Here is a 144179-nt window from a genome sequence, read left to right as displayed (position 1 = left end):
TTTTAGATCCTAGAGGCCACCCTTATATTGTAGCCACATGCTTTCCCACAACATGGCAGCTTACTTCTTCAAAGCCAGGAAGAGAATCTCTTTCTTTAGGGAAGGCCTGAACCTTTCTTTAAAGAACTCACCTGATTATGTCAGCCTCATCCAAGATAGTCTCCCTTTTTTTTACCCCAAAGTAACTGATTACCCCAAAGTAACTGATTAGGGACCTTAATTACATCTGCAAAATCCATTCACCTTTGCCATCTCATGTAACCTAAACGCCCATCTTGTTGACAGGTCCCCCACACTTAAGGGGAAGGGATTATACACAGTGTGTACACCAAGGGGACAGAAATCTTGAGGTCCATCTTGAGGTCAGTCTGCCTACCACATGACTCAAGCAAAAGTGTAAGCCTAAGCACCCATGTGATGACACCAACCTTATCACAAATTTCATTTCTGCCTATAAATTTAGACCAATAGGATTATGAGTACACAGGTACACTTACAAAACAGCACATGTAGTATACTACATGCACACACACCACACATGCTATTCTTAGAATGTGACATTGAACCCTCCTCCCATTGAGTAGTGGGGTCTATGTCACCCCGTCTTGGACTTGAATAGAACTTTGTAACTCTCTCAGCCAACAGAGTATGGCAGAAGTGATGCTAAATGGCTTCTGAGAATAAGTCATATAAATAACATGCACTTCCACCTTGTCTCTTGAGACACTCATTTTCGGAATCCAGCCATCATGCAGTGAGAACACCAGTCACATAGAAAAGGCATATATAGGTGTTCAAGCTGACGGCCCCAGCCAACAGCCAGCAACAAACACCAAACATGTGAGTAAATAAGTTTCCGATGACTCCAGCCCTCAACTGTGGAGTCACCCCTCACCACCCCAGCAAGTGCCATGTGGGAGAAGAGCCCCGCCCAAATTGAAGATTCATGAGCAAAATAAATAAATGTTGTTTCAAGCCACTTAATTTGTTGATTTGTTAAGTTTGACACGTGACTGCAACAGATGTGGAATTACAAGCTGGACCCTGGCATCTCTGTAGTCCCAAGAATCAAGAAGAAACCTTCCCATAATCAGGAAGGTAGAAGTATTGAAGATTCAGAGGCCTGGCATCCTAGCAATTGCACAGCATTCTAATCTTCCCTGCTTTAATCTGGGACTCCCTCCATGCAGTGAGGGAACTATTGTCCCTGAACTACTGGCCACAGGAACTTAACGCGCGGTTGTGAGGCAAAAGAGAAAGCAAGGGGCCCAGAGAAATGAATGAAGAGCGATAGAATCAGAGAAAGAGATGCAGACGAAAGAAGAGGTTGACTTTAAAATTGGAGTCTAAAATGCAAATAGACATGTAAATGGAGAAACACTAGAAAAGACAGAGATTTTAACGAAAGGTACCCCCTAGATACACACACACACACACACACACACACACACACACACACCCTTAGATATGGGCAACTGACAGCCCAGCCTCTACCCTTTCTTGCCCTCTCAGGTTTGGGAATAGGAATTTGACTTCCAAATATAAACTGAATTTCCCATTGCTATGCCACGTCTCTGGTTCTCTACAAAGCATGTAATTCCAGTTGTTTGGCTGCATGTCAAAAGGCACTAGAATAAGAAAGGTTTTCACATGTGTTCTTGTTTATTTGACTTGGTATGTATGGGTGGGAAGATTTTTGAAAAATCCAGAAAGTCAGTATAGGTGGGGCCATGTAGGGGGTTGCTCTGGGTAACAAGGGTAAATAGTGCATGACACACCAAACACACGCATACTATACACACAGCACATACACATTGCACATGTATGCCACACACATACAACATGTATACACTGCACGTATATGAATACACTATGCCTCTACCACACATGTACACACACACAGTATACATACATACATACTATACACACATGCACCCACATATACTATACAGCCATCTAACCTTCAAGAAAAGGAACCTAGTGATAGGGAGGGTTTGACTTAAACACTTTTAAGGATTGAAGTAAAATAATAAATCCTCCATTTATAATATTTTGCAATAATTCAGTCCAATCTCTCCACTTTATAGGCAAAGAAGTTGAGTTTAGCTGAAAACGGAGTGTGTGTTCTCATTCCCAGGCTGGAGCTTTTTCCTCAGATCTCAGTGCTAAGTAAGCCTTCACTGTGCCTCTCCTTGAGTTTTAGAAATATTCACGTTAGTTAAAACTTCAGCCTCAGGCGCTCTCTCTCTTTCTCTCTCTCTCTCTCTCTCTCTCTCTCTCTCTCTCTCTCTCTCTCTCTCTCTCTCTCTCAATCTCTCTCTCTCTCTCTCTCTCACACACACACACACACACACACATAAACACACAGAATTCACTCCCTTCATCATCTATGCAACTGCTGTTTGACTTAAGTTTTTAAAAAAAAAAAGGAAAGGAAGGAGTTTGTTACTTCCTCTCACTACCAATGCATAAAACCATGGGCTTCCTTTTGCTCTAACGTATACAATCCTGTTGTTTATTTTTCAATTTGGGCACCAAATCCAGATCTAAAGACTCCAAGGATAAAGTTGTTGTGGTAGCTGAGGCTCAGAGCAAAGTGAGAAAATGCAGCTACAACAAAGCCTCTGTTGTCACTCAGATGTCCCTCACTTCCCCACACTCAGAGGTCACCCTCCCCTATGGCACCCAAAAGAGTGTCTGACCCCCAAACCACATACCCCAGGAGGCCAGCCTTTCACTGGATCCTCTACCCAAGGCTTTCTGGAACTCCTCAGAAATGCAATCCCATAGGGCTCGCTGTGGATGGTTGCTTCCAGAAGCCATGCTGGTCACTGGTCATTTCATAGCTGGCCCCTCCCGGCCACCTTGAGCCTGCTTAGACAAAGCATGTCCCCACCAACTCAACTGAGAGAACATTTGAATCTTTGTCCCAGTGAGAGAAAGAAACCAATGTCCCCTCTCCCTTATCTCCCAGGGGCTTGGCCACTTCACAGTCAGGTTAATCATAACCTACAGAGATGCAGCTCTGCCCACCACGAGAAACTTCTACACCTGTAACAGGAAGGTTTTCCCCATGGTCCAGCCCACCAGGCTCCTCTGCTGGGTCTTCCCTTCCACACCATCCCCACTCCTCTTGGAGCAAGGACCCTCGGTGGTGGAGGGGTTTACAAGTGCCCGGGACTGTTGTTGAAGGAGTCAGTCAAGAATGGTGGATGGAGCTCATCAAAGTTACGGATCACGGAAAGGCATCTTTCTATGGTTGATGGGAGACCCTTGCCAGTTGACAGGTGTGTTTGTCGTAACAAAATACCACAGACTGGGTGGCTTAAACAACAGAGATTTATTTTCTCACAATTCTGGAGGTCAGAAATGTAAGATCAAGGTATCAGCAGGTTTAGTTTCTCCTGGGACCTCACTTCTTGGACTATAGATGTCTGCCTTCTTGCTGTGTCCCCAGGTGGCCTTCCTCTGTATGCACACATCCCTTGTGTATCTTTGTGTGTCCCAATTACTTCTTCTTATAAGGACACTGGTCAGATTGGATTAGGGCTTGCCCTAAGGGCCTCATTTTAACTTAATTACCTCTTTAAAGGCCCTATTTTCAAATACAGTTATATTCTGAGGTACTGGGCTTTGACATATGAATTTGGAATGAGGGGGGCATAATTCAGCCCATAAAGCAGAAGAACTGCCACATGGCTTCTTTGCTTGGCACACAGTGATGTTCTCAGTCATGGTGCAGGATGGCCCTTGTAACAAGGTCGCCCAGCTCTTTCCCCTCTAGTACAGGAGACCCCCGAATAGCCTCCCTGGAATAGAGGGCTGGGCAAAGCACGGCTTCCCCTTTCTCACCTCTTTCCTGTCTTTGCTATGGCATATGCTCTGTGCCCTGGGACCCTTGGAGCCTTGTCTTTGAATTCAAATTATCTATTTCATATCCGGTGAGTTGTGGTAGTATATGTTTTCTCAAGGACTCAGTCCATTTCATTTAAGTTGTCAAATTTATGTGCATGGATTTGTGAATAATATTCTCTTATTATCCTTTTGATGTCAGTAGGATCTGTTGTGCTATTCCGTATTTCATTCCTCATATTGGTAACTTGTGCCTTCTCTTTCCTTTTTCTTTGTTAATCTTGATAGAAGTTTGTCAATTTTGTTGATCCTCTTGAAAAAACAGCTCTTTGTTGTGTTGATTTTCTCTATTGTCTTTCTGTTTTCATTGTCATTGGTTTTGGCTGTTCTCTTTACCATTGTATTCCTTGTGCTCGCTTTGGGATTATTTTCCTAGGTTCTGGTGGTGAGAGCTTAGATAATTGATTTGACACTTGTCCTCAGCAAGAAGGGGAAGGGGCACTGCTGGGTGGGGGTAGAATTCCAGGGTCCCCATATGGTCTTAACCTCAGATCACATAGTCAGTCGTGGAGTTGGAATTAAGGCCAAAGCCCAAGGTCTTAAGTACTCCACCAGAATGCTATGAACTGTGATTATAACTTCATCCAAATATTTATTTGTATGGCCGAAGACTGGGAAGTTATGGGGACAGAGAAAAGTAACTGCTAGAGTGAAATAGAGTCACCCTTTTTATTTTAAAAATATTTTAAAGTGCTCCTGCCTCCAGGAAGATGAAGTAGACATATTTTTCTCTATTTCTCCCATGAGGTACTCCTGAAAACTCTGGATAGTACATATAAAACAAACGTAAGAAAACTGAAAGATAGAGAAAAGAAGGCAGATAGGCTAGAATCCTCAGGGCCTGAGGAGCAACGCAGTGGTGAGTTCTCTGGTTTATGCTTAATCTTTGGGAGCCTCAATTTCCTTTTTTATAAAATGTGGATACTAATAATACCACATGAGGTTATTGAGAGGCTTCGGGGAGCTGAAGCTTGTTAAATACTTGTCCCAGGGCTCGACCTAAGAAGGTGCCTAATGTTAGAACCATCATTGTTATTAGCTGTCATACACAGTTGGGGCTCCACACACCGGAGTTTAAAGCAAGGGAATCCCTGTCCCCAGTGAGTTGTTTTATATTCTGCAAGTTTGGCATTTCCATTTGGGTTGATTCACTCATGTCTGTGAGGTTGCAGATATTGAAGCTTCTTTTTAAAGACTGTTTTGTCCAATTGCTCCAAATGATAGTCCACTGGCTCCCTCAGAATGAAATCCTTGTTACGACTACAGATTTCCAGGACCTACCCAACCTACTGAATCAGAAAGTCTGGGGTAGACTCACTATAATCCCTTTCATTCTTAATAATCCTGGGCTTTTCCCCCTTTGCTTCTCCTTTTGCCTTCTTACTGACTTCTGAGATTTGTACTGCTTCTTTCTTACTTGCTTCTGGGATTCTAACACTATAAAAGTTCCTTCAAGCAAGGAATAAATTCTACAATCCAGATGCCTAAAAAAGAAGTAATGGTACATCCTATTTTGTTTTTATTTGAAGGCTAAATTACGTAAATTAAATAGCTTTTGATAATATTCAAAAGTTGAATTAAGTGAGACCTTAGATCTATAATCTTGAATCCAGTTGTGAAGGCTCATATTATCCAGCCACTCTAAAATATATTAATGCCAAAAAATATGTGCTGAATATTTTCCATTTGTTCTTCTAAATACATTCACTTCTCTTTTTCATCCTGCTTAGGACTTCAGGAGATTGAACTTTATGGATTACGTTAACCGTCCTCTGACAGTAGTGCTCAGCCAATGGAAGTCACCCCTGGAGATCAGAGAAATCCTCAAGGTCAGGATATTCATTTCCTGTTCCCTCCCTCCTGAGTCACCAGGGGTTGACTGTGTCTCATTCAAAGAGCTACAGCTCTTCTCAGGGAGCCCTTTCCTATCTATAACCATTGCTCAGAGTTTCCTTACCTAGGCCCTCTCTTTACCACTTCAGGCCTAGAAATGGTACCATTATTGCTAACTATGGGTACCGCACAATCCCTTGTTAGCTTCTCTTAACATTACCACACTTACCTTTGCAAATATCACCTTTATTGAAACGTTTCTCACCATGTTCAAGACTAAGACCTTGACTGAGAGAATATCCTACTCAATTCCTCGTTTTCTTTCAACATTCCAAGAGCAACTTCCATGGGCCTTTAATTTTTAAAGTGAACAAATGTGTCATCAACAAGTTTACCTTTGCACTAATATCAATAGGATTTTTCCACAGGAGGAGATACAATTAGTAAAACAAGCATATGGGAAAATATTAAATATTTAGCTCTAATTGGTATCAAAACACAAATTAAGCAACAATGAACGTTTTTTTGTGTGAGTCAGTTCCTATTATGCTGGGAAAAACATAAAAAATAATAAGATTACTGGTTCTGGTGAGGATATAGTAAGACCGGTATACTCATACTTTGTTAACAGGTGTAATCCGTGGAAAATATTACAACTCTTGAAAAGCCATTCAGAAATACATTTTTTAAATCATTCACTATTCATGACCTTTGACTCAATAAGACTTCTGCTGATAGTTCATCCAAGAGGAAATAGTTTATAAAATTATAGGACTATATTAAGGGTTAAATTAATTAGATTATCATTTAAAATAAAGCAAAAAACAACATTGGAAAAAAACTAAATGTCCACTGATTAGAAATGTGTTGAGTAAAAAGAAAGAAAACAAAATTGCTAAGTAAATCTAATGATCATTAAGAAAATTAAGTAACAATGAAAGGAAATTCTTAGAATATGATGCTAAGTTCAAAAGCATTCAAAATTACAGTGATGGGAAACTATGTAAAACGATTTATGCATGTATTCAAGGACTAAAATAGAACCACTAAAATAAAAAACTAATTTTTAATATGATAGAATTATGGTTATTTCTTTTTTATTTATTTTGTCTATACAATTAATTTTTAATGGGGTCAAGGGACACGTATAGAATATATATAATATTAATACATATTATATGCCATTTTATAATACATGGTATTACATTAGGCACTTATCTATACCATGGAAGCAATATAATCCCATCTTATACATGAAGAAACTGAGGCTCTGAGAGGTTAAATAAACTTGCTCAAGAACACAACATAAATAAGAAGTAGAGCTGGTAGTCAGGCCCAAAGCCTGTAGCTGATGGCTTTCTGCCTAAGATCTGACTGAAAGGAGAAGATTCTGAACCAATGCACGCTTCTAGGTCCTTTCCTCCCCTGACATTCATAATACAGTTCTTCACTGTTCTGCTCCTCTGACCATCCCGATTGAATCCCAAGAGCTCCAGCCTGGGATGTGGCTTTCCCCTGGTTCATCCCTTGGAACACTGAGCTGTCCTAAGTCATAACCACCATTTCCCTATGAATCTAGACCCCTTAATTCTCTTACATTTGAAACTTGTATTTCCAAGTGCCTGGTAAGCCTTCACATATATGGCATCTCAATCAAAACATGTCCAAGACCAAAGCATCCTCTTCCCCTCAAAATACTACCTTGCCCCCAAAATACTAACTTTAACCTCCATTAGTGATACCATCATCCTCCCTAATAACCCACGCTTAAAACTTCTGATTTCCTCCCTGTTCTATGTCACCTTCACATTCAATCACTTGCCAAGGCATGTAGATTCTTGTCTCACTTTGTTTATTGCATCCTTTCCAGCTTTTCCATTCCTGCTGCCTCTGTCCAAGTACTAGTCTCATTAACTTTTAACTAGACTGTCATAATCCTCACAATTAATTTGGGCTCGTAAACTCCCAACACTAGCTTTTGTGTTAAATCTCACACACACACAGACACACACACACACACACACACTCCCAGACCCAACCCACACCTACTGAATCAGAATCTCCAGAAGTGCAATGAAGTCTGGAAATTTTTTTAATCCCCAAGTGATTTCAATATGTAGCCAGATTGAAGAGCCCCTGACCGAATGATTCCTTGCCCTCTAATTTTTTCTATAAGCACCTTCTCCCCCAAATCTTGATCCAGGTTATACATTGCTTTCAGAAATTTTTCTGAAGCATCTCCTTCATTACTCTTTTCAAAGACTTCCAATGGCTCCCCACTGTCCCGTAGCACCTTCTAAAGTATATACCTCTTAACAGGTACTATGGGGATGGAAGTGGGGGATCCTGGATTAAGTTTAACCAGTTCTTTTAATACAGAACTCAGCCTTTAATATGCAATTATAAGTGTAGATTTTCAACCCTTTTTTTGTGAAACATCTCCTTGCTCCAGGCTTCTAAAGAAGCCATTGGGAAAGACTAGCCTACAGGATAAATTCCAAACTCCTGAACCTGGCACCAAGGTACCAGTCTGTCAATCATGCACAGATCCCAAAAACCCCACTCACACTGAACTATTCACTGTGGAAAGGGCTTTATTATGAGAGTCAAACAGGAGTCCACCACTGTGGATTCTTATCCTCTCAATGCAGAGGCCCATTTCCATTTATCAACCTAAAATGTATGTTTACATGATTTAAACTAGATCTTTAACTGTAAGAAAAAAACGTCTAGGTGTCCCTTCTATGATAAAGAATGATATCCATGTTGTACATACATGCACAAGTTCACATGCACATTCACAGATGCTTACACACTAAGGAAGTCTTGATTATTTGGTGCTGCAGGGTAGAAAACTGATTTTTGTTCCTGATGTTCTTATTTGTTACCTAAAGAAACTTATTGGAATGTTGGGAGGGGAGGAACCTGTGACATAAATATGACCAGGCATACCCAGACTCCATAAAGGTATCTTCTTCCACTACATTTCTAACAAAGTTGAGACCATCAGACAAATATCTTCTTGCCTTTTGGGTCACAGTGACCACTGAATGAAGAGAGGAATTTCAGAATTTTCTTTCTTTCTTTTGGTTAATCAAATCCTTGGGATGTTTGAAAATTGATCTTCCTCAAACTCTAAGTGCAGTTATTTCTTGGGACAATTACGCTACTCTTGTTTAGAACCAGGACTCATTAGGTAAACACCCCACTCTGAGGAAATTAGGCAGCGTGCACCAGCGCTTCAGTTTCATGAAACAGAAATCTGACTCATTGGCTGAAAAATGGCTTATTTCTCTTGCTTAAGAATTGTGGAGGTGGCACCCTAGGGTTAGCCATCTAAGGGTCCTCAATATCATCAAAGACCAGATTCCTCTAATTTTCTGTGCTGCCCTCATTAGCATGCAGCGTTGCCTGTGTTTCAGTAAGAAATAAGGAGAAGAACAAGAAACAAAAGGCACAGGCCAGCTTTTTATGGGGAAAACAGTGACTTTTCTGAAAGTCCCATCAACTAGGCGTCCATTTAAATCTCATCGGCCAGAACTACATTACATGACTACCTTGAACAGCAAGGAAGTATGGGGAATAGAGCTTTTTAGCTGGCAAGTAGCCAGTCACCCCAAAGTAGGTTCTGTTTGTAAGGAAGAAGGGGGGATTGGATATTAGGTAATCACCTGGAAGTGTCTGACATAATGGAAGCACCAAGCTACCTGCACAGGCAGGCAGACCGAGCATTTGTAGAGCATTTGTAGCTTCTATATGGATGTAACCCCAAGATCAGGCATGCAAAAGGCATCTAAATAAATGTCTGTGCTCTATTTACCTGCCTGTATTGATATAATTATATCTTTGGGAGTTCCTTCTGTGCATACACCATTTAGCAAATTGCTTACACAGGGATTGCCCAACATTCCTAAGATCTTCTAAGGATTAAGCATTTAAAGCAAATTTTCAGCCTATGAGATAAATCCTGGTGTATTCTGAAAATTGCAATTGATATAAAAGCTGATTTGGAAGAACTGCTTTTGCCCAGAGACAAAAAGATTGATAGACATTTGAGTGACAAATTTTTTAGAGAACTCCACTAATTCATGCCTTTACACAAGACTAAAGAGGGAAGGACTATCTTCCTCAGTTTGGGGTTGCTGAATCCACTAGTTTGTTTGTTTGTTTAGCAGAAATTATTCCCAAAGAGTCCAGTGTGAGTTTACTATGTATGCAATAACTTGGGTTTAAGAACCTGCACAAGCTTCAGACATGACCTTCCCAACAAAACAGACAAAATAAATGTTAACAGCAAGTAACGGGGCCAGTGAAAAAGAACAATGCATTCCTTCTGTAAAGATTCAAGAGAAATAATCATAAAAGATCCAATCATTTTCCAAAGAGCTTTATTGCAGTTTCATGCGAGGCTTTCAGGAGCTTTCTACTCATATGGTGTGACAGCGAAGCCAAGAGAATTGAGCTGGCAACCTTTTCTGTGACGCAGGCGTGGTAGCTCTTTTCAACTGCACTTGTTAATCTTGTTAAATCATAAGTGCCTCTTGGTTTTATGAACCAGGCTCACTTTCCTGTCCAGCCCTCACTAACCTTGCTGTCTTTGTGTGACTGGAATGTCATCTCATGAAAGAATACATTTAATTCTAGGACAACACCAAGCTGAAGAGTATGTGTGTGGCCTACATCACAGGGGAGAAGCACTGGGACGAGGACCCGTATCAAACGCCAATCGAATTTATTTTAGATCTATCTGTGACCAAACAACTTTTAGAGATTGAATTTTGGTGAGCTGGGTGTTGTGTTTTTGTCTTTGTTTTTTAGAAGGGGAAAATGAGTTTGTCCTAAGGTTGGTTCAGCTGAGTGGCGATACATCACACGTGAGACTAGAAAATGTATTTAGTTGGTCCAGCCATGCTATACAGAAATCTATCTGTAAAACTATTTGATGTGTATAGCCTATCTATAATCCAGAAATTTCACCTTTAAGTAGTCAAATGCTTTGATTTTTCACAAGAACGTGTCCTGATTTTGCTGGTCCACATAGCATTCTGTGAAAGAGTTCACTTTGTGATACTTAATCCAGCTCTTGGAAGAGACAGATGTCCTAGGAGCAGCAGTGGCTTCTGAAGGCAGTGCCCAAGGATTAAATGTAGGCACTTAAAAGTCCTGAAACAAGCCACTTTCTAAGTGCTCCCTGAAATAAGGCTTATTTTCATTGGGTCCCATGCACTATGCCCAGCTAAGAAGTGACTGCAGAAAGTCAGGTCAGAATTGGCAAAGGGTCAATAAGGAGCACGAAGGATTCCAAGATATCTCCTCTCCCTTCCACCATTGCTCCAATCCCTACCACTAGACAATGACCCTCCACACTTATTCCTGTTTCTACCTACATAAGGCCTGTCCGTGTTTGATAAAACATTATTCAGTAGAATCCTAGAGTTCAGAAAGAATTGGTTTGTCTCCCACCCCAAATACAAACCATTTGCTCCAGGAAGCAGCTGTGTTCCTCTGAAACCATGCTCCTTTTCAAGAGGATGGCATTAGAAATATTCTATGCTCCAGATACACAAATGGCTTTACTTATTCTCCCCATTTGGTTCAGTGTAATCATTGAGTTTGAGTATCTACTCTAAGCAAGAGCTGTATGCAGCATCATGAATTCTCTTGGAGTTCTAAATTAGTTTTCAACATCTACATATTTGCATTGCTTTGTGAATTATTTTGTTATTAATAATAACAAATTATTATTTGTTATTCAGTGGGCTTATAGGGAAAGTTTCTAAGACACCTTTATGTGGTATGAAAATGGACAAACCATGTTGAAATATCCAATGTGACAGAATATGTGACAAGGGAAAGACCCTGTTAACATAAGGTCAATGATGGTGACAATCAGTTCATAGCAAGAATGACCTTTGTCCAGATCCCAAGTAGAATCCTCTAATCCCTCTGGCTCACAGGACATATTTGGTCTGCTGGGAAGTTTACATGTCATGTTCCTGAATTTTATCCCCGTTGACTATTTTTGCAGAGAGCCCTCCCTACCAAGATTTCCCCCCCAGCCTTTTGGACCATGTTTTCCTATATAAATAAAGGTAATGATGGATCAAAACATAAGTTCTCTATTGGGCTCAAAAAAGAAGATTTCACCACACTCTAGAAAAAGATTGTGAAACCAGTTAATCCCACGGGAGCTGAAGATCTTAAAGATAATGACTTCTATTGCAGAACTCTTCTAGACAAAAGTAGAATTGCAAAATAGAAGGAAATGTGTATTCTGAATCACCCAAAATAAAACGTGTCATCCTTGGATTTCCTCCTTACCTAAGCCTGGTTTTTAGACACAAGAAATCTAATTCCATAATATAGGAAATGATTTTAAAATATCTTTAAAAGATTATGTGTATGTATAATTCCAAAAAAGGTGATGGAAAAATGTTCTGCTGCCCCTGGATTTCCTCTTTCCTCCACACTTCTGTCCAAGTCCACACATTTCCCTGCTGAGGAGAAGCCCAAACCCCTATCTTTTACCGCCTCTGTGCCCTCCTGGTTCTTCATAGTGTTGTATGGTCTTACACACCCTCTAGAGAGTGCTTAGGGTCCACCATGCTCACACCTGCTGAAGCCTCTTCTCCTTCCCTAATCCTCTTCTCATGGTGCCACCTGCTTTTCCCTCGGGTCCTTTTATCTACCATCTCATTCCTGTGAGTGGCAGAACACAGAACCAGTTGGGATTGCCCTGCATTTTATAGCCTTTCTTCCACCTACTCGCTCCTTGCCCTAAACGCCAAAGGGGCTCTTCCTTCTTCACATGCCATCTTGTGCAGGATTTCAAGCCCAGTCATTGTCCCTCAGCATCTAGTCCTGATTCTCAAATTTTTACAGGCAAGATTAATAATTGAGTGCAGTAGACAACCCCAAATTATCACCCTTTGGTATTGTTCTTAGTAAATGCACCAGTACAAGGCAAGGTGCTCGTGAGCGTGCACAGATGCGCGCGCACACACACACACATGTACGCACATACACACATACATGCACACACTACCTTAGAAAGAACTAAATCAAAAACTAAAGCACTAATGTAGAAGCACTTCATAACGTCAAAGGGCAATGCCAATACTATTTTTATTATTAGGCTATCCTCAACCCTCTCTCTGAAGTAACAGCAAAGACAGCAGAAATTGGTAGTTAGGAGCTCTGATTCTGGAGCCACACTGCCTGGGTCAAATCTCAGCTCTGCTCCCTGACCTAGTTTGGCAAATTACCTCATTTCTCCAGGCTTCAGTTTTCTCATCTGTAAAATGTGACTTATAAAAGGACCTACCTCGGAGGGTTGTCATGTAAATGAATTAATATTTGAGTAGACACAGAAGTGTGCTGCCACATCCCCCTTCCAGGGAGAACTTGCTGCCCAGATGCAGAGAGGATAGTCAGCAGACAAATTCCAGCTCTGGACAACTCCAGTCTGTCTCGGCTGCAGAGAGTTGACTTGCCTAAGGCCATGCCCTCCCTTGGGGAGCTCACCTTTGGTGACTGAGCAAAGTGGGGGTATAAAGGCAGGCCATTCTGGTCTGAGGCAGGACACCTAGACAGGCAGCGATCACCCCAAGTTTCCTGCCAGGGTGGTCGAGGCTTTGTTGAACCTGCATTGCAATTTGACTTCTTTCTCCCTGCTTTCTCTCCTTTCTCTTCAAAGGTGTTAATCTCTAATAAATATCTCACACCCCAAACTCTGTCTGAACTACTGCTTCCAGAGAACTTAACCTACGAAGGCATTTGTCAAGTGTTCAGAGAAGTGAACACTATGTTAGTGCTTGTTAGTTAAAATTAAATAAGTAATCTGGAAAGGCATCACCTTCACTGCTCATCCCTCTTAGAGAAGATGTTATAGTTAATTTTCACTATCAGGATACTTTATAGAGTATGAGATTCTACTAATCAGGATGAGGAAGCAATAACACTGTTAATATAGCCATTATATTGCTATGCTTGCACTTTGGGATTTTTTTCACTCCCACTATTACCTTTTCTGTGCTTGATCTTACCCATTCAACTTTTCATTGCTTACAAGGGTCTTTTCTAACATTTTAAACTAGGTTCAATTGGGTTAGACAACTTTGGCTAATGTCTAACATAAACTTACATATAACCCATATGGCACCTACAATCCAGACTTCTCAGTGGTGAGATGGACACCTCAGAGCAGAGTCTTCACATGTCACCCCAAGGAAGACTGACTGGTGTCACGCTGTGTAACAGGAGGGAAATGAGTGGACTCTGGCCTCAGGACCCTGGAGTCTTCAATAACTCTGAGAGTCCTCAACAGCAATTCATTTGCAGATCTGTGGCTGTGCAGTATTCATCAATTCATTCATTCACTCATTCATTCAATCAGTAAATCTTCATGCCCACTTCTCACAGCCACAAAGAAGAAAGACAAGATTGTGCTCTCAAGGTTCTTACCCTCTGGTGTGGAAAGGCCACATCAGGTAATAAACAAAACAATTAAGATGGAGGTAAATGCCATGGAGAAGATGAGTACACAGTAAAGAGAGGCTAGGCCTCTCATAAAAGGTGACATTTGAGTTAACAATTTAATGATGAGAAACCAGAAAAGTGCCTCCAGGCAGGAGGAACAACAAACAAAAAATGAGTTTTTGAGGAATGAGTGGGCTTGGTTGATGGAAGAACACCAGGGAGGCCAGTTTGGCTGAAGAATAGTAAGCCGGGGAGAGTGTGGCCCTCCAGGTGAAGTCAGAGAGCTAGGGCCAGATTCTGTAGGGCCTTAAAAGCCATGGAAAGGAATTAGGGGTTCATTGTAAATAGCATGAGAACCCACCAAATGATTTTAAGAAGGGGTGACATTACACAATTTATGTTTCTAAAAGATCACACTGACTGAACACAAGCTCGACATTGAAGAAGGGAACTGAATTACAATTTACTAAAAGGTGTGGGTACTCAGATTCCTGAGAGGTGTTCTATGTTAGCATTGTGTAAAAATTTCTAAGGGATTTTGTGTGAACCTGTGGCTCTTTTATGAGATGCTAATAGGGCGCCAAGAATGAACAACATTGTACATTGATTGAAAGCATCACTAACCTGGAAAAGACACTCAACCTGCCCATACTCTGAAATTCTACCCATCCTCTCTTCTCACACAGCTCACTTGTTCTTAATTCTATTTAAAGCTTATCACCTGGCTTTGGATAATCTGTATAAATTATCTACAGCCAACCCTTAATTGTAACTTCTCTAGAATAATTGTTACCTACGTTGTTTTGGCTTGCAATGGGATGATAGTCATTTTTCAGCCTGTCCTGGCTGTGGCATCAGTCTGTCAATGATGAGTAAGAGAGAAAGGGGTGAGTACTGGCCTCTAGAAAGACAGGAGCTCCTGCCTTCCCAGGAGTTTACACACACATGTAAATGAGATGTGTTTGTTGTTTTAACTTGCCAAAGACAAGCTGCGGAGAAAGAATCTCACCAGGAGGAGAGCTCAGAGTTAATGGGAGGAGTAGGGAGGAGTCTGAAGGGGCAGGAACGAAGTGGACAGATTTGTCCAGGGGAGAAACCGGGATTACTGTGAAAATGAGCTATTTGGTATCATTAAGTGCCGTTCGACTGATGTATAATAAAGTGGGCAGAATGGGCTAGGAATCCAGTTGTATGTGGGAAGATTCCAGATCAGTGTCAAGGAAATCATCTGTTAACAGAGAAAGCTTCAAAACATATAGCTATTTGGGGCCGGCCCGGTGGCTCAGGCGGTTAGAGCTCTATGCTCCTAACTCCGAAAGCTGCCAGTTCGATTCCCACATGGGCCAGTGGGCTCTCAACCACAAGGTTGTCAGTTCAATTCCTCGAATCCTGCAAGGGATGGTGGGCAGCACCCCCTGCAACTAAGATTGAACAAGGCACGTTGAGCTGAGCTGCCACTGAGCTCCCGAATGGATCAGTTGTTTGGAGTGCACCCTCTCAACCACAAGGTTGCCAGTTCAATTCCTCGACTCCCACAAGGGATGGTGGGCTGTGTCCCCTGCAACTAGCAACAGCAACTGGACCTGGACCTGGAGTTGAGCTGCGCCCTCCACAACTAAGACTGAAAGGACAACTTGAAGCTGAATGGCACCTTCCACAACTAAGATTGAAAGGACAACAACTTGACTTGGAAAAAAGTCCTGGAAGTACACACTGTTCTCCAATAAAGTCCTGCTCCCCTTCCCCAATAAAATCTTAAAAAACAAACAAACAAACGACAAAAAAAAAATATAGATATTTAATCTGCTTCAGTCATCTTTTAAAAAAAAAGTTTTCATGACATTAAATTGATGAAATTGGAAAAAAAAAGCACAAACAGCTACGTACTTTGTTTCCTCTTCCCAAGTTACTTTTGTTTATTCCTGGTAATTAAAATGAGGACTGCCTTTGAAGAAAAGCTGAAAATTTCCCTTCCTCCCCATTCCACCCTGCCTTCACATACACACACACATACACACCAGGCAATCTTGAAAAGTCTTGCCCCTCCTGAATGTCTAGAATTCCAACTAATTTATAGGTTTGGGAGCAGCACTGAGCCAACCAAGGCCAACGTTTTGAATGAATGAAATGTAATCACCAATCAATGTAGACTGGCAATCTAGAGTTCTTCTGTAATTTAAAATATTTCTTCAACACTTCACTTAATCTTTCTCTATGGGATAAATTAATCACTTGAACAATTTAGGCCTAAAATCAACACATACCAGATAAACTAAATTGAGATAGGAAACATGTTATCTGATTGGCGGTAGAATGGAATTAGCCTCTGAATTCAAAACATTCCATTTTTATTTTCTGGGTTACGTTGCCATGTTGCTGGGGGAGCTCTTAGACCCATTCTGAATATCATCAGACGGAAGAGGCAATGTGCATGGGAGGAATCTATAATATGAGGATAGTAGGGATATCCTTAAAAAACATATTGAAAAGGACGACAAGTATTTTAAGTAGGAGTGTGTGTGTGTGTGTGTGTGTGTGTGTGTGTGTGTGTTTTTAAGGATGTGAGCAAGGATCATAATGGCAACTAAAATGGAGCCCAGCTCAATAAATAGTTATCGAATAAATAAATGAAGTCTGTTTTCTCTGAATCACCTTGGTTAGTCAAGTTTAATGTCAAGTTTAAATTTCTAGCTGTCCCCTGGCTGGTGGTTTGTTCAGAAGCTGTGCCTTACTAATCCCTACTCTGTGCAGTTCACCTTTTAAGAAGTCCAGAAATCTGTGCCACCTAAACACGGTTCCTCTGAAAATCAAGTGACCACCTGGCAGCATGCCTTCTGAGTTTTCCTCCCCATTAGTCAGGATTTACAAATGGTTGCTAGATCTGAATCTTGGTCTCCCTCCACCCAGCAAGTTGCCATGAAACTACAAAACTAAGAAACCCTTTATGCCACTTGACAACCAGAAAATAAAATCACAGAGGCAATAAAAAGGAGGACTGTAAATGAGCAAATGAAAACAGAAACATCCAGAATAATGAGAAGAGTGAAATTAGTCCCAGGGCACCGCCACACAGGCTTGTCACATTCCTGATTGGTAAAGACTGGCAGAAGAACAGATCCGCCTCTTGTAATTGCCAAAAGGTGAGGCTGGAGAGAAGACGCAGAAGCATGTCCTTGGCTCTCAGTAGATGCACAGAGTCCTGCTGGGAAAAATCTTCAAGTATCTTTCATTCATGCTGCCCGTTCAGAAGGCTGGAAGCAGTGTTCTTTCTGTCTCCCTGGGCAGAACGTTTTCTGTTTCCCCATCATCCAGGGCTCTTATTACCTCTCACAGGCATGACTCTCTCCAGGGAGGGGGGGGGCGGGGGGAGGGGGGGTGTACTCTTGTGACATCTCAGACAGGTGAAAAGGCCCACAGTGACATCTCTGGGGGCAGGAAGCAGCATGGACCTTTGAAGCCTTGAACTCCTCCTGGGAATGGGCTCATTACTCTTTAGCATGGAGGTTTTCTGAACTCAATCCTTCCTGAGCCAACTAATTAAAACACAAGCAGGAGGCTGGTTCTAGTTTCCTCATAAATAAACCGAAAATAATGAAATGTTAGGAACTGGCATTGACTGCCAAGTTTTATGGTTGTCCCCTAATTACTTTGCTCAACTCAAATTAGTGTGTGTGTCTAACGTAATTATTTGATAACCGTGACCAGAGTTCTCAAAATAATTACGAACTTTAATCATGTATTGAAAGATAGAAAAATAGCTTGATAAATGTTTGCCTTCCTACCTAACCAGGTAAACAAAAGAGTGCTGAGTTTGTATAATTTGCTGCCCACATGAATATTTATTATGAGCAGAGAGTGGCCTGACAAAAACAATTATGGAGAATTGAAAGACTGACTGACCCATAAAACTGTGCAGTGTCTTCTTCCTCAAAGTGGACTGCAACCACCCTTTAGGGTTTGGGTTGGGGAGAGAGAGAATCAAGCCATGGGAGAAAGAAGGTAAACATTTGGGATGCTTGGGTTTTACTGTATGTACGGGACTACAGAGAACATTATATCAAAAATAAACGTGGAATATTGTGGAACAGAATGCAAAATTCACACAGATTTCTCCATATTACAAAGACATTACATCCGTCGGAGCCCTCACAGGTCCTCCTTCGTGTTAGAGCTCTTTGTGGACCCATTTGTTAAGTGCTCCTGCATGCCAGGAAGCGATGACTTACCAAATAAAAATGGAAGGTGTTTCTGACGTGCAACTTTCTACTCTAGATTAGATTGCATCAATTTCATAATATATATGTGAACATGAATAATAGGAATCTTAAAGCACCCTCTAGATAACTGGTTCTCAACTGGGGACAATTTTGCCCCCTTCCCCCCAACCCCCACCTGGGACATTTGTCAGTGTCTGAGGACATTTTTGGTTGGCACAACTGGGAGGGGGGATGCTACTGGCATCTAGTGCTCAATATCCTAAATGTATAGGACAGCCCCCCACATCCAAGAATTTCCCAGCCTAAAATGTCAATAGTGCTATGGTTGAGAAACCCTCCCCTAGCCGAGGTGTAGATACACAGATAGAAAACAAGTGTTTGAAGGTCAGGCCTAGGGGATCGGGGCCCAGCGGAAGCCTAAGAAGACAGTTGAGAGTACCGGGAAGGAGGCACATGTCTGTGTGTGGACCAGGGCAGGAGAGCAAAGGCAGTCTTCAGGAATAAGGCCCTAAAGACTGGTTGCCCGATCACAGAGAGGAGTGGATTTAGAATTCAGGCCATGCATCCAACTTGGAAATGAAGAAGTTAAATTGTCACTTTTTGCAGATGACATGATTCCCTGTATAGAAAACCCTAAAGATTCCACAAAAAACTATTAGAAACAATAAAGAAACACACTAAAGTTGCAGGATCCAAAATCAATGTACAAATATCCCTGCATTCCTGTACCAACAATGAAATTTCAGAAAAAGAAATGAAAGAAAACCAAAAGTTCCTTTTGCAATTGCAACAAAAAGAATAGAATACTTAGGAATAAACTTAGCAAAGGATGTGAAGGACCTATACACCGAAAACTGTATAAGACATTATTAAAAGAAATTGAAGAAGACACAAAGAAACAGAAAGATATTCCATGTTCATAAATTGGAAGAATCAACGTCGTTAAAATGGCCGTGTCACCCAAAGCAATATACAGATTTAATGCAATCCCCATCAAAATCCCAATGGCATTTTTTCAAGAAATAGAACCAAAAAAATCACCAGATTTGTATGGAATCACAAAAGACCTCAAATAGCCAAAGCAATCCTAAGGAAAAAGAACAAGGCTGGAGGTATCACACTTCCTGACTTCAATTTGTACTACAAAACAACAGTAATCAAAACAGCATGGTATTGGCAGAAAAACAGACACACAGACCAATGAATAGAATTAAAAACCCAGAAATAAACCCAAGTGTGTATGGTAGATAATTTTTGACAAAAGAGCCAAAAATATACTCCTACAAAGGAGAAAAGAAAGCCTCAATAAATGGTGCTGGAAAAATTAGTAAACCATGTGCAAAAGAATGAAACTAGACTGCTATCTGTCACCATGTACCAAAATTAACTCAAAATGGATCAAAGACCTAAACATAAGACCTGAAATAATAAACTGCATAGAAGCATATGTACTCAACTTACAGACCTTGGGTTCAGTGAGGATTTTATGACTTTGACCTCAAAAGCAAGGGAAGTAAAAGCAAAAATAAATGAATGGGACTATATCAAACTAAAAAGCTTCTGCGAAGCAAAAGAAACCATCAACAAAACAGAGAGGCGACAAACTGAATGGGAGAAAGTATTTGCAAACAATGCCTCTGATAAGGGGCTAATATCAGAATATATAAAAAACTTGTACAACTCAATAACGAAAAGAAAACAAACAATCCCATTAAAAAATGTGCACAGGACCTGAACAGACACTTCTCCCAAGAAGACACACAAACAGCAAAAAGATACATGAAAACATGCTCAACTTCACTATTTATTAGGGAAATGCAAATCAAAACCACAATGAGATATCACCTCACACCTGTTAGAATGGCTATCATCAACAAGACAAATAATAACAAGCGTTGGAGAGGCTGTGGAGAAAAAGGAACCTTCATACATCGCTGGTGGGAATGTAAATTAGTACGGCCACTACGGAAAACAGTATGGAGTTTCCTCAAAAAATTAAGAATAGAATTACCATATGACCCAGCAATCCCTCTTCTGGGTATCTACCCAAAAAATCTGAAAACATTTATCTGTAAAGACGTGCCTACCCCAATGTTCACTGTAGCATTATTCATGGTGACCAAGACACGAAACAACCAAAGTGCCCTTCGATAGATGATTAGACAAAGAAGATGTGGCATATGTACACAATGGAATATTGCTCAGCCATAAAAAAAGATGAAATACTGTCATTTTGGACAACGTGGATGGATCTTGAGATTATCATGCTAAGTGAAATAAGTCAGCCAGAAAAAGTCAAGAACCATATAACTTCACTCATATGTGGGATATGAAACTGAAATCAACAAAGGAACAAGACAAACAAAGAAACAAAAACTCATAGACACAGACAACAGTTTAGTGGTTATCTGAAGGTAAGAGAGGAGGAAGGTTGGTAAAAGAGGGAAAAGGGGGTCAAATATATGGTGATGGAAGAAGAACTGACCCTGGGTGGTGAACACACAATGCAATATGTAGATGATGTATCATTGAAAAGTACACTTGAAACCTATACAATTTTACTAACCAATATTATCCCCCAATAAATTTAATAAATTAAGAAAAAAAGAATTCAGACTATGAATATAACTACAATGCAGTCTTTGAAGACTTGCTTGTGTGGGACGGTGGAAGTTGCTACTATGCATGTGGTCAGAGATATGCCATCTCCTCCAGAGAGCTGCCTTAATCCTCCGAATGGAGTGAATCTCCCCAACTCTCAGTGCTCAGGCTATATGTCTGAGGCCTTTATTATCTTACCCACCACTACATTTTGCCTTGGTCCCGAGAGAGAGCTGTAAGCTCCTCGAGGGCCGGACTCCCATGAGGACAAGACTCATGCATTTTCAAATATCTCTTTTTGGTCCAAGGTTCCACAGCACATAGCAATACTCATAAAATGGCTGCTGAATTGATGTCAAAGCTGTATTCTTCTCCCAATATGAGAAATTCTGCATGTAAAACCTTTGAATAAAACATATTAAGTGGGAAGGAAAAAAAGAAACTGATCTACTGTTTTTCATCTGGGTAGATCATTTAGCAAAATCTATCTTCAAAGACATCTTTATATTCCTTTTTGATGCTAATCATCTGTTTAACTGCTCCCTCCTTTTTTTTTTTACCTTTTTACTAGTTTCCAGTAGTAATGCAGTTCATCATGAAATATCACTATTGCTGCAATTCATAAGAATCAGAATCTTAGTTAATGAGTTTTAGACACAAGTAAATGCTTCTAATCAAAGCACAGAGCAAAGTTTGTCTATCCTTCACTATACAACTAAAAAATAAAATGTTTTTAAGTTATAGAATTCATTAATTTGCTAATGACTTTTCCCTGTAAGGGGTAGTTTGACACTGCTCAGCTGTAGTTATAACAAAAATCTCATTTAGGTTTTCTCCCTGCTCTCCATATTCAAAATGAATCATTCTATATATTGATTGAGAAGGAATCAAGCATTTTTGGAATAAAAGGCAATTTTCCCTGCTGCAGTGTTGTGGGCAGGTTCAGTACTTTCCTATTCTTTACATTCCCCAAATGTAAAAAACTCATCTCCCGCAATCCAAATATCTTCAACTCTACTTACAAAATAAATCAAAGGGCTATTCTTCACCCCCACAAAACCACTTATCAAGATTATTTTTATTCAGCAGCACCTACTCTCAAACCCATTTAAATTGAGATGCTACTTACACAGCTTTTCAGGAACCAGAAGAATTTTCAAAGAGCTACAAAGGAATGATGAATGAACCCAACCCTTTAATTTTGCAGTGAGGAAACTGAGGCTTAGAAGTTGATATGGACTCTCAAAGCGACCTAATGGCAACAGCTAGGACTTAGCAAGGCCCCACGGCATCTCACCTCTTCACCACTTCCACTGTGCCAAAGCCGCCATTATATCTCGCTTGGACCGGTGCGGGAGCCTCCTAAGCCCTGCTTCTGCGCAGCCCCCTACACCCGACCGTCCCCACAAGGGCCACTCCATATAGTAGCCAGAGGGATGCATCTACAACAGAAGGCAAACTATGTCATTCCGTGGCTCAGAAACGTCCAGTGTCCTTGCATCTCTCCTAAGTAAAAGTCAAGCCTCACGTGGTCTATATGGTCTATTCCATTTCTAATTACTTGTATCTTCAGTTGCTGCACCCTTGCTGCACCCAACATGTACTTCACCCTGGGGACTTTGCCCTTGTACTTCCCTCTGCCAGCAACTTCTTCCAGATTTCCAAATGACTCCCTCCCTCCATTCAGGGGTCTTCTCAAACATCACTGTTCTATAGGTGGCCTCCCTTGACCACCCTATGCCCCACCTCCTATCTCTCTCTCTCTCCCACTTTATTATTTTTTCTAACACTTTTACCAGCTGACATATATGTGTTTATTGACTACACTTCCCTCTTATAATGTAAGCTCAACAAAAAAATCCATACTGGATCCCTACTATCTGGTACAAGGCAGGCACTCCGTATTTTTGTAGAATAAGTGCTTCCTGTGGGCCAGGTACCATTCTAAGGAAGGTACAGGAACCAATTTACTTAATCTTCCCAATAACACGAGACAGACATTATTGTCATCACCATTGTCCTCCTCTCTATTTCACAGATGAAGAAACTGAGGCACAGAGAAGTTTAATAATTTGTCCAAGATCAGCCAGCTAGTCAATGGTAGAGCCAGGATTTGAACCGAGAGCACAGGCTCTTTACTCACCATGATGTATCATGTCACTTTTAGTTAGGTTAGCTAATGACAATTTCAATAGGTTTCCCCTATACCAGACTCAGAAATTGAAGTATACCAAAGTGCACTCTCACTATATCAACAGTTTCCTATAGATGCCTAATACTTTAAAATAATCAGTAGGGTGTGACTTTGACCTAAGATTGGTAAACAAAATGTGAGAAAATGTGAGCCACAACTGTGCTGCACTTCAGTGTCTAACTCAGAGAACACACAAATGACTCTGGCTTACAGAGAGTGTGCAGGTAATTCTCCCTACTCAACTGAGATTAACACAATTAGCTCTGGTCCATAAAGGGAAAGCTAAGACACAAAAGCTGCAGTGACGTTCCAGCACCAGTGGCTGGAAGGGAGCCTCTGCGGGCCCCTCTAGAATTGCAGTAGGTCACACGTGCTCTCTGCTTATTAGTGTAAAACACCCTGGTGATTCACATAATGGAATTTTTAAGCCAAGATGTCACCTAATAGAGGGTATGTTGATCCAGCTTTATCTGAGAAGCTGCATAATCATCTTAATGTGGAAAATGCCATAAAGCAATTTGTGCCTTGGAATAAAGAGAGGTGCACCCCCCGGGAATTACTCCACAAAGGATATGAGGAGATTTTTCAGTGACAAACTTACAAGACAACTGGGCAGATGTCTTGTAAAAAAAACAGGGTCCAATGGAGATTCTTTGAGGACAGTGGCTGTGCCCAGTTCAATTTGGTAAGACTCAGCCGGACCCCTGCCTGAAAGAGCCTCCGGGAACCCCCAGGCTTGCCCATGCTTCCACAGGGGAGAGACATCTGTATCTAATCTCCTGGGATATAAAAGTTCCTACCGGGAATCCTCTCTGCCTCTGGCTTTTGGGCCAAATATTTACTTATGCAAGCCCAGAGACCTTTCATTATCTTTCTACCCCAGACAGCCGAAAGACTCTTTCTTCCACTTTTTTGGAATTCTCTGAAAGAAATCTCGAGTTCTGGAATACCACCACCAGCCCCAGTCTTCCTTTGACTCGGGATTGTACCATCCTACCTGTCCCAGGTCTTAGCCCGAGAAGGAAGGGGTTGGCTGGAAGGGAGGGGCAGGGATGTCACAAGCACCTGTCACCCGGCAGGCCCCCTCACTTCCCTATTCCCCAGTCCCACCCACCCTCACTCGGTCCCGCATGGCCCTCGCCCTCACGCACGCCCCGACCCGACCAGGCCCGTTCCTCCCGCCCCAGTCTCCTTCCACTGTCCAATGGCCGAGGGGCAGGGCAAGCTGAGCAAGCCGCGGCAGCCCAGCCGGGTCTCCGCCCTATTCCCGGTTCCCGAGCCGGGACCCGGCGGCCTTTAAATGCCACCCAGGGCCGGCTCAGTGCGGCCCTCGCCACCTTTCTTCTTCGGGTGGCGACAGCAGCACCCTGAGGCAGAAAGCTGCACGGACTCGGGAGCCGCGGTCCGGGCAGCTGCAGCCACCTCCGACCTCACGGCCGGCGGCGCCTCCCTCCCCTCCACCTCCTCCTGGGCCTGCCAGCCCGGTTGGCGCCGGGGCCCCACGCGTGCGCGCGCGCGTGCCCGCGAGTGTGTGCGCGCCCGAGCCATTCTCGGACCCGCGCTCCCGACCCGCGCAGGACCGCCCCGGGATCACCGCCCGCGCGCCGCGCCCCACGTCCCCCGCGGACGGGCGGCCAGCAGGGCACCCCGCCGTGCTGTGCAGGAAGATGGCGGGATCGGTGGCCGACAGTGATGCCGTAGTGGTAAGTGTGGCGGGGTGCACGCGAGGCGCCCCCTTCCCGCCGTCCCGCACGCCGTGCAGCCTGCTCCAGCTGAGCTGCGGTGGAGAGGAGCTGAGGCCCAGCCCTGCGCCCCCGCGTGGGCAGGCGCCCGGGTACCTGTTAGCAGGAGCCGCTGTGCGCGGCCGGCTGGGGGGTGGGAGGGAGGCGGCAAGGGTGCCCCGGGGTGGGGGCCCGCTGGCCCGAGGGACGGTGTTTGGGGCGGACGGCGGAGTGGGGGTGACCGAGAGCCCACTCCGTGCTGTGCGGCCCCCGGCCCGGTGTGTGCACGTTGCACGTGTGAGGGTGCGCGTGTTGGGGCGCGCGCCCCGCGTCCACCCTAGACGTCCCGGGGATTCCCCCTTGGAAATGGGTCTGCGCTGGCGGCTCCCGAGAGAAGTTGAGCGCGGCCTCTCCACTTCAGCCACGTCCCGGAGGACAGGCCTGGGTGACAGCGGGTCCAGAAGCCTTTACGGTTGGAGAGGGGCCTGCCCTCCTACGTCGCGGGGCTCTGGCTCCCCGGTGTGTCTCGACCTTGATTTTGATCTAGATCTAGGGATCAAGTCTAGGGATCTTCAGAGGCTTAGCTCCCGGGTACAAAGGACGGGTTTTGTTCCAGAGGTTTTTGGACTGGGAGGCGGCAGCATCTGCAGACACTGCCTGTATTCTGCTGGACTTCGCTAGATTCGTGTAGATTCTTACCGGCTCCCTCCCTTACCCTCCACCCGCACCCCCAAAATAAGAGCCTTTGGAAAACCAATCTGTGTGCTTCTATTTTTAGAAACTAGATGATGGACATTTAAACAACTCCTTGGGCTCTCCAGTTCAAGACGACTTGTACTTCCCACGACTGGTAACTGATTTTGTCTGTGTCTCTGCCTGCACCCTCTTCCTTTCTAATTGCATTTTCTAGTGGGTCAGGTCCTCAGGATCTGAGGGTTTGGCTCTTCCCTTACAGGTTGTAAACTTCCTGTTTCTCCTCTCATCCTTTGCAGATAGTTCCATTTTGTGGGCATATTAAAGGTGGCATGAGACCAGGCAAGAAGGTGTTAGTGATGGGCATCGTTCACCTCAACCCTGAGAGGTAAAGCAGAGGCAGAGTCCTCCTCACCCCAAGACCTGTCAGGCAGTGGCAAGGGCCTGCTCACTCCTGTTTACTGGGCCTGCTCACTCCTCTTCCTCTCCCTGTGGCCAGTGTTGCTAGTTGAAAGTGCCAAGAAAGTACCATGTTCCCATGAAAAGAATGTGTATGAATCCCAGCCATCATTTCTCCAGACAGCTATTTATATCAGAGATTATAAATATAGGCCCACATCATTTTCTCTTTGACCCTTAGGGAGGCCAAAGGATTTTTTTTTTAATGGTTTTTAAACATGGTGCTTGGAACAAGAACTATCAGTATAAATGAGAACTAAACTTTACAGGATATTATTTCCCCTGGTCAATTTCTGTGGTGGTTTTTGAGAATTCTGAAATGGATTAAGACACAGATGGTTGGGTGGTTTGGAGTATCTGAAATCCCTAATGTTAGTCGTTTTCAACTCCACCAGAATCTCCTTTAGGTAACAAAATTAACTAGTTTGATTGTAATCCTATTTCTCCATACATACATAGTTTCACCTCCTGTGTAAAGAGCCGTGTCCCCTTAAAAGCAGACAAACCCTGAGAAGAAGGATGAAATGCGGGAGCCTGGGTCGTTATTAAACATTGTTATATCCAACCCTGAATAAGTGAGACAATTCTCTTATCAGCTTTGCCATCAGCTTGACCTGTGGTGAGTCAGAAGATCCTCCAGCCGATGTGGCAATTGAACTCAGAGCTGTGTTCTCAGAAAGGCAGCTCCTCAGAAATTCATGTGTGTCTGGTCAAAAGGGTGAAGAACAATCAGCAATCCCTTACTTTCCATTCATCCCAGAACAGCCATTCAGGGTGAGTACCTCGAGTGTTTCAGCTCTAACCCTGGCATGATGATGTTCTACTCCTCTAGTGTGCCAAGAACACTTGAAGCAGCCAGAATTTTTTGCATGTCCAGGAAATTTGTCACTCGGTGGTAAAAAAACAAAAAAAGATCAAAAGCGCTGTGTTTGCTGATATGAATTAATACTTGCCATGGTAGCTCTTGGCGCTATTTAGCAGATACATTTAGTAAATAAATCCATATTTACATGTCCAGATTGTTAAGAATATTTTTCTATGTAGTATTCAACATAGTACTAGGTAGATAATAGATACCTGTTCCAGAATATCTGATTGATTAATAAATATGAATTTTCCTCTCATTTTGCTCAACCTTTAGGTAGAACTAACCCTTATTAAGTATGGCCTTTTAAAGAATTATAGTGATTATCGTTTTTTTCATTTTCTCTTGTTCCCTTTGCTGATGAGTACTGGCCATGTCATTATTTCCCTCTCTGGGTTAAGTCTACTGTGTGGACTGACAGATTCCTTCCCTTGGGCCTGAATGAGTATAGATTTGCTCCCCATTGTCTATAGGGCAGGAAGCATAGCCCAAACTTCCCATCCAATTAAGCAGCATTAACAACACTTTCCTCTCCGAAGGACAATGCCAAATACTAGATGCAAGTCAGTAATGTGTTAGGAAAAGATTTACTCAAATGTCAGACCTGGTAATAAAGTTGTCTACATTACAACTTGTTCACAAAAATCACAATAATGACAGCTCAGCTCCGCCTTGCATACACACCTAATAAAACAGAACGACTTTTTACCTGTTGCTCTTCATCTAGATATTTACAAATGCCTTATGAAGAGTAATTATATTTCTTCCCATCTTACATTCTGGGGGAAAAAGAATCGATGACTTTTCACATCAGTGATGGAATTAAGATTGTTGCCCTTCTCAATCATAGTCTCAGGAAAGCATCCCTACCCATTACCCCGGCCCTCCTTCTTCAGGATTCTAATGGCCCCTTAGGCTCCTCTTGACAGTGACAGTTTCTTAATTATGAAGCTTAATGCATAGCTCATGAGTGTGAGTAATCAGAGCTTCTGACTGCCAAGAGGAATATAATGCTCCCCAACAACAAAATTGAAATGAAGCCGACCCTTCTGGGTGATAATTTTAGTAATAATATGAAATGAAATGTAACTAATATCACACATGGAGTCTCTCCTTATGTGCTGAATACCAATGCTTTTAATGAATACATAGCACAGAACCAATGATTAATCTCTATGGTGACTTACTTAAGGAAAAGAAGAAGAAAAAGCTTTGACCATAAGATATTTGTTTGGCCTAACAAAGCCTTGTTAATTACACATCCTTGGTCCAATGGTAATTACTGTGTAACCTTCTCTCTGCTTTAGTGTTTAACAGCTTTTAGTGTCTAGACTATTATTACATGCTACTCATGGGTACCAGTTCTGTTTTGTGAGGGACTGTTCTGAAGGTAGCATAGAATTGTTCATGGGATGAAAGGGGAGGCATTAAATGCCATATAAACAAATCTATGCTACTTGACATCACTTTCTGGAGTGCAAGGTGAAAGGAGAAATGTTAAAGCATAAGCAACTTTAAATCTTTAAAGAATATTGAATAGTGTAGAACAGTGATTCACAAAGTGTGTTCCTTGTTCCAGCAATGCAGCATAACCTTGGAACTTGGTGGAAATGCAGATTCCTAGACCTGACCCTAGACCTACTAAATTGAAACATTTGGGGGCGGAGCACAGTGATTATGTTCTAACAAGCCTTCTGTATGATTCCAATGCACTCCAACATGTGAGAACCAATGAAGATATTGCCTTTCTTTCTCTAAAATTAAGTTTGTTTGTTTTCCCCAACAAGGTTCGTTGAAATTGTGAACTAAGATTATTATTTTGATTTCTCCCAGGTGGAAATTCTCTGTGAACACCCACGTTTCAGAGTGTTTGTGGATGGACATCAACTTTTTGATTTTTACCACCGCATTCAAACATTATCTGCAATTGACACCATAAAGATAAATGGGGACCTCCAGATCACTAAGCTTGGCTGATGTTGTTTAAACCATCTCTTTTATATAGGACCAGCTGCCACAACTATCTGACTGTGAGTCTGGAAGAAGTGTCTTAACAAGATCTGGAGACTTAAAAAGAAAACAAAAGGCAGGCTTCCCTGTCTCTTCTCTCTGTGTAGTTTAAACCCAAAATGACAACTTCAACTGTGGTTTGCCCTTAGGAAGCTGTCGGAACAGACACCGAGCCATTATTCCTAGAACAAAGTAATACATTTATGCTGGATTTTATTCAGACTAAACGGAAATGGATTTGTGATGATTTGTGATTTGGTAGCAAGCTCTTCATCTTTTCAAAGCAAGGTGATCTTGAGAAACAAAGTGCTAAAGACTTACAACAGCAACAAGAGACGGTACGCCGACATCAACTCATTTCTGCACTGAAGTGGAATTGCAGAGCACAACCAACATTTTAGTCAGGGTATTTACATAGAATGTAGGTTGTTCAAGGTTTGTTTGATTGTTTTTTGTTTTGGGGGGATTTTTTGCACAGCATAATGTTAATTCAAATTTTTAAAGCTTTCTCATATTTATTTATACTCAACATATGTAGTAGACAATGATTAATGTCTCAAGAACAGCAAGTTATGAACTTTGAATGTACAAATGTCTTAGGCACGAGGGGGAAAAGTACATATTACAGTTATGAAACAGAGGAATTTCTACCTTAAAGAATTGAATTATATCCTCCAGGCCCTTAATCTTAGGGTCTCTTGATATAAATTGCTGTAAGTGCTTTTGGGAAGGCTTTGCAACATTTTGATAAAAAACTGCATATCAAGTTATTGAGAGTTATGTAAAATTCTATTTACATTGTTTTTTCTCCTTACTGTGAATTAGCACAGTATTGGCTTCCGTAAGACTGACTAGCTACTTTTCCCTAGATTTACATAATAGCTCATTAAGTTGCTATTAAACTAATTGACAACATACGAGGTGATTGCATAGACAATTTTTAAATAACTATTATATAAACTGTTAAGAGTATAATATGAAAATGATTCTGGAGTGTCGTGTAAAGCAGAAGCAAATAGCCCCACATAGCTTACTTGCAAATAATTTACATCAATTTAAGCTATTAACTCATGTATCTCTTTTATTATGTGACCCTCACCAGTATCCGTAAGCAATGCCTTTGCAGCTTCAGAGTAGAGGATGCTTCCTACTTTGTGGGCCCCTCTGAGAAACTAGGATAAGATGGGCTCCAGATTAGGAAATGATCCGTTAGTTTATCTGAAAGGTTAACGCCCAGAACTCCAGGTCTTTGAGTCCAACCAATAGTGTGAATGCTCCCAATTAAGCTGTAGGCGTTTCCCTGCACTAAATGTGACCACAAGGCCCGGGATGATTGGAGTTCTGGGTGCTAGACTCCCCAAATTGCACTGGCCCTAGAGAGAAGGACTCTTGGTATTGCTTTGGTCAGGAAGTGTGGGTTGGAGGAGAAGGGGTGCTGGGGTAGGGGTGTATTTATCTATAATTTAGGTTTTGTTTGTACAGCATACTGTGTCTTGTTATGACACGTCCTTGTCCTGCTTTGCTTTTGAGTATTTTTATACAACATGCAGAGGCACTGAAGTGACCACGTCATATTCACGTGTCAAGAATGTAGATAGTGTTTCAGTACCAAAGTCTAAGAAGAGGCAAACTAAAATTGTGAATTTTTTATAGGTGATATATTTGGATTCTTCTCAACTTTGAAACTGTTTAGCACAGTTCCATTGTGTTATATAAGAAGATACTTTACCCAACAAGACTGGCTGAGCATTGAAAAGCTTTACGGACCAGCTGACTTAATCAGCCATATTCCGTGAAGAGGGCTCTTCTGTGGCTCCAGGTATTTTCAAGCCTGTGATTAACTTCTCGTGACTTGTAGTCACTAGATTTTGAGGAGGAATGTTTGTAGAGAGACAGAGGGCACCCTGAAATATACTGTTTATAGGGGTTTTGATTCTGGAAGACTCCCAGTGGAGGTTTCCTTTGGGTGGCCATCCATTCCCATGCACTGCATAATTCAGCAGAAACTAGAGGAGGTGGGAGTGTAACTGATTGGAATTGACACTGTACTCTACCTATCAGCAGACTGGTTAGCAGCCAAGCCCTTAGGCAGCTTAGTGTAAAGACACACTGTTAACCCTTCCTTTCTCTGTGAGGTCAGTGGGAACCTCTTGGTTAAGCCTATTGGACTTCATCTAAATGACATGCTGGTCTGATTCAGATATAGCTAAATCAGCAGGAGCCTAATCTAGCTGTACTAATCCTTAGCTGTAAACTGGAAACAATGTTCATATCCTCCCATTGGCTTGTGAGGTCTAAGGTGGGAATTCAGGATGGAAAGTGCAATTTAAAGCTTCACAGGAAAGCATTTGGGTATGTAAGGAGTTATTTCTAATGAGAGCCCTCATTTTGCAATATGACCAAAACCTAGGAGTGTAAGTAACAATCAGGCTCTGGGGGAATAAAAAGCAGCTTTAGACAATCCGTCCATTTCTGCATCAAAATTGGAGTGAGTGTGTAGATCTCCTTAAATGTTAATAGAAGTGACTTCTACTTCCTGGGCTATCCCAGAATTGTCTTAAAATTATTATTTTTTTTAATTCGAAACCCCATCTCAAATCTTGCCAACCCCAGTTCAAAACCCCCTAACAGATCACTTTTAGAATTGATGGTGATTTGTTAAAATGGCAAATCCTTTCATTTGTATTGAAAAGAAAATATCCAAAAGAGGGAGGAAGCTCTGTTGCCTTGAGAGAAAGAGTTTTGGCATTTTCTGGCGTTAATGTAGAAATAATGTTCCTCTGATGGGATATTTTCAAAGAAACACTTTCTTATTTACTGCGTGGTGTAAAATGTGCTAAATATGTTCTTACATTATTATGTCACTGCTGAAAGTTATTTGCACTATAATAAAGGAATTTTCTACAAAATGGTTTCCAGTTGATAACATGCTAAATTTGGCACCAGGTACGATGTCCTTAGCATAGACCTGTGGTACAGCAGTGTTCCCTGACTTTCACACTCATACTTCATACGTGTTCCTATGTGATAAACTGATCAAAGGAAGGAAATTGTCTCAGGGCCCTCAGAGACCTAATGAGTTTCTATTATATATGCAATGGCTTATTTTCCAATATGATTCACATACAGTAAATTCACTGGTTTGAGGTGATACAGTTCTGAATTTTAACACATGCATAGGTTCAACTCAATCAGGATACAGAACTGTTCCATCACCCCAAAGAATTCACTTGTGCTACATACGTCCTGGTAATTAAACTTGTCCCCTACTCCTAACCCTAATCAGGTAGCCATAGATCCATTCCCCACTCCCTATCGTTTTTCTGGATGTCACAAAGAGGATAGTACAGTATGTCACCTTTTGAGGTTGTCTTTTTCCATTTGCATGATGCATTTGAGATTCATGTGTGTATCAATCGTTTTTCCTTAGTATTACTAAGTAGTATTTCTATGTTGTCTAGATCTACCAGTTTCTTTATCCTTTCATCTGTTAAGGATGCAGTGGGTTCTTAATAAATCATCAAATTCAGTTTTAGCACACTGTACACACAAGAGAAATATTGCATTTTCTTTTCCTTCTCTTTCCTGTGGTTTGAATGATTAGGAAGGACACTTGATCCCTTGGCTGTTCTGCCTACAAGTAAAACTGTCTTACAGAAGTTTGCCTAGCTTCAGTTATGGGTGGTGAGCAGAGAGATATGATCTCCCATGCTGGATCTAGGTTCCTACTTATACCTTAATTGGTTGTATTAATCCCTTTATTTTATTTTTTTTTTCAGTTTTTTAAGGATGCAAAGTTGTGAGGCTGGTCTCTGTCACAGCTTTTGCAGTTAAGTACAGGCAGAGAGAGTCATGTGAAGGGGAAGACAATTTGCTGAGGCTGTTGGGCAGTTAGGAGAGCTTCCCGTAGCTAGGAAGGTCCCTTAGGGCATATGACATTTATGGAGGCACAAAAAATAATTTTTGCTCTTACCTTCCAAGTTCTAGCTGCGCTAATCAAATTAACATGAGACCGATTAATAAGAGAAAATGTCCAAAATTCGTCATGGGTGTACCTGAGGGAATTTCATAAGACAATGGGCACTTGACGTTTACATGCCATTTTGGACAAAGTAGAAGGAGGTAGGCATCAGGAATTTCAGTTAATAGACATGTAGATAAGAGCAAATAGGTGGTAAACACATTCTTGTTGGGCCATCCAGAAACAATGGGACAAGGAAATATAATGCATAGTATTTGCTAGATTTCAAATATAATGAATAGTATTTGCTAGATTTCTTCCAGTTTGCCGTATTTCGTTTTTATTATAATGCGAAGGTGATGAAGGTGACATTCCTGTCTTTAAGCAGGTTTTTCCATCTGAATTCCTTTAGGCAGAAAGGTAAAAGTTTCTGAGTCTTTTGTTTTTGACTAACCAGCTTAAAATCAATATCCCCAAAGGCATACTTTGGGGTGGCAAAACTTTGGTCCCCTTCACGTTATACTTGTTTTATGATGGCATTTTGGGTAAGATGGTGTGGAAGATACCCATGTAATTAGAGCCTCCCAGTGCCTGTGTCACTTAGGCCCTTGACTCAACAGGTATTTATTGAGCTGTGTCAATTGCTATTCTAGGCATCTGGATACATTAATGAGTAAAACAGACAAAGGTCTCAGGTGGTTTAAACTTGCGTGTGCTTAAGAATCACCCAGAAAGCCTCCTTACAGAGCAGAGGATTCTGTTTCAGGATATCTGGAGTCAGTCTCAGGAGTTTGTAAGAAACATCCTGGATGGTGTGGGTGGTCCTGGATCCCAAATCAAGCCGTTCTCTGCCTTCGGGAATTCCATAAGCATTCACTGAATCAAACTGTGCGGGGCTGTGAGTTCTGATCTGTGGATATCTTTCTGTGAAAACTTCATTTCAACACTGGGGTGTCCGAATCTGCACCCGCCCCCCCAATCATGTAACTGTCATTACAGTATTACAGCTGTGTCATCTTGATTTAACCTTGTCTTCTCACCTTTGCCCCTGCCTCAAATACAAAAACACTGTAGTAAAAGAAAATGCCTTTCAACCAAGTTTTGTAAAAATCCTCCTGACCTGGGGTGGTTTAGGACCTCAGTGGCACCCTGATACTTACTTGAACAATGGCTGCTCCAGGAAAGATTGAGGTTCTGAGAGGGAAGCCCGCTTTCCTTCTTGGTGGACATTTCAATTAGTTATGCATTGCCAGGGAGAATCATCAGAGTGGGGCCCAATTGTGCTATGAGTCAAATACACAGAGTGGCTGATAACTTGTAAGGAGGGTAGAAATCAAGTAGTAATGGCCCAGATGAGCTCATCATAGCATTTTGGAAATGAATTTAAAGTCTTCCTTTTCTTTCACACGAAAATGCAGCTGAGTTTGTACACAATACTGCTTGCTTGCCTTATTTCCTCATCACCGTGTTAATTTTACAATGATTTTCCCCTAAAAAAGTTTCCTGCAAAAGGCAAAGAACTGCCTTGCAAGGCATATCGTTCATAATTAATTAAAATGGGTGTATACACAACGTGCCAAAACAATGAGAGAGAGAAAGAGAGAGAAGGAAGAAATAGCTTCTGACGCTTTCTTTTGCTTTGATACACCTTTCCATCTCCCAGGGAAAGAAAGACACTAGAGGAACAAACACAGAAGGTGAGGAAGGACCATCATGGTTTGATAGGGCTACACAGACAGTCTCTAAATAATAGGCCCCGGGAAGTGGCACGCCTGTCCCAGGCCTTGGAGATGCAGTGAGGTTTTGGGGGGCCTTCCAAGCTTTCATGAGTAAGAATGATAAACGTTTGCTAATAACTCCAGCACCTCCCTTTCTGTCGCTATTCTGTCATTAATTCTAAAAAGACAGATGTAAATAATCAAAGCTTACCTAAACAATTGGTCTGGAAATAGTTGGAAGAGAAGCGGTGAGGCTTTCATCCTTTGTGAGATGTGAGAACAACGCCCGGACCTCAGAGATTTGTTGTGTGTGCTCGGGCAGGGTGCTTTACACTTGCAGCCTTAACTCGTCTCTGGTGGGAAGTGGAAATAATGACACTTGTGACATTGTGTTTGGAGAGCCAGAGGTGACAAGAGGTTGTATGGGAATCAAACATTTCTTATAGCTGATAAGGCCAGAGTTAAAATAATCACGAAACTGTAACCGAGTGAAACGTTCCGTCTCTCTGACTCCATCTGGTTCAAGTCTGTGTGGTTCCCGTGGCCTTCAGGCTAAGAGCTTCTGCTTTAGACATGCTGCTTATTAGAGGAATTCTGGTTGGGGCTAAAGTTTTTACAAAAGCAGCCCCTCCCATTTCCCCTTCCCTTGATCTAAAAGAAGCTTGAACGTTGTACTTTCTTAAGATGGATTTAAGGTACTACTGGGACCCCCATCTTCTGGGTTGGCCTCTTCTTGATCAGTAAACCTTTCCTTACTCCAAACCCTGACGTGTTGAGTTTTGGTCTTTTCGAAGGGTCGGACACGCGGACTTTGGACGGGTCACAATTCCAATTTCTATAATAATCTACAATTTTGTAAAGAAACAGTATCAAAAGTGCTAATCTTGAGACTGTGTGTATTCCATTGGAATATGCTTTTCCTATCATTTCATTCAAGTATTTTACTTAAATGCGAGCCAAAATTAGCAGGGGATTAGGTAATATTTAGAATTATGTTTGTAAAATAGGTTGAGGACTTGTTTTTTACTCTGAATTATTATAGCTGTTCCAATATGAGAAAACACAGGTTTCTCCAAATGCAATAAAAATGATCTTTAGTTCAGCATAAAGTGGTTTTTAATGTTATTTTTAAAAGTGAACGAGGGAAGAAATGTGCAAGATGATGAGGAACTACTGAAAACATTTTTTTTTCAATGACAGTCTTCATGGAGTAGTGTGGTCTGTAACTCTAAGATTCAAATTAAGTATTGCCCCACATTTTTAAATCCTCAAAAAAAGAAAACAAAACCTCCTACATGATATGGAGCACACGAACACAGTTTCTTTATTTGAGAAGGCTGGAAATAAACCCGCCCTCATAGGTTCTGAGTGAAGTCAAATATTGGGGTTACCCCACAGTTTGAGTTTGTTTTTTTAAGGCAACTAACATTTTCTTTGCTTTTGTAGTAAATGTTATTCCTGACTTGAGAGTCCCCTTACAATCCTCAGTAACTTCAAAATAAAGTAAATGATTTTGAAAATTCAGCTTGCTTATTTGAAAGAGCAAATATTGGCTTTTTTAATATAGATTGTGCTTTTAAATCACATCTGTATAATTACTTTGTGTCCATGGTTCCTGTCTCCGATAAGAAAATTGCTCATAACTGAAGTTCAGTGTGAGGGGAGCGCTTTTATATGAAGACACATAGACATTGTGGATTATAAAAAGAGATAAAAGACACATGCCATCAGCCCTTGAAGAATTTATGATCTAACTGGAAAGACAGGTCATGTACACATAAAATATACATAAAGATGAATGTCAACAAATAGGGCCAGACTAAGTGGGCAGAACATTGCATGTTACAGGAGTTCCAGAAGGCAGAGCTTGCTGATCACTGGGGTGGTGCAGGAGGGTGTCTGGGTCTAAAGAACTTCAGCTGTGTTTCCGAGGGCCTGAATGCCCTTTGTACTCCTGTGCTGCACTAAAACTCCCCAGTATACACCGACTTCAGGTTTCATCTGAGGGGCCAGTGGGGTGTTTTCCAAAGCTCAGTGACATAGCTGAAATTCTAGTCTCCCAAAGGAAGAGTTCAAGGAGGAACTTGGTGTTCTTTCATTACAAAATACATGGGTCTCTAGTAGAGAGGAGACCCTGCCTTTAATGAAGCCACAAGCAAAGAAGAGGACTGCTTCATGGAATATTTGGGGGGGGGGGAATCGTATCGTAAATGTATTTAATGTCCTCAATTTCAGCTCCACACGTTTGGCACCAAAACACAAACCAAAACAAAAAACACCACATATAGAAAAAAAACCATTAAATACTGTGAGCAATTCTACCTGCCATCCATGGAGAGAGCAGACAGCCTGAGAATAGGGATGTGATGCAGACGCGCCTTCTTCAGTTGATTCTGCTGCCTGGGTCTCTCATTGTTGAACCCTATCTCTCCCTGCAGTGTTCCACGAGTACTTAATGATTCCGTTGATAGGTTTTGTGCATGGCTCCTAATTACACACCGGCTCCAACGCTGGATGAAAACCTGGGTATACTGAAAGCTAGTCTCCAAAATGACCCCTTCCTAAGCAACTATTCAAGAGAAATGTTGATGTTAAGCTATTTTTGCCTCCTATGCTGACTTTTGTGCCGAACATATGTGTGTTTATCCTGAGTGGATAGTTTTCTTATTTATACGTAATAGCCAGCTCCTTGATAGTAGAATCCATTTTATGAGCTCTGACTCTAGACACAGGGCTGTCCAATGAAACGGGTGTTGGAGAGGCTCCATCATCTGCAGTGTCCGGGATGGTAGCCACTAGCTCCCTGTGGCATTTTTGAGGGGAATCAGAGGTACTATGCAAAGGAAAAGAGCATGAGGATAGACAAAGTGGGGTTCCAGTCTTGCCGCTTGCCAGCTCCGTGATTTCTGTGTCTAAGTTATGACCAGTCTGAGTGTCCTTTTTTTCTTCCATAATCTAAGGTGGTAAAAATCTTTGCTAGATTATTGTCAAGATTAAGCAAAAGAAGGTCCATAAAGCACTTAGCAGAGTGCCTGGTGTGTAATCAGCGTTCAATAAATAGTTGCTGTAAGAACTACATCAGAATGACGACACCCTCACCTGGCATCTTATATTCTAGACCTCAACTTAGCAGTTCTGAGGTGACCTGAATAGTAGAGCTTGCAAGGTTCTCATGTTGCTGATGAGAAAAACAAGTCCAGAGAGCTTAGGTAACGTCCACAGTGTGACTTTGCTTCTCGCTGCTTGTCAGGATTCTGAGCAGAGCTCCCTGAGGAGACACAGCGGGAACCAGCCTGGGAGGGTGCTGAATGGCCTGAGAGGGCAGTGTCCTGTCTGCGCTCCCAAGGCCATTCTGGGGGGAGTTGGCACTCTGGTTATTGTCTTGGGTGATTCTTCAGGGGAGGCTCATGGGCCTGACCTACCTCCCAGCGATGGTTCGACTAAGGCATTAATTAGTGGCTGGTAAAACAGTAGTGACAGGGCATGCTTATTGCAATAAGCCACGCAAGTATATCTAGCAGCTATCACCAGATGGAAAACAACCATTAGACCCTAACAAGCTGGCTCAACTGTAATTCTGGGGAGTCCTGAGAGGCTTACTAATTATCCCATGTTTCTGTTGTTGTTTGGGTTTTTTGTTTTGTTTTATTTTTTGTTCGTTATTTATTTAATTTTTTTAAGGTTTTCCTCTCTGGATAGGCTTCTGCTTTGATTTGTCATCCATACTGTCACATCCTCCTTTCTGGGTAGATTTTCAGTCATTTGCAAATGCGAGAGTATGAAACTATGTGTTTGCCTGGTTTCAAGCTCTCTTCCGTGCATCTGAATGGTTTCCGTCCTTAACTCAAAGAGCACACTTCTTTTTATAATCCATTCTAGAACCTATTATAACCTACCCAGGGCTCTAAAGGAGAAAAGGGCCAGATTTTCTTTTTTTCACAAAAAGTGACTTCCTAGTTAAGCCATGAACAAAGCACCTGGCCCTTTTTAGGTCAGGAGGGTGGGATGTAGTGCCCTGCCACAGGCTTTTATGAAAAACTCTGTGTATGAGATACCACCTGCCACCCCCAACATGAAAGTTAAGTGGAAAGTTGATCTTCGTTCATACTACAATAGGTTCAAGGTATAACCCACCCCATGGCCTAGAAGAGGGGAAACTCCTACTTTGCGCTAAGTTTGCTACTAGTGAAGTCTCTGGCACAAGGGAAAACCAATTAGACAAGCCAGTTCTCGGTTTGTTTGCAATGCGAAGTGGACACCACAAATTCACGCTCCAGAATATCACTCTGGATCATGCTTGATGCAGGGTGTGGTGTTCTGTTCCCACCAGGAGTGTCACTACCTCTAGAAGGCACCTGGGAAGAATTCAAAGAAAATATCTGGAAGAACAGTTCATTGGCTCTGCAGAACTGGGACTTGGAAGGCGGGACTAAAGTGAGAGAGGGAACGGACAGAGGCACAGAGCTCATTCTTGAGGTGATCTAATGTTGCCATTTTACAGATGAGCAAACTGCGGCTCAGAGAGATGAGGTTCAGCTGCTTAAAATCACAGTTTGCCAAAGGTAGATGTAGAGATGGAATCCAGATCTCCTGCTTCCTAGGTCAGGACTCTTTGCAGGAGGAAAGCCAGGAGCAGGAGGAGGCAGCATGAGAAGCAGAGGTGAAATGAGAGTTTCCAAGTGTTTGCTGGAGAGGCACTGAAAGGAAAGGAGTTGGGTACTCCAAACACTTCACTTGTTTTCCAGGGATTATCCCAGCTTAGTGAGTAATGAAAGTGACCCTCCAAGAAATTGAATTTTGCTTCAAGGGTAAGGAAAACAGATATAGAAAGAGAGAAGGGCCTATTCAGTTTAGTTAGATGCCCTACAAAAGAGAAGTGCTGAGGTGAAGGTGAACTTGGAAAGCTTTGTGCAAATACAGTAGTCTGCTGGAAGCATTGTGAATGGTTCAGATCTATAGAGATGCTTCCAGCAGAAAGTCTGTTGAAAGAGAACAGAGATAAATTTATCACCTGTGGTACCCAAGAATGACATAGTTATCCAAAGACAGGTGCCAAGGGCCAACTTTGCCAAGCGAGCCCACTACCCACCCTCCAGAGGCATTGGCTTGTAGGGAAAGCTCACCCAAGAGTCCTAGGCTCTCCACCTCGTGGAGGACTGTTCATCCCTATGACATGGCCAGGGCAAGGGTTCCTGAGTGGCTTTCCAAATTAGAAAGTGGAAGTATGTACCCAGAGAGGCCATGGGGAGGGGACTATGAGGAAGATGACTGCACTCCAAGTTTCCCTAAGAGTATTGAGACCCCACTCACACCCGGCAAGACAGCCCTGAACAGTCCCTGTGGGGGAGGGACGGCACGCATATCTGGCTCCCCGGTGGGAGGAAGACCAAAGTGCAGAGCCCAGCACGTAGGAGCCTGCTGCACCGAATGTGTCGCTGAGGCAGAGAACAGAGAGCACAGGATGCTGTAGTTCCACACACCTTCTATTGGAGCATGTGTGATTCTGTGAGGTGGACGTTGGTTCCCACACCCAGACCCTCCACTATCTGGGCTTCTCTTTACCACCACACTGCCAGGAAGATGAGCTTTTCAGTTCTCCTTCCAATAACTGACCGATAACTTCATGTGGGAGTTGCGGGTGGTAGTAGACACCAAGGCCAAGTGTAACCTGGGTCTTGCGGGGAAAAGTGCTAAGAAGGGCTTGGCCTCTCTGCTGGGTAATGTTCTGACCATCACATCCATCAACCTCTCCATCCGTCCTCACTTTAGATAGTATGCCGGAGTCATGAACAACCCTTGACATTTAGTGACTGAAAACATCAAAGGTTTATTTCTTGCTCATTGTCACATCTCTCTCTCAGGTTGGTGGAGGGTGTTAAGCTCCACATCATCCTCACTCAAAGATCCAGGCTGACAGAGCCTCCATCATTTAGAAAGTCACCAGTCACCCGGGCAGTAAGCACTTAATAAACGGCCTTAGTGTTTTTATTCCAGAGTCGGTTTTCCCCTACGGTATGGTTTTGTTGAGGGTGGTGTAACCAGGGATGGAGAGGATGAGCATTAATCATCGCAGATCAGAGGAAAAAATCAAACAGTAAAGCTCTGGGAAACTGCTGAGTCCCAATTTTAAAACTGCCGGTAACTAGCTGTGTGATCTAGGGCACTTCATACATGTTATGAACAGTTTCTCTTACCTTGATTTTGGTCGTTGTGATGATTAAATTAGCCGCAATGTGAATGTGCTTTAAGATGTAGTCTTTGTCATCAGGCCTAATACATTTTGGTTCTCAGTTATTCGTTGAGGATTCTCAGGTCATTGATAATGAGCCTGTTCATAGAGGGCTTGGGCCCAAGCAGGACTCAGGACGGTTTCGATACCCAGGCCTTGTGCGGTCCTTGGACTCATGCTATACTGCGCTTGGCCAATGTTCCTGCAGGTTTCTGCAGCTATCATCATATCCTGTGGCCTCTGGTCTCAAAAGGGCTCAGTTTCTGGTGCAAACATTGTAAGAAAAGTCCTTGTGCTTGTCAAACAACACTTTGCAAGCTTCAAAGTGTGTGAACACTGAGACTTCCTTTATTCTGCTCCTTGTCTGAACTGCATGGGCCAAGAGTCTGTTCCAGATCAAAACACTCCTGTCATGCTTCTCATGGACCTGCCAGCACAGCACCTCCTGAAGCACTGAGATGTCCAGGCCAGTCTTTCCTGTGAGGAGGCTCACCTGGACAGGAAGAACCAACAGGCTTCCTAAAAGCATTTGATAAAGCAGAAGAGAACACTCTTTAAAAATCAGACCTTTGTAAATAGAAACTCTCAAACAGTGCCGGAGCAGCCTTGCTGACGAGACATTTGGCAAAATGGATCAAATTAGTCTTTACTTCACTTCGATTTTTATTCTTGAAGATAAAGTCTGGAGAAATGCCCCTCTACTTTTATCATAAATTCCCCACTTTTGTCTATGCTACTTTAAGTGGTCTCGGTTTCTCATAACTGAAGGGTTCTAACGAATACCTCTGTTCACACAGTTTCTATGAGAATCAGACAGACTCATTTTATATGAAACATTTGAAAACTCCTTTAGAAAGGCCGTCGTCCCCTGACTCTGCAGAGGTAGGGTAGGACGTCAGTGTCTGACTGGTTTATTCTCCCCCAATTCAAACAGTTCTACCAATTTCAACCCCACCTGGACCCTACATTAAAAAGTGTATAATTGCATCCAATTCTTGGGCTTTTGGGGTCTGAGACACAAAGTGACGTGATCCTTAGAATCTATGTTGGTTACAGAAGTAACCCTAGATGCTGTAACAAACAAACCCTCAATTCTCAGTGACTTCAGGAAATGATAAGTTAAATGCCTAGCTCATGTCAAAGTCGGATGCGTTGGCGGGGAGGCTCTGCTCAACCCCACTATCTGAGAACCCAGCTTCCTTCTACCAAATGGCTTGCAATTTCCAAGGCCTCAGAGTTCTCCCCTGGATCCTCTGTACCCAACCTGCACATAAAGGCTTCTGCTTCTCAAGTTAGAACACGGAGATCTCCTGGGAAGATTTTAAGGGACCAAGCCTAAAAGTGGGCCAGGTCTTATTTCTGCCTGTATTCCACTATTCAGAGCTCAGTTGAATGGCCCCAGCCTAACTACGAGAGAGGCCGGTAAAACATAGGCTACCTCCATGTCCCTAAGGAAAAGGAAATGGGGTTTAGTGAATACATAGCAGTCCTTGACTCCATTTTCCAGTCCCACTTTCCCCACTCCTGTTTTTAGTTATCTCTGGCCTGCTGTCATTTAACCAATAACACAGGAGTGGCAAACAACCCACTGTGGGCCAAATCCAACCCAAGGCCTGTTTCTGTAAGTAAAGTTTTATTAAAACAGCCACGCCCATTTGTTTACTTGCTGTCCATGGATGCTTTTCATGCTGTAATGGCAGAGTTGAATAGTTTTGGCAGAGACACTGTAGCCTGCAAAGCCTTAACTATTTAACTATTTAACTATTTTTAACTATTGACTCCTGTAAAAAGGCATCAGCTTTCCAAATTCCAAAAGTGTATTGTTCTCTCTTGATTGTGTCTTTTCCTCTCCTGTTCCTTTGCCCTTGTGGGTCAGCATGCTGCACTAGGCAAACTAGCAGATGAGACAACCTCTAGAGAAGGTTTCAAGCTGCTAGGGAAGAACTTGGATGCTTGCTTATTCCTGGGTTCATTTTGGTCTTTTTCATATATTGCTGGAGTTTTTCATGGTTTTAGGTTTAAGGAAACTTTCTGAATTTAATTCCTTTCTCTTATTCAACGTCCAAATGAAGTTCCCATATCACGTGGAAATGCCATATGTTTTCAACTAATAGAACACAAAGCAAACAGTATATGTGTGGTCGTTAAAGGACAAAGAATGGTTTAAAGGAAGAGCGAAAATTGGGGAGAAAGGTGAGAAATGTTATGACAAGTCTCACAATCTATAGCCCCAACTCTACCCCTCTAATATTATCTTATTGTTATCACTGAAAAAAAGACTAACTAATATGATTTATTACCTAAATTGTATGATCTTTGTAAATTCAGAAACTATTGTGTCACTTAGATCATTTTTAATTAACAATGACTATATGTTGCTTCATTGTCCTTATTACCGAGTCTCCCTGAAAATAAGAGGAGATGGACCTAGATGGACAATCGGCTCTAATGCGTCTTTTGGAACAAAAATTAATATAAGACCCAGTCTTATTTTACTATAAGACCAGGTCATAGTATAATATAATATGATAATATAATATAACATAATGTAATATAACATAACATAATATATAATATAATGTAATATAGTATAATACCGGGTCTTATATTAATTTTTGCTCCAAAAGACACATTAGAGCTAATTGTCTGGCTAGGTCTTATTTTCAGGGAAACACGGTATGTATATGTGTTATTAAATTTTGCTGTATGATCAAGGCTTCCCAGATCCTTTTTAAGTAAAGATTTTGAGACTTCAAAAGAACCTGCATTCCCCTCTCAGATGGCCTCTACTCGCCTGGGGTTCCTTCCTGTGATTCGCAGCGGCACCATCCAACTCCCAGAGTCTCTGCCAAGTCCTTCTGCAGTGTTTCTATAGACATAGGTTTGGTTTCAGAAAGCACTGACACTCCCGACCCGTCCCAGCGCTCAGAAAATGAGTTTCCAATCTTGGTTTGCTGGCTTTGGCCGGAGCCCACTCCACGAGGTGTGGAAGAGAGTTCGGAGCTCTAGTGGAGGCGCTCTCCTCTCTGCCCACTGGTGTTGCTGGTGGGGAAGTGGTATGGATACTACCATCTCAAATCTCAGAGAGACTCTGGGGTTGGGGCTGGAAGATTTGCAGGCCCTTATCCCGGGCCACCACCTGAAAGAGTAGGTCTAATCTCCGAAGTACGTAAGAACTTTTGCTTTCTACTTTCTGAGCCCTTTTCACGAATTCCATTGAGCCCATCTAAGAAGAGAGGTTCCAGTTGCTCCTGCTGAAACCAGGGTAAATCCCCCACCTGCCAACTCCACCTTTCACACGGTCCTGCTAGAATGTGAGCTCCTGAAGACAGGGATTTTATCTCTTCACTGGTGGATGCTAGAACAGTGCTGGTACATATTAGGTGCTCAATAAAAAATTGTTGAATGAATGGCTGCTAGATAGATAATTTGCCTCTATGACACTTTGAAACGCCTCAGTGTCTGCTTACCAGTGTTCCTTTAGAACTATGCCTTTTTAAATTTCTTAGTCAAAAAAGTTTTTATTTAAGTACAATTTATATACAGAGAAATGCACAGGTCTTCAGTGCACAATTTGATGAGCTTTGAAAAATATATTACCTATGCAATCAATATTCCAATCAAGGTTTATAATATTTCCATCACCCAGGAGAGAACAATGCCTTTTATTAATCAAGTTGGGGTTCTACCTCACTTTATTTTATTTTTTTAAACTACTTCTATAATAATACTGAGACGTGTTTTGCCTTTTTTAAAAAATTTATTTTATTGGGGAATATTGGGGAACAGTGTGCTTCTCCAGGGCCCATCAGCACCAAGTAGTTGTCCTTCAATCTGGTTGTGGAGGGCGCAGCTCAGCTCCAAGTCCAGTCGCTATTTTCAATCTTTAATTGCAGGGGGCACAGCCCACCATCCCATGTGGGAATTGAACCGGCAACCCTTGTTGTTGAGAGCTCACGCTCTAACCAGCTGAGTCATCTGGCCGCCCCTCTGGAAGCTCAGCGGCAGCTCATTGTCTTCAATCTCGTTGTGGAGGACACAGCTCACTGGCCCATGTGGGAATCAAACCGGCAACCCTGTTGTTCAGAGCTCCTGCTCTAACCAACTGAGCCATCCGGCTGCCCCTCTACCTCACTTTATATATTCATTTTCAGAGTTCCTATTTTATTTTACCCTGTTATAAGGACTCATGTCTGCCTTCACGTACCAAAGTATAAGCTCAGTGAGGCTGGGGATACCGTGACCTGTCATGGCCTCTCTAGAGCCAGATGACTAAATAAATGTCAAAGTATGCGTTCCTGGGTAATCTGAAGATAAAGCTTACAATAAAGATGCTCTGAGGTGCACATGACCTACTTCTGAGTGCAGTGCTGGGTGCAGAAGCCTGGGGAGAAGACCCTGGGTGGAGGAAACAGAGAAGCTTCCCAAGTTGAAAAAAAAACAGAACAGGGGCCAGACAATGGGACACGGACACCTCACAATCTTACCTCGGATAAGATCTACTACTCTTGCAAGCCAAAGGATTTCCTTCCCAATCACTCAATGAATGTTCTTTTTAAAATATTTTTTCTTTCTCTCACACCCAGCTCAAATATCAACTGTCGCACAAACCCTCCCAATTGCCCTCCACCTCCTCCTCAGTATCCCCATAGCACTTTACTCCTGCCTGCTTTGCTAGCCCTATGGCCCTGCATTACGTTGACCTGCTCACACGGGCTCACCATTACGTTGGTCTGCTCCTGGCCGACCATACCTTATTTATCTTTGCGTTCCCGAAGACTAGATCAATGCCACCTGCACAGTAGGATCTCAAGAAAGCTACGTAGATTGATAAACACAATACTTATCAGTCTCTCAAGAAGAGGGGTGGCCACCTAATTGGTACATGGCCACACCTTTTGGTTTCACCGCCTCATTGGGCATTAGGATTTTTGTCAGGCGAAACTCTGATGTGTGTTTATAAAACTGGTCCTCAGATGAAACCACCAATTGCTCAAGTTAAAAGTAATAAATTCCTCACAACTGGCAGGCCAGCCCATCAGTAACCAGTGTGGAGGCCTGTGCTAACGGGTGCGGTGCTGCTGGTTTGGAAGCTGACCAAAGAGACAGTAAATATGACGGTTGCCTGGGTGCGTAAACATCAAGCCAGCTTTTCATCGCCACATCCCTGAGACATTCCAGTCACAGCATCAGTGATATCCACAAGTGATTACTTGTCGGCTTCTGTCAAGTACAGGGTAAGGAACAACCACCCCCAAAATGCAAATATTAAGAATGAAAACACAGTAACAGCAGTTTTTATAAGAAACTAACCAGTGCATAAATGTTCAGAAAAAGATGTTTTTCTAAGGTGAGTATAAGACAAGGATCTATGTTAAAAGGAAATGTATCTCCACATTCTTTTCTCCAGCTAGAGGCTGGGGAGTGCTAGAAGGGAAAATTGGTTGGAAGTACTCACTCAGCTGACTAAAGAAAGGCCTTTGGGGGGGGTCAGTCTACTATCTGCATGGGGCTGACCATGTGACATGTCATTTCTCATTAGAGTAAATCTTAGGAAAATAGGGCAAAGTGCTTTCAGAATCTATATGGAGAGTGGGGAAGGAAATGAGAAGCACACCTAGCTGGGGTGGCATGAATAGTGAAATAAAAGATTTTAAATATAATTTTTATTCATTCCCCTTTGTTGATTGGAATTCAACTTTAGGGCATGATAGGGCCTTCAGGATCACAGTGGGTCATCTCCCATGTGACAGGAATTCAAAAAACTCTCTTATCCCCAATTCCTTTTCTCCATCAGTTTGTTTCAATTTACTCACTCATTTGTTTATCCATACCCTGCCTCGTTCCTGAAAGCAATGCAGCCTCATACTCTATTGGCTCTATTGAGGAGCTATCAGTGGTTTTTTAAGCAGGGAAACTCCATGTTCAAATATGATTTTCAGATCATCTGGAATCAGTGTTGAGGATGCAATTAGAGAAGACAAGGCTAGTAGCCATCCAGATGAGTCCTAACTAGTGGCCATGGAGGGGAGAAGATAGAAATTAAGAGGTAGAATCATCAGAATTTCTTGGCTGGCTGAATGTGGATGGTAGAGAGAGAGAGTAAAAAAATAACTAGAAAGTTCCTCGTTTAGGTGACTTTGTGAATGATTGTACTACTAAAAGCAGACTGAATACAGGAAGAAGACTAGTTTTGGAGAAGGGTGATAAAAAGCTCGAGGAACTTCTTTAGTGAAGTGCCATATAATGATGCTAAGATTTTATGTCAATTATATGTCCAGTTACCAGTGTAGGGGACAGTTAATGTTGCTAATAAGGGTCAGTTGTTGCTCCAATGTCCTGACGCAGGTTGATTTCCAGTCGCATGACTTGAAGCTGCTCTGTGCTACATCCATAGCTTGTCTTATATATTGATCACGCCCCATGGTGTGATCACTAAGGTCCCTAGAGGAACTTTGAGATTGGGAATGGAGCAGTATAAGCCTAGGGCCACCCCTAGAGACCCAACCTGAAGGCCTCTCCTACTGCTAGTGGGCCCATGTGGTACCACTTGCACATCTAAATATCTAGAGGTTGGACAGTGATCTGCTGGTAGTGGAAAACTGAATATACTAAGGTAGCCAATCTGACTGTTGTGGCTGTCCTCAGGCCCTGCTTGGAGTCTCTGCCCAAATCTGACCTCCTGGCCTGAGGGGGAGAGGGGGAGAGGAATCCTTTCCAACCAGCCTAGTCTTCTCTTTTCTCCCACAACACCTTCTGCACATCCCAGAGCCTCTAATGCTCCTTCCATGCCACCAGAATGCCCTTCTTTTCCACACTGGGCAAGTCTATTTACCTAGAAGCTTCCTGAATGGGAGAGTTGTCACCTATTGGAGTAGACTACCTTTAGACTAGGTGCGCTATCTCTGATTGCTGCATAAATAGAAGGCTTTCGTTCCGTTTGGGAATATTTTGTGTGCTGCTTATTCAGTCTCACCTTGTCTTAAATAAAGGTTTAGGCATCTTGTAATACTACAGGATTTTTTTGTTTTTCTTTGTAATATTAATAGAGTGACGGGGGATGCCTCGCTTGGGGCTAAGAGCCCAGGGAGTACAGGTATGGGCTCCCCCTGCTGGCTGGTTTTGCTCCTGCAGCCTCCGCCTGTCGGACCACTTTAGCCTTGGTGGAGTCGTGGTTTCACTGGGAAGAATCACCCAAAGTCGGAAGATATTCTTCCTTTCAGAAATAATCGTCAGTGTTCCTGGTAGATTGATCACGTTAAAAACTTATTCCATCACGTCCTGCCCTTCTCTTTCACTAGCTCTTGCACAAATAATCAGGGTCTGAATTTGTTTGTTTGAGCAACATTTACAGGCCCTGACGCTGAGCCAGCACTTTGCCAGCTGTGAGAACACTAAGGCTATGAGACACGCTCCCTGCCCTTGGGAAGCCAGCATCAGCAAAGCTGCCCTCTTTCGTGTAGCAAAGCCCTAGCCAGCCCAGGTTGGGACCACTCAGCCTAAAGGGGCTCTCCAGCCCAGGACCCGGACCCAGTGCTGTGAGGTAACCTTAGCGTCTACCTAGGATTTTCAGAAAATAGGAGTTAACCTCACAAGTTAACTTCATGGTTAACCCAGTTCTTCCTCTAGGCTGAGGCAGAACCAGGCTGCCCCCTACAGGTAGGGCTCCACCCAGGTGATCCTCATGTCACAGGGTTCCTCCCACTGGGTGGGAGAGGATCAGAGCAGGGGTTCTCAACCTGTGATCCCCAGGTTCAGCAGCGGCAGCATTCCTTGGGAACTATTAGAAATGTAAATTCTCAGGCTCCACCCCAGCCCTGCTGAAAGGCCGCTCTGGGGGTGGGGCCAGCAGCCTGTGTTTTAGCAAGCCCTTCAGGGGATTCTGGTGTACCCTTAAGTTTGAGAACTGCTGGTCGAGAGAGATAGAGAGAGAAAGAGAGGGAGGGAGGGAGGGAGGGAGAAAAGGAGGGAGGGAGGGAAGGAGGGAAGGAGGGAGGGAGGGAGGGAGGGAGGGAGAGAGAGAGAGAGAGAGAGAGAGAGAGAGAGAGAGAGAGAGAGAGAGAGACAGAGGACAAAGCCCCAAAAAGCAGTTTCCAGGCTCTCGGCCTCACTTAGAAAGGTGCTGGCTCAGGTAGTAAATGGCCATCAACTGATCAGATGGCCATCAGCTGTGGCTAGTTGGCCGTCAGCTGTAACCCGTAAGCCATTGGCCACTAATATAACTGCTGTGGCTATGCTAGCAGAAAGAATGGGGGCTAGCAAGAGCGGATTGCAGAGAGGTGGATGCCGCCGGTGAGAATATAGTAGTATGACTTCCCTGCCTATGGCTCCGTGGGTGTTCCTTTTTGGCCTCACCATGTCCTGCGTTTTTATGTGGGGAGAGGGAGCAGAGACCCTGCCTGCCGCCCAGCACGACAGAGAGAGAGAGGTATGGCCACCTCTGTGAGTCCTATCTGATGGCTTGGCTTCTGGAGACGCTTCTCCTTCTGCTTCCTACCAGCCTGAGAAGCACATCATTTCAGAGGAACTTACGGCATAAGTTCCTTCCCTCTTTACAAATGAGAAGAGTGAGGTGCAAGGATGTGTGGTTTGACGGAGGCCATCCTATTGGGAAATTTCTCCTCAAGCCTCACAAATTACCTGAGAGGAAAAGGGGGGCCAGTGAAAGTGAGCCTCCAGGGGTGCCTCCGACCTACCCGCTCTGGTTTTCAGGGCTCTGCACAGCCTATCATGCGGGGCCAACTCTCCCAGTCTTGTGACTGGGGTACCTCAGAGCGCTGGGCCCACAGCACAGGCTCTCTTGGCCCCTTGCCTTGGCTTCCTCTTCTCTAGGGTGATGTTGCATTCAGCTTTCTCCTGGGCCTGCCTCTCACTCAGAGATGGAAACTGAAGGGGCCAGCTGTGAAAGGATCACAACAGGATTTGGTTTTGTTTTTAATCAGTCTCTGGCATGTAAACCTACTTGTCAATCACAGAGAAATAGGCGTCATTAGAAAGACAGGAAATGTTCAAGGATGGAAATGCATCCCCATTTTCCTGGTCATATGACATAGTTGTCCTTTCAGATAATTTCAGGGGCTTTTTGGCACGCTGGAATTAAGGGAATGCTCTCCCTCTCCCTCCCTATAATACTCACGAGTGTCAATTTTCTAGAAGGGAAGTGGGAGGGGAGAAGGAAAGAATAGCATCTTTATTAATATTAGTGTCTGTGAACATCATCAAAGGGGTTGAGTCCCAAAGGGGAGATTGTGCTTTGAAGAAGACAGCTTTCTCTCTAAGAGCGGAAAACCCATTGGCCTCACCTTTCTAAGCACTGTGCAGTAGCGCTGCACTCAGCCACAGAAGGTCTTTCTGTCTCTCTCCACTTGTGATGGCCTTTGCAACAGGTCCAGTGCTCCTTTGTTTCAAAACATCACTACACACATTCTTCTATCCCTTACCTAGTGGGCAGGGTGGGCAGCGGAGAGGACTTTACACAAAGGAAAATCTATCCTTTCTCGCCAAATTGGCAGGAGGCTTTAATCAATTGCTGCAGCTGAAGGTATTGAGGAGCAGGAGGGGAAATCATCCAATGATAGGACAATTTTTTTTCACATTTGCAGTGGGAGCTCCATTCCCTCCAGCCCTCTTGGGAGGTGGGCTTTGTGCAAGCCTGTTCCATCCAAAGGTGTTTCAGGAGGTAGTGGTAGCATTGCTGGATTTCAGGACTGGAATTAAAAAGAGAAAGAAAGGACCTTGCAACTGGTGTAGGAATGGGAGATCAGGGTATAAAAGGCATGCTAATTCTATGCGTGCATGCACACACACACACACACGCACACGCACACGCACACGCACACGCACACACACACACACACACACTAAGCTAATTCTGTTTTGTTTTCTGGATATACCACCTCCTCATTCTAAGAAAGTGACCAATTCTTATATTTCTTAACCTTAGGAATGCTTGTGTGGTGGGAAGCTGTGTTTCTAGAAGATACACTCTTCTTTCCTGGCCTAAATGAAAGTTTAACGTCATTGAGAATATTACATTATTCTGGAAGTGAATGGTGCTTGGTAAAAGTATGGGGTTGAGCTGAAGGAAGAGGAAGATTCATGGGTTCGTTGAGAACTGGGATCTGTACTCTGTGCTCTCTCAGTGTCCCAGGGATATGCTAGGGCCTCTGGGAAGAGTGATGTGTGCAGGGAGGTTAGATCTGGGTCTGGGCCTACCTAGTTCACGCACAGAGCGTGGTAGTTCAAAGAAATCAGATGGCCTGGGTTTGAACCCAAGCTCTGCCACCTGCTGGCTATGTGGCACTGACTAGTTACCGCCCTTTGTAAGCCCTGCTGTCCTCATCTGTAAAATGAGGATTTCTGTGTATTCCACAAGCATTTATTGAACTACATGCCAACTGTTCTAGGGGCTTAGGAGACAGAGGTAAACGAAATAAAGCTCCTACCCTTGTGGAGCTTGTGTTCTAGTGTGGCAGGCAGAAAACACTCTTAGTACATAATTCATATAGCATAGTATGTTAGAAGGTAAGTGCTATGGATACAAAAGTAGAGCAGGGAAAAGGAATGGGGAGTGGTGGCGGATGAAGGATAGATGCAGGTTGTCAGGATAGGCCTTGCTGAGAAGTTAATATTCGGGCAAAGACTGGAAGGAGATAAGGGAGAACTGTGAGTTATGTGGGGAAAGTATGTTCTAGATCAAAGAGTAGTTAGCTCATATGACATTATTTATGTAACAAGTCCATCCCTGATATTTCAATAACATTCCATAAACATTAGTTGTTGTTATTTTCATGCCCAAGTGTGCCCAGCAGGGTACCATGTGGGCACCTACCCTACCATGCTAGGAAGAAAGCATATCCACAGTAACCAGCATGCTCTGAACGGGGGTCCCCCTCCAAAGGTTTTGCTCTGGATAAGATTCCCCAAGACCTTTGTCTGACTCTGGGGTAAGGGGAGGAATCCTTAATTTCTCAGACTGAATTTCCCTCCAGCCCTGCCAAATGGGGACTTAGAGTCAGAGTCTATTACAATTATACGAAAATAATGTGGCTTTCTAACCTGAGTTGATACAGTAAGATTCCTACCCATGCCAGAGAAAAATGGAAGGAGACAGAGAAGGGAAGAACAATCTAGATACCTAATAGGGTCCTGGAATCAAAGATCTAAAAATGTCTAAATGCTGCCGATTAGCAAGTAAATATGATTTTAGTGAGACATGGAACAAGGGGTGGTGGGGGAGGCAAAAAGCAGCTGGAGTCAGAAAAAAGAAAAATTGCCGACAAGGAGGACATATCTGGACATAGCAGAAGTGAAATGCCAGTGGCTGTGCCAATAGGGGCAGGTCCTGAACATGGGGCCACAACAACCAACACCCCCAAAGGAGGTGGGAGCAGTAGACCCCATTAACTCAGAAGGGCTGGTAGTGATAGGGGCAGAGCATGGCTCCAGGGAACCAGGTTCACCCACAGTCAAAAATATTTGGGTTCCATAGATCAGGGGCCTTACCCATGTTAGAATTCTATCTAAAGTGTTAAAATCCTGGAAAAAGCATTAGTGCTTATCTAATCTGACCCCGTCTTTTTTATAAGTGAGGACACTGAGACTCAGAAATATGAAACAGCTGTCCCAAATCATATTAAACTTGTCAGGATGCTTTCCTTCACAGTGATAGAAACCCGACTCAAACCACCTCAATAAGCAACAAGGGAAATGTATTGGCTCATGTAACTGTGAAGACCAGGACAGGTCCACATACCAGGATGGAGACAGAAATTTGGGTGTGAACAAATCCAGGACTTATAGCAGAGACAAGATGAAAAGTAGACTGCTGTTCCCCTGTTCTGTGAAGACACAGGCAGGTGTGAGCTCCCTGGAATTTAGAGGACTTTTCTTCAATCTCATTGTGGTCCACTTCCCAGAACAAAATAAATCAAATGTCTATTTTGTGGGAGGCAGGAAACTGCTTGCAACCTTTTCTCCAAGTTCTGCTCAATAACAGTCTAAAACAGAAGTTGTAAACCGATGGCCCATGAACTGAATCAAAGCTCCAGCTGTGCTTTGTCTGACCCACGTAGTGAGATGTTTTAAAAAATTCATTTACTTAACAAATAAATAAACGCTGAGCACTTTCTGTGTGCCAGATACTGTTCTAGGCATGTGGCATAAAAAGCGAATAAAACAGGACAAAAAAATCTTGCCCTTACATACTTTGATCATAGTGGTAGGAAATGAGCAGGTCAATCAATAAGTTTTTTAAAATATTTATTTAGAAGGTGATAAATAGTATAGATAAAGAAAACAGAGAAGGGGAGAGAGTATAAGGTGGAAGGGAGAGGATGTTGTAATTTTAAAGGGGGGGGTCAGGAAAGGCTTCTCTGAGAAGGTGACATTTGGGCAAAGACCTGAAGAGAAGAAAGAGCAAGCTTTCCAGGCAGAAGGACAAGCAAGTGCAAAAATCTTGAGGCAGAAACATACCTGTGATGCTCAAAAAATTGTAGTGGTTCCAGATAAGTTCACTTTAGCCTACACTTTCCAGAAAGACAGGTTAGCAATCTGATAAATTTAAAAATGTTAGCTTTTTATTGATGAATCTTGCCTGAAACAATTATTACTGTGGTGGTGGCCAAATGGTAATTTTCTAATGCCGTCATTCTTTCTATATTTCCTCATTAGTTATCGTTACATATCAGTGCATCTTGAGCCTCTCACAGGAATAGGCCCTCTGGTATAGGACTGGGAGATTTGCCATTCAATTAAAGGGCATGAACAATGACAGAATGTAGCAACATCAAGGGACCTAGAAAATGAACACTATTGTTTCTATAGGAACTGTTAATATAACTTCACCATTATGTACGTATGGAGCCACTTTCACCAGCCATAGCCTTCCAAATTGATGAATTAGGGTGGGCTAGCTTCATGCATATTTGCACACCTTTCAAAATTATCCAAAATAAACTGCCTCCGAGGATCTAATATATTCTTGGTCACATCGAGGACAGCTTTACCAGGCTTTCAGAAAGCATGGAAATGAAAGAGAAATCAACGGTAGATGAAGTGAAAGAAAAGGAATCAGCCTGAAGGGGAACCTTGGTGTTATTTTGACTTTTATAGCACATGCAACAGGTGAGCCAGTGACAGAGAAAGGCCAGAGAGGGAGGATTAGTATGGTATTATGAAAACTTTGGTAAGAATCTGCAGAAATGAGAGCATCCAAGGTTATCTTCCACTCCTATGTAGAGTCTTGGATTTGGAGTGACTTGGGTTCTTAAGATTAAAAAATCTTGCAGTGAGCATTATCAATATGCCTCCACAAGAAAGAACAAAGCCCAAGGTCCTGGTGTGTTTGACTCAGCTTTACCACTTCAGTGGCTGCTTGCAAAAATTGCGCTTCCCTTCCAGAATCTCACGTACCTCTCTCTAATCTCCACTGTCCCCCTTTTCTGAGCATGAGCCATAGTCAGGAGTGTTGAGGGTTACAGAAATCAGCAAGATAATGTCATTGAAAGTGGTGTTTAAGCAGTTCATTGGTGACTTTTGAAAGGCCAGTTTTAATAAAAAATTGTGATGGTTCGAGATAAATTCAATATAGCCTACGCTTTCCAGAAAGACAGGTTAGCAATCTGATAAGGAAACATAGTCATGGTATAGATTTCTGATCAAGAAATTAGGGTATGTTGTCAAGGAGCTAGAGGAAGGAACTAGAAGAGAACATATTTAAAGATGCCAGAAATAGGGAGAGAGTGGTCAGTGGAGGTGGAGATGGAGAATTTTTAGTAAAATAAAGAACTCCCAAAAAAGGTTAGCTTTAGGAACAAAGATAGGATGTGGCCTTTTGGAAATAGGTAGAAAGAATGAAGGACAAAAGCAAAGGACGGATGATGATGCAGACAAAACTGAGACAGTGGAGAGGAGAGCGGAGGCTTTGACTTTCTCAGTAAATTAGGTGTGCGGGTCATCTGGGGGAGGCAGGGAGGTGACATGGTTTTTGAGAAAAGTGAAAAGGATTTGAAACAGCTGCCTTGAAGAATTCAATAGAGGAGTAAAGAGGCTGCTCTGACAACAAAATGACTTATGAATCTAAAAAACAGACATGCCTGGATAATGCATTGGGTACAGATTGAGTTCCTCCAGAAAAGTCTTTGCGTGTCTCTGCTGATTGTAGTGCTTGTTGGAACATCTATCTGAATGTCTAAGTATGATAGAAATCTTTGGCAGACTAACTAATGGCGGGGATAACTATTAGCATGCACTTCTCAATACTTAGAAAAACGAAATTTTTCTCTCATAGTGGGCTGTTAAAATCCTAATTACCCCTTGGAGACTGGCCCTCTCAATTTAAGAAAATAGCTCCTTTACAACGGAAGGAAATCACACACACACACCTCCATTCATACACACCGTGAATAAAATAAATCGATCTTCATTTCCTCATCCAGTAACTACTCTAAGTCACTCCCTGACACATTGACTTTCTGGTAATCCCATCATTGATCATTCCAAACAAAGTAAGCTTTCTATCCATTCCAGTGACAGCAACAGCTGGTTATTGTTGGAAGATTCATTTATGTCAGCTCTGGAGAACATTTACCTACTCCCACTGCCTCCCATACCACATTGGGGCCAATTGTGATTGAAAGGCCAGTTCCTTTTCTCCTGGGCTTTTGTGGAGAGACTGAAAAAATCATTTCCTGTGGAAGAAGCCTGAAAACCCTGGCAGGGAAGGGGTCAATCCCCCAGAGAGGGGTAGGAAAAGTTGGCAGGGAGAGCGTTGTAAGGAACTGATACCAGAGGCAAGGTACTAATATTGATGACACCTTCTTCCAGCCCATTAAAAGGCTTCTCCATGGACTCAAACTCAGCACATAGCAGCTTGTGTGAAGCAGTGAGGAGAGTTGCCCTCACTTGGTCCTGAGAACAAAGACTAAGTTAACTCAACCTGGGAAGCTCCAGGTCGAGCAGAAGCCCTGTGGCAGTTTACCCAAAGGGGAACCCAAGAACAGAGTGGAAATTGGTGGAGGTTTGGAAGCAGAGCCATGCTTTGACCAAAGGGTGAGCAACAATAGAAGGGAAGGGAATAAAAGCCTTCCTGGGCAGTCATCCCTGCATAGAAGCAGAATTAAATTAAGAGACTCAAATACGCCCTACAAAATTGAGAATTTGCAGCATTTTGTTATTTGGGGGCTGGTGTTCGATTGCAGTCAGATGTGTAGTTAGTACATGCAGATCATATCATATTACATATTGCTGTAATTATTAGAGTTACTTTGCTGTTTGCAAAATGTGCTTTTAGGAAATGATCATCTCCCCAAATAAGAGATGACTGATGTGGGGACAGAGCCAGGAGTGCAGTTCCCAGGCTCTCGCCCTCATGTGGAAAGGTGCTGGCTCAGGTAGTAAATGGCCATCAACTGTGATTGCATGGCCATCAGCTGTGGCTAGTTGGCCGTCAGCTTTAACCAGTGAGCCATTGGCCACTAATATAACTGCTGTGGCTACGCTAGCAGGAAAAATGGGGGCTAGCAAGAAGATGGTGGCTGAGCCTGCAAGTGGAGCAGTGAGGGTTGCTGATCCTGCGGCTCCTGCTTCCTGTGTCTCCAACTCAGCCGCCAGTGAGACTATAGTGGTGTGACTCCCCTACCTATGGCTCCGTGGGTGTTCCTTTTTGGCCTCACCATATCCTGCGTTCTTATGTGGGGAGTGGGAGCAGAGACCCTGCAGGCTGCCCCACGTGACTCCCTGCATGACAACTGAGGAGTGACTCTGTGAAGGAAAAAAAAAATAACTGTAAAGTGAAATGCTTCAGAAAAAGTCAGGCTTGGGGACCCAGTTGTATTTATCTCTAGAAGTGATGTTGGATGCTGCAAGTGTGCATGAGAACCCACCAATGGTAAAAATAAATAAATTAAATAAATACATAAATACATAAATACATAAATAAATACATAAATAAATAATAAAAGTAAATTAGAAAGAGAGAGAGAAGAGGGAACCAGCTGGGCTATGAGGATGGGATGCTGTGGGGATACAGTGATGGACAGTTAAAGAGTACAAAGAATATGGAGTTAAGTGAATAGAATGGGGCCACCCTGGGGAGATAAAGGTAAACTATTGAGTGGAAGCACAACCAGACAGGTGATATATCGTGTTCTTTTCCAAGGTTGGCTGCTCTTTAATTGTGCTGTTAATCTCCTAAGAGCACTTGGGTAGTTGCAGAGCAAACTTTTGCGCTGACAACTGAAGTCTCAACTCAGGCACAATCTACTTACAGCCTCCATATTGCTATAGACCCCTTGCTGAGGAATTAAAAACCCTTCCAATTGGTCTCAGCCTGGCTTCCCAAACTAAAGCACAGAAGAGCCCGCTATTAAGGCATTAGGTTGGGAAAAGATGAGTTAACATTGGGTCTCCAACATCATGTTGGTAATAGAAGTTACTGGCTGCCTAAAAAGGAGTGGGGTGTAGGAAGAACAATGCCCATCCGCCCAGGCATTGTCCCATCTCCTCTGCTGCCCTCACCACTTTCTTCCTCCTTCACTCTCACCCTATTTCCAGAGCATCCAGTTGCACTCTGGAGGAGCTTTCTGCCGAGCTGGAGTTATTATTACATATAAAAACAGGCTGGCAGTCCTCTGACATCCTCCAAACATACTGTCATCCTTCCCTTCCACTTTCTACTCCACTCCCCAGACAAAACCACCAAGAAACCACAGCATTATTCGTCACAGCAAAACACAGGAATGATACATTAATGGTAACCAATATGAGAATTGGTTTTAAAAAATTATGGTCAGCACCTTATGGAGTACTATGCAACCATAAAAAAGAAGGGAAAAGAACTGTGTGAGTTGATAAAGAGAATTGTCCATAATATAATGTCGAGTTTTAAAAAAAGGAATTTGCCCAAAACCAGGTGTGGAGTCAGATGATTCCATCTTTGTAAAATAAATAATACAAAACAAAAAACTCACAGATGTCTTGAGATCCCAAGAGTATGTTTGAGGAAAACAGGCAGTCTGTTTGGCTAAGGCCTATAACTCATCTTGCTGTGTTGGGTTGAATATACACACACTGAGTGGAGAATCAGAGCCAGTTCTGGCTCAGAGAGGTTGGGAGAAGGATGGGCAGGAGAAAAGAAAAAGTAATAGAGATGCCATAGAGAAAGGAACTATTTAGGGGATGTCCTGCCAGCTGCTCTGCAAGTTGTGTAGCGCTGTGGTGTGACAGCCACTTGCTATAGCCAGTTTTTCAGCTCAGAATATATATACGTATATATGCACACTGGAAAAACAAAATTCCTAGTGAGTTTTAGGTTTATAAATTGTCAGAAGAACTTTTATTTATTTACTTTTAAACCACTGCAGAAGGAAGATAACAGAGTTGCTATCTGTTGCCTCTAACACCGGGAATCACACTGTATGATCTTAAAGAAGAAAAACCCAGAGAAAGGAGAAGACAAATGCTTTGAATTTAATGGGAATATATATAAAAAAAAATATATATATATATATATACATATATATATGTATGTATCATGTTTCCCCGAAAATGAGACCTAGCCAGAAAATCAGCTCTAATGCACCTTTTAGAGCAAACATTAATATAAGAACTGGTCTTGTTTTATTATAAGACTGGGTCTTATATAATATAATGTAAGACCTGGTCTTATATTAATGTTTGCTCCAAAAGGTGCATTAGAGCTGATTGTCTGGCTAGGTCGTATTTTCGGGGTAACAGGATATATATGTATGGATGTATATATATATATGTATATATATATGTATATATATATATATATATATATACATATATATATACATATATATCCATGTGATTAATAATAGGTAAGTTGTGGACCAACATCATCTCCTACAATTCTTTTACTATCTTCCAGGACTATCTAAGCCTTCATCACAAGTCTTTATGTCCACCCAGATGTAACAGGGTTACATTTGACATGAATAAGGCTCTGTAGTAAAACCACTTAACAACAATGGTGTTTTTATTTCTTTAAATTAATGAGAAAAATCTGTACCCTGTTGGATATCAGTGTACAGATGAATTTATTCTAATCTGAGACCTTCGTCACTATCCCAGTAGTCAGCTAACAAAGAATTTTTGTTTAGTTCATTAGGTTCTCATTTCAGTTTCCTTATCAGCAAAGAGCAGGGCATTTAACACATAGCACTGAATAAACAAAATACTTTAGATCCATGTGATTTGTGTTACAGACTCCATTTAATAAAAACGGATTCCCTTCTTAATAGGAAAAATACTTCCAGGGTGTTCTTTTGGTTTCATTTTTAGATATAGTATTTTCTGAATTATCCAAAATGTTTACAATAAATGTGTTTTAATTTGTAACCATAAAAATTATTTTAACAAGTAATAGAGATCAATAGCAAAAAGAAACTGCTTTAGAAACTTTAGTCCATATCCTGATTCCTCATTGCTGTGTCTTCCCAAGAAGAATCTGGGTGTCTCCTCAAACAAGAAAGCTGCTCTTAATGGTGGGGTCACCTTTGATGAATGGGTCTGCCTGGCTGGACCAACAGCAGCTGTTGACATCCCTGGAAGAAGCCAGGTCATCCCAGCAGTTTCCACCATTTGTAAAAACAAAACAAATCAAAACAAAAACAAAAAAGAAGATCTCAGTTGGAGTTTCAGTTGCTTTTAGCTCCTATTCATTTTGTCACTGTAGCCTCTGTTTCCCACAGAAAACAGAGTGTGAAGCATCCAAAAAGTTTATGTGTCAGTCAGGGTCCCATCAGTAGATCAAGAGGGAGCATTTAATACAGAGCACTAGTTACCAAGGTGCTGGAAGAGCTGACATACCAAGCAGGGGCAGTGCTGCAACCCAGGGATTTGCAACAGTTGGAAGTCGCCATCTGCCCTAGTCAGGAGGGACAAAACGATTGCCAGAGTCCAAAGCCAGGTGAGAGTTGGTTCCATCAAGAGAGGAGCTTTCTCATGGGAGCTGGACCATGGCAGGGGCACAGCCTCTGTTGAATAGGTCACTTGAAGCAGATAAAGGCGGTGGAGGAGAATTACTGAGGCTTCTCCTTTCCATCCTCCATCCAAGCGATCACCAGTGCCTCCAATAAACTGAAGCTACCCAGAAGCCACTGGCCTAGGAGCCTAGGAAATAAGGAAGGGACGATGGAGGCACCATATCCATTCCTAGTTTAACCCACTCGTGTCACCTGCCACTTGAATCGTGCAGCGTCCATGTAGCTTGCGACCAGCCTCCATGCCAGTCTCCACACGGCTGCAGCCCCATCAGCTCACAGTCCTCCTGTCCTGACCCTGCCCTTACCCTTTCCAATCAGCAGCTCCAGTTCAATGTTCTCACCAGACTAAACCTTCTCACAGGTTTTTCTTTATAAAAAATTTCAAAAATACAAAAGGCAGAGAGAGCAATGTAGTGAACACCCATGTACCCACCACCAAAGGTACAAAACTTGACACAGTTGAAGCCCTCTGTGTACCCTTTCTGTGATTACACTTCCTTTTTGATCCATAGCCAATGGAAACCATTATCCTGAATTTGATGTTTATTATATCCAGGGATGTCTTCATGCCTGTATTACGTATGTTAAGTATTCCTAAATGATAAATGATATTGTAAGGTTTTTAGATATTATGTATATAATGTCATATTTTATGTATCGTTTGGCAACTTTTTTTTCACTCAACATTAAAGAAATACCATGTTTCCCTGAAAATAAGACCTAGCTGGACAATCAGCTCTAATGTAATTACATTATATTATACCCTATCTTATATTATATTATATTATGTTATATTATACTATACTATGCTATATTATATTATTATATTATATCCGGTCTTACATAAGACACAGTCTTATATTAAAATGAGACTGGGTCTTACATTAATTTTTGCTCCAAAAGACACATTGGAGCTGATAGTCCGGGTAGGTCTTATTTTGTGGTAAACACGGTATATACTTAATTCATGTAGCTCCATGTTGTTCATTCATATTAACTGCTCTATACTATAACTGTACCATAATTTATATTTCCATTCTCTTGGATGGTGACATGAGTTATTTCCAAACCTTTGCTATTACAAACAATGTTGCCATCAACATTCATATTCTTGTCTCATTATGCTGGTTTATAAGAGTTTCTCAGAGATGTACTTCTGAGGTAGAGTTGCAGCTGATTCGTGGGGTATGTGCTATTTATTTTATTGGATATTGGCAAATTGCTCTCTAGAATGGGTGTGCCAATTTATATTCCTACCAGCAGGAAAATGAGAATTCCTGAAGCTATCTGTTCTTGCCAACATTCAGTGCTCTCAGTTTCTTGTTTTATTAATTTGGCAAACTAACAGGTATTAAACTGTGTCTTACTGTGGTTATTTTCCCGATGACCAGGAAAGCTGGGAATCCTTTTATGTTTACTGGTCATTTGAGTTTTCTTGAATTACCTGTTAATAGTCACTCTTTGTTCTGTGTTGGGATGTTTACCTCTTCCTTATTTATTTGTAGGAAAAGATCTAGAGGTGAAGATGGCAGAGAGCCAGAGCCATCCACACTCAGCGTTGGTGGGTGGCCTGGGACCCAGGACTTGCCTATTGACAAATTTCAAACACTTATTTGAAAGGACAAATGAAAAATATACATTTTAAAACAAAGAGAGTCACAATGTTTGTTCTGAAGAACAAGAATCAGTAGAACATTAAGGACCTCTTTCTTTTTTAAGATTTTTTTTTTTAATTGGGGAAGGGGTACAGGACTTTATTGGGGAACAGTGTGTACTTCTAGGACTTCTTTTTTTTGTCCAAGTCAAGTTGTTGTCCTTTCAAATCTTAGTTGTGTCAATCTTAGTTATGGAGGGTGCCGTTCAGCTTCAAGTTGTTGTCCTTTCAGTCTTAGTTGTGGAGGGCGCAGCTCAGCTCCAGGTCCCGTTGCTAGTTGCAGGGGGCGCAGCCCACCATCCCTTGTGGGAGTCGAGGAGTTGAACCGGCAGCCTTGTGGTTGAGAGCCCAGTGGCCCATGTGGGAATCGAACCGGCAGCCTTCAGAGTTAGGAGCACGGAGATTTAACCGCCTGAACCACCGGGCCGGCCCCAAGGACCTCTTAATTTAACTTTTAGAATGTATGACATGAGGGTCTTTGATTATGGAGAGACTGATTCGTCATCACAAGCCCTACCCAACTTTGAGACTGCAAATGTTAACATTATGTCATACTTGCTACAGATATTCCTCTCTTTTTAAAAAAATTTAATGTGGCAGACAAAACTATGGCCTCCCCTCCCAACCCTTTCTCTTTCCCTTCCCAATCCCCCAACACATACCTTCCTTTCCAGAGCCCTAGCTCCATTGTCCTAAAGTTTGCACGTAATATTTCCCACGCATGTTTTTATATCGTAAAATAGCATACATGCTGTTTTATGTTCAAATTTACATGTACAATTTCATGCTACATGTATCCCTTAACAACTTGCTTTTTCAACCAACCTTGTTTTTGAGATTTATCCACTTATCCATGTAGATCTAGTTTATTCATGTTAGGTGTGAATAACCACATTTCATTTACTTGTCCCCTACAGGTGAACAGTCAGATTGCTTCCACTATATAGCTGCAATGAATATTCTTATATTATACGTACTCCTTGGGCATAGATGCTGGAACGGTCCGTGGGAGTTACTGGTAGAGATATTTTCTGAACTTCTTCATAATGAACTCTACAATATTTAAATGTGTATTTTACTTATTAAAATAAAAATTACTATTCATAGAGCATATTCACTATTCTATGAATATGTGTAATCTCGATACATGTCTCTGGATATGTATGTATGGTTTGATTCCTTAGTGTATATAAGACTAACCTATACTAAGATGAAACAGACTGTGAAATCAATGAAAATGACTCTTGGTACCTTAAAAAGAGAAGGCGAATTTTATGGTATTATCTGATCCTTGTTCATCTTTCTGTGTGTATATCCTGTCTCCCCAACTAGACCATGAGCCTCTTGTCAGGAGTGACTACGTGTTATATTCCTTAGAATTCCCAGCAACTAGGAGGGTGCCCTTTGCTATTCAAAGTCTGTACCTCAAATCAGCACCATTGGAATCACCAAGGTACTTGTTAGAAATGCAGAATCTTAGGTCCCACCCCAGACCTACTGAATCAGATTCTGCATTTTAACAAGAACTCGAGGTGACGTTAAAGTCTGAGCAGCGCTGGTGTAAACTGAATGTTCCCTGGACCTTACCAGCAGGTGTGATTAATTTTGATTGTGTTAACCTCAATAATTCATATTCCCTAATCCTACTTCATTTGCTCTGAAGGATCTTAACTATTAATGCCATATGATAAATGTCACCCAGTGTGCTGCGGGGCGTAGAAAAAGGGCATTTTTCAGATGAGTGAGTCTTCCCAAAGAAGCTGATGTCTGAGCAAGTCTTAAAGGACTCATAGTCATTAATCAGTTAGACAAGGGAAGGGTGTTCCAGGCAGAGGGAATCAAGTGAGAAAAGGCATGCATGCTTGCATTTATGTTTAGGGCACTCCAAGTCATTGAGCGCATATAAAGAAGTGTCACAACAGAAAGCTAAGAGCAGATTATGAAAGTTCTTATTCATTAAGCAAGAGTTCTGTTTTTATCATTCAGGCAGGCTGGGAGAAACTAGTGAAGTATTTTTGGTAATAAATGATACAATTACATTTGTAATACAGATAGGTCACTCTGGAAGCAGTTTTGAGGTTGAATTTGAAAGAGGATGGACTGGCAAAAAACTGACAGATGGCAAGGTGACCGTCATATCCAGAAGTGATTCACAGATCAGGGTCAACAGAGGGAATCTTGAGAAATACCACACCAGAGAGTGGTTGCCCTGCATGGCCTAGAGATTCAGAATCTGCATAACTATAGATCAGGATTGCTGATCTATGATGGAGCTGGCAAGAGTGAGCTTCAGTCACACTTCTCCAGGTAGGGTATTAACAAAAGATGGATAACTGGCATTCTCTTTGCAGGTGCCTTAATAAGATCAGCGCTCCAGTTGCTCGGGATAGATACATTTCTGTGGAAGGTAACAGACTGAACATTCGTCATGCACTCAAGATGTATGTGCTCATTTATTCAATAAACATTTGAGCTTCATATATTCATTATACTAATGGAAGGATAAAAGCAACATGGCAAGCAAGCTCATAAAAGCTCCCAGAATCAGGTAACCACCAACCCCAGTTCCTGAGTGCATGGATTTTATAGGGTCTCTTTTATACCTGAGTATAACTGAAGATTCAACCCAGCTTCATCCTCCTCCAGGAAGTGCTCTGAGAGCAATGGGAAAGGAAGAACCTTGGGACACCTAGAACATGGACCCACTTGAACCTTGGGACACCTAGAACACGGATCCACTTGAACCCATGCTCAGGAGTCCTGAGATGGGCTGCAATACTCAAAGGTATCCTCTTCTTGACATCACTTGTCTATCTCAAACTCCATTTTAGCTTATATGGCAGGAAGAGATTGGCTCTATCTCCCAGAGCCAATCATGGGGGGCTCCCATGACACCCATGGAATAACCACAATATCATCAACAGCTAACAATTGTTGGAACTTATTATATCCCAAGCCCTGTGTTCAATACTTAATTTACAGCATCTCACCTAGATCTCACATGGATTCACGAGATAGAGACTGTTACTTTTTAACAACTGTTTTACTGAATTATAAAACACATAGAAAAAGTACATAAAGCGTGCAAATTCTTTGCATGTACCTGACATCAGGTTGGACAAAGAGTATCTTATTCATCTGTATGCCCCCGCAGTACCTGGGGCCGAGCCTTGATATACTACTTAATGTTGTTAAGTGGTTAAATAATAAGCTAATAGCCAAAAGAAAATAAGTGGTCCTTTGTCTTAATAGTCCTCAACTTTTGGTGCATTTCACTATCACCTGTGGCACTTTGAATGCGACAACTGCTAATGGCCCACACCTGGGGACCCTGATTTAGTGGGAGAATCTTGAGTTAGTAGCTGGATATTTGACGATACAAATATTTTCATTCACCTTTAACTCCATGCTCTTCTCAAATGACAACATGTTTACTGTGACTTCACTAAATCATAAGAGTAGAAGCTCTATGATATGTATCAATCGTCTCTTTCCTTCTAAAATGACTTTTCTTATACAACTCTTCCTTCCAAATACTTAAATACTCTAGGGAATATCAGTAAATGGATTTTTTTAAAACCACACTTTCAACATTTTTACATCAAAATGAATCAAAGTAATCACTGGAATAAAAATGAAAATTTCTCTGGCACCGCATAAAAAGGAAATAGTTACTAAGTTGAGAAGGAATCCATTAAGATTATGAATATCAGTAATAGCCAAAGAATTTACAGTGGTATTTTATTAAAGCAGTACTTTAAAATTTGCTCTATTTTTATTGTTGGTAGATCCTTATCAATGATCTGTTATGAGAAGATTGTTATAAAAAAATCTTTTTGAAATGATGCCTATTTATAATATGTCCAGAACTGTTACAAATATACTAAATTTCATACCATCAATTTCATTCTTTCAATTACTCATCATCCCACAGATGTTAGATGAACACTATACTAGATACTAGAGATACAGAGATGAAAAATACAGTTCTTTCCTTTAAAATTATCAGTTTAGTGGGGTTAGACAGTTTAGGAAATTGGAAATTGTAATGAATGTGATAAGAGCAATATTTTGAATACACATATGGCACTGCAGGTTTTTAGAAGAGGAGCAACAAATTGGGGGAACATGTCAATGAAGGTTTCCAGGAGGAGTAAATCTGGAGCTTTGCATTTATCTTAAGGAAACGATAAAAGCCAGCTGGTGTAAGAGGAGTATGTATCAGAGTTCTTAGTCACAAGCAATAGAAATCGACTTTGGCTGATTAACTAGAAAAGAAATTTGTTAAAATAATATTAGGTAGCTCACAGAATTTCCTGGATGACTCAAGAGCCAGGCTCAGAGTGCGTGCAGCACGAAACATCCCCTGAAATCATGTCAGAGATCTAGTCCAGTGAGGATGCTGCTGAAGCTAGTATATTCAGTGCCACTGGCCCTGGACAGTAAACAACAACCAGCCCCCACTGCCTCAGAAGTTGCTGCAACTGTTACCATCACTGTCAGAAAAAGTTTTCTGTTCTTGCTTTAATGTGTCATTTGTTCCTAATTCAGAGTCTGGGGAGAAGCATCTGCTTAGCAAAACCTAGGTCACATGCTACACCTAGCTGCAAAGGAAGCTATAACAGTGAGTATCTGCCTGTTTTCATTGCCCATTGCTGTGTAACAAACCACCCCAAAACTTAGTGGCTTAAAACATTAACGACCATAATTATAGCTCAAGGTTCCGTAGGTTGACGGGCTCAACTGGACAGTCCTACTCTCCAGGTGGTGTCTGCTAGGCCTAAAATTATCTGAAGGCTCCCCTGGAATGTCCAAGATGGCTCACTCACATGGCGAACTGTGGATCGGGAGCTCAACCAGCTACCTAATATCCTTCTGTGAACTACCTAATATCATCTCAGTGAATTGCTTTTCTACTTAATCCGCCAAGATTGGTTGAGCATTACTTGGTTGAGGGAAAACCAAGATTCAGAAAGAGAGGAAACGAAACAGGTCAGTTCTGCACCATAGAGCCTCTTCCCATTGGTTGGGCTTCCCACAGGATGATGCTCTCGTGGAAGTGGCACATTTTACCTGGTATTTTTCTTTGAGGGAGCATTCTAAGCAGCAAAGTCAGAAGCCTGAGATCTCTTAATGCTCAGCCTGAAAAGGTACACAGCTCTACTGTCACCCATTCTATTGGTCAAATCAAGCCACAGGATAGCACACACTCAAGAAAAGGCAAGGTAAACCCCATCTCAAAATGTAATGAGTGGCAAAAAGGTCTGCAGCTGTCTTTAATTCCCCACACTGACACATTCAGCTTTTATACTGGAAGGAAAGCTTTGCCTCCTAGCTAGACTCCAAGTTGGTGATTTCCCAAACATAGAAAAGGGCTTTAGATGCTGAGCTCTCAAAAAAACACGAATACACACACAAAAACGACAATTATCCACTGTAAGAATCAGGAAGAAGGGCATTCCAAGCAGAGAGAACAGTATTGGAAAGTCACAGAGAAAGCTTCAGCTGGTAGGGCCACCTAAATAGTGCAGTACTAATGATAATATAATTCCCACTATTCTCTTGCTAACACTGCATTAGAACTGCTCCTTGGTGAGCAGAGTTGTAATTCTACTGTATTTGTTCTTATTAGAGAGTTTAAACTAATTACAATTGATTTGGAAGTTGCAGGCCTTGCTTGTTTTCTCCTTTCTACATCTTTAAAACCCTTTACAAGATCACTGTTTACAAGAGCTCCTCCAGAATCAGAAATGTGCACTTGACAACGATTGCCTAGGGAATGCAGTAACTTGAAAATAAATGTAAAGGAGACCCAGACCTCATCTGTATACTTAAGTATTTTTAATCGTCTTTTCTTTTATGTTTCATTATGAAAATATTTAAGATAGCAGAAAAGTAGAAAGAATAGTACAATAAACACCAAGATATCTGCCATCTAGATTCAATCCAACAATTGCTAGCATTTTGCCATATTTACTTTATCTTTATGTATATGATATTTTTTTCTGAACCATTTAAAAAAAATTGTACACGTCGTGACATTATAGGCGCCTCCAAAAAGTAAGGACTTTCTCGTACATATATAATTTCATTACTGTATCTTTAAAAGTTAATAGTAATTCCTCAAGAGCATTTAATGCCAGTCCATATTCAGATTTCCTCAATTAGACCCCAAATTTATTTTGTAACTGGTTTATTCAAATAAGGATCCTATCAAGAACGATGCATTGCATTTGGTTGTTATTTACCTTAAATCTCTTTTAATCTAGAATTATCTCTTTTGAAGAGACTAAGTGATTTGTTTTGTAGAATAATCCACATACTGGATCAGCATGATGGTTTCTTTGTAATCCTGTTTAACTTGTTCCTCCAGTATTTCCTGTAAACTGAAGGCAGATTTAAAGGTTTATTTAGATTCAGGTTAAATATATTTGGCAGGAATACTGTGTACTTCTGCCATCTCCATGTGCTGCGATCTACCTATTTCATCTACCGTGTACTTCGCATTGCATCACATCAGGAGGCTCATTGTGTCCAATTGTCTTTGTCTTTCGTTTTGGGGAAGGAGGAGCAAAAGTAATGTACACCAGGTAGGATAAGGCAAAATAGTCTAAAGCAGGGTCATGGTGGGGCTAAAGGTGTGGAGAGAAGTGGTGGCCAGCTCCCAGGGATGTTGTCTGCTTCTGAGCCCTTAGCTGCAGGCTGACTCGCTCATCTGAGAAAATTGACACTCATCTTGATGGTATTAATGAAGGGAGTCAAAGATTCTGGCTGGCACTGAGGACAAGTCCTCCTGGACCTCGGAGAACAGGAAGGTCCCAGCGGAGTCCCTGCACAAGTCTCTCATGTCCTGTTCTGGGAGAAGTCTGGTCTGACTTCTAATAGGAAAAGTACAGCAACATTTCCTTCATGGGATCTGCAGATCTGTAAGAATTAAGGGTCTGGTGTACTTAATATGGGCCCAGAGGCCAGAACACCAGAATTATTGTCTGTCAGCAATAACACACCAGTAGAGACCCAAAATGGTAGAGAATTGTCTGGAAAGTTGATGTGGCAGTTTAGTTCCTGGAGTGATTTTAAGCTTTTGGGACGGGTAGGAGACACCTGAAGGACCCAGGATTAGCAGCCCCGGTGGACAGAATTAGCCAAGGCAATACAGTAGCAACTGGCAGCTTCAAGGTGGTCTGGAACAGGGTTTCTCAACGGCCGCACCACTGATGTTTAGAGCCGAGTAATTCTTTGTTGTGGGAACCATCCTCTGCATTGTAGGATGTTTAGTGGCCTCTCCTCACATACCAGTTGCACCCCCACCCCAGTTGTGACAACCAAAAGTTTCTCCAGCATTGCCAAATCTCCTGGGGTGGGAGAGTGGTGGGGGAGGGCAAAATCACCCCTGGTTTTGAATCATTGGTCAGGTAGGTAGTAGTAGCATTTTCCATTAAGGGACCAACACCAATCTCTGTGTGGGAACACATTAGTTCATCTCACAGAGATAGCGCCTCTATGAGGGAGGGGCCCTGTCTTCATTTTTACAGCTGAGGAAAGTTCTCAGCAAGGTTCTATGTTGCTAAGGTTCTGTCCTGGGTCTATCCCACTTTATATTTAATTCTCTGTCCATGTACCACGCTGTTTTTCTTTCTGACAGCATGGAGCAGCTGCCAGAATGATGCCGGCATCCCAGGCCTGATTAATGGAGCCTTTAGCTCGGGGCAGGGAGCAGCTTCTGGCTCAGCAGCATTGATCTGGTAGGAGTTTTCAAGGGCACAGAGAAGAGCCACTAATGGTTTTCCTAAGGTGGCTGCTATTTGGCCTGACCAACGATTTGAAGAAGGGATAGCCATGAGGGTCACAGAGACCTGGCTTTGGAGTTGGGAGAACATGCAACATATTAAAAACATACAGGAAGAAAAGTGGTGGGCCCCTAAGAATATCAATGAGAGGATTATCCTTAAGTTCTTTAAGTAATGTGGAAAATCCTAGGCTCCAAAAGAGCCAGAGAGAATTCAGGAGTTGCAGCCTGGAAAACAGGACCTGGACCAACCACACTTTACTAACTAGTGCTGAATTGAGTGAAGCTCACTGATCACCCTAGCTGGCTACGAGTCATGAAGGGATTTAAATATGGCCTATTGACAATGGGCAGGTAACAAAATCTTCTTATCAGAAGTTATCCACCATCCCTCTGCAGTCTATGATAGCCTTTCTGATAAGGTTTTTCCTCCTCTGAGGGAGAGTAAGAAGGAGTAGGTAGGGGGCACCTCTCCTCCTGGACACAGGCTGACTTGTCCAGGAAACTCTAGGAGTGCTGCTCTTTTAGCTGCCTGATCAGCCAGTCTGTTACCTATAAGCTGGGTTGAATCTCCTTTTAAATGCCCTTGACAGCGTATTGCTGCAATTTCAGAGGGCTCCAGGATAGCCTGAAGTAGACACAAGATTTCATTATGGTGTGTAATGGAGTTTTTTTTACAGTTAAGAGTCTCCATTCTTCCCAGATTGCCGCATGAGCAAGAAGGATTAAAAATGCATACCTTGAGTCAGTATAAATATTAATTCTGTTTCCTTTACCCAGTTTTAGAGCCCTTGTGATGGCGATAAACTCTGGCTTCTGAGCTGAAATATTAGGAGGCAAAGGACCCATAGTGCAGTGCAGGATACTATGGTATATCCTGCCCTGTAACCGCCATTGTACATGTAGCTACTGCCTTCTGTATTCCATTCCTCATCTGTGTTGTCTAAAGGAGTGGCTTCCTCCACTAGGAGGGCCATGGCAGCCGCTGCCCTTGAACATCCTGGCCGTCCCTTGGCTACAGAATCCAGCAGTTTGGAAAAGTAAGCAACTGGCCAGAGATCTTGTCCCAATGGTTGCGTCAGTATTCCCAGTGCTATTCCGTTTTTCTGCAGTGAAGATTTGTTCAGGTCAAGTATACTCAGGGCTGGGGCAGACATTAAAGACCACTTGTATCTTCAAAGGCATTTTGTTGTTTTAAGGTCCAGTCTAACGGTTCAGTGTCTGACCCAGCTAGGACTTCATATAGTGGCTTGGCCATGACACTGAAAGTGGGGGCCCATATCCTGCAGGGTCCTGCCATACCTAGGAAGCTTCTAAGTTGTCTTTTTGTCTGAGGAGGGCCAAACTGGGAAATGGCCTTCTTTCTCTTAGTAAAGCCCAATGTCCAGGAGTTAAAACATACTACTTTTTGTGAAGAATTTTGGGCCTTTTTCTTGGAGACTTTATACACTCTAGAGCCCAGGAAGTTAAGAATTTGGACGGTATTGGTGTCTAAAAGTTCTTTCGTGGGACTACAAATAAGTATATCATCCGCATATTGGAGGAGAGCCCCATTTGGGAGGTAGACCTCCCTAAGTTCTTTAGCCAAAGTGTTTCCAAAAAGATGGGGTCTATCTCTGAATCCCTGAGGCAATATAGTTCAGGTAAGCTGTTGGGACAGACCAGACTTAGGGTCTATTCATTCAAAAATGAACAGGTATTGAGAGTCTGGGTGTAAGGGGATACAAAAGAATGCATATTTGAGGTCCAAGACAGAAAACCAGCTGGTGTGCCCCAGCACCTGAGTTAGAATTGAATATGAAGCTTGGAACCAGTGGGTGATTAGGTACAATAGCTTTATTAATAAGTCTCAAATCCTGGGCTAGACGATATTCTCCTCTGAGCTTCAAAATTGGTAAAATAGGGGTATTACAATGGGATTGAGAGAGTACTAAAAGTCCATAAGTTATAATTTTCTGTATCTGAGGCTGGAGTCCCTTATGGGCTTCAGTCTTGATGAGGTACTGTCTTTTCTGAGGATACAACAGGGGGTTCTTCAGAAAGACATCAATGGGATCTGTCTTAAAGGCTCTTCCCAGGATTCCTTGACTCTAAATCTCAGAATTGATGCTGCTTAATATATCCTGGGATATCCTGAGGAGGTTTCTGAGGCAGGAGAACTTGAGAGGCCTAGGAAGGATCCTCGAGACTCCGGAAGGCCTAATGTGGCCTCTAAGGTCGAGAACAGATCTCTTCCCAGCAACAGAGTGGGGCACTCGGGCATAACTAAGAATTTATGAGTTACTAAATGTTTACCTCATTCATTGGCAAGAGACAGACTGAGTAAGAGTCTGGAACCTACGGGTTCCATCATAACTGAGCAAGTTTCAGAGGAAATACCGTAGGTCCAGAGTGAGTGGTCAAGACAGAGTAAGTGACTCCTGTATCAATCAGGAAATTAACAGGCTTACCTGCCACATCAAGTGTCACTTGTGGTTCCTCCCCTGTGATGATGATGGTCTTCTTGAGAGCTGCTGGGAATTTCAGGCCCTGTCAGTAGATCACAGCCATTTGAAGGGAAGGAGTTTGTCCCGGTTCCCTTTAGAACAGGGGACAATCCCTCTTCCAGTGCCCCTTTTGTTTAGAGCATTCAGACCACTCCTTATTCTAGTGGCCTGGGCTTCCATATCCAAACAGGCTCCCTTACCTGGTGTTCTTCTTCTGGGGTTGTTGGGGTGGCCCTGAGGTGGCTTTTTGGCCTTGGTCTGTCTATAACTGCGTCCAAAAGTCTAGCCTGTTTCTGTCTGGTCTCATCTCCAGTCTCGCTGTTCCTTTCTTTCCTCGTTTTCCCTGTCTCAGTTGTTAAAGATGGTGAAAGCAATGTTTATGAGCTGACTGGTAGGGGTTGGGGTCCCATAGCTACTTTCTGTAATTTCCTGGGAATGTCAGGTGCAGACTGGCTAATAAAATGTATCCCTACTACAATGTGTCCCTCCTGGGTGGTAGGATCTACATTAGTATATTTGTGTAGGGCATCTACTAAGTGAGCGTGGAAAAAGGCTGGGTTTTCATGTGGCTCCTGTGTAATTTCCTTAATCTTATCATAAATTCACAGTTTTGCTTGGGCATTTCCTTATCCCCTCCAGGAGGCACAGAATCATGTGGACTCTGTGAATAGTTCCCTCCTGCCCTGCCTGATAATTCCAATTGGGATCTTGAGTGGGAACGGCTATCACTCCCACTTGGGTATTGGGTAGATTGAAATACACATGGGGAATTGGCATAAGCCTGTGTTTGTCCCCAAATGCGAGCTTTTTCCTCTGGGGTACAGCAGTGAGAGAGAATAACATGTAAGTCCCTCAGGTAAGATCAAAAGATAGAGCCAAACTTTTAAACTTGTCAGTGAATTTGCCTAGATCACCGAAAACCATCCTAAATGGCTCTGCAATGATTAAGGTCTGACATAGAAAAAGGGACATGGACCTGGGTGGTGAGGTCCCCCTGCCTCCTCCTGGAGTGGGCATAGAAATTCTCCCAGGCGTTGAGGACAGGGTAACAGGAGGTAGACGTGCTGGTATGGGGGTAGGGTGGGTGCAGTCTCTGATGGACTCTCGGGAGAGAGACCAGTAACTCCATTCGGCCCACAGAGTCTTTAGGGATGGAACCGGGAGTCAGGTCAGAGGAAGTTTCTTTCTCTTGATTACTGTCGGGTGGAGGACCACAGTTTACATAACAGTGAGCCATAGTACAGGCCCCACGGGCCTTGGGGTTCTCTTAAGTAAGTAGATGCCTGGACGTACGGGACTTCTGACCACTTTTCCTGTCTCCTACAGAAGAGATCTACTTGGAAGATGGTGTTATAATTTAGGTTTCCATTTATAGGCCAGGCTTCCCCATCTTCTGGTTTATATCGGGGCCAGACAGTGTTACAAAAAAATAATAACAATAAGCTTTTTATTTCTAACACTGTCTACTTTTAAGGTGCCCCAGTTCTGAAGAAGACAACCGAGAGGGAAGTATCTAGGAACGGAAGAAGTATTACCCATTTCAAGTCCTTGGGGAGGGTAGCCTGAAAAAGGGAAAAAGAAGGGATTAGGGGTTCTCCCAGAGAGCCATGCATGGGATACAGGGGGCTCTCCTGGAGAGCTACACAGGGCATATTGCTCTCCCAGAGAGGCAACCAACGTCACAGTGTCCTTGACCTTTCCCTGTAGGCCCCTGTCACCATGGCTACCACCCATTGCCAAGTGACCCTGACTGGCTCTGATGTCCCAGACTGGGGTCCCTGTCTTAGTATCTGGAAACCTGAGGGTTGGTGTGTAAGCTCCCGAGGAACTCCATAGACCTTATGTCCTATGACAGGGCATCCAACACTAGGGTGGACTCTCCTTGTCCTGGAGTCTTTAAAGTTTCAAGACCTCTGTAGGTCCCATAATCCTCTGGCCAAAATGGAGCCCATGAATTTCAAACAGGCCACATGGTTAGTGGGGGACAGAAGAGCTCCCTCCCCTCTCTTGGAGGAGATCCCTCATCTCATTTAATTTACAGATAGTCCAGATAAGACTTAATTTCATTCATTCCTTAGGAAATCAAACTGCGTGGACCTCATGGCAGGTCAGTAAATGGTGGATTAAACAAGCCCATAGTCTGAATTCTCTTTCTTTGGGAGTCCCTGGCCTGATGGTGGAAAGGTTGGTATCTGTAGGAAACTGGCCCACCTGCAGATGAGCTGGCAGGCAGTCAGGGTCTCCCAGCTTCCCAGGACCATAGGGCCTGCCAGCAGATCTCCAACCCCCCGCCCCCCCATCGCAGGTGGCAGAGGCTTCCTTGCCAGCCCTCCCTGCCCTCCAGATCTTATACCTCCCAAGAATCAGCATCTGTGCAGCGGTGGGAGATATCGCAGTGACCTGTGGGTCAATGCTGGGACACACGTCCCTGAGGTGTGACCCCACACATGACTGGCCTTGGTGCGGGGCGCAAGCCACCCCTCAGGCAGGCAAGGGAGGGGAAGGGCGACCCCCAGAGCCATATGCAGTGCAAGGGACCACCCTCCAGAGGGGACTGTGGCAGCCATGACCTTGCCCTGGGTGTCTCTCTCCTCGATTTCTCTCTCTCTCTCCTCTCTCTCTCTCTCTCTCTCTCTCTCTCTCTCTCTCTCTCTCTCTTTCTCTCTTTCTCTGTCTCTCTCTCTCTATCTTTCTCTCTCTCTCTCTCCCTCCTTCTTTCCCTCCCTCCCCCTCTATTCCGCCACTGGAGACTCTCCCTGGTAAGTCTCAAAACCCATATTTCACACTCAGTCACCTGGTGTGCCCCATGCCCCCACCCCAAAGCTTCTCAGGGACAAATCCTGGGCAACTTGGACTTAGTCTAAACAGGATCCCATCTTAATATGTCCCAGGCAGAGGCAGCATGAAACGCAGGTCTTTTCAGAGAGCCTGTAGAAAAAATAGAGTCAGAGCCCCACCAGTAAGGGAAAAAGAGTAGCTAAGTAAGTGTGATTTTCAGTTGCAGAGGCAAGGCAAGGAATGGGTTGGTCATTCATAACTTTCCTGAGATTTACTGATCTGGCAAGATAGGTGCAGAAAAGCGAAAACAAGTCGAATAAGGAGTTAAACGTGTCTGCTCACAGGAGAGAAGGTCAAGAAGGAAGAGATAAAGTCAAGAGGATTGGCTCCCAGAAGGCCATACTAATCCCTGAAATATAGCTAACGCCTTCCTGAGTGGTCGTGGAAAAGGAAGAAGGCAGAGGGAGCCAGTGAGGGGAGCAGCCTCAAAAAGAAAGCAGAGAGCAAAAAGCGGGTTTCAGCTTTGTTCTTATCATGGTAAGTTCAGTCTAGATTTCGGTGAAGACTAATTCCTTCGTGGTTGCCACATACATACTTGTATGTTGGGGAAAAATGGGTTCTTAGTGTCATCACAGGAAAGAATTCAAGGATTCACGGAATAAGCCAAGTAAGCAAAGCCAAGCGAGCAGTGGATTTATTGAAAAACGAAAAGGAAATAGTACACTCCCAAAATAGTAGGAGCGAGCAGACCAGGAGAAGAGCAACTGCCCCAAAGAACAGAGGCTTAGGATTTTATTAGAATGAGGGTATGAAATATTCAAGACTTAGGGGTGACATTACAGGCGTTCCCAAGGTGGGTCTTCACTGACCACTCCTTCCCGTCAGGAAGTGGGATTCCCTTGTCCTTATTTGGCCTTTGTCGGAACTGTCATGGCAACATGGGGTGGAGATTTTTCCCTGCCCACAATGCTAATAGTATTATTATTAATAGTATTGTTAATAGTAAGCTAGTGTACTAATAGTATTAATATAATCTACTACAATTAGCTAAAGTGAGGGGTAAAATGGCATCTTGAGTTACCAGAATCTAGTTTTGGCCAACCTGGTAGCTGCATCTTTCCCTAAAGAATGATCTCATCTCTCTTTGTTTTCCTCTCCTCTCCTCTCCCCAACACCCTGTTCTTTCTGCCTTCAGTAACACTTGGAAAGGTCTATACTGCCCGGGCATTTTGAATGTTTCTCCAGAATGTTCTAGCTATCCTGGAGTCCCTAAATTATCACAACATTAAATTGTAATTTTCATTATTTATGCAATAAACTTGATAAGGAAGTCCAAGAAAGACCGGTGGCAATGACTAAGAAATGAAATCTCTGTTGGTCATCACATCTTCACCAAGTGTAAAATGGTGAAATCCCCATCAAACCAGCAACAAAAACATTAACAGCAAAAAATTTAATTGTATTCTTATTATAAAACATAATACTTTTATATATAATTAACATAATTTATATTTATCATGAATGTTTATCTTCAGCACATCTTATATTATGGCCCCAGCCAGCTGAACATATAGAAGACAAGTTCATGTGGGTCCCAGATAGTGTTGGCTTCTTATGTGTTTTGGCGAAAAAGAGAAGACTGCAATAAACAGGAAACAATGTGGAATAAAAACAGAGGTTACTCTGGATTAGGAACATGAAACCTGGTTTATGGTTGTCTATAAACAAACTGAATGAGGACACCATTGTCATTTAACCTTTTAGGACATTATTAATCTTACCTGTAAAATTGGAGAGGGACGAGGGGAAGAGACTGCTTTTGGACGAGATGATATCTCAAGCTGCTGAAACTCTTTCAGAAAATTTTTCAGTGGCTTCAATTCTATATAGACAGTTCTTTAGATGATAGTGAGGGCTTATTCCATTTATCAACCATACTCATTTTGAGAAGAAAGAACAACTCCGTTACAAAATAATTCAAACATGAAGACAATGGGGAAAGTATTAAATGATAGAAGGAAGTAAATTTTCTTTACCTACGAGGAAACAGAGGTTGTATACTATTACTCTTCTATAAAGTGAGAAGGCCAAATGATGTAGGGGGAAAATTGTGAATCAGGATATCACGGTTCTAGTCCTAACTCCACCTCTAACTTTTTAATCTTGTTCAAATCCCCAAATCTGTGATCACATCTTCTGTAAAATGGTATTATTTGGCTCTATAGAAGGCTATGTGAGAATCAGAAGGGGTAAGATAGTTAAAAACAGTTTGAAAAGTTATGCAAATCTAAGATATTAGCATTAGCGTAATACATCAGGAACTATCTCTAGGATGCTGTTCACAATTCATGCTTTTAAACTAACTGGTTCTGGAAAAGTTATTTTTTAACCATGAAAAAAATGAATGTAGAACATATCACAAAATTATATAACAAACATTGATGTACCCTCCACCTAGAATTAAATGTAAATGCTCTGATCAAAACATCAAGTTGTACACCTTAAATATTATTATTTGTCAACTACATCTTAATAAAGTTGGAAAAAAATGTAAATGGTTTATAACATTTACATCAGATTTTCTCAAATATATAAAACAATTGCCATTACAGATAGTCTTCATTAGTGCTTTCTGGCCCTATATCAACCCTAATAAATTTTGGGTATATCATTCCAGTTCATATTTTTATGCTTTGTTATAAAAATGTATTCAAAAATAATAAAGTGTTGGTTTCTTTTTTAAAGTAACATTAATTGAACAATTTATGTTTATTCATTTTGAAAATTCATTTTATTTTTATAATCTAACCATATTGATAATTATAGCTCTAATTTATGTAAGTGCTGAATAGTAATCCATCTATCAATAGATCACATTTATCTTCTAAAAAGTATTATTTAGCCGGAAAGTGTTTACTGGGTTATAAAATAAAATCACAAGAAAATGTTTAGATATGGCAAGGACCTTGAAGATCATCTTGTACAGGGTTTCTTAAGCTGTGGTTCATAGAATGAGCCCTAGGAGGTCTAAGAAATTTGAGCATCTGTAGGATGCGCACTGTCCACAGGAAGGGCCAAAGCTTGGACCCTGCACTAAATACAGTAGTAGTCCTAGTAGAGTTGAAAACCTGTGCTCTAGTTCTACTCTCTTGTTTGACACGTAAGAAGACTGAGGTCCAGAGACATTACGCAATTTATACAAAATCATAGTGATTTTGAATAAAAAGTGACTTGAATAGAGCCTGTTCACAGACCCAGGTGCATATATATTGCTTTTCCAGAACAACACATTGCTAGGGTTTTGTGCTTGCTTATTTGTTGATTTCTTACACAATATAAGTTTACGTTCCTTTCAACTTTTGGTCTATAAAGTACAATTCAATCTTTTTTTCTTTTAATTATTATCCACTGCTGGTGAAAAGGTGGTAAAATTGGTACATTGCTATACTGCTGGAGGTATTGTAAATTGGTATAGTCTTTTTGGAAAACAAGATGAGATGAAGTGTCAATAAAACATACGTAGCATTTTGGCTCAATCATTTTTATATTGTGAAAAAATTCCTAAAACTGGACAAAGCCACATGCAAAAAATATTCATCAAAGTATTATTTGTAATAGTCGAAAATATCCACTAATAGAATAATTGCTAAATCACAGTATGTCTACTCCATTGAATACAATGTAGGCAATTAAGATTAAGGTTTTACAAAATGTTAAACATAGGAGAAAATGCTTACAACATAGTATTAAATGAAAAAAGGGATACAAAGTCAACGTATATTATGATTACAACTTGTAAAAAGACTGCACAGGAGAAAACACCAGAAGTAAAAACAACAAATGGTAACTGGTCATTAATTTTCTTTTCCTGATGCAAAATCTTAGATAATGTAGCTATGGTCATAATTTTTAAAAAGTAAACAAAATACTATCATTGGACCCAAATGCAATGAATTTTAATCAGTATATTTCCCAGATTCATGTTTAAAATATGCAGAGATGAAGACTTTCCTCCTGTAATACAATGTCACAGTATTGAAATGCTGTCTTCAGAATGTTATGTAAGATTACCTGGTTGATTGCACTCATAAGTCACGTGGCCAAATAGCTACTTAATTTCCACGGACAAAGTTAGACGCTGATCTCTTAATTGTTTTCCTTAAGTGATTGGCTTCTCCATTTACATGACAAAAATCGTCATTTTGTAATCATGTTATGTATGAAATCAGGGAGACATTTTTCCGAAAGCAGGGTTTTCTTTTTAATGTGCTCATGTTTAAATTTCAGTTTAAAGATTTTCTTGGTGTAAGGTAGACGTAGGCTTTAAAATTTTGTCCTGTTCTTACTCCGATATTTCCGTTGGTAGAGCTATCAAATTAAAACAAGCATGTGTTCATCTACAATCAATGAGTTTTAAAAAATAAAAAATAAAAAAAATCAAATCAAATCAATGAGTTTCCAGTTTCTGTGCACATACAAACAAATAATTTTGTTTCTTTCCCGGTCAATAAACATTTATTGCGACATATACAGTATATGTGTATATGCAAACTTGCACGTGGGCTAAACCAGCAGGGGGCGAAATACAATAGGAATAAATTTGACAAGTCTTATAGATTTTTCTCGCTTTAGTGATTGAACAATAACAAAAAATCCAGCACCACCACAAGGCAATTGGTACTCCAATTTAAAGTGATGCAGTCTCCGCATATCTTAACAGCAATTGAGTTGTAGAGACAAATGAGGGTCTATTTTAGCGCTCCAAGTTAATTTGTCTAGAACATTGCGGAGGCGGGATAAACTGTGATGAACTGCTTTTGTCCGTATCTTCCCCGATTTGTATAATTCCTCCATTCAAAGCGGTGGACACGTTTCAGTGGCTGAAGGGGGTGTTTTCCACCCTTATTTCCCTGCGTAGCTGCTGAGCTTTGCTGTTTTGAAACTATTTTAAATTATTCAGATTACCGGTGCAGGTTTGCCAAATGTGAGCAAAAAGAGCACCCGGCAAGGCTCATGATTTTCCTGGATAGGACCCTGGGCTCATCATCCCGGACCATAATCATCCTGTAGTCTGATTTTTTATAGTGCCCGGTTTTCTAACAATTCTTGATCAAGGAGAGGGAAATCTTTTCACAACGCAAATGATAAACCGCTCAAGGTAGATGATAAGAAAAGAATCTGTTATGACCTTTGTTAGAGAAACGCAGAAGTTGATTTTAGTTTCATCGGATATTCTCCCGCAGCATTTATGAAAAAACGACCACCGTCTCCCTCCGTTAGCAAAATCCCCAATTATTATGTTTTTGTTTTTGTTGGTCTCGAAGACGATTTGTCAGCGGCTGCTTTTCCTCTTGCTTCCCATCTTACCCTTCATTTATAACAATCTCTTCTTTATTAATTAAATATCAGCTTTCTTTTCTGTCATCTTGAATTAAAAAGACGGAGGGATTTAGACGGTGAATGGAAATGTAGTTTTTCGGGCCGAACAGAGCAAGCTGACCAGCGCTCCGCAGTAGGTTTTTGGTGAAGATATGGTTCTGTATACCAAAACCTTTGCAGTTGTATTAGGAGAGCAACAGACTTAACTCGGTCCTGAGCTAAACGTTAACGTTAACCAGCTGAAGAGCACTTGTCCCTGGCCGGGAACGCCGCCTTGGAGGGAGGCGGGAGTGCGGAAAGACGTCTTCTCCCCACCCCGTCTACGACTCGCAAGGAAGTAAAGGAAAAGGGCAGCTTGCCCGCACCCAAAATGGCGGCTGCCGCTCTGCGCGACAGCGCCTGCGCGGGGAAAGCGTTCTGTGACACTAATTCCCTTGGCGCGTCCTCCCCCTCACCCCTCAGCACCCACCAGCGCCCGGCCCCGACCTAGCACCTGCGCCCGGAAGTGACGTATGGGCGGCAGCGGTCCCCCGCTGCATGATGGGAGAGTGTGTGGAGTGGGCGGGGGTTCTCCGCGGAGGAGGAGGAGGTGGAGGCGGCGGCAGCGGCGGCGGAAGAGGGCGGAGGGTAATGGGATGGGGGTCCCGCGGCTACGCTGAAACTCCGGGTGGGCGTCCATGGCGCTGCCTCGCTGACAGGGCTGTGAGCAGTCCGCCTTCCGCTCTCACCAGCTTCGCCTCGAAATAGCCGGTCCTTCCCCGGGGAGCCAGTTCCTCCCCGGGCCCCTGAGCCATGCCCATCGCGGCCGCCCCGGACGAGCCAGGTAAGCGCCACGGCTCCGCTCCCCCAGCCACGCTTTGGGCCAGAGGGTGAGGGGCCCGGCCCACCGGCCGGACCCTCGCGGCGGCCGGGAGCACCTGTCTGCCGCGGAGCCGAGGGCTGCGGGGACGGTGCCGGCTCTGCGGGCCTGCGGGCTCCTGGCTTGGGCTCTGCCCTGTTCCGCGGAGGGTGCGGGGAAGCCGGCAGCGGCGCCCAAGGCGCACGGCTGCCTCCTCGCCACCCCGGGCACCGGCCGGGGAAGCGCGAGCTGTTCCCCCTCCCCGGCCGCCGCCGGGTCGCCCTGCCGCTGCGCTTCCACCTGCGCACAGCTCCGCGCCAGCCGCTCCCTCCCGGGAGCTGTTGAGAAGTTTGGGGCTTGGCTGGGGCTTCCTCTTTCTCCCCACCCCCCCACCCCCTCGTGACAGGTGTAAACACTGCCTGCTTCGCCCAGGCCGGAGCCCGGCCGCGACCGGAGTGTGCTGCCTCCCAGGGTCTGTGAAGCAAGTGGAGTTTGAATCCTCCAACTGGCAAAGGAGACGACCCCAAAGCACATGCATGCCATCCCGAGAGGACGTTGTCTGCTCCCTTCTTGCACTCCTCAAGACAGAATCGGCGACTCCTCCCCAGATTGCGTTCGAAAAGTTGGACCATTATTCTTTAAACTCCCAGTCTGGCAGGTGCTAATGTCTTGCGTGGCCAGGGGACAGTATCGGGTGAACGGTAGGTAGTAAGGCCCTTTCTTCGTTAGGAAAGTACCGGGCATGGCTGGGTTTATTTTTTATTTTTTTCCTTGTTGGTTAATGCAGGTTACCTATAACTTGGCTTCCCACTAAATCTTTTGTTGGGGCCAAGGAAGAATTAACTCATACATTTAAATATCTTACTAGGGGCAAGGGGGGATAAATCAAACAAAAGCAATGGTTCCATTTCAAAGTTCTCACTTTTTGGAGAAGAAAAGAAAAACTTACTTTGACTTTAATCTTCACTTTCACTGGCTTCGCGTTGTCATACCCCCGACTGGGGGCGGGGGTTGGAGGGAGAGAGGGGGAGACAGTTTAATCCTTGATGCTACATTTAAGTGTTGCTTTCAGTTAACTATTTAAACAGATACATGCTAAACTCTGGGGGAAACAAATGTTTCAACACTGCTGTGTTGATTCAAATTTGCGCAGTTGATTTACATTTTATATGCTTTACCGACTTAAATATTGACTCTTGGAGTAGTCATTTTTAACTCTTTGCAGAAGTACATGTGTTTAAATAAAGTGCCTGTGGTAGTCTTCTAAATTTTGTCCATGAACATTATTTCACGTGGATTAAAAGACAGATACTGTGTAAAACATTTAGCCCAGTAAGTGGCACCTAGTAAATGCTGATTAGATCTAATTCCTTTGTTTATGTAACAATTAGATTAATTGATCTTCAGAGCATAGATATATTTTTAAATCTTAAAAAAGCTCTTGAAAGAAATTGACTAGAATTCACATAATATATAGGGCATTTAAGTCTTAATGTTTTCAGATTTTTTTTTAAAAAACCTGGGCTGTTATACAAATAATCTCATCAAAACAGAGACAATGTGTCCATAACTGCATTGGTAAATTTTACAGAATTCAGTTGCCTTTATGAAAAGGTGAATCTAGGTGAATCCTATTATAAGATATCATTTTAAAAGTTAATTTATTCTGCTTACAGGTAGTTAAAAACTAATTCAGAAAAGCAGTGAAATTTGAGTATCAACTAATGTTTTATTTTGTGTGAAATCTAAAGTGCCTCCCTTAACAGTCTGAGAAGTCTTTGAATAGCATTACATTGACAGATTACCCCCTCTCTCCGAACACTACCTCTGGGGGGAAAAAGTTAACAAGGCGCCATTAAATATTTAGGTATTTTTAAACAGTTATGAATTATTTAAATCAAATGTTTATATTCTAATTTAATGTTACCTACAATTTGTAAGTTAAAAAATACTTTTTCCCTGTTTGCTTAGCACTTTCAGTTCCTCTTTAAGTAGGCTAGTGAAACTTTCCAGCTTAACTTCAAAAGTACTTCCAGTTTTTACACAATTTTGAAAACATATGGCATTATATGGATTGTATATATCATTTTGGTAATGTTTTCTCAATCCATGTATATACACGTATATACATGCATGCACACAGAATCACGGTTCTTTTGCAACGTTATGTAATTACTAACACTGATGTACACTGCTTCCTATGAGCGAGATACTTTTTTAAGTAATTTATTACAGTATATTAACTCATTTAATCCTCACAACAGCTCTGTAAACTAGTAGGTGGTATTCCCATTTTTTCAGAGAAAAAACTGAGGCACAGAGATGTTAAGTAACTTGCCTAAAATCAAACAGCTGGTGTCAGAATATAATACGATATCATTTATATAGTTTTAACACATGCAAAACTATACAATATAGTTTCTGGCAGTCATGGAATATGGAGCAAAAGTATAAATACATGCATGGGAATGATAAACAGCAAATCAGATTAAAAGTTACCTCTGGAGAATTGGAGAGAGATAAAGAATGTAGGCAGGGCCCGTGTGTTTTCAACCATAACTTTACTGTCTTTAAAATAAATCTGAAGCAGATTTGGTTAAAAAAAAAATTAGGATTCAACACAGCTAGGTGGTGGGTACTTGATCTTCATTATATTTTTCCCTCTATACTTTGTCATATGCTTAAAATCATAATAAAATAAAAAGCTCAGGTTTTTCATTTAAAAAGCTAGTTATTCAAGTATCACTCCAACTTTCAGCATAGTGTATTTTAAAAGAGGACAGGGAAGGAGTTAGTGTTACTTTGTGTTGACTTCCTTTTAAAATACAAGGAGCCTGTAACTTGAAAGTATTTAAATTAAGAATTGTTGCCCTCTCAATCTTCCTCTGCAGTAACTTCCCTTGTCTGGGTACTCCTCTGATTGCTGCCAACCATCTCAACACCCCTCTATCCCATTCCTAGTTTCTATTTTTGGCTTTACTGTAGGGTAGGGGCTCTTAGGTCTGGATTAGACTATTCCCTGGGAAAGGGAAAATATCTGAAACTATATAGTAGCAGGGAGGTGGGAAAGTCATTGCTCGTTAGTTTGGGCACAGTGAAAAGAGAAGGAAAGTAGGAGATTTAAGACTCCATCCTATGGTGTCATTCCTTAGCCACCACCACCCCTTTCCAAATAACTAGCTCAAGTAAACCTTGCAAAGATAAATTGCTAATAAATCAAAGGTTGTCTATATGCTCAAAGCTTAAATTACAAGCACTATTTTGGTGAATATGTCCCACAGGGAAAACAAGTAAATTAGAATAAATTCACTGTAGGTTCTATTTATATAAATATTTAAACCATTTCAACTTAATATCTACTAACACCATGGTATTCTCTTCCTGTCATTCAGACAGCAAATACTTATTGAGCCGTTGCTGTATGTCAGGCCCTGTTCTTTGTGCTGGGAATACTGAAATGAATAGACAAGGAAAAGAATTAGCCCTCATAGTGCTTCAATTTCATATATGTGTGTGTGCGCACATGTATTTATGTGTATGTGTATAGAGATAGACAAACAGATGGTAGAGGATTAGTATTGTGGAGGAAAATAGGGACAGTTTGGGGGGATACAGGAGGCCAAACTTTTTGACTCTGAGCCAGGAGTGGCAGGTTGGTGGGGCTTGCTGTTTTATACAGGATTGGGTCAGAGAAGGCGTAAGACCTGAAGGAGGTGAATAACATAAGGGAAAGAGTTGTAGAAGCAGAAGCATGCCTGGAATATTCAAGAATTGCAAATGGAAGAGTAGTAGGTGTGATAGGAGAGTTAGGGAGACAGGGCAGTCTTATAGATGCTTTGTAGAAAGTCCAGTGACTTGGGCTTTTTACTGTGTGAGATGGGAAGCCATTGCAGGATTTTTGAATAGAGGTATGATATAATCTGTGTTTTAAAAGGATCTGTCTGGCAAGAGTGGAAGCAGGAAGATTCCCTTAGGAGGTGGTTACAGTGATGCAGCTAAGAAATGGTAGCAGCTTGAAACAAGATGGTGGTGGCAATAGAGGTGATGAGAAGTGGTAGGGCAGTTTCTCAAGTTGGAACCTTTGATAATTTACCCATTGCTAAACTCAAAAGCTTACCCTCTGAGAATTCAAGGCCCTCAGCATACTGCCTTGCTCCCTTCAGATAGTCTGCATTCTAACCAAACTCTATTATGTGGCTTCCTGCTCCTTGACAGCTGCCCCATGCTGTATCTTCACCGCCTGCCCTTTCCACTGTCAATTAAAATCCTTCCCATTTCAAATTCTTTCTCCTTCATGAAGCTTTTTTCTCATTTCACCATTTTTCCTCTTCCTAATCAAGTGAGAGCTTTTTCTTATAATCCTTGTAACCACATTTTATTCCATATGATGTTTATATTCTGCCTCGCATTCATTACTTTTACTGTTTTCTTGTATTGTTCCCCCTAATTAATTGTTAGTTTCTTTAAGGTTGTGACTCTTTTTACTCAGTTCTACTCTTCATAGAACCTAGCCGTTTTGTGTGTAGTAGATGCTTAGTAAATAGTGGATGTATATGTTTTTTAATTTTTAAAAATAATCTTAGTACAGAAGCGTACAGGAGCACTATAGAATACAGAAAAGAAAAATATTACTTTTCCACTATCCAGAGACCCCCCCCCCACTGTTAACTGTTTAGTACCTATCTTTCCACAGATTATATATATATATTTATATATGTACACTTTTTACCAAAATGAAATCTTTTTATATAGACTGTTTTGTAGTTCATTTTGATTTGTTTAGTCAACTAGACCATGTCAGGAAATTTTCATCTAAGCCAATATTCAAGGCCATATTCAATGGCCATATTCAATGGCCTTATTAAGCTATGAAAGTATAACATACTTACTATAGAAAATTTGGAAAATGTGGAAAAGTGTAAAGAAAACTGGTATGTCCCTTGATGGAGGGACCCATCGGTTTTAATGCCTGGCACAGAGTAGTACTCGATAAATGTATATTAAAAGGAGTAATGGAAGAAATATATCACTAATCATCACACTACAAAGAGATAACTGTTAACATTTTGGTTTTCCTTTAGTTTTGTTTTTTTTCCCTATGCATATACCCTGTTTCCCCCAAAATAAGACCTAACTGGAAAAGAAGCCCTAGCATGATTTTTCAGGATAACATACCCTGAACATAAGCCCTAATGCGTTTTTTGGAGCAAAAATTAATATAAAACCTGGTCTTATTTTTGGGGAAACACAGTATGTCATATACACACAACACACACATACAACACACACACATATGAATCATATTGCATAAATTTTTCTTTTACTTAACTATTAAATTGTGGTAATTTCCTTATGTTATTAAATATTCTTTAAAACATGATTGTTAATGGCTGTGTAGAATGCCATCCAGTGAGTTTCAGGTTATCTCTGTTATTTCTTACAGATTGGGTTTTTCCAGTTTTTGCTATCATAGAAAAGCATCTCTGAACAAGTTTGAATGTAAATCTTTGGCTTTGTCCTTGGTTATTTCCACAGGACTAAGTCTGAGAAGTGGAGTTACTAAGTCAAAGGGAAAGCCAGTTGCTTTCCAGGAAGTTGTGGTAACATTACTCCTATCAGCAGTGATTTAGAGAAGTCATCTTTCTGTAATCTCAGATGATTAGTAAATATGCAGTTTTTAAATTGTTTACCTGAATTTTAATTTTGGATTTAGGCTTTTCAGCCATATGGAATGTTTAAAATTTTTTGAAGGATTTAAATTTGAGACATGTCCTTGTTTGACGTGAAGTTAAAATTGCTTAATGTCATACCCTTTTTAACATAACTCTTTGACTATATAAGTACAAGAAATAGAATGTTATTTTCTAGAACTGTGTTGTCCAGTATAGTATCCACTGGTCACATGTGGCACTTGAAATAAAGTCAATCCAAAGTAATATGCTTTAAATGTAAAATGCGCACCAGTTTTTGAAAACAAATGTAAAAGCCAATATTTTACATTGACTACATGTTGAAATAGTAATATCTTTGATACTTTGAGTTAAGCAAAATTTAATTAAATTCATCTGTTTCTTTTTTAACTAGCTACTGGGAAATTTAAAATTGTATATGAGGCTTGTATTTCAAGTGGGCAGTGCTGCTCTAGAAAATGACACTGACTTATATCTATGAAGAAAAAAATATAAGATTAACGTCACTGTTCTAGAAAGTAATAAATAGGTTTTTAAAATCACTTATTACATTTAAGCTTGTTAGTATGTTTTTCAAAGTGTACACAGTTTGCACATTTTTCAAATTATAAGTGTTTGATTACAAACTATAACTTACTACAGTTCTTATGCTCTGAAAGAAATACATCTAGGAGGATTTGGGGGAAGATGTTGGAAAACTTACCTGAGGAAGTGATCCCTTGTCTTAAGAATTGAAGGAAATGTGGGAATGTTTTAAGCAATGGGACTGTAGATGCAAAGGCCCTGTGGCATAAAAGAATGTTATTAGACAATAAACACCTTTAAAACACTGAAAGGCCTAAGTTAGAGCACTGAAAACAATGGGGGAAGGGGGGAGGAGTGTGGCTGAAGAGATGGGATTGGCTTATATAGCCTTTCTTAAAGATTTTTTAAAATCTTTATCCCAAGCACAGGATTGACATGGTCAGATTGACTTTTGAAAAGATTACTTGGCTTGGCCATCGTTAAATAATAGTCAGGGAGACTAGTTTAGATGAGAACAGCTGCTTAGACCAGTGGGGTCAGGGTAGATAGAAAGACATACCGGGATGCCAAAAAACTGTATACAAGTGGCCACTTTGGTTGATGTTGCTCGAGCAGTGGTTCGCCGTAATCAGAAGTGTCTGGACGCTGACGGTAACCACTTTGAGCACCTCTTGTAATCGCAGAAGTCAAACATGACTTTTGTTAATCTTTTGTTATCTTTTGTTAATCTTTTGTAATATTGAGTATTACAATTTTAGTAGTTATTTCCTTTCTTAAAATGTGTATACATATTTTTGTCACCCTCTATATTCCAGAATTGAGGGATTTATAAGGTAAAAATCATTCTTTAGAGATAGTGGAGTATGGGGAGCTCTTAAGTTTCTGGCTTAATAACTGGATGGGTAGTGGGGCCATTTGCTGAGTTAGAGAGCCCTGAAAGAGGACCAGATTTTAGGAAGAAGAGCTTGAACTCTGTTTTTTGTTAAGCTCAGGTCGAGGTCTTGCTTAACTTGGTTGGACTGAAGCTCAAGTTAGAGGCTTGGGCTGTAGGTATCAATCCGGGAATCCTAGAATGTAGCATTTTTAAAGCCTCAGGTGGGTAAGATTGTTTGGGTGAGAGTTGTATGAAGGGAGCCTGGATGAAACCTGGAAGAACTTATACTGCTAATTTGAGTATGTTTAATATGAGAAAGTTTCAATTTGTTTTGAAGCCTACTTGTAAAAGTAAGGAGTAGGTTAGATCAAATATGTTATATACTTCTGTTTGACATGTGTAATTGAGTAGATAATCTTACACAATGCTTATTTGATTGGTAGGAAACATTGTTTTTTCCTTCAGAAGAAAAACTGAGCTTCCCTAACTATTGAATAGGCTGAATACAATTATAAATAAGTATTGATATTTTTGCTCCATTAATAGAGCTAAGGAAAAATTATGTAATTATCTTCATAAATACTGAAAAGACATTTTAAAATCCATTTCTGATTTTTTTAGGAAAGCAACTTAAAATAAGAATTATCGACTTGTTCTGTAATATGATACATATACCTCAAACCAAAAATCAGTATCTTAATCAAGGGAGAATACTAGATGCCTACTATCACCACTACTATTAGATTTCATACTGGCGGCATTAGCCAGAACAATCAATAAGGAAAAACAGAGACCTGAGAATTGGAAAAGGTTTGACTACCCCAATTTGCTTGTGATGGATGTGATGGTATACTGTACGTGTACCAAGAGTTTTCAGTTTTACAAACAGAACTCACCAGTTGGAAAATAGAAGTGGAGACCCCATTTTACATGGGCCAGAAAAAAAAAAAATAGTAAAATATCTAACAAACTTAACAACAAATCTAAAAAATCCTGCATTGTTAAGAGAAACAATTTTTTTATGTTAAATCAAATTAACATTTCTGGTAATAAAGAAGACCATTCCTAAGTCACATCTTATTCTTGAAATGCTAATTTTAAACAATACTTTTCAAAGCAAGACTTCTAGGAGTAGGATATTTAATATTTGCATACATCTTAATGAAACCACAGTTTTTTAAATGGATGAAATGAATAATGTTTTCTGGCTCACTCACCCTCCCTAGTAGGTATTTTTGTTGTTTTCTTCTTAGTCATTGCTTATGTTTTGTAGTATTTTCTGTTTTGCTCTATGTCATCACATCCCATCTTGTTTATTGTGTGGATAAGAAATGTTGACCTGGAATATTTGCAGATAACATACTTCTGCTGCAGCAACATTCAAAATCTGAAGCTTTGATTTATTTTCTTAAGGCTTTTGTTTTTAGTAGTTATTTATAAAAAAATAACAAACCTATCACTAAGAAATAATTTAACTCTTACACTGAATATTTTCAGTAGCGTCTTTGTTCCTAATTTAAAAAAAAAAATCTTATCAAGTTTCAGGTATCAAATTCAAATTTTCTCTTACCTGAAGTCCAAACAGAGGTTTGAATATTCACTTTTTACTTGTAATTAAGTCACTGATTTTTCTCACTATTTTTCAGACTATTTTCCCTATATCATAATGAGCCAGCAGATGATAGCTTTCTGCCTCATTAGGTTTCAGAAATTTACTTGAAGCACAGTGTAAGTGTTACACCTAAATAAGAAGTGTGAATTTTAATCAGCTTACCAGTGACCTTGGTTTCTGGAAGTGGAGAAAATTTTCTGTTGTTACTGCTATTCACATAATCATTTCTTAATGTTCAACTGCAAGTGAAACTGATTAATTTTTTAAATGCAGTTTTATTTTTTCCAAGAATTGTATTAACATTTAAATTATATACATAATTATATCTGTTTCAAGGATTATTTCAGTAATTTAAATTTGTTCCTGTAAGGAAATTTTCCAAGTTTCATTTTTAAGAAAAGTATTGAAGATTTAATGTGAACTCCTTGATTTTGAAATCTTGAGTGTTAAATTTATTAGTGATAGTCTCAGGTAAATGTGTATGACAGAACTTTAAGAAATATTTGTATAATCGAATAATTGTAAGGGAAAACTTTTTATAAGAAAAAGTACTTCATTGATTTACCTTTATCAGTGAGTTCAGCAGTGAAGTTTAGAGACGTTATGTCATCCCCAGAGTTATAAAGTCCAGTAATATTCTTAACCTCTGGAAGCTTAACACAGCGGTTCTCAACCTTTGCTAACCATCAGAATCACCTTTGAAACTTTTTTCTAAATGCAGATAATTCAGATTTTTAAAAAAGTACAAAGTTAAGATTGAGAAGCAGTGGTTTATCTACTAGGGGAGACAAACATGGAAACATTTGATTCGCTAATCATAATAAAAGAGGTAGATATAGAAGAGAAGGCTTCAGACAAGCAACCTGATATAATGAAAGTAATACTGGCTTTAATGTTAGAGCCCTACTTTCCATACTTCCTCTTTGTGGGACTTTGAGCAGATTATTTGACCTCTCTAAGCCTGTTCCTTCGTTTATAAAATGGATGGTTGGAATTAAATTGAATAATGTATGAATAAGTACCTTGCATAGTACCTATCACATAGTAACTTGATAAATATTAGTGATCTCACTTCACATAAAGCTTCATGCCTGGATAGGGTTTTGAAGGCTTAGTAAATGGGTTCTGTAGACAGGTAAGTACAGGAAATTAAAAGAAATGCCATTGTGACTATTTAGAGGTAACATGGTGCCAGTGGAGGACACGGGGTGGTTTTGTCTGGCTGAAGCAAAGAGGGAGTATTTTAGCCACACTGGGTAAGATAAGGAGTTTCAAGTGGGTTGCTGAAATCCTGGCCAAAAATAATGAGGTTCTGCAATAAGGTGTTGGTCCTGGATTGCTATAAACAAATATCATTAAGAGATGTTAAGGATTTAATTTTTTGTTGATTTAATTTTGGGGAGGGGGGATGACAAAGGGAGCAGTCAGGGAAAACATTCAGATTTCTGGTCTTAAAATTGTATACTCATAGGAGGAACAAGTGGTTTCTGTTTTTTGAGTAGAGGTTAACTTTAGTTTTGGAATTGGAGACTGTGAGAGGTCTTTGAAACATCAAGGTAGAGACATACAATAAGGCATTTGGGGAGACAGATCTGGAGGTTGGATAGCCCACAAACAGATTGAGGTTTGGCTGTTAAGAGCATATAAAAACAAAAGCTGCATGAGATCTCAGGGAGGAGAATATAGGGAGACCAAGGCCTGGAGGACACTGACATTTATGAAGCAGATCCATTGGCGGAGAAAGGAAGGATATGATAGATAGGAGAATCAAGAGACAATGCCTCAGAAATGCTTTTTCACTTAAAAATGTATTTTAGAATTTTAGACGCCTTTACCTGTTAGTCATTTTTTTTTTTTGGCTATACTTTTTATTTACGTTATTCTTTATTGATATTTAAGCTGTTTTCAGTAACTTTTTAAAAAACGAAGAATGCAGGAATTAACGTTTTTGTAGAAATACCTTTTCATACTTTTATTAATGCATCTGTAGGATACATTCTTGCAGATGAAATTGCTTAGTCAAAAGAATGTGTATTTAAATTTTGATATATTACTAAATTGCTTGGAGTATGTGAACCAATATATGCGCCCAGTAATAGCACCTTTAGTTTTATCCTTGAAGTGGCTTGCTTCCAGAACTGAGGGTAGTATGAATTCAAAATATAGTATTTTTTATTTACTATTTTTATGCAAAATTCTAGAAAGAGGAAAGGAAATTTTCATTTTATCAAATTACTTGGTTCATTCAAATGTAATTTAAGAATGCATTTTGTCCTTGTAAGCACCAGATCAAAGAGGAGTTCTTTGTTCTAAAAGAAGCTCCTTTCTTTTCTCTTATATGCTGGAAGCAATAATTGGATTTAGAGGAAGTGGGTCAGAAGGAAAGAGAATGATAGTATTATTATGAGGTGGATTAAACCTAGAAGAAAACTGATGCATACAAACAGTTGTTGTCATTGTCGTAGACATGTACAAATTCTGGGCTGAGTTTTTACAGAAATATTTTGAGTGTTTTTTCTTCTTGTAGCAAACTTGAAGCAATGGCTTCAAGACTGTAAAATGAGTTATAAAACTGATTATCGGAGAGTTGATGGTTTAGAAAATACCCAGAGTAGAAATACTGCAGAAGTTTAAAGTTGCCAAAATCACACTGCTTACATAATTTAAAGGTGAAAAATGTGGACAAATGTCGCAGCTTTTCTTTGAATTACCTGACATTGTTTGCAGCACCCGTGTGGAAGGACCCACTGCCTTTCCCTAACCTCACTGATACTAGTAGTATATGGGGGAAGTTGACTATTTAGTCATTTTCTCTCAATTCTTCAGTGTCTCTTTTGTCAGACTTTTTTTTCTTTTATGTTGGGTTATGACCTATTTCTGGTTTGTAAATTTAGGTTTATAAAATCAATTCAGGGGGTCATGACCAGCTTTTAAGAAAAAAAAATGAATTAAAACTAAAAATATCAAGAGTACACAGAGAGTAAGGGTAAATGCTGTTTGGTGACACATTTTTTAAATGCATGTATGTATATATTGGGTCATCATGCAAAATGTATTTCTTCTGTGGGTTACAGAGGGGAAAGTTTGAAAAATTCTGCTTTATATGACAGGTTAATTCTCAAATAATTTCTAACCAAAGGTATAATGGTGCATTGCAAATAATAAATGTTATAAATGTTACCTGGTTTTTTCTTCTTTTTACCCTTTAGCCTTTCTACCTCTCAAGAGAAAGTAAAACTTTAAACCAAGCAATAACACCATTAAAAGTTCAACCAGCTAGAAATCTGTTTGCCATGGGAATTCCTTCCATAGTTTCCATGAAGTTACTGGTACAGGTAGACCCACTTGTGACATTACCTGTGTATACCACACACACGTACTATCATGAGCACTATTTTGGAATGTGTTTATATGTGATTTTTCAACCATACAAAGCTTTTGTTTTTATGATATTTTGCCCCAAGAATGTTGTTGTTATATGTTCTTATGTGTGGATAATTAATGACTTTTTAAGCCTGGGTCATTGTCTGGTTTCCTTCTGTTCCTCACATATCTCTAGGTCATCTTTTTCTCAGTTGGTGGGTGGTCAAGGAACAAATTAGAGTAAAACTTGTCAAAGAAATTGTGAGGTAAACCTGCTGTTACATAGGTCATATTTTAAGGCACAATTTGTGAGTTTTAGATTATTAAGGACATTGTCTGCTTCTTTTCTCATTATCTCAGAAAATTGAATTCTTACTGCGTTTGGTTGCAGTTTTATAACCTTTATTAGATGCTTCTATCTCTGAAAGGTAAGTTGCTGTCATGGTAGGTGTTTATAATACCGTGTTTCACCGAAAATAAGACCTAGCCAGACAATCATCTCTAATGTGTTTTCTAGAGCAAAAATTAATATAAGACCAGGTCTTATATACTATCTCTTATATTATAGTAAAACAGGATCAGGTCTTGTATTAATTTTTGCTGCAAAAGATGCATTAGAGCTGATTATCTGGCTAGGTCTTATTTTCGGGGAAACACGGTATAGAGAGTAGCACTGTTAGAGGAAGGGCAGCTGCCAAGGGCCTGCCAACGTATACCTATTTTAGTTACAGACAAAAGTGGTGTCTTTAGTTTTGAAACTCCATAAAGTAGGTGTTCTTCCCCCACCTCCAAATTCCCTGGGCGCTTCAGGTTTAACTCATCAGTTTGACCAGAATGCAAATATAAAACTTTACAGCAAGAAATTTCTTTCAGTTGTGGTATATCTACACAATGGAATACTATTCGGCCATGAGAAAAGATGAAATAGTATCATTTGCGACACCCTGGATGGATCTTGAGATTATAATGCTAAACAAAGTAAGTCAGACAAAAAAAGTAGAGAACCATATGATTTCACTGATATGTGGTATATAAAACTGTAAAAAACAAAAAACCAAGGCAAACAAATAAAACAAAAACTCATAGACACAGACTATAGTTTAGTGGTTACCAGAGGGTAAGTGGGGAGGAGGGTGGGTGATGAGGGTAAAGGGATCCAATATACGGTGATGGAAAGAGAACTGACTCTGGGTGGTGAACACACAATGTGATATGTATAGATGATGTATTACAGAATTGTACTCCTGAAATCTATATAACTTTACTAACAGTTGTCACCCCAATAAATTTTAATTTAAAAAAAATGTGTTTTTTTTTTCAAAGCATGTCAGCTATTCATGTCGACTGACTGCAAAATCTGTGGGAAAATTGACATGGAGTACTAAAGAAAGTTGCTGGGAGAAGAGAACAAGAGCAAGGGAAATTAGATGGACTGTCCAGATAGCATCATGCTCTGGTCACACCAGCTGACATGTCCACTTACACTGACAAACTGCCTCAAAGCAGATATTCATGTCGGCTGGTTTGTTAAAAAATCCCTGAACAAATTTTTATCCTTTAGCTGTTTGTTTGATTTTCCCCTAGCTTGCATGTGAGTACTGCCCCTCTCAATATAGGCTTCCTTCAGACATGTTGCAACAAAAAACGACTAGGTTTGTTTTCTTTCCCATGTGTCACATTTCAGGGCCAGCCTTTCTCAGATCATACTTACTTACCTAGATTGAACTCAGATATTTCCTAACTTATTTAGTGGAGCATTGGGAGACCAGAGATAGGGTTATAGAAATCTGGTAGAGGGGTGGAGGAGGAGTCAGTTCAAGAGTGGTGATGGAATGAATGCCCCAGCAAGAACCATAATACAGTAATGTATTCAGTTCCTACTGTGAGCTAGGCCCTGAGGGTGTGTGATCATCAACAGAGGCCTGTGCCTGTACAACAGTTCCAGTTTTTTGAGCTCAAGTAAAGTAACTTGCAAGAGCAGCTTCAGTGGAATGGTAGGATGGAAGCCAGATTGTGCTGGGTTGAAGAGTGAGTGGGTTAGGAAGTAGAGATAGTGAATAGACAAGGCCCTTTCAAGAAGCTTGATAGTGAGGAGGAGGAGGAGAGCTAGAAGGGCTGGGAGGGCGCTGTTTTGTTTTGCTCTGATTTGTTTGAAGATGGAAGAGTCTTGAACCTTTACAGGCTGATGAAAAAGCATCAGTAGTAATGGGGAGAAATTCAGAGAGCCCCCCCAGAGCAAGCAATTGAGAAAGAAAACAGAATGTACAGGGGATTATCTGTAGACGATATTGTATATGTAAGCAAGATTTTTAGTGAAGGGGTTTTATTGAAGGGGCATGAAATTGAAGTAATTCCTGCTTTTAGATTGTAAAGTTTCAGGAGTATTACCGTAGGGTGGAAAATTAGAGTGGGTAATTTATTCTGCAGCAATATTATAAGAGCAGACAGTCCTGGGGAAAAAAAACTGTTTTCCAAGGGCTAATGCTTCTATCCTTGCTGTTTCTGTTCTGTTGCCTTTGTTAGTAACAGTTATCCAATGTCATTTATTTGATTTCAATTAGAAGTGCCTTTTGGAAAAAATAGCTAGTAAACTCTCAAATACGCACACTTGATATGACAAGTTAAAGGTAAAATAATTTCTAATGTTATAATCTTGTTTAATTTTTACTGTGAAACTTCAAATACAAGTAAAATGGCTTATGGATTTGCATAGAAAGATAAAATAATACAGCTCTTTCTCAGGAATTTTTGAAAATTACCTTCAGCTTCTGTTGAAGAAAACGATGTTTTATAACTGTTTAGCAACCTTCATTGAAGAGTGAATGTGTGTTGCTGCTCATGTCATTTCCATTATGTATATGGTATTTGTACTTTTATGAATCCCCCTTATGACATCAAAACCAGGAAGACAGACAATTTGGCTGTCACTCTTGGCAGTCTGGCCTTTTGAAGCTGATCAGTGTAGGTATGAAGATATTCTGCTTATTTTCGTTATTTACCATATTTTTACCACTATATACATTAATATTGAAATAAGAGAATCACTTCTTGACGTTTTTGCTACTTAGGCTTTCCTCACCTTAATTTGTAAGCATCTTTTTTTTTTTTATTCCTTCCAAATTTTTGTGGAAGTTTCAGAAATCTTTTTCTGAGCAGCTCAGAAACATTTTAAGGAGGGTTCTTTAATTCTAAAATTTGCTGTCTATTATATTTGCAGTAAGACAGTTTTCAAAAATTTTATTAGCTTATGACTGATTCACCACTTACTAGTTATACCACCAGTTAAACCACCATGAGCTTTTTCTTTAATCTCTTTAAGCTTTTATTTCTTCATCTGTAAAATGATGTAATTCCTACTTCATAGCTAGTGTGAGGACTAAATGAGATAATTCGTGAATACCTTTTCACATACATAGTATGGACACATAGTAAGTGCTTAATAAATATTAATTTGTTATTGGTGTAAGCAGACAATGAATGCAGGTGGAATATACTATTTCGTAACAAATGTTTTAAATAATACTGCATATTGTGCAGCTGAGGACATTGCGACATATTAATACAGTTGATATCTATGATGTCGGGCTTTTGTTTTTAAATTGACAAATCAAAGGGCTTATGAGATCTCTTAAAAATATTCAGCTTTGGGATTGTGGAAGTTTGATTAAGTAGCCTTAAAATTTACAGCTTCTGTTGAAGGGAAGGATGGTAGTCCGAAAAACAAACAACAATAAACTCTTTCTCAATTCTTTACTAAAAAGCATTTATTTTGTAGAGGCTCTTCCTGTTGTTTTGTACGCCATTGAGCTAATATGCTGAGAACAAAGCACTCAAAAAGAGAAAATAAAAGTTACCATTTTTGTAGATTTTAAATTTCAGAGCCATGAAACTTTTTTCGACATCACGATTCAAGTCATCTCTAGAAGTATTGAAAACCAAGAAGTTAACTAAAATCCCAATCTTCATATGGCTCAGGAGAAGGGCTCTTCTGTTTCTTTATGACAAGATAATTCTTAAGCAAGGAATGTAGGCTGAGCAGATTCATTGGGAGTACATTTTGATAGTATCTTGAAACTCTCCTGAGGATATTACAGTAAAGATTTGAATAATTTGAACTACTGCAATAGCAGGCAATGTTTGTAATGCAAATTGATGTTAATTGCTTATGTAACATTTTCATGCATTTTTCTGAAGAAAATAACAGATATTTTTCTTTTTTAACGTGATTAATTATAAACCTCAAACATGCTGTGTTAAAAAGGTAGCAATTTCTTTTGTGAGCCATTAAATAAAACTAGCTTGTGTGATTTGTACTGTCTTTCCCCGAAAATAAGACCTAGCCGGACAATCAGCTCTAATGCATCTTTGGAAGCAAAAATTAATAGAAGGCCCGGTATTGTATTATATTATATTAATATTAATTGTGTTGTATTGTATTATATTACATTATAAAGACTCAGTGTTATACCCAGTCTTATATTACAGTAAAATAAGACCAGGTCTTATATTAATTTTTGCTCTAAAAGACGCATTAGAGGTGATTGTTCAGCTGGGTCTTATTTTCAGGGAAACATGGTACTATTTCCATCAGTAGCATAACTTCAGATACAGTTGTTTGTCTTTCTTTTCCCTTTTATTACCACCATTCTTCCTGCTTGTGTTCTCAACCACACTCAAACACCCTCCCAGTCCCTATAAAAATAGGTTTGGAGTGAAGCTGGATGGTGTAACCTAGGTATGCTTATCTGGCCTTGGAAGTTGATGTACACATTGGTGCTGCTGGGTTGGTGCTCTGTGAAAAAGTAGGAGTTTCTCTGGTGAGTTTTTAGCTTGTCTGGAAGCAACTCTTCAATGTTTGATTTTTAGAGATTCCTAGAGGGCCTCTGTGTCTTAGAACAATATGTAGAATCCTTGCCATCCCAGCCAGGAGCCTTAGAAGCCTTTATTCTTAAGGTCTTTCCTCTATCTGGATAGGACCTACAGCCAGTTTACTGCAAGGTACTGGTGAGAACTTGCAGTACCTGGGTTGCATTAACCAGTTCCACTTCAAAACATCCGTCTTTTAACAGACTAGTCCCTTGAGTTGGTTCGGATGTTATGGTCTCAGTCCTTCAACCTTAGGCATTGTTTCCTAGTTTCTAGGGATTAGTTACAGAAATTAGCAATAAAGTCAACTTCACATATCTTTAGTGTGGTGAGTAATATTTTTCTTAAATGACTTTTTCTTTTAGTGACCTTTTAAAGTATATGCAGAGTCATAGGAATGTTTGTACCAACTAAGCAAACCTTGGCTTAGATTTTGTGAAGGGTAGATTATGCTTTGAGCTACAGACTTGGTGAAAGTTAAAATGTGCTGGTGGTGGATGACTTGCCGAGTGCACAGAATGTGCCAGGTACTGCAAGTCTGTTTTCTGTAATTCTCACAACAGCATTTAACTGCTAGCTGCCCCGCTCCCGCCTTTTTTTTTTTTTTTTAAGAGGGCACAGCTCAGAGTGGCCCATGCAGGAATCAAACTGGCAACCTTCATGTTAGTAGCAACACACTCTAACCAACTGAGCTAACCGCCCGCCCCTGCTAGCCCCTTTTTATATGTAGGAAACTGAAGCTCAGAGAGGGCAAACTCACATAATTAGTAAGTGGTGAAACTGGAATCTGAATTTAGGATCTGTCTGACTCCAAGTCCAAGATCTTTCTCCTATACCACACTGCCACTTCAGACATACATATATTGCCTTAAATCCCAGAATAAGGCAAAGTATAAATAAGCAAACCTTACATAATAGGATGGTATATTTATAACCATGGCCATGTATTCATTCACTTGTAATATAATTGTTTTTAGTTTAAGTGTTGATTTTCTGAGAAACATTTTTTTATTGATGTATAGCATATATACAGCAAAATGCACAAATCTTAAGTGTACAGAAGGATGAATTTTACAAATGTATGTGCTCATTTAACTAACTACTGCCCAGGTCAAGAGATAGTAATGTTATTGGCATCCAGCAGGCTCTTCTTTGTTGCCTTCCTGTCAGAACTTGACCCCCTATAGGTAACCACTCTTCTGAATTACCACCATGTATTAGTTTTGGCTGTTTTGTACTTCATAGAAATGGAATCATACAGTATGTATGTGTGTGTTTATCTGGCTTTTTTCACACATTATGTCTGTGATAGTCATCATTATTTCCTGTAGTAAGAATTCATTTCATTGCCATGTATCTCATTGTTTGTATATACCATGATTTATGTTAACCATTCTGTTGATGGACATTTGGGTAATTTGGGTAATTTTTAGTTAAGAATGAAATTGTCATAAACAGTCATGTACATGTCTTTCAGTGCATATATGTCCTCACTTTTGTGGGGTGTACGCCTGGTACAATTCTGGTAGATACTGCCAAACGGTTCTCCAAATGTGTATACTTGTTCACACTCCCGCCATTAAAGTGTGAGAATTGCAGTTGCTCCTCATCTTTACCATTCTGGTGAGTGTGTAGGGGTGTCTTATTATGGTTTTAACGTGCATTTCCCCAATAACTGTTCATATGCCTTTTGGTCTTTGGATATCCTCTTTTGTGAAATTCTTATTCAAATATTTTGTCCATGTTTATTTGGTTGTCTTGTATTGATTTGTAGGAATTCTTTACATATTCCGGATATGAGTACTTTGACAGTTATATGTATTACAAATATCTTCTCCCAGGCGGTGCTTGCCTTTTGATTCACTTCATGTTGATCTTTTGATGAATACAAGTTTTTTAATCTTAAGGAAGTCCAGTTTATCAGTATTTCTTTTATGATTAGTCCTTTCTGTTTCTTGGTTAAATTATCTTGCTTTCCCTAAGGTTATGAAAATAACCTCTGAAATTATCTTCTAGAAGATTGATTGTTTTAACTTTCACATTTAGGCCTACAATCTGCAAGTTATCTGGAGCTGATTTCTGTGTAATATGTTAGATAGAATCAAAGATTTATTTTCCCTCCTGTGTGAATATGCAATTAGTTGATCTAGCACCATTTATTAAAGGCTTTATTGTCCCCCAGTCTTTCTGTAAGGATGTGATTTCCCATGGACAAATCTCCAAAGTACAAGAGGGCTGCACAAATTCTCTTATCTTCCTGCTCTGACTACCTTTAAGGTATTCTATTTACTACTCAGTCATGAGAGCCTCTTGTCTACTATTTGTGTATACTGTGGCTCGTTTCTTTTCTCTATAGCCCCATTATTTATGTACTTCCCTCACTAAGTCTTAGAATAAGCAGACAAAAATAGCAAGTTGAACACATCCCCCATTCCCCGCACACACACATGTGTTTGATCAGGTTATAAAGAAGTTACAGGACTCATTGTGGCATGGACTAAGTAGCTCATTAAAAGGGATAAAGAAACATTTATTGAGGTTGCTATGTGCCAGGCACAGTATTAAATTAACTCATCTATCCCCTTTTCTTTTTCCTGTTAAGTAGGAATAGCTATTTAAAATCCACATTTTCTATGTGGAAAAAAAAGTAGATTTGTCTAAGTCAAACTTAATAGGTAAATTCAGTATATATATATATATATATATATATATGTACTTCAATTAACAAATTTTACTGAATTGGCCTGGATACCAAAGAATTTTCTAGCAAGTTTCAGGCCTCCTCCACACTGGCTGTTTGGCATTTTTGGCTGAAACTTGGAAGTGGCAGTCTTAGGTTTCTGAAGGGTGAATTGGGCCAGTGCCAAGACCTACTGAAAGGGAATGTGAGCCCAAGTTCTTCCCGTCAGTAGGTGATACAGTTTTGAGAAATATGGAAATGTTCGTAGTCCTGTAGGTTAATAGAGCCTGTTGCATCCAGAAGGAGAAAAAGAGAGGGTATCTTCCTAAGGTGTGACAGGGAGAAACACTTCTCCCTGTGTCGTTGGTTAGGTCATAAAGTTCCTGATTCAGATCTTTATATTTGCCATGACATCAGGTTTGAAATAGGCCTAAAACCAATAAAATATTTTATTTTTCAAACAATGAAAAGTTTTAGAAAAAGCAATAGGTTAACCATGAACAGATTCTACTAAAAACAAACACCACAGATGGTTCTTCAGAAATAGTGTTATGGGAATGCAAAATGATCCAGCACTCTGGAAAATGGTTTGGCAGTTGTTTTACAAAACTAAACAGGCACCTACCATAGGACCCAGTAAACCCATTTTGGGGCATTTAACCCAGAAAAACAAGAACTGTACATACAAAAACCTGTACATAAATGTTCTTAGCATCTTTATTATATATACTAGTTTAATATACTATTAGTATACATATTGTTAATGTACTATACAGAGGGTGCCAAAAAAATGTATACACATTTTAAGGAAGGGAAAAACTGTATGAAAATTGTAATAATATATACTAATAACAAAAGATGAATACAAATCACATGTATACATATTTTTGGCATTGTGGTATATACTATTCATAATAATAAAATACTGGAAACATCTGTATATCTTTTAATTGGTGAATGGTTGAACAAACTGGTATATCTGTACAGTGGAATACTACTCAACAATAAAAATAATTGACCTATTGATACATACAACAATCAAATGGACTTTGAGGGCATTATACTGAGTGAAGAAAATTAACCTCAAAATGTTACATACTGTATGATTCTATTTACATAACACTCTTAAAATGACAAAACTGTGGGGATGGAGAACATATCAGGTTACCCAGGAACAATGAAGGGGCAGGGGGCAAAGGGCCCTTCTCAATCCTGATGGTGGTGGTAGTTACACAGATCTGTACATGAGATAAATTGAACAGAACCACACACAAACACAAATGAATACAAGTTGTTGTTTTTTTAATGATGAAAACTGAATGTCCGTAGTCTAATAGTAATATACCAATAAGGTCAATTTACAGTTTTGCTGCCGTGTTTCCCCCAAATAAGACCTAGCTGGACAATCAGCTCTAATGCGTCTTTTGGAGCAAAAATTAATACAAGACCCGGTATTACATTATGTTATATTATATTATACCTGTTCTTATTTTACTGTAAGACCCGGTATTGTAGTAAAATAAGACAGGGTCTTATATTAATTTTTGCTCCAAAAGACATATTAGAGCTAATTGTCCTGCTAGGTCTTATTTTCGGGGAAACACAGTATTGTACTAGAGCTATATAAGATGTCTCCATTAGGGGGAGCTGGGTGAAGGGTGCACAGATCTGTTTTTGCAACTTTCTGTTGGTCTATTAGTATTTCAAAATTGAAAATTAAAAAAAATAAGGTATGTTGTATACCCATGTTTACAGCAGCATTATTCACGATAGCCAAAAGGTAGAAGCAACCCAACTATCCATCAATAGATAATAGTTTGTATACATACGATGGAATAACATTCAACCTTAAAAAGGGTGAAATTCTGACACATGCTACAACATTTATGAACCTTGAGGACGTTATGCTAAGTGAAATAAGCCAGTCATCAAAGGATAGATACTATATGATTCCACTTACATGAAGTACCTAGAATAGTCAAATTCAGAGAAAAAGCAGAATGGTAGTTGCAGGAGCTGGTGGGGTTGAGGGCAGTTATTGGAAGATTAAAAAAAAGTTCTAGAGATGGATGGTTATAATGATTGAACAACAATGTGAATGTACATAATGCCTCTGAACTGTACACTTAAACATGGTTAAAATGTTAAACTTCATGTTATGTATATTTTGCCACAATTAAAAAAAAATAAGGTGTTGTTATTGTGAAAGTAACATGTTTATTGTAAAACATGCATATTTAAATGCAAATAAATTTCCTTGAATGTTTTTAATTTGCTTCATTTTGAAATAGTCACAAACATAAAAAGTTTCAAGTTCAATACAAACAAGATTTTTTCTGGAACAATTTGAGACTTACCAACCCAATGCTCCATCTCTCCCAAAGATTTTAGTGTGTGTTTCCTACAACCGAGGACATTTCTCTTATATAACCATGATACTACCATCAAAATCAAGAAATTAGCATCAGTACATTGCTGCTAGCTGATCCTTAGACTGTATTCAAGTTTCATAATCGTCCCAATTAAGACCTTTATAGAGAAGGAAGGCAGTTGAGAATCAAGTGCTGCATTTACTTGCCATGTCTCTTTAGTCATTTTCAATCTGGAACAGCTCTTCAGCTTTTCCTTAACTTTAATGACACTGATGCTTTTGAAGATTACAGGCCCCATTGTTTTGTAGACTGTCTCAATTTGAGTTGGTCTGCAGCTTCATCATGACTCAATACTCGTTATGTATTTTTGGCAGGATAGTCCAGAAGTGATCCTGTGTTCTCATTGCACCTTTATCAGGTGAGGCATGATTTCGATATTCCCATGCTAATGATGTTCACTTCGATCACTTGATTAAGTGTCAGGCTTCACCACTATAAAGTTACCCATTTTCCCTTTGTAATTAAGTATGTTGTGGGGAGGTATGCAATATCCTGTTCCTCATCTAACTTTCAGCTTATTCACTTACATGTTTGTTTGTATCTGTGAGGACTGATAGTTTATTATTTTATTCAGCGGGTTATAATCAGTTATTATCTTTATTTTGATGCTCAAGGTGTGCATGGTTTAACCACTTGGAGCTGGCTTTTGTGTCCTTTTGATGTGTTCCCCTAATTATGAATGCTTTTAATTTTTTTAAAAAAATCATGATATTAATGGTTGCATAGTATGCTATTGCATTATAAGGATATAGCATAATTTAAGTAATCCCTTTGGAGCATTTTGTTTTACTTTTTTTTTTTTTTTAAAGTTTGTATAGTATAAACAGATTGCCTTCTGGAAGCTTTACAGCAGTTTACACACTTACCAGCAGTATGTGTGTGCAAGTGTCCATTTCTCCACTCTCATTAACAATCAGAATATTTTCTGAAAATAGGAACTTCATAATTACAGGGAAGCTGTTAGAGGTCAAATTACCTTACACACTAAACTTTACAAGGGGTTATCAGGACAAGGGAAGAAAATAGGGTTCATATGTATCTTTTACTGTTTTTTTCCCTTTTCTCTTTAAATCGGCAGCAGAAAAGAAGGTATCTAAAAACTAAAGCAGTTATTTCCTTCTTTATTATGCTGATTTCATAAAAAAGACAATTTAACATAGATATATTACAATGGGGTTTCTTACTTTTCTCCTGACTTGCTCATTTCTTTCAAGTAACTCTCAGCAACTGACCAGTCATTGACCTCAAAGATCCTTTTCAAAATTCTGAAGCCATTCTCTACTAACCAGCTATATAACCTTTGGCAAAGTTGATCACTAGTAGGCCCCATTTTCCTTATCTCTAAATTAATATGGTTTCTAAGGTACCTTCTCCCTAAAACTGGAAGATCTTATGAAGTTTTATTCTGAGAATTGGAAGAAAGGGATTAGCTTGCAAAACTGGTAGAATTTTGTAGTAAACAATTTCTTCATGTGTCTAATTTGGCAGTTATGACTTGCAGGAGATATCAATTCATTGTTTTGGGGCTGATTTTATTCTAGGACTTTGGTTGTTAATCCTCCCTTTGCTTTTAATGCTAGTCTATCTTTTGGCACTTTTGACTGTTTAGTACAGAGGAACAGAATAACCCGACGTAGATTCCATTTAAGAATTAAATGTATATAAAAAAGAAGATATGATAAACTAATAGGTATGGGAAAGATTATTCTATAAGTGAGATTATGATCCTTGCTTGGCTATTTAAGAAAAAAATTTTTACTTAGACCCTTATTTTAGATCATACACTAAAGTAAGTTCTAGTATTAAAAATTAAATGTTAAAAAACTGCTCTAAAAAAAAGAAAACTGAATACTGTTAAACCGTAGTCTTATATAATAGCAAAATAATGAAGAAAATTACTAAAGAAATGATCAGTTGATTTGACCCCTTGAAAATTAATTTGGGAAAACAGCTTGGCCATGTCTTATAGAGTTAAAGATACACTTACCATGTGATGCAGCATTCCCACTCCTGGGTATTTATGTAGAGAAATAAAAACTCATGTTCACATAAAACCTATATGTACATAAATGTTCATAGCATTTATTTGTAATTGTAAAATCCAGAAAACAACCCAAGTGTCCTACATGGAGTACATGGAGAAACAAACTGTGGTACATCTATACAATGGAACGCTACTTAGCAGTAAAAAGGAATGAACTATTGATACACACAACAACATTCTAGGGTATGAAGCTGACTGAAAGGAACCAACGTCAAAGGTTTCATATTGTGTGGTTCCATTTATAGAACAGTCTTGAAGGAGCAAAGTTATAATGATGGAGACTATATCAGTGGTTGCCAAGAGTTAGGGTTTAGGGGAGGATATAACTATTAATAATAAGGAGTAACACAAGGGAGTTGCTTTATGTTGATGAATATTATTGAACTGTTTTTGCGACAGTTCTTACCCCAATTGTGATGATTATTCAAATATAATCTACTCGTGATAAAAATTCATAGAACTACACCACACACACACGCACACACACACAACAAACCTGGTGAAATTTAAACAAGTCCTGTAGCAGAGTTATTAGTGTTGTACTTACTGATGTCAGTTTCCTGGTTTGATCGTATGCTATTATTTACAATATTATTATGTGGAATATACATGATAACTCTTTTTGCAACTTCCTGTGAGTCCTAAATGATTTCAAAATTGAGTGTTATAAAAAAAATTAAACAGTGGTACATTCAGACAGTGGAATATTGTTCCATGCTAAAAAGAAATGAGCTATCAATCCATGAAAAGACATAGGGGAACCTTAGATGCATATTACTAAGTGAAAGAAGCCAACCCAAACAGCTACTTCCATACTGTAAGATTCCAATTACATGACCTTCTGGAAAAGGCAAAACTACAGACATAGTGAAAAGGTCAGTGGCTGCCAGGGACAGGCGAGAGGGAGGGATGAATCAGTGGAACATGGAAGATGTTTCGGGCAGTGAAATTGCTCTATGATACTGCAGTGGTGGATACATGTCACTATACATTCGTCCAAGCCCATAGATTGTTCAACACCAAGAGCGATCCTAATGTAAACTGTGAACTTGGGGTAATAATGGTTCATGAATTGTAACCAATATACCACTCTGGTGGAAGGTGTTCATAGCAGAGGAGTCTATGGCATGGGGTATATGGGAATTCTTTGTACCTTCTGCTATATTGCTGTGAATGTAAAACTGCTCTAAAATAGAAAGTCTATTAAAACAAAAACAAAATCAAGTTGGGTCAGAAATAAACATTGAAAAGCAAAGTGAAGAAAATATTTGTAGTGATTATTAGAGATAAAATTTTCATATCTTTTATTTGTAAAGAACTCATGCAAATCGGTAAGGCAAGCCCTGAGTCCCCAGTGAACTGGAAAGAGAGCTTAAGAGAACAAGCAAGTGCCCCAAAAGAGAATTTTGTAAATGGACTTTTGTAAGTGTTTATTGGAAATTTTCTGGAATCCCCAAATTTAGTAATGGACTACCCATGCCCTTGGAAACATACAAGTACACTAGAAGAGAGAAATTTTTTTTGGCATATTATGATAGCTATGAAAAGTAATCTCACCTACGAGAAAAATAGTTCAAAAGATACAAAACAGAGGACTGTGAATTTGCATTGTTTTGAAGTAGCTTAGAGAATTTTGAAACATCTTGTTATATGTAATTTGTCTCATCCAAAAAAAAACCCTTTTTTTTTTCAGGTGTAAATTAATTATTTGAGAGCAACTGAAGAATGGAGCCAGACATCATTCGAATGTACTCTTCATCCCCACCACCTCTAGACAACGGAGCCGAGGATGAGGATGACGATGAATTTGGGGAATTTGGTGGGTTTTCAGAAGTTAGCCCTTCTGGTGTAGGGTTTGTTGATTTTGATACACCAGATTATACTCGTCCCAAGGAAGAGTTTGTACCTTCAAACCATTTTATGCCAATTCATGATTTCTCGGAAAATGTAGATAGCCTTACAAGCTTTAAATCCATTAAAAATGGTAATGATAAGGATATCACTGCTGAACTTTCTTCTGTGAAAGGACAGTCTAATGTTTTACTCTCTACCACCAGCAAAGAAATCACTTCATCTAAAACTTTAGATACTTCCATTGACGGTGTAGAAAGTCCAGGAGACTTAAAGAAAGGAGTGGAGCAGAAGCAGAATGTTGGAACACCTGAAACTTCCTCGCCAGGAGATTTTAGAACTGATCTGAATGTTGTTCCTCAGAACAAGCAGTTAGAGAGCTGCAATGGTGAAAAGCCTCCTTGTCTGGAGATTCTAACAAATGGGTTTGCAGTATTGGAAACTGTAAATCCTCAGGGAACAGATGATCTGGGCACTGTAGCTGATGCAAAGGGAAGAAAGCCTCTCAGCACTCATAGTACTGAGTATAATTTAGACTGTGCACATAGTCCTGCTGAGGAATTTGCAGATTTTGCCACATTTTCCAAAAAGGAAAGGACACAACTAGAAGAAATAGGATGTGCAGTTTTAAATGATAGAGAAGCATTAAGCATTCAGGAAAATAATAAAATCAATAGAGTCAATGAACTGAATTCCGTAAAAGAAGCATCTTTGGGTAGAAGCTTTGATGATAAAGGGGACACTGATGGAGAGGATCCGGTTTGCATTTCAGAAACAAGCATGAAGGAGAGGAACAGAGGTTTCAGTACCGAAAAGCAAGACCTTCCAACATTGCAACAGGATGAATTTTTAAATTCAGGTGTGCAGTCAACAGCTTGGAGTTTGGCAGACTCAGCTGATAAGTCACAAGCCGGTAGGAAAGAACAATGTAAAACCGAGGGAAAACTTGATTTATTTACAACGAAATGTGCTGACGTATGTACGGATGCTACTAAAACTCTTGATGCTGATGATGCAATTAGTTCTTCCAAAGAAGAAAGAAAGTTTACTGATTCCCAAAGCCCCAGTGTTGATCCTACAGAAGAAAATGTTTTGGATGATTCTATAAGTATGAAAAATGCCGGTAGTAGTAATGACTTTATGACTTGCAACGATACCAATGAGGATGATTTTGGTGACTTTGGCACAGCCAGTGGCACAACTCCACCTTTTGTTACTGGTACTCAAGAGTCAATGAGCGATGTCACTTTTGAAGAGTCCTCAGAGCACTTTCCACATTTTAGTGAACCAGGTGATGACTTTGGAGAATTTGGGGATACGAATGCTGTTTCTTGCCAAGAGGAGATTACATTTACCGAGTCAGACCAAAAACAGACTTCTGATAGTTTATCAGAGGAATGTAAGTTGGCAAGGAAGTCTACAGGCACTGAGCCTGTTTCAAAACTGACAGCTGGGCAAGAAGGTGAGTTTGGAGATTTTGATTCTGTGCCAAATAGTCAAGATGACTGCAGTGCTTTTCAAGACTCTGATGATTTTGCAGACTTCAGTTCAGCTGGTCCCAGTCAAGTTGTAGATTGGAATGCTTTTGAAGATGGGCAGAAAGATAGTTGCTCTTGGGCTGCTTTTGGAGACCAGCAGGCTACTGAATCTCATCATCGAAAGGAAGCCTGGCAGTCACATAGGACAGATGAAAAGACTGATACTCCGGGAACCCCCAAAACACACAGTGTCCCTTTAGCAACTTCCAAAGGAGCAGTTGCTGGTGGCCATTTACAGGAAACAGCCACTTCCGTTCAGGTATTTACTGATTTACTCCATTTTATATGATATTGTAATTGCTGTGGAGGCTTCTAATTTAGGTTTTCAAAAAATATTTTCAAATTGGGTACCTGTTAAAGGAGTCTCTTTATGATACGTAATGCTTACCTGATTTGCAGATTAGTTACATTTTTCACAACCCTTTGGTAAACCTTAAACAGACAATCCTATAGTAATGCTTGGTAAGATTTTTCCTTATCTCATTGAGATTTTTAGTGTTTACAGAAATTCATCAACTTAGTTTTTTAATGAGTATAAATATCGCTTATGTAAAAACTCATTAATTAGCCTATTAAGTATTCCAGTGAGTCCTTCAGTTTTTACCTTTACAGTGATTTTAAAAGGTTAAACTGAGATTTAGAAGACTTCTCTTTACGCTTCAGAAAATAATGTCTCTTAATTCTGTCTTTAAAGACCTAGGAAATTGAAGTACAGTTTTGACTGCAGGAGAGAGCCATCAGAATTTGAAACCTCAGCCTGTGCTGAAGGCTATAGGGAATTAAAGGATAGAAAAGAATTTGGAAAAAAACAGATTTGGACCTCATAACTTAACAGCTTCTAAAAGACCTGTGATGAGGGTGTGAGATGGATGAAGGTTTAGACCTAGAACAAGAAACAGCCATGGGTTGACTTATTGTGGTTGTATTTATTGGCTTATAATTTCTTTCAAGTGCACATTTATGGTTACTCTTCTTAGGGGTAGGTATGTCAAGGAGAATATTTTTAAACCTCCCATGCCCTGTACTGTATCCTTTTCTGGTCGAAACTCTTTCAGAGAAGATTTATTTTGACCTAAAATAAAATAGCCCCTACAAGTGATACCCAGGTTGTTCCCGAAGCCGGCATTGTACCCTGTGCTAAGTTTTACCTTTCCTCAACCCAAGGGTGTGGAAGAGAAACACTTGGAAATAACTGCTTTATACTGACAATTGATATGTGTAACACTTGGTCCACAGGCTTATTTTAAAGATACTGAGAATAAAATCAGAATCTACAATCCCTGCTTCTCTAGTTAGTAATCTTTTGCTGAGCAAATCATTTTTAATTAGAAATATTTCCAAAGTCTGAATGTAAATTGAAATGGTTATACATCATTGCCTTGATACCTTTGATACATTAAGATACTGTCGAAATTATGGTATTATCAGTTGGTGTGCATAGCTAATAACTTTTCATTTGACTTTGAGTGTCTGACTACCTTAATTTGTTAATTCAGTTATTACATGGTTTAGTTAATGTGTATTATATCTGATGAAAAATTTATTATTGAGGCAGAGCTTGCAATTTTAAACAAGGGGTGAGTGAATTAATTATAAAACACAAAGAAAGACTGTTGGTTTTGACCTACTCCTTTCCCTATTTAGTTTCATCTTACTAGAGTATAATGTGATACTGGTAGGAGATCTTTGATATATAGCCTTAGAATTTTTAACATCAGATAGTGAATTTTTAAAAATATGACCACTTAAAAAAAGGAATTTTTTGCATTATACAAGATGACTGAAGTTATTTATGTATAGCTCGATAACTGAGCATAGGAAGTAATAAAGTATATAGGCCTTACGGAATCTTACAGATTGGAGTTTGAATCTTGACTCAGCCACTTACAAGCTTTATGATTTTGGACAAGTTACTTCTGAGCTCATTTGTCTGTAAAAAGGACGTAATATCTACTTCAAATAAGTAAAATAAAATGACAAATTTTAAAATGAATGGGAAAAAGCTGAAAAATAAGAATTTTGTATTATGATTCCATTAAGAATAAAACCAAAACTGTATAGATATGACAAGATGCATTAATACAATTTGCTGAGGTTTGTTTGGCTCAGTCCTTAGGCTTTAATTTTGGCTGAATGGGTTGTGTAAAATGAGCAGAACTTGGAGGTGGATATTGGAAAGGAGAAGCTGCTGGAAGGGCTGGAAGAGAAGTTTGGAAGAAAGTTGAGTTAGGGAAATGGTAAGCCTGCTGAGTGAGTAACCGCGTAGTTGAAAGTGGCTTTCATTCTCATCCAGCTATTGTGAAAGAGGCGAGTGGCCTGCAGTTCCTTCCTTTTCCCAAATCTTCTGGAAAAGTGCATTAATCTAATCCTATAGATGAGATTTATTAATTTAAAAAAAATGTTTCTACTAGTTGCTACAAAGTTGGGGACAGCACAGAAATCCTCACATAATTAATGACAGTAAATTTTAGGTTTTTAATGGTAAAATTTTAAACGATCTATTCCTGTTCAGTCTTACCTGGGTGCAACAACTGCCCTGAACGGAGCGCTTGCTGTCAAGTGGCTTCGTGCAGATTCTGCTTTAACAGGGTGTTGTGAGAGGCTGACCACTGAGAACCGTTAATTCAGTTACACAAACATGGGGAAGGAGTCTTTGTTATTTGAAGTCAGACAATTGGTGTAGGTCATTTGCAGTTTCTTTGACTTTTTGGTATGTGACATTGCCCAGGTCCCTATTTTTTAGTGCTAGTCTTTTTACAACCTACCAAAAGGATATCTTAACATTTTAATAAAATATATCTTCCTTGGGTCAAGAGACAATCAGTTATTGCAGCATTATTGTAATAATTTGTTACTTAAGTAGGGAAAAATCAATCAAGAAGAAGAAATCTTTCAAACTAATAAAATGGTCTTAGTCAAACTGATTCTCAGCTGTGGGTGCAGCAAGCCTCATCGCATTCAATCCTTGGTGTATGGCACACATCATGGCACACACCGTCAAATGGGCATGGCACACATGACCATTTATTTAGAAATATTCTTCCTCTACAGTGAATAGTTTTTTCTGAGAACCCAGAGTTCAGTATATTTCATTGTCTTGTTAACATTCTTATAAATTGTAAGAGAAAAGTATTGGTATCCCTGTTGTGTACGAATTGGAAAGAGGTCCAAACTGGGCTTCACTTTTTGGGCTAAGATTTAAAACCAAAAAAAATGACAACAAAAAACGAAATCCTCCTTACTTTCAAAGCAGTCCTTTTCCCCAAAAGACCATTATGTATATTGTTTTAACAATTTTCTGCCTTTTTTTTTTAACCTGTTAATGTTCCAGAAAGAAACCTTGATTGAAACAGCCAAGATGCCTTTTTCTTAGATGTATAGTAAAGGAGATAATGTCATAAGCACTTCATTTAACTTGGAGCTTTTGTAAAATTTGAAAAATACTGCTCTGGATATTATTAGAGAATTTAGGTAATTAGTGAGTAATCTTTTTTATATTAATTGGCTGTAGAAGAGGAAGCTGTGAATCATTTTTTCTTATTAGTCATCTAATTGATAATGCTACTGGGAAAATGTTTTAAATGAAGATTTGTTTTGAGAGCTTTAAAAATTAAGAGTATCACAAAAAAGAGAATCACTAATACTTTGGGTTATATTATTTTGAGATTAAGCTATTATTTTGTTCACCAGAAAACCAGCACCCTCAAATTGAGTGTGACTTATTCTATATTTTCACCTTTGTTTATTTAACCATCTGCCTAAGGTTTATGCAAGTTTTCCTTTCTGTGGGTGAACATTTAAACTTATGACAAGCAGAAGTAAGCAACAAAATAAAGAAATTAAGTGGTCAAAAGATACAAATTTTCAAATTATAAAATAAATGAGTCCTGGGATGTTATGTACGGCGTGGTGACTCTAGTTAATAACACTGTATTATATACTTGAAAGTTGCTAGGAGAGTAGATCTTAAAAATTCTCATCACAAGACAAATTTGTAACTGTGTGGTGATGGATGTTAACTAGATTTATTGTGGTGATCATTTTGCAATATGTACATATATTGAATCGTTGTATACCTGAAACTAACGTAAAGTTATCTGTCAATTATATCTCAATTTTTTTTATAAAGAAAGAAATTAAGATTTTGGCCTTATATCTCTTTGCCTACTTGAAGTATTTCGATAACAATTCCTTTTGTTACTTTTCCCTCAGAAAACTTGAAATTCTGGGCTTTCATTCCAAAGTAGATAGAAATACTTTATTAGATTTATCCAGAAATTGTGCAGAAGGGCCAAAGCATCTTTTTAGAGCATGGTAAATATTACAGTTGGTTACTGTTATATAGCTTGAAATTGAGGATTGATAAGTGTACAATTGTAGTTTGTACTTGATATCTTACTTAATATTTAATGGTGGTGAGGCATAAGGTATCCGCTTAAATGGAAGAATAAATTACCCAGTGGATTTTATGTTTCTTTTAAACTTCCACTTAGAGCAAGACCCAATGCTATCAATATTAAAGCTATTGACAATAATCAACTTCTGTTCCTAAGGAAGAAAGGAAAACTAACTAGAAATATGTTGAAGAAATTCTAGGAATTACCTTAAATACAAGATACTTTAAAGAAGATATGCATTTGAGTGGCATATGAACCAGAGTCTAAGACTCTAAGTGCTGGTCTTACACTCCCCTATGGAAAACTGAATGAGACTCCAGAGAAACCAAACCAGGAGGATGACAGATGGATGGAATGGGGGTGAGGGAAGACTATAAGGAATTGGCATACCTGAGGCTGAGAAGTCCCAAGATCTGCACTCGCCAAGCTGTCTTTAGTGATTGGGTGAAACCCACTCATATTAAGACAATCTACTTATTCAGTCTACCAATTCAAATGTTAATCTCATCAGAAACTCCTTCACAGTCATACCCAAAATAATGTTTAATCAATTGTCTGGGCATCTTATGGCCCAGTCAAGTTGACACCTAAAATTAACCATCACAAGAGGCCATAACACCATATGTCTATATATAGCTTTCAAGGTTTTTGGAAAACTTGTACCTATTTGTGACTGAGACATACTAATTGGGAAGCTCTGCATTAAATAACATGATTTATTTGCACAAGTGGATAAAATGAAAATGGCTGTTTTTATACCTCAGGGCTTTCTTCCTTCGACCTCAGGTAGAGTTATGACAGGCACAATATGACACAACTGGGAATGAGTATAAATGAATTCATGATTCTTTGTGTCCCCATGGATGAATTAAACCATTGAGTAGTTAATCATTTTTGCTTTCCCAGAAATCCTATCTGGTTTGAAAAAAATAAAAATATAAAGACATTCAAGGTAGTAAGGACTCTGATAGGAAAACAAATGTTTTACATGAGAAATGCTATAAAAGCCAGTGTACCTGTAGGGAGTAATAGAGCCAGGGTCACATAGAACTTTTGTGAGCTGCTTCCCCATAAAAGATATTTAAATTTTTATTTATCAAATTGGTATAAAGATGAGTATGTTAATATTAGATATTGAAACATTTTCATGAACCCCTAAAATTATTGCAGGCCCTACGCCCTGTGCCTACTGGGTAAGTTGGTCCTGGGTATAATATAGGGCTTAAAAGCAAGGCTCTGGAGTACCACTGGTAGGTTCCAGTTCATATTTTAGCACTAACTTGCAGTAGTTACTTCTCTGAACCTCAGATTTAAAGAATAATAAAAGTACTTACTTCGGAACTTATTATAAAGATAAAATTGTGCACGTGAAAGTGCTTGGCACAGTGTCTTTCTTGCACATAATACATGCTCAATAAATGTTAACTGTTACTAAATAATCTCAGAAACGAGATTGGAAAATGGTCTTCAGAAGTACAAGAAATAGTGTTGCCAGTTGAATTTTTTGGTGAATAGTGGAAAGTAATAGAGAGGTAATGAGAATTTACGTGGGAGTACTACTACTTCTGGCTGTGATACTCACCCATCGTACTATTTTAAGACCAAAGCTACTGCTTTGGACTAGTTTCCATTCTCAGAATAATTTTGACAGGTAGGAACTCTTCTGAGCATAAGTGCTATTCTGTGCAAGGAGCAAACCTCCTTTGGTTTCCTAGCACAGGACACAAATAGAGAAAATCAAAAGGGAGTCTGGCACCTGCCTTGAAGAATATTTGACTTCCAAGCCTACTTTTATCAGAACCTCCAGTTCTTAAAATGTTTAATAGCTAAATGTGCTGCTGTTTTCCAGGCTTAGAATTTGAGATGTGTACGAATTGAAGGATACGACTGATTTATAGAAACTGGTATTCAGCTATTCAATCACCAGTTTTCCTAATTCTAAATTCAAGGGAAAACTGCTGACTATTTTTCCTCTTTGACTTTGGAATCAAAGGCGTTTAAAATTCAAGTAATTGGTGTGAATATTATTTTATTTATTTACTCTTCTAACTTCAGTTAAATATTTACTGTGCTAAGTGTATATGCACTTATTTGTTACCTTCACATTAATTTAGAGTACAGCACTGACTTTTTAGTAAAAATTTACACATTTGCTTGGTTGAAACTATGAATTGTAGTGTCAGATGAAATAATTTTCTTTTTTTAAGTGTGGTCATCACCTCAGCAATTAACAGTTCAATGACTTATCTAATGGCTAGAAATGTTTGAAAGACCACTTTTTGGTTTGGTGAAAAGAAAGTAGGCTTTGGAGTTGGGCTTTGGATCAAATCCTTGCTATGTACCATACCAATATCACCCTGGTTAGTTACCTTTATCTCCTTGAGCCGTAGTTTCTTTATCTGTAACATGGGAACAAAAAATACTTAATCTTTCTGGGGTTTTTAAAGAAGATTTATCAAGTAATATATGTAGAGCGTCAAACATAGTACCTAGTACATAAAGGCATTCAACTATTACTATTTACACATGTTATAATTACACAAATATATCCAACCTGGGTACAAAAAATGATGTAGATGGCTTACAATAAGATTTGCTTTTGTAAATAGAACAAATATGCCCCCTGCAGTCTTAAATAAAATTAAAGTGCTTTAAAAAAAAATCTATTGCACGTTGATACAGTTAATATTCCTGTACCAACTATGTGTAGGAACCTCAGTACTGGAGATTAAAGATAAGGCATATAGACCCTGTCCTCAAAGCTCCTGTGATTTTTATAAATTGAACTTAGAACTGCTCTGATGACAACATAATGTAGAGGTTAAAAGCACAGACTCTGAAGCTGTGTACTTCCTAGGTGAGGATTCAGCTTCAGGTAGTGTTCGTGGCACCGTGGGCTAGTTATCTTAACTGCTTAGTGCTCCCTTCTTCTCATCTAGTAAATGGGGGTAATATTATTAATACTTCCCTCAGATGGTTCTTATGATGCTTATATGAACTAATATTTATTATAAAGCATCCTGGCATGTAGTAAGCACTATGTAAGTGTTGAATAAAAACCACAATGCACCATTACAGGCTTTTGCAGTTTTTAGCTGTGTTTCAGAGAAAATCTTTTGATCTTTTCCTGAAGTTAGGCCCTCACTTGCCTGGACTCGGTTATACTGATATTGTCTGCTTTATATAAGCTGCCTTACTTGCTTAGGGAAACAGAGCTCAGCCAGTCTGACTTTACCACTAATCCCAAACAACAAACGTAATCTTTTGGAATTTTACATCTAATATAAGTCCACATGTACTGTGACATGTTAATAAGCATTACTGTTCAAGGCACGTCTTTTCCTGAGTTAATCAGCCATAAGGAGTTAAAAAAATTAGGTAGTACTGTCATTTAATCAAAACCAGGAGGAGACTTCCTATTCTATATAGAAATAAGAAGTCATATAATCAGGGTAATATATATAAGGTTCATTTTTACTCATGCACACAGAATGAATCCAAGTTTAAATAATATTTCACATTGTTGACTCTGATTTTGATGCGATATTAATTATATTACAATCTGGTTTAAGGTTGTGCATATTAAACTGTCCTTTGCTCATAGTGTTGAGGAAAAATTGTATATATTTTAAAAGTTAAATTTATTTAACAATTTTTTAAAACAAACTCAAAACTTTTACGAGTATCACAGTTTTCAATTTCTTTTATCATTCTCAAATTTTATGCTTAAAATAACAATGATTTTTTAAATAATTTAATGTCTGATTATAATCTGTTTTGGAAAAATCTGTTTTCTTGAAAGAAACCTGTCTGCTTGGGCACCAGAAAAACTGTTCTTGTGGTAGGTTGTTTAATTTCGGTTCTGAGCATTATGTTATATTCTTGTACCTGTTTTATTTACCAAGTTATTTGGACTATATTCCATCACATTTTTTAACTTTTAACTTTATTGTACGTCTTGGGAAGTAAAGCACTCTTAAACACACCTAATGTGTGGTTTGCACACGTTGTGTTTCATAATATGATCAAGATTTAAGTCATAAATGCCAGTAGGTCAACCAAAAGGTTCACCAATTTCCAAAGTTTAAAATCCACAAGTAGTAGCAGTAACAGGTTTTATTTATATAAGCAGCTCTTAAAGATATTTTATAATTAGGTGCTTTTTTTCCCAACTTAAGAGGGTTTTGGAGATGATTTGGATTATTTAATTTCCTATTATGCTATGATAGAAATTGATAAATTGAGACAGGTTTTTTCATAATGATTTAGAATGCTAAATAGTGATAGAGAGACATCCTTCGAGAGATTTGAACCTAGTTTGACATTTGTATTCCCTAACAGGCCACTGTGTCTGTACGTATCACCTGTATGATAGTATAGCAGTGATAAAAGCACCCACATCTGGAGCACACAGTAGGTGCCGAATATTTAGCCCTCTCAGTTCCTCCTCCACTCTGTGAGGTAGGCCCTGCTCGTTTCCTGTTTACAAATCCAGAAACGGAGTCTCCGTCCCTGGAGTCCGCAGTCCTCTATTGTTCATTATAATTACATCAGCCATTTACTTACTGGAATTAACTACTGGTAAATGAAATGTAACGTTATTTATTACCATGAACAAGATAGTACGGTAGTAAGAAACTCCTTTTAGTGGCTGCCTTTTTACCATCAAACTGGTCTTGTGGATGGTTGGCAGTCGATATACTTTTAAAAGTAATATGTCAGAGAAAATTTAATTTTAATCAAAATCTCTATTAGTTCTGTTAGCTGCTTTCTTGTTGAGGAGTTCCTCCTTGTGGTGGGAGGTACTGTTCAGTTAGTGGACCCTGGTTATTTGAATCTTTATTTGTTATTTATTAGGTTGGTGCAAAAGTAATTGCGATTTAAAAGGTTAAAAAAAAAATGGCAAAAACCGCAATTACTTTTGCACCAACCTAATATTTATTGTTCTGCCTCAGGTTGGCAAACTATGGCTTGCAAGACAAATCTGTCCTGCTGCCTGTCTTAGTGAATGAAATTTCATTGGAACATACCCACACTTCTTTACGGATGGCCTACAAAGCCGAAAATATTTACTGTCTAGTCCTATGTAGAAAAAATTGTCTACTTCATTTAACAAAAGGTTTGAAGCCATTGAATGTAATACCTAATTCTAAAGACATATGGAACTTTCTTTTTAAATTTCTGTGTCATTTATATTCTTTATGAGAAAAGGTTGGGGAAGAAGTAAAAACTTGAGGTGATTAGGTTAATATAATGTTCTATTTCCACTAATTGAAGCATTTGCTCACTGGTGTGCCCTAAGACCTGGTAGTTATGTGTAATATTGCCCGTGTGATTGAATGTGTTTTAAGGTCATTTCTTTCTTCCTTTCATAAATACTAGTTCTATCCCATTAAAAGGATAACGAAGAGGATGCCAGATTCTGTTTTAACTTACAGAGAAATAAAATTTGGTCATATATGAGTTTTTGTTTACCTTCCCTGCCCAGGAGATGCCACCGCTCCTCAGGTTTCCAATTAGATGGTTATCTGATCCCTTTAAAAGTAATGCCTGCCCATTCCCTGTTGAAGTGCGTAAGTGTAGGTCCCCTTGACACACTCAAGTTTCACAAGCCTTGGGATCTTGAGTCTACTCTTTAGGTTTCATAATTGATACTGAGAACTTTTCTCATATCACACACATGACTATAATGAAGGTGCTAGAGTAACTTGTAGAGATAGCAGTAGAGCACCCTGAGACTAATTATGCAGTGTTAAGTTTTTTGCTCTGATACTACTTTCAAAAGAGAGATTTTAGTTTGGAAAATATTACATGTTTGTAAAAATTTTCCTTTTGTTTTTCATTTTCCTATTTCCTGACTATACTGAATAACAGAAATCAAGTGTTAACTTGTTTGTGTTACTTGGCGAGAAGTACCACTGTGGTGTGACGTTTTCTTATCCACTGGGTGTCATTTTAGAAGTACACTTATTCTCAGACAAGCTTTCACTTACAACAATTTGTATTCCAATTTGGTGTTTAAGTAGTAAATTGAGCTACTACTCAATTTTACATGTATCTGAAATACAGTTAGGAAAGGGGAAATAAATGTCATTTTCGGTTGCATATGTAGAATAAACCTAGTAGTATCTCCCCAAAAAGTAAATTAATCTAACAGGTTTTAATTAGTGAAAATACTCCAAAATGCCAGTGTTCTTGGTGAAAATACTCGGGAATATGCAGGCTTTGCTTGAAGGAAAGGCAGTGTTCTCGTAAAAAAAAATAAATGTATATATATGTATATATATGTATGTATATATACACATATACCATAGAAGAGTAGAGAAATGGAATTTCTAAGTAAAAATTGAGACATTCTTTTCTACTTTGGTTTGTTCTATTAGCAGCAGAGATATTTCTAAAAGGCTTTCAAAATTCAAATGTTTATACCCAGGAAAAAGGTTTGTTCAACCATAATAGCATAATATTTTTACAATCTTATTGTTCCTAAATCTAGAGTATGTGAATGGTAGTAAAAAGCATCCCAGTGTGGTGGAAAGAATATGAATGATGTCTGGTTTTGTTTTTGCTTTTGCTTTGGACAAATTATTCAAACTTTGAAATTGCTTTCTCACTTTACAGTTGGGTAATAATTTCTTCTTTGTAGAATTTTCTAATGAATTAAATAAAGTAAGTTTTGCAAAGTACCAGGTATGGTGCTTGGCTTGTAACTGTGTTTGTCACTACTGTATCACCATGATTATTTAATCATTTAAAACAGCTGTTCTATGAGTAGTTATGCTTCTTCACTTAGTGTTTCCTGTACCTGACTGGTGGTTTCCGTCTCATGGTAATGGACAGGGTGTGTGTGTGTGTGTGTGTGTGTATGTGTGTGTGTGTGTGTGTGTGTGTGTGTGTGATAAAATTATGACATTATTAAAATTAGAGAAATGAAAATAAACTTTTGGGGGGTGTTTTGATACAGACAGCTTTACTAAACCGCCTGGAGCGAATTTTCGAAGCGTGTTTTCCTTCCATATTTGTTCCTGATACTGAAGAGGAGGTTACTTCCCTGAAGCACTTGCTGGATACAAGCACCTTGCCAATAAAAACAAGAGAGGCCTTAGCTGAAAGTGGGTAAGTAGTAGACAGTTGTCAGATAGCATCTGTATGTGTTAGTTTCAACTGTTGTAATTTATAAGGTTATCTTAAAGCATTAAGGTTCTAAAACATTGTTGAAGTTTTAAAAATCATGTTGTGCTCAAAGACATTTTTTAAAAACCTGCTTCTCCATTTTTTAGCTTTTTTTTTGCGATTTCTAAGTCAGTATTCTAATCAATCTTACATACTGTTTTTTGGCTTCATAGTATAGTAAATGAAAATTTAGATTTTACATCTGCCATTCTCCTCCCTTTATCGTTCCACTATACTTATAGTTTTTCGTTAAATTTTTATTTGGTATTTTCATTATTATAATCATGTAAATAGCATTCACTGCTTGCTTAGCCACTGTTTCCTTTATGGTACAACTTTTTCCTGGCCTTAAGAATTGCCTCTCTTTTTCCAAGTCTTTCCCTAACATTAGCCTGTTATTACAATTTTACTTGTGATCAAACCTATCAGGCTGGCCATTCCATTTTTTCCTGGAGTCCTCCTCTTCCTATTCCAATCTGGAATGGATTCAGTCTAGGCCTCTTTAACACATGTTGTTTAGGGAATTTCCTTTCACTTACATCCCGTTTTGGTAGAGCACATCCTCTAATAGCCTTCTGAGAAAAAAAGGTACATAGGAGGTAAAATTTTATTTTATTCTATCCTCACATTTAATTTATAATTGAAGATCTTTTGTTGCTGTTGTTCCAAAACTTCACAATGAAATATCCTGATAAAAGTCTTTTTCCATTCATTGAACTGAACACTAGGTAGGACCTTTTAGTCTGGAGACTTCTGCTCTTCAGTGTTGGGCAGTTCTCTTGTATGGACAGTTACCTTCCCTCTGTTGTCTCTTTTATTTCTGGAACTCCTATTAATTGTTAGATTTTAGAGGATCTAGAGTGATTTTCTAATTTTAATTGCAGTGTTATTCCTGGACTCTTCTCTTGTGTTTCATTACTCTCCACCCCTGAGGCATTCTCTCCCTCTGCAGATCTCTCCTTTGTCCCTGTTTGTGACCTCGGTATTTGTAGCTAAAGGTCTTATGTATCTCTTAATTTCATTGAAGATGGAGATTGCTGTTTTTGCTTCTTGATTTTCATTTTGGGATGATGGCTAAGAAGAGAAGGGAACAAAAAGGGTTATGTTTTGGCAGCTTAAAACTGTTTAGATGTATTTTTTTTTAATTGCTAGATGTACAGATAGTTCATACTCTTAGACCCAGGAATCTCTCTCCAGTAGATTCATTCTAAGTAAATAACGCAATTCAACAACGACACATGCCATAAAATACAGGAAGATACTCTTGCCTTACTAACAATAGGAGCCAAACAGTAAAAACAACTTATTTAAAATTATAGGATTCTGGCTAAATAAATGATGGTGTATCAGTCTTACTAGAACATTACACAGCCATTGAAAAAGATACATATGTAGATGAGGAAATGCTTACATTCTGAAAAAAGAATACAAATTATATATTTGCTATAATTGCTCCTGTGTTTTTGTGCATCAAGACTCAAGGAGAAAACACAAATATTAAATGGCTGTAATAAGAAGGTGGAATGCTGGGTTGATTTTGTTTTTCCTCCTTTTAAATATTTTTGTTTTAATATTTAAAAAAATAATATAACAGCTAAATTTTTACTTGATTACTGGCATATTGTTTCAAACAAGTTTAACTTAGTTTTCTAATGACTCTAAACATTGGCTGTTGATTTCATTCAGATAATAGTGGTATACTATGTTAGTCTCAAGATTATTAGTAAAGTATAATATTTCACAGTCACCTTAAAAGTAGAATTCGTGGTGAAAGCTATTGAGTAACCCATTGTTGGTGGCTTCATCGTGACCTTTCCAGGGAACTGCTGGATGTGTGGACCGAGCTACAGGATATCCATGAAGCACATGGCTTGAGATATCAGTGGGGCGGTTCCCATAGCAACAAGAAGCTTTTGTGCTCCTTGGGAATAGACACCCGAAACATTGTGAGTTTGTTGGTACCTTGGAAAATCCTTTAATCAACCTATGGATGTTTTTTAATTCTGTTACACTTCTGTTCAAGCTGTGATAAACTAGTGCCTCAGAAAAATAAATATTAATTGGTTTCAATGTTTATGTATTTTGAATATGCCAACTTTTAAACATAAATCTATCTAAATTTTTCTCCAATCTGTATCTCCTGTTTTTAGAAAAAATTGTTTTAATGTTTTTTCTCAACTATAAAATGGAGGAATTGGATGAGGAGATCAAAGAGATAACCCTATATGGGCAGTTTGACAATTTTTTAAATTTGTCATTCACAATGCATATAACAAAGCATTGTAAGCGTATTTTGAAAAGTATTTCACTGTATGACAGATCATTCTCTAAATATATGTTCTTTCTCTCTAACACATATATGTAGCTCTTCACGGGCAATAAGAAGCAACCTGTTATAGTGCCCATGTATGCAGCAGGATTGGTAAGTACAGAATTATCTCTGTGTGTATTTATCATTGCTGCATTTATTCTGTGAAATCATTTTTACATAGAATAACATGGAAAGTGTATTTTAAGGGGCATTTAGTATGGGAACTTTAAAGGAATTAATATAATACCCTTTTTGATCTCATAAATCTCTTCAAGTCTTGATCTGAGGACATTTTTCTATACTCCGTTAGTTACAGACTGTTTTGTTTTAGATTGAAAATTATTTTTATCCTGGTAATATTAGTACTCATAACTCTTTGTAAAATGTACCTGTGGAGGTCTCTCTTTTTATTTATTTGTCTAAGTTTGCTTTTAAAATAAGGAAGCTGAAGTATCTGAAGTATCATTTGTTTTAATACAGTTGTGATCAATTTAAATAATGCAATATTGAAAGTACGGATATATATAAAAGCTTGGAAAGACCAAATTATAGTCAATGAAAATGAGCCAGGACCCATAATTGGTTCTCGGTTTTTCCATCAATGTTTTAAATGTGTTGAATTTTGTTTTTTTCAGATATGCCAGGTAGTCCAGGATAACTGAGGAATTTTCATTCTGTACCTTATCAAGATTCAGTCACATTTTAAAGTTTGATTTGTTTGTGGGGTTTTTTTGGTGTGTCTTTGAGTTATTGGTGAACAAAACTGTTCTATTGATTAAACTAAAATATTTTAAAATTCTTTCACCAATAACTGGAAAAATAAAGGGAAAATACTATGTTTAGGAAAGAAAGAAAAAAGTAACTAAGGAACCCTTGGTATGAGTTAAAATGTATAGCCCTTTATGTGCATGTGAAAATGAATTTGCTGTGGAACTTGACCTTTTTTTAATCTACAAACTTTCCATGAATAAGCTCTAATTACTGGTATTGAATTGGACCATTTTGCTTTGTTTTGTTTTTGTTTTGTGGAATTGGACAAAAACGTTTCTGTGCTTGAACTTTCTTATCAGTTTCTGCTCCTTTGTAAATGGTTAGCTTACATTTTCAAAACACTTTGATTATCCCTACACTCTTTTCTGTTATGGGTAAATATAATCCAGAACATTTCTTTAACTTTTTTGTTATTTGTATTTCTTCTTTTCTCAAGGAATAGCATTCTAGAGATTCTTGGTGTTATTGCCACATTCTAAATAGAAAGTATGAATTTTATTTATAGGAGCTTTCATTCAGCAGTAATCTGCTTAATGCTTATGTGTAGGCTTAGCACATCAGCCAGTTCTTGAAGTTTTATGAGGAATTAGACACTAATATTTATGCTTTATTTTGCTACCTTAATGATAATCTTTACTAGTGATAATTTTACCATTTGTATAACCTTTTAATACTAAAGTTGAGTTAGTGAATGCATCATCTCATCCATTTTAATGATGCCTTACATTTACAAACACACTCTTTTTCATATATGGCTGCAAATTTTATACCTAAATTTTTCCCATGGTTCTTTACACATAAGAGATTTTCAGTAGCTTTTGATCGCATCTGGAAGAATAGTACCTAAAATGATCATTTAAGTCACTGATTCTCAGACTTTAATGTGCATCAGAATTGTTTGGAAGACTTGTTAAAAGCAGAATGCTGGGCACCATCCCCAGAGTTTCTTATTCAGTGTGTCTGGGGTATGGCTCTAGAATTTGCACATCTGACAAGTTCTCAGGTGATGCAGAAAGTACTGATTGGGGACTACTTTGAGAAGCACTGTTTTAAGTGATAGTTCACATTAGAAAAGTTGGGTAAGAGTAGTAATTGTTCGCCAAATACATTGTCTCTTGCTTTAGGGCACACTAGAAAGCCTGTATAATGTATATGATACTGAGTTAGACCATGAATTTCTTTTTCAAGCTACTAGATGAAAATCTTTCACATGCACCATTGTTAAGAATTGAATCTGTGAATTGTGTTAGTTAGCTTATGCCCTATTTGGGAAGGGGGGTAGGGAATTCTCCTGAAAACTTGGTGTGTGTTTTTTTAGAAATTTACAGATTCAAACATTATTGACTTAATAGCGTTTTGGGTTTTTTTCCTCTCCATAAATGAAGGCTTTTATTTGGTCTGGTTGATAAATATTCAAGAGCTTCTCAAGTATTATTTTTAAATACGTAGAAGCTTGGCTTTTCTTCAGGCCATTAACCTGGATTGTTACCCATTATTAGTGTTTGGTAGAGTGTTGATGCAAAATGCTGATTTCTTTTTTTCTTCTTTGTTTCTATCCTCCCCATCCTGACTATCTTCCTTTCTGACTCAAAAAGTGCATTTGCAACACACCTAAGGGAACATATAGGATGGATGTTTTCCCATCCAAACTGGCTGTGTCTCTGCTTTGCCAGTCCAAAGAACTAAGTATAAAGGCTCTCTTCCTGTAGTGGAGCTAGGATCAAATACGAAATTCGCATTGAAGCATATAGATGTCATCACATTACACGGTGTGTTTTAAAATCAGCTCTTACTTCTCCAAACACCCCCGTGGTGAAATGTGTATGAAGGGTGCCCTTTCCTGCAGTTTCAATGTGTGAAGCATCATAAAAGTGTTGGATTCTTAGGGTCTGGATATAGTACGCTGTTGTGCTTGCCTCTTCCCCACTCTCGCCATCCCAACTTATGCTTTTGCTTTTGTGTGACATTGATAACTAGGCACTTTAAAACAAGTCTTCTGTAAAATACAAGGTATTACTTCAAAAAGTTTGGGTTCCAAAGGTATTACTGTGAAAACATTTTCCATTATAGTGCTATACAATTTTCTCTAAACAAAATTTAAGAATAGTTCTTTCTGTCCTTAGTTCTTTCCAAATGACCTGTTTTTTTCCTTTCGGCTTTCTGCTAGATTAAATTTCTTATAAAGTTGATATCCCCCGCAAAATTAATGGCTAATACACCTTTTTCAGGGTATGTTAGAACCCACCAAGGAACCATTGAAACCACTATCTGCTGCAGAAAAAATTGCTTCTATCGGTCAGACAACTACCATGTCACCAGAAATGAACACATGTCCATCTGACCAATTCCAGGTAAAATATCTGCGTGTATAGATATGTTCATGCATATCTATACACATATGTCCCCACACACTGTTCTTTCCCTTCACATATAACTTTTAGTTTTTAAAATATTTTAAAAATTGGATTTCATGATAGACATGATTTCAGTTACTAACATCCTGTGGAATACGATGAACAAATTATCCTTAATTTCTAACAATAGAAAGGCCCAATTTGAGAACTGGCGGTTATGGGTAAGTCCTTTAAACCAATCCAAGCCTTAGTCTCTTTACCTGTGAAATGAAGAGTTTAAAGCAAGCATTTCTAAATATTCCTTGCAGCTTGAACATTGTATGATCATAATTACTGATAAACAAATCGGGTAAGTGCTAGATTTCCTCAAAAAATGGGAAACACTACATTTATTCCAACTCTTCAATTCTGCTATTTTTCTTTTTTCTGAAGCCTGCAAGATTTTAAAAAGTAATAAAATTTAAGCATGTTTATTACACCAATAACTGTTGTTTTGGGAGTTTGAACAAAACTGTTAAGTTGAAAGTGATGTGGCATTTAACGAAACATTCTGTGGATTAAGAAGAAAAGAAAGCTGTCTTCCGTTTTATATTCTTCACCTCCTTGGCACATTTAAGCACAGATTTTATTTCAGTCTAATATGTTTAATATCAAAGCCTCCGTCTTTTTATCTGGGGGGAAAGAGCCATTTTGGTTTGCTTAATTACTGTTCCCACATCAAATCAGAAACTGATTCAGTGCTGGTTAAATATTGTTTTTTAGAAGATTGATATTTTTAAGTGAACATTGTCATTTCTACAACATATCCTTGCTGTGTTTGTCATTTCTTAATCATAAATATCATCTTCGTTTATATCTAACACAAAAATGTATGTTTGGACAGCCTTTCCCAAAATGTGTGTTCCATTGAATACTAATCCCCAGAGATGCTCCACTAAAGAATGGTTCCAGGGTGAAGATAGATTGGGAAATACTTTGTATCATACCCTGCAACCACCCTTGGATATTTACAACACATACATTAAGGACTCTGAGAAATCTTGTAGTGTATAAGAACCCTATTTAATTTTAATTTATGTCTCAAATTTACTTAGCCACAGGACCTTCTTCTGCCGGGACCATGGGAGAAGAGTCATAATACTTATATCACTAGTGTTTTGCATAACATACTTTATAAAATAATGTGAAGCAAGGTCCTGCCCTTTTAAGTGTGTTTCAAGAAACATCTAATATTACCGCTGTTAGTGCATACATTTATTTGTCTTTTTAAAAAATACACATATAAATATTGAATTAACAAATTTATTTTTTATTTTCTTTATTGTAGTTTGTGATCCTCCATTAGCTTTAGTTTTTAGGCTTTTGTAGGAATCAATGAAAATAGTATTTCCTAGTGTACGTTGTTCAAACTTATTTCTGAATTGACATGAGCCTGTGTAAGTCTTCGTTCTAACATACACACACACTCACACTGCAGATTTCAGCATGTATATCAGAATTAAGTGCTGAGATGCTTCACCTCCATCACTAAATATATGATCTTTGCTTGGCTCCATACTTGTGATTCAGGTTAAACTATCTAACAAGCATCTGAAATGCATTGTAAAGATTCTCTTTGTATAAAGTGATATTTCTTACTACTATTCTTTGGCGTGCAACGTATGTAGTGCTTTTACTTTATTTTTTGGCCGGGCAGTAACGCTGTTACGTCTTCCTGCTGGTCATAATTTTCAGATGAAACAGCCATAGCCTTAAGTTACAGAAGCATAACAAAATGTATCCAAAAAGACTCATTTAATATCTGATTTTTTTTTCAAAAAATATATACTAAACCTTCCTTTTATAAAGTTTTCATTTTTGATAGCACTAAACACTGACTTTAAAACTTAGCATAGTAACATAATTCTCATTATGACTGTGTGGTTTTTGATCTGTCTATTCTATTTCAATTTTGGTACCCACTGAATTTTTATTCTTTCTTCCAAATAAGTTTGTACTCATTAATCTTGTAACAATTGGCGTCTCTTGTTTAGTAATTAAATAACTTATTAACAACTGTTAATGGTGTTTTTTCTAAGATACTTTTACCTGAAAAGACAGGTTATGGGTAAAAGCAGTAATGGTACTTTTGTTGTTTTGGCTTTATTTTTTTAATCTTTACCCACTGAATTGCAAGGTTACACCATCCATGGTGTCATTAATGATTCCCCTTGTAGGAGAATCAATACTTTAACCACACTTTATTCACTGCTGAGTCAAGCCCCCTGTGGCTAGCTAGCAGTTACCCACCTAGTCACCATTAGCGAACTTCCTCTCTTAGGCTACTTGATATGGCTGTTTCAGTTGTGAATCAGAATATTAAAGTTAGAAGAAAGCAAAAATTATTATCTACCATTGTGCTCTCCTTTTACAATAAGAAAACATTTGGAAAGGCTAAGTGATATACCCAAAATCATACATCAGTGGAACACCTAAGACCAGCACCCAAGTCTTCTGTCTCTGGTCTCTTTTTTTTTTTTCTTTTGCTCTTTTTCCGACCTTGTTTCCTTAGTGTTTTTGTCTCTAATCATTCATACCACATTGCTTCAAGTTGTTTTAAAATGCTTTATTCCAGTGCTTTTTCTTTGAGTTGTCTTGTCAATGCCATTAGGTAGGCTCTAATTGCTTAGGTATCCTGTTTTTCATCTGTCTCACTTCCAGTAAATGTTGACTCGTGTTTTAGCACCTCATTATTATAACATTGGGTATGTCTTTAAAATGCCATACACCTTTATGAGAAGCTAAAATTCTAGCAAATCACTGAAATACCTCTAAGCATCCAGCTACCTGACATCATTTGGGTAAAACATGTTAAGGAAAGAACTTTGCGCCATTTAGCCAGAAATTTTGTTACTGTGTATACTTGGGTTTTGTCCATCCAGTCAATGTTGAATATGACTAAAGGTGTCATCTAGAAGTAGCATAATACTAAGTTGAATTTGTTGGAATGCTTAGAGCTTTTTGTTTGTTTGCTTATTTTTGAGGTCAGCTAAAGATCTTTTCTAAATGTTATTTATCAGTCTTGCAAGTAGGTTATAAACTAGATTTTCACTAACATTTTTTGTTAAAATAATTATAGTTCACAGGAAGCTGCAAAGATAATACAGAAGAGGTTCCTTATAGCCTTCACCAGTTTCCTGCTTGATTACATCTTACATAATTATAGGAAATATCAGAACCAGTAATACGACATTTGTACAATATGTGTATATAGTTCCATGTCATTTTGTCACATGGATAGATTCATGTAACCACAACTGCAATCGAGATACAGAACTCTTCCATCACCACAGAAATCTCCCATAATATCTGCTCTCTGTTTCTCCCACCTCACCCCACTCCTACAACTATCCCTAATCCCTGGCAGCCACTAAGCATTTTGCTTTGTTTATATCCACCCTCCCCCCAACCTTTAGGCCTCACCTGATATGGGGGAGGATAAATGGTTATAGTAATATGCCTTTCATTGGTATCCCAGTTATCAAGACAATTGTTATTATAATATCATGGTATTAGACTTTCAAAAACCATGCTCCTTTCCTACAGGGAACAACATCTTTATCTACACAGAAAAAAAATGAATGTGAAGTTTTAATAGTACCTACCTTACAATGAAATATATATATATATATATGTATATGTATGTATATATATATATATATATGAAAGTAATACAAAAAAATAAAGATGACATGTTAATATTAAGAGCCTAATAGGTTATTTCAGTAAGTGTTGTCAACAGCACCCTCAAAATAAAAGAAGAAAGGAAACCTAAAACCACAATTTTTTTCTCATCAAGAATGTTCTTAAAATAAAGCAATGCTCATTTTGAAGATGTTTTACACTGCCTTACATCTTAGATGTACTATCTGGTCATTTTATATTTATTGTTTGGCAGTTAACAAAATTTTAAAACCTAGAATATGCAAATGCATTCTGAACATACTTTTAGTACATTATCTTAAAAATTGAATCCTGGGGCCGGCCCGGTGGCTCAGGCGGTTAGAGCTCCATTCTCCTAACTCCGAAGGCTGCCAGTTCGATTCCCACATGGGCCAGTGGGAATCAACCACAAGGTTGCTAGTTCAATTCCTCGAGTCCCACAAGGGATGGTGGGCAGTGCCCCCTGCAACTAAGATTGAACATGGCACCTTGAGCTGAGCTGCCGCTGAGCTCCCAAACGGCTCAGTTGGTTGGAGCGCGTCCTCTCAACCACAGGTTGCCAGTTTCGACTCCCACAAGGGATGGTGGGCTGTGCCCCCTGCAACTAGCAATGGCAACTGGACCTGGAGCTGCGCTGCGCCCTCTACAACTAAGACTGAAAGGACAACAACTTGAAGCTGAACGGCACCCTCCACAACTAAGATTGAAAGGACAACAACTTGACTTGGAAAAAAGTCCTTGGAAGTACATATTGTTCCCCAATAAAGTCCTTTTCACCTTCCCCAATAAAATCTTTAAAAAAAAATTGAATCCTAATGCATATTATAAATAATTTCTAAATTTAAAAAGTTGATTAAAAGTTTTAAAAAATTTTAAATGTAGTTCCCATTTGCTGGCCCATAATTTCCTTTATAATTTGGAAAATTGTAACGAACCGGAGACCTTAGACTTTGAGCCTTCGCGTTTTATATATAACGAAACCAACTAAATTAACCACACATGGTCATACAACTAGTTACTGAGTAGTTACTCAGCCTCTAATAACCCAAATCTCCTCAGTATTAGTGGTATCTTCTCTATTGCATTATACTATTAAGAAATTTTAAGTGACTAGTCATTTAAAATAATCATACTAGTGAAAAAAGTCAGTGATGTCTTTTAATATTTCAATGTTTTTATTGTAATCAAGCCAATAGTTTAAATCATCATTTGAGAATAAATTGAAATCTTGACATAGAATCAGTTTATAAATTTCTGTTTGAAAATGTAAAGATAATTCCATTTCTCAGATACAACTTTTCTAAATGTCAGCCAGCTGTACTATTTGCAAATTTTGCAATTTCAGTTTGGGTTAATATTTGCAGGTAACCTTCTGAAATTGTAAATTATCCCAATTTTGTCTTTAGGTGTTTTATTGCCTAATTATCTTGCTATAATAGTTTTTGTTTTTGTTTTTAAGGATTCTTTACGTTGCTACAACCTGTACTGATTAATTTTGATTTTTTGGTTTTCAACTCTAGGAGTCTCTACCACCCGTCCAGTTTGACTGGAGTAGCAGTGGCCTTACTAACCCTTTAGATGGTACGTCTCTCCGTAGAGCCTCTAGCACCAGAGCTAGAGTTAAGAAAGCTACAAAGTTCAGACAAACTTCTCTCTGCTGATTTCCTTTTTTTGTTTGAACATAACTTCTTATTATCTTTGGAAATTCAGGCTTTCTTTCTGGATAGTAATTGCTCAAGAAACCAGCCATTACTATTGTTAACAGTGTTGATGTCCAGTATAGGTAGTAATAGTGAGGTAAAATTTTAGTTTATCTTAAGTCAAAAAACAAGCTTCTTTATTTTTTACAAGTATCTAGGTAGCTTAAATGATAGGACCAGTTTACTTGAAGTTTGTTTCTGTAGTTTTAATTTATGGGATTTTCTTGGTTGCAAAGTCTTGTGGCTGGAGGCTTCTTTAAAGCACAAAGCACAATTATTTAACCAAAAACAATGTGCAAATAGATTCATGTTTATTGACTCAAGGTAGTTTTCAGATTTAATAATATTTTATAGAGCACTTATATGCAAATGGAAAATGAATGATTTTCTTGATCCTTTTCTAATCTCAAAATACTAGTAGGTAGTTCCAGAAATAATTGGCTTTCCTCATGGCTTTAAGAGAAATTCCTAAAAAGGGAATAACTTATTCCAGTAATGTGGGGTCTTTAAACACAAAATGCTAGCTTTCCAGTGTATTGAAACCACAAGTTTTAATTGGACCCTAAAATACAATTACTCTTACTCCTCGTACTTCATCAGTTGTTTGAGCCATTGCCTGCAACACCTGTCATTCATATCAGCTTTGCCTTAGAGTGGGGATCCCGGGATATTTGGAAAACATCCAATTGAATAACTGTGCTGAAGGAAAGCCTGAATGCACCTTTTGCTGTTGTCTGGTGTCTTATTTATTTAGTCAAATCATCGTGCTTTTTATTAACAAACAACTTCTTTAAAAATGTGTACTATTTCTGATTACTGTTTCAGAGTTAAAGGGGAACAGTACAGCTTGAGGTTGCACATCAGGGTAGGGCAGTTATGACATTCCTTATTATGTTGTTTTATTTTAAGCTAATGTATTGATGCGTGTCCTAAAACTGACAACTTTGTCACTTTTGAAAAATCATTACTTAGAAACCAACATTACTAACATGAAATACTGATTTGGGCATGTACAGTGATTTAATATTGGGTCGAGAGTAAAGTATTGTTTCCCTTTAACGGGTATATTTTCCCCTTGGTCTTTCTGGTATGGCTTTGAGTTTTGATTGAAAGAACTGAACTCCTAACTAAAACCTTACTAAGTGTTAAATTATTTACATTGTACATGAGAAAATGTACATTGAATTAAATTGTTACTTCAGAACTGTCCTTAGTAATGAAAAACTAATACTGTACACATTGTTTTAATGTTGATTTAAAAATGTGTAATGACTACTAATTATAACCTGCATGTTCAAGTGTGTGTCTTACCCCTTTTTGCACATAACCCCTCCTCCCTTGGCTTACCTTCTGTGTGGCTGCCTACCAACACGGTCACTGAATTTCAAGCTAGTGGAGGTTCCACTCTTCTGAACCTTGATTTCTTTGGGCCCGTGGATGACAGTAGCTCTAGCAGCAGCACCACAATCCCAGGTCAGCAGAGTGTTAAAACCACAATTCTAGTTTATTTACTCAAAGCATGACCACATCCCTTGACTTTCCTATAAACAAGGAAACAAGTAGATCGTATTCTCTACAATGTCTTTCTAACTTTTCTTTCATCTATCTATTGTTATTTTCTAGTAGCTGACTTTAGCAAATGACTTTTGTGAAATGTGTTTTAAGGAAAGCTTTCTCAGAGTGTAATATTCAGAGCTGCAAGTAGTTTCTAGGAATAAAACAGCCCTAATGTCTTTAGACAGTTAAAGGCAGGAGTGTTTTTTTTTCCATGTAAGTGAAAAATGTGATGTTTTATATGCTTAATTTTTAAAGCATATTCTTTAAAGCCATTTGAAAAATAGAAGTTTAGAGATTTAAGAATATTTTAGTACACAAAGATGACTTTACATTGTAGTGCCTGTAATAATAGAACCTTTACAAATTCTAGCATTCAAATAGTTGTTTATTAGTATTGCTAAATGTATAATTAGGTTTCAAAATGTTGGAGTCTAGCAGTTATATAGTCCCACGTAGAACTATTACTGTTTTATGTAGCTCTTAAATAGAAAGTATATTGTTAGTTTTCCATGGAGAAAAAAAAAGTTACAAAAGTTAATATCAGAAAATAATTGCTATGAGATACTAAAAGTTAGAAATTAAACCATACTGGAGTGCCTGTTAAAGTAATGTTCAGCCCTGCAAAAGTTCAGTTCATTGACCAAAGAACTAATGTAATTTGTCATTTTCTAACTGAATAAAAGATTAAAATATAATGGCATTTTTATGTTTACATTTTATTTTAAATGATTTTAATGAGTCTCTGTCATCCCAATTTGTGATCTGGTAATCATACCCGTTGATCACCAGACAGCCCTTGGGGTGCTATATAGATGCTGATGCCCGGAATGCATAGCAAGGATCCCTCTCTGTCCTCACTAGTGGCCAGTTACACAGCCAGCCTGGTTCCTGAGAATTGTCTGGGTTTGTTCTATTCAACTAGAAAACCCTGTCACCGACTTCCAGCAGCTTAGCACCATGATGGGAAATGGGGAGGGGGGAGAATAAGAGTCAGCTAAGGGTGAGCATGGGACCATGATGCCCTTCTCCAAGGTCTGCTTATGGAAATCTGATCCTGCTATAAGGAAGTTCCAAGGCCATTTGGTAAAATGACTGGGTTCCTCAAATTTAATAAGTCCCTATTTATCATGTTCGTTGTTTCCAAGATTTTGCAAGCGTATGAAAAACCAATCTGTGTTGGTTTTGACTTAAAAATGATATTTCACTATTTACTTAAATTACTTCTAAATACATTTGAGCTATGGAATGACCTGAGTGAGCTAATTAGTTGTTTTAAATACTTAATGGGGCGAGGGGGGAAACTTGTGTATCCATTTCCTTATTACTGTATTCCCAAGAATGAATTACCAAGCTCCCATTTTTAATCTGCTCTCAGCTTTGTTTTGTCGTGAACTGTATTATAATTTAAATGAGGTCACTATTTTTGGATGCCCAAAAACCTGGTTTAAATTTAATTTTTGGTTACATTTCAAATTCAGTTAAAAACCATCCATCCATAGGAGCACAAATAATCTGACCATATAAAGAAGTACAGAAATGACCTGAAAACCAGGCTCAGTATACGCAGCTTCGAGAAGAACAAGCGGTTTCAGAAGCTTAGAGCTGTAATGGAAGGAAATTAGCATGGTCAAATGCAGTCCTCATTACTTTGGAACCTTTTAAATATTTTCACTCCATATTTTCATTAATATGCTGCTCTAGCTGCTATATAAATTTGATTACTATAAAGTTGCTTTGGCTTCTTTTTATTGCTATTGGTTGTTGTTAAAACTTACCATCAAGCTACAGGTATCAACACCTTAGTATTCCATTTCACCCCTTGCTTGTACTTTTTCTGACTTGTTTCTGGGAAAGTCATTTTGTCTTAGCTTGCGGTTATTTAATTATTTTGTGTGTGAGACTTAGGAGGTTGGCATAGAACTTGGTTGGCTAGCTGTAGTTATGTAACTAAACTATGCCTCATTAAGGTTCTATAAAAAAATTAAAAAAAAACTCTTCCATTAAAAAATTACTCCATTAGTATAGAGTAGGTATCTTGTTTTTGAAAAATATAAAATATAGCCATAGTGCTATTTTTTTTTTCTTTCTTTCTTTTTGGTGATAATGTTTGTTTTGGGTTGGGAGGTTGATTTTTTTCTTTTTTGGTTACTTTTTTTAATCTCCCACTTTACAGTTTGACAGCCAAGTAGCTGGTATTTTACAAACCCAACTAAATTTTTACCAGCACTTTCCTGTTGCCAGTCAGAATGCAGTTGTGTATTCTGCATTATGCATTAGACATCTACTGAAATTTTGTGGTTACTTGGAATCTAACTTTTCACAGTAGAGGAAGAAGGTACTTTGGGTTTGTTGGGTCCCTTTATAGGCATCTATAATTTTTTGCATTTTAATTGCAACCTATATACTTATTACAGAAATAATAGAGAAAGGCTTTTTAAATATATTTTTGAAACTGTACCTTAATGAAATAAGAAGAACTTGGGAGAGTCAACAAACATTTTCTATAGCCTTCCTCCCTGTTGGACATGGTAACTGTGGAAGCTGCTTTGGCTTGTTTGTTTTCTGTAAACATCTGAGATCTATGTTTACATCTACTAGTCATCTGTCTGCAAAGTTGATTAATAGAAGGCAGTTCCTGGGTTTTTTCTTGACTTTGAAATATCCTGAAAGGAAGAAATTTGTTAATATGTGTATGTGTGTATAATTTTATCAGCTGATCATGAGAGCTTTTTTAGAAATTATAAGTAAAGATTTATGAGGCTATAAGACATTTTTCTTTACAGTCTGCTTTTCTGTTATACCCTGAAAATACTGAACTTTTCATCTAGTAATTTGCTGGGACCAAGGAGAGTATAGGATTAAAATTTATTTTTATCTGATTATCTTTATTATCCAAGTTTAGCTTGAGTTGAAATATTTAATTGTTCTTTTCAGTGTTTTTTGTAGTCATTATATTTTGATATAAATCTATATTCAAGGGAAATATAAACACGTATATTTTAGTGAAGTCAGGTAAGGGAAGGATTTTTATAGACTTTTACAATAAATCTAATCTTCTAACAGCTTTGTTTTGAATTCCTCTAACAAGATATTTGAACTATTAGCTACTAGATTTAGATATGAGACTATAGAAATATAATTAATCCTTGAGACAATTTTCATTTTGTCCAAAAGTATTTATTTTTTCACTTTTTGCAAGAGTATCTTACCCTTCCTACTTCTTACCTAAAGAAAGAACAATTCGGTATATAATTTATCTTTAGTAATAATTTGAAGCTTTGAGTAATAACTTACGTCCTCAGATGATCAGAATATTTAAACTAACCAAATCATTTACTGTGTTTGAAACTTTATATTAGCTTCTAAACCTTTTGATGTGGAAGAAAATAATGGAAGACAATGGTCAGAGAGGTAGGAGGAAAAGGAAGTTCAAAAACTGAAATTAATCAATTTAAAAATTGAGGTGTCCTATTGTATAATAAATCATGTGTCTTCCATTTATAAATCATTGTTAACTTTCATGTCACAAACTATTCCAAAATTGAGCGAGTTTTCTATAGCAGATAGAATTTTTAGAAGTATTTTGGATGGTATTATGTTAGATGAAGGCTATCTTTATACCAAAGTGGAATTTTAAAAGTATCTCCTACTTTATAAAAACTCTGAAAAGTGGGACTTAACACTTAAAAAAATAAATGCAGTAGTACAGTGTACTAACGATGTATTGTGCTTGTGAAAGACTCAGATGTTTACAGAACATTTGCCTTGTGCACCCTGGATTGTGGCTATTGAATAACCCACTGCAGCTTGCCATCACTGACTATCATTTTATACTATAAGGTGTGGACCCAGAGTTGTATGAGTTAACAACTTCTAAGCTGGAAATCTCCACCTCAAGCCTCAAAGTGACTGATGCATTTGCGAGACTCATGTCCACAGTAGAGAAGACAAGCACATCGACCAGGTAAACAGCTAGTGTTCATTACACCCTCATTTTGAATTCTCTGTTAAAACAGCCCAAATGGGAACGCACATAAGTTGGCAGTATTTCAGTGTATTGTTATTAAATATTAAAATTCACTTTCTATGTGTAAAAACCAATAGATGCCTAATTCCAGAAAATCGTATCAAATTATGTTTAATTATGAACTTTATTAGAACAGCGCTATTTCATAAGACTGGAAAGGGCTAATAGATGTGGTCTTTTCTCTCCCTCCACCCCAACTTTGTAGAGAAGACTTCTAATTAAGTATTGAGATCATAAAACCGTTATAAAAACACTCCCACTTTTCCTTCATAACTTACTGAAAAGATCATCTTTGGGAACCCAGTTTCACACTCCCAGAGTCACTTAGGCTCATCTTTTCATTTATGGGCTAACATAGAGTAGGGGATGGCCACTTTTTTATTTTCTGAATTGTCACTGATATGCCGCACCTCTGGTTTCTTTACCAAGGTTTCTGGGAGTCCCTTCAGACCTTTAGAAAAGCAGTTATTCTCAACATCAGAATCCGATACAAGGAATGTACTTGGTTGGGCTTTTGTTAATGATTCAGGAAACCTTTAGTTTTATATAACTAAGCACTGGAATAAGCCATTGCTTTAACTTGTTAGCCATAGAAGTAAGCTAGTTCCTAATAAGAAGCTAATCATTATGAGCCAGTAAATCGCTCCTGCAAGAGCAAATATTGGTTGATTGGCATACCAACTTTGCTGTCCCAAATCCATGACACATGAGCATTTTAAAGTGGAAATATTTACCTGTTAGTTGCCACTTTGGCGGAAGTATTATAGCTCTTTCTCCTGAATAAATACATTCCACTTATTTGTCAATTCAGGTTAATCTTTAAAATCAGTGCTTCTGTAGAAAAACATCCGTTTAAAACAATCTTTTGTTCTTGCAAATAATAAATGCTTATTACCTGTCTTAAAACTTTGGCTTGAGTTATCACATTGCCTTTTAAACTGTATTGTATGCTTAAGTATCCGTTCATTCAACCAATATTTATCATTATTAATACTATTAATATGTAGAATTATCAGAGCTGTTATTTGTTTTATAATTATGGATACCCTTAACTTTTCCCTGGAATGGATTTGTATCCTGCACGTTGTCATTTGTCTCTGCACTGTTCTTCTCATTCCCCCTATTTCTTTGTAGTGATGCTCCGTGGCACTGTTAAAACCTACTATGAAGTGAACCTAATTGTAAATGTGGCCATTGTGGGTGTTTTGCTTGCTTTCTAATTTTTTCTCTTTCCAAATAAATCATTTATTCAAATTGAAATTCTTGTACAAATCTCTCAACTTTTTCTACATATGTTAACCAAAAGCTACTGCACATTTAACTTAAAAAAAAAACTAGTGCTTTTATTGTTTGGACTTTCCCCTGCTGTGTTTCGAACAGTCTTTTCTAAGGGCAATCCTACTGTTTCCTGTTTCCTTACCTTTTTTGCCTCTGCAGTCTCACTGAATAAACTATAGTGGAGTTTTAGTTGGAAGCCCCAGTGATGAAAGTTCACGCTTTATGCCATTAGGAGGAGCTCTAAACCACACTGTTAACCTGCTCTCCTAACTTTTTAATTCATCCTTGAAAGATGCTGTACACTAGGGAATTTTACCAACCCTGTCACTTTAAGAAGTTACTTTCGTTTTTTCCTTATTCTGTACTATTTTGAAATGAACTAATGCTGTAGTGTATATTCTAGGGTCAGTGTTATAGCAGCATTGAATTACTAGTACCTGTTCAGCTTCATATTTAAAATACAATAAATTGAAAAAATAAGTTGCCAACTTTGTATTTTCTGTTTTGGGGAGTTGTTTGAAAATGGTGAGAAGTGCAAATATTCACAAGTCTTAAAATTAGAAAGTAATACTGTAAATTGTCCCCATGAGTACTTCTCAGTTGTACAGTGAAGAGAAGGGGGGTGTATGTAGCTTTAGAAAGCATTGTAAGTGTCTTTGTTGTTTTTAGGTTTTGTTTCATTTTTATTTTAGTTTTTGAGTAAATTATAGAATGTAAAGCTAAGCAAAATCTTCTTGGCTGTTGACAATACACAGAAGATGTGGAAAAGCATTGAGCGACTGCAGGGTAAGAAAAGTTTAAGAAACAGTGGTCTAGGTAAAGGAAGTTTGATATGTAACAAACAGCACCCCCTACTCTTTTCTAAGTGCCTTTGTATGTATAAGACAAGGCACATGTACCCTTCTCTTTCCATACATGGGTTGTAAAAGTGACTTCTTATTTTTTAAAGAAATGCAAGTTTTGAGTTTTAAAATACTTCAATCTTCTTGCATAGCTTTTCTAAAATAAAGAAAAATTACTAATTTTAGTCAGTGAGTGGCCAGCTAGTTAGTAGCCACAGACTTCTAACTGAAGTTTATACAAGTTAAAGGGATACATTTTTTTTACCTTTTAATCGAGATATAATTAACACACCATAAAATTCACCCTCCTCAAATGTACAATTCAGTGGTTTTTAGATTCACAAGATTGCTCAACCATCACCACTAGTTCCAGAACATATCTATCACCCCAAAAAGAAACTTCAAAGTCATTAGCCAGTTACTCCCGATGTGCCACTTTCCCCAGCAATCACTAATCTTTCTGTCTCTATGGATTTGCCTATTCTGATTATTTCATATAAATGGAATCATACAGTATGTGGTCTTTTCTGTCTGGCTTCTTTCACTTTGCATGTTTTCAAGTTAAGCCATGGTGTTGCCTGTATCAGTACTTTTGATTCTTTTTCATGGCTGCATGATATCCCATTGTATGCACATACCACATTTTGCTATTCAGTAATGAGTTGCTGGACATTTGGGTTGTTTCTACTTTCTGACTAAAGAGTGAAAAATGCTGCTACATTCATGTACATGTTTTTGTGTGGACAAATGTTTTTAGTTTTCTTGGGAATGGAACACATTGAGTCATATGGTAACTCGATGTTTAACTTTTTGAGGAACTGCCAAACTATTTTCCAGAGTGGTGGCACCATTTTACATTCCCACCAGTAATGTACGAGGGATCTAATTTCTCCCGTTCTCACCAAGGCTTGTTATTGTCTGACTTTTTAGTTATAGCCCGTCCCAGTGAGTATGAAATAATACCTCATTGTCATTTTGATTTGCATTTCCCTGGTGGCTAGTGATGTTGAACATCTTTCAGGTGCTTATTGACCATTTGTATTTCTTTAGAGAAATATCTATTCACATCCTTTACCAATTTTTTAATTGGGTAATTTGTCTTTATTGTTGTAAGAATTCTTTACACGTCTGGATACTTTACATATTCTGGATCTTTATCAGATATATGGTTTGCAAATATTTTCTCATTCTATGGGTTGTTTTTTTTATTTTCTTGATAGTGTCCTGTGAAACACAAAAGTTTCTTAATTTTGATGAAATATACAGTTTATATATGTTTTCTTTTGTTGCTTGTGCTTGAGGTGTCATAGATAAGAAACTTCCAGGAACCTGGAAAATTTACATCCAGGTTTTCTTCTAAGAGTTATATAGTTTCAACTCTTACATTTGGGTCTTTGATCCATTTTGAGTTCTTTTTTAATATGGTGTGAGATAGGGGCCTTTTTTCTTTTGCATGTGGATATTCAGTTGTACCAGCACTGTTACAAAGACTCTTCTTTCCCCCATGGAATGGTCTTGGCACCCTTGTTGAAAATCAGTTTACCATAGATGAGTGAGTTTATTGCTGGACTCTTATGTATTTCTTTGACAAAAAGAATAAATCTTAACTAGAGAGAATATAAATTAAAATTAGGTCACTGCCTTTGGATCTGAAAAAAGGTCATGATACAACTTTTTATTTTCAAATTCTCCTCAAGCATTTAGTTCTTATATTTTAAGAAAACTAGATCACATCAATGCATAGTGACTACAGATAAATGCACAAACTATAAACTAAGTAATTTTTTTTATTTACATAGCTTCCTATTGCCTGAAATAAGGCAATTGGTAGAAATCCTAGAAAAATCTTTACCAACCATTCCTAGAGTGGAAGTTTCTTGCTCTCCTTTCCCACACCTTAACTGCTCTCTACAAATAAAGAAGTCCATTTAGGTGCAGTTTTGTTACTCTTTTTAATAACCTTTTATGATTATAGAAGCAGATATATTGCTGAAAGTTAGAAAATACAAGCAAACAAAATTTTAAAAATTGTAGGTACCCCATTCTTAACGTTCAGATCACTGTAACTCCTTCGTGCATATTCTTTCAGATCTTTTTCTATTTAAATCTACATGTATGTGTGTTGCTTTAACCAAAAGTGAGATTTTTATGGTCCATACTGAATTGAACCTACTCTTACAGTCAGTGATCTCCATCTGTCAATTTCAGTAAATTTTCATGTCATCAAATACCCAGACTGTATTCAGATATCCTCAGTACAGTCCTTTCTGTCTGCTTTGTCCAAACCAATGATCAATCTAGGACTATTGTACCCGGCTGTTGTGGCTTTTAGTCCTTTTTAACCTAGCATATCTACCCTCATCCCTTTTGTTTGTTGTTCAGTTTAATAACACTGGCTTGTTAAAAAGATCAGTCCCGTTGTCCTGCAAAACCTCTGGATTTATCTGTTTGCTTCCAGAAAGTAGTCTTTAACATGTTTCTCTAGTTCCCTTATTTTCTGGAAATTATATCTAAAGGTTTGATGGAATCAGGTAAATCATTTTGGCTAGAACACTTCCTAGGTGGGGCATTACATCAGAAGACACAAAGCATCTGGTTGACTCCATTGTTAGTGATGCTAAGACTGACCATTGGTGAGAGGTTTTCTCCATTATACACTTCCAGACTAAAAAGTGAACTGTCTGCTTTTACTTTAGAGTGATGCAGATAGCCAATTCCCCAGCAAACATCCACCTTCATAGTTTTGTCACCATTTAAGTGCAATCAAGTGAAGAGTTGAACCAGAACATTTTTGACGTGCTGTTTTATTCTTCTGAGAAACCTTAGAGCTGATTTCAATATTGGTTGATCTGCTGATAGTTTCAGTGTGCCTAAAGCTGACCCTCCTGTTGAAGAACTTTGGTCCTAAAAGTCTGATGTTTGATTTTTCAGTCATTCTATACAATCTTGATTTCAGCCTGAATTCAAAGTGGTGAAAGAAAAGTCTGCTTAATAAAATAAAAGCCTGCATCTTTCTTTTCTTGCTTTATCTCCTGACTTCCTGCTCCCCATCCCAAGGACAAATAAAATATTTAAGTGGAAGAAATAACTTGTGTCACACCTAACAGTAACAGTTGTCCTTTACTATACTTTTTAGAGTGAACAATTTAGAGTGAACAATTTTAAATGTACTTTGGTTTAAATTAGTATCTTTATGACTACAACTATTCTTTCAATATATTTAACATCCTGTAAAAAATAAAGGTTGAATTACAATCATGTGCTCAATTGGAGCCACATTTGAGGCTCAGTTGGCATTTTCTGTGGTTCACCAACTGGCAAGACCAGGAGTTCTGCATACCTGTGCTGGGCCCCGAACTGCTCACTAGAGTACTGGGGGCCAGTGTGGCAAAAGGTACTTCATGTAGAGAACCCACAGGATTGAGAGATTTCCCCTCTCCCCGAGTATTTCCTGCCTGTGGACTTTTCTCAGTGTCAGCAACCGGCCCTCGCCCTGCTGCTTCTGGACCTGCTGTCTGCGTCCCAGTGAGGCCGAGACTGGGTGGTTTTGAGCTGAGGGTTTTCTCTCCTGGAATTCCCCCTTGGGGATGAAGAGTGCCTGAGGTTAAAATGACTTACAAGTTCTTGTGCCAGACATACTTTGTCTTATATTAAGGTAATTTGGGTAGTTTCACAGGGAGCCAGGGGAACTCCAGTTGGGCGGAGTGTTATTAGGGTTTCTGAATTGTATTTCTACTTAGTAACATGTTACAAGCATGCCTGGGTAGATGCTCCTAGCCTTGAGTAAAGCTGTGAGCCGTCCATGGGTACACATTCATATCTGCATGTATGTGACTAGCTGTAATGAACATACACAAACGGCATGCATTTTCCTAGATTTGGTATCTGGCACCGGAAGCACACAGCACAAAAGTATTATGAGGTTCAGGAACTGGAAGAGAGAAAGATCCTCAGGTCCCCATAACTTGCTAACTGACTATGTTGAGAGTGGACTTGCTCCCATTTGACCTACAGCAAAGTCACATTAGCACACTTCTCTTTTTTCCGTGTGTCAATAGGAAACCGAAAAGAGAAGAGCACCTGAGTGAAGAAGCCATCAAGGTGATCGCTAGCCTTCCCGACCTGACATTCATGCATGCCAAGGTGTTGATGTTCCCCGCCACGTTAACACCTTCCACAAGCGCCCAAGAGAAAGCAGACTGACGACCGATGTGGACCGGACAGTTTCAGTTGCTTTTCCTTCCCTCCATCCCTTCCCTACCATCAAAAGCATACCTGCTGTAATTAAAAAAAAAAAAAAAAAAATTCAAGTTCAGCTGATTTGTCGGGAATCCGCATTAGGAAGGTATACATAGTAATGTATATTTATTTACATACTGAAGTCCTAAATTTATATTAGAAAAAAATGTAAATAATTGGGGGTGAACATTTTTGAAGATTTATTCTTTTTGTGTTGCTGGGGTGTATACATTTATGTCTTTGTGAAATACACTGGTGGTGTCCTTCTTACAAAACTTTTGAAATAAAAAAAAGAAAATTAAAAACTCAAATCTCCGCTGTCTGTGAAATCCCCTTCAGTCTTTTCAGATTCCATTGAATGTCTTATTAATTTTTCATATCATATATTGAATTACTTTTGCTATCATAAATAAGCTCCAAAGTCCCCATTTAATTTTTTAATTTTGTGTGTGGTGGGTTTGTCTCAGATCTGGCTTTTGTTAACGTTTTTGTGCTCTGTTTTAATCTTTTCAATCTGGCGTATTGCTGTTTGACCTTTTGCAAGGTACTTCATCGATTGCTCCTTTGTTACAGGGTATGATCATTGTCAGAACTTGATTTGGAGGGGTTTAAAGAGATTGTGTCTGTTTTAAATCAGTTTGATTTGGAGAAGGACCAAATTATATGAATGTCTTACAATGAAATTTACTTGTTACTGATTTTTTTGTTGTTCTATCATACCACTATTTTTTGAGGATTTTGCACAGTGTAAAATGACATAATCATAGATTGCTATGGTTTAGGCTGTACATACAGAAAAACTATGGGTTTTAAATGTTTGGGGAAATTCCTATGGAAAAAAGAGAGACGTAGAAGAACTTCTAACAAGGGTAATGTGCATGCCCAAGGTCTTTTGAGATTTCAGTGTGTAAATTTCCTTTTAGCTTACACAAAAATAAAATAATTTAAAAGAAATTTAGCCTGGTGTCTTTGTACTTTGGTATGGGGGAGGGGGGGATGTAATGAGTTTGGATGTGATGTTTTACTCCATTTTAAGGTATCTCAATCTACAGGATATTTGGTAGGCTTTCACTTTGTTGAAACCAGGAAGAATTCTAATCTGGCCCGTAAGAATTGGATCAGTACTTTTAGTAGCTGAGTTGTTTTTATGTAGAACTTGAGATCATAGAAGAAATTCCCATAATTCGTTATAATGTGTCTTCATCAGAATTGGCAAGATTAAATGTAAGGAATTTTTTTTCTTTCCAAGAAAATATATGCATGAAATTAAGGTGATCAGAAAATTTCTAAAAAGGAATTTAAAAATACTGTTACTAAATCTTGGTGCCCCAAAGAGTTACATAATGTATTTTATTAGAAATCAGCAGTCGGCCCACAGCCCGTCACCTCATCTGCTGTGGGAATGTGCCAGGGGAACCCTTTCGCACCTTCACTGACAGATTCCTGTGTTGCCAGGTTATTACACGGCCATTGGAACAGTTGCCTGAGTGTAATTGAAGTATGGCCAGGAGTGGCCATGCTTACCCTC

At 39.2% G+C, this 144179-nt stretch overlaps 2 protein-coding genes across 19 annotated transcripts; both read left to right on the top strand.

The window, feature by feature from the left end:
• Positions 1-24438: 24438 nt before the first annotated feature.
• On the top strand, positions 24439-31896 carry LGALSL (galectin like). 5 transcript variants are annotated; one of them, XR_013994684.1, is made up of 7 exons: positions 24439-24938; positions 25735-25806; positions 25949-26037; positions 26705-26882; positions 28807-29003; positions 29133-29321; positions 30637-31888. XR_013994684.1 is itself a non-coding variant. In XM_081069636.1 (5 exons), the coding sequence occupies exons 1-5, from the start codon at positions 24903-24905 to the stop codon at positions 28948-28950; spliced, it is 519 nt and encodes a 172-aa protein (XP_080925762.1). In that variant the 5' UTR covers positions 24448-24902; the 3' UTR covers positions 28951-31896. The 5 variants fall into 5 exon arrangements, 2 of the variants coding, with proteins under 2 accessions (XP_080925762.1, XP_080925763.1); XR_013994685.1 differs by having other exon boundaries at positions 24446-24938; positions 28807-29404; XR_013994686.1 differs by having other exon boundaries at positions 24458-24938; positions 28807-29418.
• A 48626-nt stretch (positions 31897-80522) lies between these two features.
• AFTPH (aftiphilin) lies at positions 80523-143581 on the top strand. 14 transcript variants are annotated; one of them, XM_081069657.1, is made up of 12 exons: positions 80542-80810; positions 81232-81526; positions 103182-103225; positions 106605-108559; positions 119662-119813; positions 121690-121816; positions 122236-122292; positions 125181-125303; positions 130529-130589; positions 132098-132181; positions 136106-136229; positions 142471-143581. In XM_081069657.1, the coding sequence occupies exons 4-12, from the start codon at positions 106637-106639 to the stop codon at positions 142613-142615; spliced, it is 2796 nt and encodes a 931-aa protein (XP_080925783.1). In that variant the 5' UTR covers positions 80542-80810; positions 81232-81526; positions 103182-103225; positions 106605-106636; the 3' UTR covers positions 142616-143581. The 14 variants fall into 14 exon arrangements, with proteins under 14 accessions (XP_080925784.1, XP_080925775.1, XP_080925777.1 ...); XM_081069662.1 differs by lacking the exon at positions 132098-132181 and adding an exon at positions 99233-99378; XM_081069656.1 differs by lacking the exon at positions 81232-81526 and adding an exon at positions 99233-99378 and having other exon boundaries at positions 80562-80810.
• The last annotated feature ends 598 nt before the right edge of the window (positions 143582-144179 follow it).

Source organism: Rhinolophus hipposideros (genome assembly GCF_964194185.1).
Source record: "Rhinolophus hipposideros genome assembly, chromosome: 12".
In the NCBI taxonomy this organism is placed as follows: domain Eukaryota; kingdom Metazoa; phylum Chordata; class Mammalia; order Chiroptera; family Rhinolophidae; genus Rhinolophus; species Rhinolophus hipposideros.
The sequence above is the reverse complement of the archived record's forward strand: the minus strand, read 5'-3'. Positions and strand labels throughout refer to the sequence as shown.

Excerpts from the sequence above, each read along its gene's own strand:
- LGALSL (XM_081069636.1), top strand. The coding sequence starts at position 24,903 with ATGGCGGGATCGGTGGCCGACAGTGATGCCGTAGTG. Across the intron at positions 25,807-25,948 it reads ACTTGTACTTCCCACGACTG|ATAGTTCCATTTTGTGGGCA; the intron begins GTAACTGATTTT and ends CATCCTTTGCAG. Across the intron at positions 26,883-28,806 it reads TCCCAGAACAGCCATTCAGG|GTGGAAATTCTCTGTGAACA; the intron begins GTGAGTACCTCG and ends GATTTCTCCCAG.
- AFTPH (XM_081069649.1), top strand. The coding sequence starts at position 106,637 with ATGGAGCCAGACATCATTCGAATGTACTCTTCATCCCCACCACCTCTA. Across the intron at positions 121,817-122,235 it reads GAATAGACACCCGAAACATT|CTCTTCACGGGCAATAAGAA; the intron begins GTGAGTTTGTTG and ends ACATATATGTAG. Across the intron at positions 136,230-142,470 it reads AAGACAAGCACATCGACCAG|GAAACCGAAAAGAGAAGAGC; the intron begins GTAAACAGCTAG and ends GTGTGTCAATAG.